Source organism: Armigeres subalbatus, chromosome 2, assembly GCF_024139115.2.
Source record: "Armigeres subalbatus isolate Guangzhou_Male chromosome 2, GZ_Asu_2, whole genome shotgun sequence".
Lineage (NCBI taxonomy): Eukaryota > Metazoa > Arthropoda > Insecta > Diptera > Culicidae > Armigeres > Armigeres subalbatus.
Genome location: NC_085140.1, coordinates 439,729,538 through 439,866,297, shown reverse-complemented (window position 1 = coordinate 439,866,297; position 136,760 = coordinate 439,729,538). Strand labels below are relative to the sequence as shown.

Below are 136,760 nucleotides of genomic sequence, written 5' to 3'. Positions count from 1 at the left end.
ATAGATTAACATGAAATACGATGATTGCATTATTCAGATTAAATCATGAAAAAAATGTTACTTAGGACCTTTTGAAAAGTTAAGCGAGATTTGCTTGGGGTTCTATAACGATGGCTTTCATTGGTTTAGTTTCAGATGAAAATACACTGAAAATAATTCCGACAAGAAAAAGTTTTTGTTAGAAAAACTTTTTTTCCTTAAGAGTGCCCAGCTTGCGATGTATGGACGTTTGGTAGGGAACATAATCACCTATCTTGAGACAAAATTTCATTTAAATAAAAAGCATTTTTCGCAAATCGACTTTAAAATTTTTAAACTGATTTTTTCAGTGTAGGGCTCAATTTGGATTGTTTCCGATATTTTCACTAGAAATTTTGACTGATTTTGCGATGGTCACCCATACAACACTTTTTGTGGGATGCGTCGTTTTTCTATTATATCCATTTGAAAATATTAGCAAAAAAATTTCAGCTCTTTTCAAAGGATAGTCTAGATTAAATTTGGAAAAACATTTTTGTTTTCATTTCGGATCATCTGGTGATTTTTCATTTCTCATTTCTTACTTCTTACTTTTCACTCCTCACTTCGCACTTCTCACGTCTCACTTTTCACTTCTCACTGCTCACATCGGCCCATAGGGGAAAGAAATGGCAGAAATGACGCTTAACTTTTAAAAAGAACATATGTCACCTTTTATTCATGAATTAATTTGTGTACTGCAATCAAAGGCTATCATATTAGTCTGTTGATCGCAATATTAAAATTCATTCATGAAAATATGTTTCTTAGGTCATTTTGAATCAGTGTATACATGAAATCTTAAAATAGGTACTTTTTAACTCATTAATGGGTTTCTATGTTTCTTTGTGAATTTTTTTCTTCCGTGTAAGCTGTGTATTTTATGCTGTCAGTGTGCCGGTTTCGAATAAATTGTGTCTTGGGAGAACATAACCTAGAAAATCGATAGCTTATTTGTTACGAAATAATGATGTCTCATAACTCTTTGAATATTTACTATTTTTTGAGAAGTGCCATCATTATGAAACTCAATAGTGAACAAGAAGAAAACATTCCCCATCGAATGCAACTTGTTATAGCAAAATCGATTCAGGTTTAGTACTAGAAAAATTGGCTAATGTTTCAATGTGCACACACATACGCACACACACACACACGGACACACACACGGACAGACAGACATTTGCTCATTTTGTCGAGCTGAATTGAATGGTATATAACACTATGGGTCTACAAGCGCTCTATAAAAAGTACGTTTTGGGAGTGAAATGAAAGCCTTTCAGGTACAACTTTGTTGTACGAGAAAGGCAAAAAACTTGATAGAAGTCCCGGAGACCCATAGTGTTGTATACCGATCGACTCAGCTCGACAAACTGAGGTGACGTCTGTTTTTTTGTGTATGTGTACAAATTTTGTAGGCACACTTTTTAGAACTTAGAATTATCCGATTTACTCGCAACAAGTTGCATTCGACGGGGAATTGTTTGCTATTGGAAATAGGCCCGATCGTTGCTTTTCGGAATTATTGAAAAATCATTGTTTTTCCCCAAAGGTCCCCCTTGAAAATTCAAAGAACAATTTTTTTTGAATGGTGGCAAGGCAAAAATATTAAAAATGATCGAAAAAATGTGATCTATTCCCCCAAAGAGCTTTTTTGACCTTTCTAATGTGATTTTTTCAATATATTTTATAATGCACGAGAAAGGCATCATCACTGCTAGGTGGATTAACCTGGGTTTTTTCATTTATATTTATGTGAATTGTTGGTTTCATTTTCACAAATGTACTTGTACAAAGGGATGCAAAATCAATGTATGACATACTAGTTTTATTGAACTTTAATATTGCATTGGTGAAAAAACACTACGTGGGAATCAGCCTTAAACAATTGTAGGCGCAGCAACGCGTCTGGAAAGTTAATCCATATGTACACACTTAAATTTTTTCACCGATCTCGGCTGTGCAATTCTCGGTTTAACCCTTTTGTTACCGACAGGGTACCCGGGTACCTTTTTCGTTTTCAAGTGAAATTTTTTTAGGGTTCTGAACATCGCAGGAAATTGAAACTCCGTGACATCTTCAAACTCGGCAAAATTAAGGTTTGGGTGGTACGAAAATGAAAATCCAGTAAGGGGGGGCTTGGGGAGGGGCTTCTGAATATTTTTACCCCGTAACGTACCGACAGGGTACCCGGGTACCCACGTTTTGGTATGACTATAACTTCGTCAGTTTTCAACCGATTTGGATGATTCCGTTTGCTATGGATTAAGAAATTCATCCTCTATCCGTTCCATGTAGGACCGATCCGGATTACCTGATTATCGGAGTTCCGGATTTGCTAGACCATGTCTCAAAAATGGAGAAGTTGATCTTATAGAATCCAAATGATGATTTCTTGTACCCTGAGCTACCAGTTTCGCAGAAAATTCGAGGATTATGACTTTCCAACGTATTAGGACCACGTGATCATATGGACTCGGAACGGACATCCCGGAATAGGTTCCCATGGGCCCTAAAGTGGCCGCAAATTCATTCCTGGCAATATGGGTATCAAAATTCTTGAAATTGTTTCGGGAACATGTTATTCATATAGTTGAAACCATAGGATGGATATGAACCGGAACGGTCATTCTGGAACAGGTTCCCGGAGGGCCCGTAGTGGCCAAAAACTCATTTTGAATAAACCCTAGCAATATGGGTATCAAAATTCTTGGAATTGTTCCGGAAACATGTTTTCCATGTAGTTGAAACCATAGGATGGATATGAACCGGAACGGTCATTCTGGAACAGGTTCCCGGAGGGTCCGTAGTGGCCAAAAACTCATTTTGAATAAACCCTAGCAATATGGGTATCAAAATTCTTGGAATTGTTCCAAAAACAAGTTTTCCATGTAGTTGAGACCATAGGATGGATATGAACCGGAGTGGTCATTCTGGAAAAGGTTCCCGGAGGGCCCGAAAGGCCCGTAGTGGCCAAAAACTCATTCAGAATAAACCCTAGCAATATGGGTTTCAAAATTCTTGGAATTGTTCCACAAACATAATTTCCATGTAGTTCAGACCATAGGATGGATATGAACCGGAACGGTCATTCTGGAACAGGTTCCCGGAGGGCCCGTAGTGGCCAAAAACTCATTTTGAATAAACCCTAGCAATATGGGTATCAAAATTCTTGGAATTGTTCCGGAAACATGTTTTCCATGTAGTTGAAACCATAGGATGGATATGAACCGGAACGGTCATTCTGGAACAGGTTCCCGGAGGGTCCGTAGTGGCCAAAAACTCATTTTGAATAAATCCTAGCAATATGGGTAACAAAATTCTTGGAATTGTTCCGCAAACATAATTTCCATGTAGTTGAGACCATAGGATGGATATGAACCGGAACGGTCATTCTGGAACAGGTTCCCGGAGGGCCCGTAGTGGCCAAAAACTCATTTTGAATAAACCCTGGCAATATGGGTATCAAAATTCTTGGAATTTTTCCGGAAACATAATTTCCATGTAGTTGAGACCATAGGATGGATATGAACCGGAACGGTCATTCTATAACAGGTTCCCGGAGGGCCCGTAGGCTTGAGCTTGATTGACTGCTAGTAGTTGCTACTCCATTATGACCAGATCAGCTGTTCTTGCACAGGGAACCAACAGATGTTTGCTTGGGACTAGCACACATCTTCAATGTACAAGTACTGGTGATCTCATTAGTTAGGTCATACTGGCGCCTGCCACGTCAGAATGCAAGTCAATGTAGGGAAGGGGAGGAAATGATGATGCAATCATTCGCCCACTGCAAGCCGAACATACTTTTGTACTTGCCACGAGTTCATGCGGAATTTGTTGCAATTTCTGGGTTAGGTTGGAGAGGCAGAGGTCCGTGTTGGTTAACGAGCTGCCAATGTGATAGATAGCAGAAGGTAACTGATGGAATTTCTAATTGGATGTAGGAAACGAGTTCTATAGTTCATTTCCAGCAGATTACTGTTAGAATACTCAAGTTAAAGGTATAGGAATAGTAATGGAAACGGTATGGAAGTCCATTTCCAGTTCTAGCGATTGCTAGAACATGAGAAATAAAGAGAAAGATACAAAGTAGGAGAATGGAACGGACCTGGGATTGAACCCACGACCTCCTGCGTATGAGGCAGAAGCAGTAGCCATATGACTACCAAGCCCGCTTAGGTTCCCGGAGGGCCCGTAGGGCCCGTAGGGGCCAAAAACTCATTTAGAATAAACCCTAACAATATGGGTATCAAAATTCTTGGAATTGTTCTGGAAATATATTTTACATTAAGACCATAGGATGGATATCAACCGGAACGGTCATTCTGGAATAGGTTCCCCGAGGGTCCACAGGGGCCAAACACTCATTTAGAATAAACCCTGGCAATAGGGGTATCAAAAATTTTGGAATTGTTCCGGAAACATGTTTTCCATGTACTTGAGACCATAGATTGGATATGACCCGGAACGGTCATTCTGGAACAGGTTCCCGGAGGGGATGGCCTAAAGTGATCATTAATTCATTTGGTAGAATCCCTGGCAATATGGGTATCAATATTCTTGGAATTGTTCCGGAAACACGTTTCCATGTAGTTTAGACCATAGGATGGATATCAACCGGAACGGTCATTCTGGAACAAGTTCCCGGAAGGCCAGCAGGGATCAAAAACTCATTTAGAATAAACCCTGGCAATATGGGTATCAAAATTCTTGGAATTTTTCCTGAAACATGTTATTCATAAAGGTGAAACCATAGGATGGATATCAACCAGAAAAGTCATGCTAGAACAAGTTCCCGAAAGGCCTTTAGTGGCCACAATCTCATTTAGAAGACACCCTGGCATCAAAGTTCTTGAAATATTTTCGGAAACATGTTTTTCCAAGAAGATGGGACTGATGTTGGGTCATCAGGCTGAATGGCTGTTAGGCCGAATGGCTATTGGGTCGAATGAGAAGTGAGGAGTGAATAGTGAGAAGTGAGCAGTGAGAAATTGAAAGTAAAAAGTGAAAAGTGAAATGAGATAAATGAGAAGAGAGAAGTGAAAAGTTACACAGTGTTGACCCGATTTTGTCACTCCCCGATTTTATCTACCTCCGACTTTATCACATTTTCGACCCTATTTCATCACGTTCCGCTTTTGTCACGTTTTTGACCCATTTTGCATCGATAAATTGTTTTGAAAATTTCAGTTGTTCTTTTTATTTTTGTAAAGTATTCAGCAAACACCAATGATACTTACAGCGTCTGTGGTTCATTATAAATCATTTCTGAGTTACTTTCAAGAATTTTTAAGTCTTTTTGACAAGAAATAACGGGAAAAGAAGAGAGCAAGTGTTTCTTCTAAATGGGGGTCCCCTCGGAAACCTGTGTGAGAATGACCGGTCCATTGTGAAACCATCTTATGGCCTAATAACCCAAAAGATCATGCTTCCGAGACAATTTCATGAATTTTGATACCCACATTGCCTGGGCTTCTTCAAAATGAGTTTGTGGCCACTTTAGGTCCCACGGGAACTTGTTCCAGGATGACCGGTCCGCTGTCAAACCATCCAATGGTTCAATTACTTATCAGATCATGCTTCCGAAACAATTTCATGAATTTTGATAACCATATTGCCAGGGTTTCTTCAAAATGAGTTTGTGGCCACTTTAGGCCCCACGGGAACCTGTTCCAGGATGACCGGTCCGTCGTCAAACCATCCTATGGTCCAATTACTTATCGGATCATGCTTCCGATACAATTTCATGAATTTTGATACCCATATTGCCAGGGTTTCTTCAGAATAAGTTTGTGGCCACTTTAGGCCCCACGGGAACCTGTTGCAGGATGACCGGTCCGTTGGCAAACCATCCAATGGTTCAATTACTTATCAGATCATGCTTCCGAAACAATTTCATGAATTTTGATAACCATATTGCCAGGGTTTCTTCAAAATGAGTTTGTGGCCACTTTAGGCCCCACGGGAACCTGTTCCAGGATGACCGGTCCGTCGTCAAACCATCCTATGGTCCAATTACTTATCGGATCATGCTTCCGATACAATTTCATGAATTTTGATACCCATATTGCCAGGGTTTCTTCAAAATGAATTTGTGGCCACTTTAGGCCCACGGGAACCTGTTCCAGGATGACCGGCCCGTTGTCGAACCATCCAATGGTTCAATTACTTATCAGATCATGCTTCCGAAACAATTTCATGAATTTTGATACCCATATTGCCAGGGTTTCTTCAAAATGAGTTTGTGGCCACTTTTGGCCCCACGGGAACCTGTTCCAGGATGACCGGTCCGTTGTCAAACCATCCAATGGTTCAATTACTTATCAGACCATGCTTCCGAAACAATTTCATGACTTTTGATACCCATATTGCCAGGGTTTCTTCAGAATGAGTTTGTGGCCACTTTAGGCCCCACGGGAACCTGTTCCAGGATGACCGGTCCGTTGTCAATCCATCCTATGGTCCAATTACTTATCGGATCATGCTTCCGATACAATTTCATGAATTTTGATACCCATATTGCCAGGGTTTCTTCAAAACGAGTTTGTGGCCACTTTAGGCCCCACGGGAACCTGCTCCAGGATGACCGGTCCGTTGTCAAACCATCCAATGGTCCAATTACTTATCAGATCATGCTTCCGAAACAATTTCATGAATTTTGATACCCATATTGCCAGGGTTTCTTCAAAATGAATTTGTGGCCACTTTAGGCCCACGGGAACCTGCTCCAGGATGACCGTTCCGTTGTCAAACCATCCAATGGTCCAATTACTTATCAGATCATGCTTCCGAAACAATTTCATGAATTTTGATACCCATATTGCCAGGGTTTCTTCAAAATGAGTTTGTGGCCACTTTAGGCCCGACGGGAACCTGTTTCCGGAATAACCGTTCCGGGATTTATTCATAAAAAGGTCCTGTAACGTAGTTAAGTTATATTCTTTAAATTTCCAACGAAGATTATTAGTCATCACGCAAGAAATCTTCATTTGGTTGAATATATATCTTCAATTCACACATACTTTGTGACTTGGCCCAGTTAATCCGGAATTCCGGTTACCAAATAATCCGAATCGGTTCTCTGTAACATATATCGAGTAGCGGGTAAGTTCCTGCATCCGTAGCAACCAAAATCGTCGAAATCGGTGAAAAACTGACTATGTTATGATCATTTTAAGTCCGTGGGTACCCGGGTACCCTGTCGGTAACGTAAGGGTGTTTTTTTTGTCGGTAACAAAAGGATTAAGTTCGTTTGCTGAAATATCAGATGAATGGACGTATGGTTACGGCGGCTTCTTCGAGTTCCGCAGTGAACAAATTACCTTTTCAGCTGATATATCAGCAAAAAGTCAGGAACCGAGCGGTCGGCTGTGCGGATCTCGGCAAAAGAATCAAAAAATGCCGAGCTGAACTGAGTGTGTATTTTTCAAAACGCGCCGTTGCGCTAATCATTGTATTTACTATCGCTAATCATTGTACTATCGCACGATCGCATATTTGTAACATATGCATTTTTTCCTTTCTCGTACAACAAAGTTGTACCGAAAGGCTATATGATTGCTAAAAAAAACTTGATAGAAGGCCCGGAGACCCATAGTGTTATATACCGATCGACTCAGCTCGACAAACTGAGGTGACGTCTGTTTTTTTGTGTATGTGTACAAATTTTGTAGGCACACTTTTTAGAACTTAAAATTATCCGATTTACTCGCAACAAGTTGCATTCGACGGGGAATTGTTTGCTATTGGAAATGGGCCCGATCATTGCTTTTCGGAATTATTGAAAAAACATTGTTTTCCCCCAAAGGTCCCCCTTGAAAATTCAAAGAACATTTTTTTTTTAATGGTGGCAAGGCAAAAATATTAAAAATGATCGAAAAAATGTGATCTATTCCCCCCAAAGAGCTTTTTTGACCTTTCTAATGTGATTTTTTCAATATATTTATAATGCACGAGAAAGGCATCATCACTGCTAGGTGGATTAATCTGAGTTTTTTTTTTAATTCAGAAAAGAATCTATCACTAAAAAATTGAAAAAAAAAAACACTTGCCACGGGCGCAATTGCGTCCACAAATAAACTAGTTGATAGATAAAGGACTTATAAATGTTACAAATCTTACATGATTTCGTGACGGTCCCCAATTTTGAAATTCTCATTTTACACCCTGTATCCGAGTCTTACCCTTAGACGTAGTTTACGTCAAAAATGTTGGGTAGTATAGCCTCAGCGAAAGTACAGTCAACTAATTGAAGAAAATTATTTTATCTCTTTTGTAGGTGTAGTGTCCTGGGTCCTCGACGTTATCCTGTCCGGTCCGCAGCTTTGCGTCCGCAATGAATCCGGACTAATGCACCTCATCTTCTCTCCTCCTATCCTGAGACGAGACCTGCAAAGTCGGCTTCTTTTTCCTTGTTTTGGCACTTGTTCTTCTTTTCATCACAGTTGATCATCGATTCTCAACTGTTTCCTTGAGTGTTTCACCTAAATCCCGGGTAGAATCTTCTTAGCACAATAAAAGTGTTTGTGATTTACGGATTTGTAAACTTATTTTTATAAAGATTTTCCTATCGGAAATAAAACACGTATTCATAACAGTTCAATATTAAGCTGTCCGGCTTTTCTAGAATACTTTTCAAAGTGAAAAAGTACTCGTAAAACAAAATCATTCGGAATACTTTTTGAGGGATATCAATACTTTTACACAAAACCCAGATTAATCCACCTAGCAGTGATGATGCCTTTCTCGTGCATTATAAAATATATTGAAAAAATCACATTAGAAAGGTCAAAAAAGCTCTTTGGGGGAATAGATCACATTTTTTCGATCATTTTTAATATTTTTGCCTTGCCACCATTCAAAAAAAATTGTTCTTTGAATTTTCAAGGGGGACCTTTGGGGAAAAACAATGTTTTTTCAATAATTCCGAAAAGCAATGATCGGGCCCATTTCCAATAGCAAACAATTCCCCGTCGAATGCAACTTGTTGCGAGTAAATCGGATAATTCTAAGTTCTAAAAAGTGTGCCTACAAGATTTGTACACATACACACACATATATACACAAAAAAAACAGACGTCACCTCAGTTTGTCGAGCTGAGTCGATCGGTATATAACACTATGGGTCTCCGGGCCTTCTATCAAGTTTTTTTTAGCAATCATATAGCCTTTCGGTACAACTTTGTTGTATACGAGAAAGGAAAAAATGCATATGTTACAAATATGCGATCGTGCGGTAGTACAATGATTAGCGATAGTAAATACAATGATTAGCGCAACGGCGCGTTTTGAAAAATACATATGGATTAAAATTCGATATGTTTCCAACTTTCCTGATTCCCACGTAGTGTTTTTTCACCAATGTTATATTAAAGTTCAATAATACTACATAGTTGTATGTCATACATTGATTTTGCATCCCTTTGTGTAATAACTGTACAAGTACATTTGTGAAAATGAAACCAACAATTCACATAAATATAAATGAAAAAAAAAGCCGCATAATATGGAAATAAGGAGGTGTATGAAAACGAACGTTATGTTCAAATCACCCATATGCCCAAACTACACCATCATTCCACCCAAACCAGCCAAACCACCCAAACTAAAAAGCAGTTAGCCTTAATGACACGCCTCTTCTTTCCTTCCAAAGCATGAAACAAAATGGCAGCAAACGTAACGAGCGCACGAGAAAGCATGTACGTAGGTATGCGATTTTTATTTCCAACGACGAAACTTTTACAGCTGTGTTGAGGCGAGCGGATGAAGTCATCGGCTTCGGGTCTCTAGCGCGTGTGTGTTCGTCCATTAGTTTTCGTGTTCCACATTTGAAGCTTTGGAAAACTTTGCTTGAGAGGTTAGCAGCATCAATAAAGCACGAAAGAAGCAACACAAACATTCATGCTGTCAGTTATATACACGGTGCGAAAGTTATTCACCGCATGCAGAAATGCTACACCCTTAATTTGTTTTACTCAATATTGTGCGGTTACTTGCTAAGTTTTTTTAAAACTTTATTAAAGTGTTATTTTAATCTCCAGATTATGTTCAACACCGTACTTGCTAAATGGACACGGTCGGTTAAAGTAGCTGTTCCTTAAATAGTTCGTTAAAGTAGTCGCTAGATTATTTGCTGTTGGTTTGAGCGAGACAGAGTATATGTCAAAAAAAAAATTAACCAGCAATCTGCGGTGTATTGTTCGAAATGAACGTTTATCAGCAATGGACTTTCTGCTGTACTATAGATCTCGCATAATTTATCAAAAGGACCTAAGTATCATTTTTTTCATGAATTAATTTGAGTACTGCGATCAACAGAACAACATGAAAGCTATTGCTATTCTTTTCTAAAATTAGCATACTGGCTCACCAGTTACGCGCCGGGTCCCATGCGCCGAGTTGTGTGCCATGCAAAAAGTAAATAAACCAATGTCAAATAGATGTGAGCTTTCGGTAAGCTTTCCACATTCGCTTGTAAGGTATGTAGCATATTGTCGTCCCTTTACGAAAAGATATTTTTAAGTGAAATTGTTCGAGGTTCAGTAGTTTTATGCTTTTCTTTCGCCTGTGTTGCGTTCGGGATATTGTTCAAGTGGATATTAGTAGTGCAATTATGTTTAATTTGTGATGTAATATTCTACACTTAAATTGAGTAAAGTACCATAATATGACACAATACCTTAGCGGCGCACAACTAAGCGAGGCAGAGGTGAATGAGCAAAATGCTATAATATCTCGAGAATCACAATATTGATTGCAGTATTCAAATTAATTCATGAAAAAAATGTTACTTACGTCCTTTTGAAAAGTTAAGCGAGAATTCATGAAAAAAATTTACTTAGGTCCTTTTGAAAAGTTATGCGGGAAATGTAATAAAATGCGTAAAGCCAAAATAGAACTTTTTGGGAACTTGCATAAGTGTTCTGATTGTTTAAGTTGACTTTTTGTAAATTTATTGGTCAATATTTAAGAAGTGCAGTTAAAAGAAAAGTGCATACTTAGTTTATTCAAATTTGATTCAGACTATCTTTTGAAAAGGGTCAAACTTGTTTTTACTGATTTTTTCAAATGGATATAATCGAAAAAACCCAGATTAATCCACCTAGCAGTGATGATGCCTTTCTCGTGCATTATAAAATATATTGAAAAAATCACATTAGAAAGGTCAAAAAAGCTCTTTGGGGGAATAGATCACATTTTTTCGATCATTTTTAATATTTTTGCCTTGCCTTGCCACCATTCAAAAAAAAATGTTCTTTGAATTTTCAAGGGGGACCTTTGGGGAAAAACAATGTTTTTTCAATAATTCCGAAAAGCAATGATCGGGCCCATTTCCAATAGCAAACAATTCCCCGTCGAATGCAACTTGTTGCGAGTAAATCGGATAATTCTAAGTTCTAAAAAGTGTGCCTACAAAATTTGTACACACACACACATACACAAAAAAACAGACGTCACCTCAGTTTGTCGAGCTGAGTCGATCGGTATATAACACTATGGGTCTCCGGGCCTTCTATCAATTTTTTTTTAGCAATCATATAGCCTTTCGGTACAACTTTGTTGTACGAGAAAGGAAAAATGCATATGTTACAAATATGCGATCGTGCGGTAGTACAATGATTAGCGATAGTAAATACAATGATTAGCGCAACGGCGCGTTTTGAAAAATACATATGGATTAAAATTCGATATGTTTCCAACTTTCCTGATTCCCACGTAGTGTTTTTTCACCAATGTAATATTAAAGTTCAATAATACTACATAGTTGTATGTCATACATTGATTTTGCATCCCTTTGTGTAATAATTGTACAAGTAAATACATTTGTGAAAATGAAACCAACAATTCACATAAATATAAATGAAAAAAAAGCCGCATAATATGGAAATAAGGAGGTGTATGAAAACGAACGTTAAGTTCAAATCACCCATATGCCCAAACTACACCATCATTCCACCCAAACCAACCAAACCACCCAAACCAAAAAGCAGTTAGCCTTAATGACACGCCTCTTCTTTCCTTCCAAAGCATGAAACAAAATGGCAGCAAACGTAACGAGCGCACGAGAAAGCATGTACGTAGGTATGCGATTTTTATTTCCAACGATGAAACTTTTACAGCTGTGTTGATGCGAGCGGATGAAGTCATCTGCTTCGGCTCTCTAGCGCGTGTGTGTTCGTCCATTAGTTTTCGTGTTCCACATTTGAAGCTTTGGAAAACTTTGCTTGAGAGGTTAGCATCATCAATAAAGCACGAAAGAAGCAACACAAACATTCATGCTGTCAGTTATATACACGGTGCGAAATTTATTCACCGCATGCAGAAATGCTACACCCTTAATTTGTTTTACTCAATATTGTGCGGTTACTTGCTAAGTTTTTTTTAAACTTTATTAAGTGTTATTTTAATCTCCAGATTATGTTCAACACCGCACTTGCTAAATGGACACGGTCGGTTAAAGTAGCTGTTCCTTAAATAGTTCGTTAAAGTAGTCGCTAGATTATTCGCTGTTGGTTTGAGCGAGACAGAGTATACACTGTGCCACCAAAGTACTCTTTAATGGGTAAAAAAATACCCACTATGAAGTTAAATAGTTCAACTCATTAAAAGAGTAAACAGCGTTTACTCATTAATGGGTAAAGGAACTGTACGTCAAATTCAAGAGTAATTTTTACTCATTATTCGAAATTAGAAATTTGCGAAAATGGGTGTTTTTCACTCTTGCTGGCAATTAAAAAAGCATTTATTATTTCAATTTAGTTGAAACAAGCAACGCGTTAATATGGGGTTTATGGAAACAATCTTTATTAATAATTCAAATATTAGCAGTGAAAATTGACACTCGATAAAGACTTGTTTTTTGGCCTGTTTAGCCTCGCTGGATCGCACATCATATTGCATTTGTTATATGAGAAACCTTTTTCCTGGTCCTATCGCCATCAGTCAAAGGACGTCCTTCCAATTCCTGGAATCGATGGCTATTTATAGCAGTGGCGGTCAGGGTACAGAAGTAACCAACCCGACGTTATTCGATTACTGCGGAAAAGAACCAGTTAGTTGAAAAAGGCATTTATCTGGAAGTATCAAAATTACCGTATAAAATTCCTCTCCGGATTGTATACTACTGGCAGCCTACTGAGCACCGTGCAGGATCTCCTGATTTGGCTCCAAATAGTGGAGATCAGCCCGGATGTATGCGAACAAAATATTGATTCGAGGATGGACCAGTTTACTGGCATTATGCTGCGCCAGTGGATGTTCCGAATACGTTGTCTGTGAATAGGCGTCTGCTTTCTCGTTTTCTAAATGGAATAGAAATATAGATTATTTGATTATTTCAAATATTAAAAGTAAAAAAAAAACTCTTACCATTCTGCCAACAGCTCCTCAAGTCGTTTGTTAGAAACTTAACTTATTTTTCACTCATTAATGGGTAAAAACAAGGAACGTGAAAGTGGGCACAATATACGCATTATTATGAAAAATAAATTACTCTTTATTTTGACAGCTCCATATATCGGTAAAAAATGTTCATTTTTTACTCTTTAATGAGTATTGCTGGGTTTACAGTGTATGTCAAAAAAAATTAACCAGCAATCTGCGGTGTATTGTTCGAAATGAACGTTTATCAGCAATGGACTTTCTGCTGTACTATAGATCTCGCATAATTTATCAAAAGGACCTAAGTAACATTTTTTTCATGAATTAATTTGAGTACTGCAATCAACAGAACAACATGAAAGCTATTGCGATTCTTTTCTAAAATTAGCATACTGGCTCACCAGTTACGCGCCGGGTCCCATGCGCCGAGTTGTGCGCCATGCAAAAAGTAAATAAACCAATGTCAAATAGATGTGAGCTTTCGGTAAGCTTTTCCACATTCGCTTGTAAGGTATGTAGCATATTGTCGTCCCTTTACGAAAAGATATTTTTAAGTGAAATTGTTCGAGGTTTAGTAGTTTTTTGCTTTTCTTTCGCCTGTGTTGCGTTCAGGATATTGTTTAAGTGGATATTAGTAGTGCAATTATGTTTAATTTGTGATGTAATATTCTACACTTAAATTGAGTAAAGTACCATAATATGACACAATACCTTAGCGGCGCACAACTAAGCGAGGCAGAGGTGAATGAGCAAAATGCTATAATATCTCGAGAATCACAATATTGATTGCAGTATTCAAATTAATTCATGAAAAAATGTTACTTACGTCCTTTTGAAAAGTTAAGCGAGAATTCATGAAAAAAATTACTTAGGTCCTTTTGAAAAGTTATGCGGGAAATGTAATAAAATGCGTAAAGCCAAAATAGAACTTTTGGGAACTTGCAAGTGTTCTGATTGTTTAAGTTGACTTTTGTAAATTTATTGGTTAATATTTAAGAAGTGCAGTTAAAAGAAAAGTGCATACTTAGTTTATTCAAATTTGATTCAGGCTATCTATTGAAAAGGGTCAAACTTGTTTTTACTGATTTTTCAAATGGATATAATCGAAAAACGACCCTTCCTACAAAAAGTGTTGTATGGGTGACTATCGCAAAATCAGTCAAACTTTCTAATAAAACTTTTGAAAAACTCAAAATTGAACCCTACACTAAAAAATCGATTTAAAAATTAAAGTCGATTTGCAAAAAAACGCCATTTTCGATTTGGACGAAATTTTGTCTCAAGATAGGTGATTATGTTCCCTACCAACCGTCCATACATCGCAAGCTGGGCACTTCGAAGGGAAAAAATTTCTAACAAAACTTTTTCTTGACGGAATTGATTTTTTCAGTGTCTTTAAATTGGATTTAACATATGTATACATAATATACTCATATTAAGTATTCCTGTACAGTCAGGCAGAGTACAATGTTTTGGTCGTAACTGGTCGCAACTAAAGAAGCTAATAATGGAATATAATATTTTTTTAAAGATATAAACCCCTTCTTAATATTACTCTTAATTTAAAAACAAACTATATTTAGTGACTAAATTAGACAATATATCATAAAAATAGATTTGCTTGGGGTTCTATAACGATGGCTTTCATTGGTTTAATTTCAGATGAAAATACACTGAAAATAATTCCGACAAGAAAAAGTTTTTGTTAGAAAACTTTTTTCCTTAAGAGTGCCCAGCTTGCGATGTATGGACGGTTGGTAGGGAACATAATCACCTATCTTGAGACAAAATTTCATTTAAATAAAAAGGGCGTTTTTCGCAAATCGACTTTCAAATTTTTAAACTGATTTTTTCAGTGTAGGGCTCAATTTGGATTGTTTCCGATATTTTCACTAGAAAGTTTGACTGATTTTGCGATGGTCACCCATACAACACTTTTTTGTGGGATGCGTCGTTTTTCTATTATATCCATTTGAAAATATTAGCAAAAAAATTTCAGCTCTTTTCAAAGGATAGTCTAGATTAAATTTGGAAAAACATTTTTGTTTTCATTTCGGATCATCTGGTGATTTTTCATTTCTTGCTTCTTACTTTTCACTCCTCACTTCGCACTTCTCACGTCTCACTTTTCACTTCTCACTGCTCACATCGGCCCATAGGGGAAAGAAATGGCAGAAATGACGCTTAACTTTTAAAAAGAACATATGTCACATTTTATTCATGAATTAATTTGTGTACTGCAATCAAAAGCTATCATATTGGTCTGTTGATCGCAATATTAAAATTCATTCATGAAAATATGTTTCTTAGGTCATTTTGAAAAAATAAACGAGAATTTTCAGTGTATACATGAAATCTTAAAATAACTCATTAATGGGTTTCTATGTTTCTTTGTGAAGTTTTTTCTTCCGTGTAAGCTGTGTATTCTATGCTGTCAGTGTGCCGGTTTCGAATAAATTGTGTCTTGGGAGAACATAACCTAGAAAATCGATAGCTTATTTGTTACGAAATAATGATGTCTCATAACTCTTTGAATATTTACTATTTTTTGAGAAGTGCCATCATTATGAAACTCAATAGTGAACAAGAAGAAAACATTCCCCATCGAATGCAACTTGTTGTAGCAAAATCGATTCAGGTTTAGTACTAGAAAAATTGGCTAATGTTTCAATGTGCACACACATACGCACACACACACACACGGACACACACACGGACAGACAGACATTTGCTCAGTTTGTCGAGCTGAATCGAATGGTATATAATACTATGGGTCTACAAGCGCTCTATAAAAAGTACGTTTTGGGAGTGAAATGAAAGCCTTTCTGGTACAACTTTGTTGTACGAGAAAGGCAAAACGACCCTTCCTACAAAAAAGTGTTGTATGGGTGACTATCGCAAAATCAGTCAAACTTTCTAATAAAACTTTTTGAAAAACTCAAAATTGAACCCTACACTAAAAAAAAATCGATTTAAAAAATTAAAAGTCGATTTGCAAAAAAACGCCCTTTTCGATTTGGACGAAATTTTGTCTCAAGATAGGTGATTATGTTCCCTACCAACCGTCCATACATCGCAAGCTGGGCACTTTGAAGGGAAAAAAAATTTCTAACAAAAACTTTTTCTTGACGGAATTGATTTTTTCAGTGTCTTTAACCTTCTGTCTGTGCTCAAAAAAACTTACGTTGTCTGTGCTCTGGGGTCAAATTGACCCCAAATTGAAATTGCTATAACTTTTTTAATGCTTGACCAATTTTGGATTTTTGGGGCTGCTTCGAAAGATAACACTAGTCAACAGTGTTTTACTCCCTTCAACCATTCTCAGTGTACTTGAAAGATTTTTCTTCGCTGGATTCAGTCATGTATTCAGATTTTTTGTAACACGTCCAGTTTTTGAGAAAAACGGGCTTAAATTCACAAAACTACGTATTCTGATGGGAATTTGGTTTCTCTGTTCTGTAAAGCTGGTTTTCGGTTTATAACTTTGAGAAAGAGGTTTGAATTATATAGAAGAAATTGTACAAGATCTATGTAAGTTGTTGAATCTTATTTGACACGTTCATTTGTTGTGAAAAACGGAATTTATTTCACAAAAGTACGTATTTTCAAAGAAATTTGGTTTCTCTCTTCTGCAAAACGGAATTTCGGCTCCTTACTTTTAGAATAAAGTTTGAATTTGGTGAAATGGGTCTTGTAGAATGCATGTGGGTTGTTGGATTTCATTTGGCACGTTCAATTGTTGTGAAAAACGGAATTAAATTCACATAAATACGTCTTTTCATAGAAATTGGGTTCTCTCCTCTGCAAAACTGAATTTCGGCTCCTCAATTTCAGAATAAAGCTTGAATTTTGTAGAATGGGCCTTGTAGAATGCATGTGGGTTGTTGGATTTCATTTGGCACGTTCATTTGTTGTGAAAAACGAAATTTCATTCACAAAAGTACGTATTTTCATAGAAATTTGGTATCTCTCCTCTGCAAAACGGAATTTCGGCTCCTCACTTTCAGAATAAAGCTTGAATTTTGTAGAATGGGCTTTGTAGAATACATGTGGGTTGTTGGATTTCATTTGGCACGTTCAATTATTGAGAAAAACGGAACTGAATTCACAAAAGTACGTCTTTTTATAGAAATTTGTTTTCTCTCCTCTACAAAGCTGAATTTCGGCTCCTCACTTTTAGAATAAAGTTTGAATTTTGTAGAATGGGCCTTGTAGAATGCATGTCGGTTGCTGAATTTCATTTGGCACGTACATTTGTTGTGAAAAACGGAACTGAATTCACAAAAGTACGTCTTTTCATAGAAATTTGTTTTCTCTCCTCTACAAAGCTGAATTTCGGCTCCTCACTTTTAGAATAAAGTTTGAATTTTGTAGAATGGGCCTTGTAGAATGCATGAGGGTGGGTTGTTGGATTTTATTTGGCACGTTCATTTGTTGTGAAAAACGGAATTTCATTCACAAAAGTACGTCTTTTCATAGAAATTTGGTATCTCTCCTCTGCAAAACGGAATTTCGGTTCCTCACTTTCAGAATAAAGTTTGAATTTTGTAGAATGGGCCTTGTAGAATGCATGTCGGTAGCTGAATTTCATTTGGCACGTACATTTCTTGTGAAAAACGGAATTTCATTCACAAAAGTACGTCTTTTCATAGGAATTTGGTTTCTCTCCTCTGCAAAACGGAATCTCGGCTCCTCACTTTCAGAATAAAGCTTGAATTTTGTAGAATGAGACTTGTTGAATACATGTGGGTTGTTGGATTTCATTTGGCACGTTCAATTATTGTGAAAAACGGAATTAAATTTACAAAAGTACGTCTTTTCATAGGAATTTGGTATCACTCCTATGCAAAGTTGAATTTCGGCTCCTCACTTTTAGAATAAAGTTTGAATTTTGTAGAATGGGCCTTGTAGAATGCATATGGGTTGTTGGATTTCATTTGGCACGTACATTTGTTGTGAAAAACGGGATTTCATTCACAAAAGTACGTCTTTTCATAAAAATTTGGTATCTCTCCTATGCAAAGTTGAATTTCGGCTCCTCACTTTTAGAATAAAGTTTGAATTTTGTAGAATGGGCCTTGTAGAATGCATATCGGTTGCTGAATTTCATTTGGCACGTACATTTGTTGTGAAAAACGGAATTTAATTAACAAAAGTACGTATTTTCATAGAAATTCGGCTTCTCAATGCGCCAAATGTCATCCAATCAACCATATGCATTCTGCAAGGCCTATTCTACAAAATTCAAACTTTATTCCCAAAGCGAGGAGCCGAAATTCAGCTTTGCAGAGCACAGAATCCAAATTTCATTGAAAATACGTATATTTGTGAATTAAATTCCGTTTTTCACAACAAATGTACGTCCCAAATAAAATCCAACAACTCACATGTATTCTACAAGGCCCATTCTACAAAATTCAAACTTTATTCTGAAAGTGAGGAGTCGAAATTCAGCTTTGCAGAGGAGAGAAACCAAATTTATATGAAAAGACGTACTTTTGTGAATGAAATTCCGTTTTTCACAACAAATGAACGTGCCAAATGCAAGCCAACAACCCACATACATTCTGCAAGGCACATTCTACAAAATTCAAACTTTGTTTTTAAAATGAGGAGCCGAAATTCAGTTTTTAAAGCACAGAAATCAAATTTCATTGGAAATACGTACTTTTGTGAATGAAATTCCGTTTTTAACAACAAATGTACGTGCCAAATGAAATCAAACAACCCACATGCAGTCTACAAAGCCCATTCTACAAAATTCAAACTTTGTTCTAAAAGTAAGGAGCCGAAATTCAGCTTTGCAGAGGAGAGGAAGCAAATTCCTTTGAAAAGACGTACTTTTGTGAATGAAATTCCGTTTTTCACAACAAATGTACGTGCCAAATGAAATCCAACAACCCACATACATTCTACAAGGCACATTCTACAAAATTCAAACTTTATTTTTGAAATGAGGAGCCGAAATTCAACTTTGTAAAGCACAGAATCCAAATTTCATTGAAAATACGTACTTTTGTGAATGAAATTCCGTTTTTCACAACAAATGTACGTGTCAAATAAAATCCAATAACCCACATGTATTCTACAAGGCCCATTCTACAAAATTCAAGCTTGATTCTGAAAGTGAGGAGCCGAAATTCAGCTTTGCAGAGGAGAGAAACCAAATTTCTATGAAAAGACGTACTTTTGTGAATGAATTTCCGTTTTTCACAAATGTGCTGCCAAATGAAATCCAACAACCCACATGCATTCTACAAGGCCCATTCTACAAAATTCAAACTTTATTCTAAAAGTGAGGAGCCGAAATTCAGCTTTGCAGAGGAGAGAAACCAAATTTCTATGAAAAGACGTACTTTTGTGAATGAATTTCCGTTTTTCACAACAAATGTACGTGCCAAATGAAATCCAACAACCCACATGTATTCTACAAGGCCTATTCTACAAAATTCAAGCTTTATTCTGAAAGTGAGGAGCCAAAATTCCGTTTTGCAGAGGAGAGGAAGCAAATTCCTTTGAAAATACGTACTTTTGTGAATGAAATTCCGTTTTTCACAACAAATGTGCTGCCAAATGAAATCCAACAACCCACATGCATTCTACAAGGCCCATTCTACAAAATTCAAACTTTATTCTAAAAGTGAGGAGCCGAAATTCAGCTTTGCAGAGGAGAGAAACCAAATTTCTATGAAAAGACGTACTTTTGTGAATGAAATTCCGTTTTTCACAACAAATGTGCGTACCAAATGAAATCCAACAACCCACATGCAGTCTACAAGGCCCATTCTACAAAATTCAAACTTCATTCTAAAAGTTAGGAGCCGAAATTCAGCTTTGCAGAGGAGAGAAACCAAATTTCTATGAAAAGACGCACTTTTGTGAATGAAAGTCCGTTTTTCACAACAAATGTACGTGCCAAATGAAATCCAACAACCCGCATGCATTCTACAAGGCCCATTCTACAAAATTCAAACTTTATTCTAAAAGTGAGGAGCCAAAATTCAGCTTTGCAGGGGAGAGAAACCAAATTTCTATGAAAATACGTACTTTCGTGAATTAAAATGCGTTTTTCTCAAAAACTGGACGTGTTACAGAAAATCTGAATACGTACCTGAATTCAGCGTAAAAAAATCTATTGAGTACATTAAAAATGGTTGAAGGGAGCGAAAAAAAGCTCAATTTTGTTGGATAGTGTAATTTAATCATCTTTCAGGTCGTTACAAAATATTAACTATTGGTGGGCGGGAACATCGCGGGGAGGGGTTTTAGTGAACAAGGGTATAAAACCAGTGATTTTTCATGATTATTTTACTTATATCCGAAAATCCTACCCATTTTGAACTGCACCTTTTTTAAAAAGGTTATGCAGGAAGGCATGTGCTCTGGCATGAGGCGTTGATAAGTTTAGAACTCGGCCGCCAGGTGGTGGTATATTTGAATTCATTATTTTGGACTACTTAAGATATTCCGATATATAGAATTCTCCTCAGTGTAAATATTCTTATCGCACAAATTCAAAAATTGGAAGACGTACTCATTATATTGAGCACCGCTTTGTAGTTCTAGACATCCTGAACAATGTTGCCGAATACAACTTGAGTGTAGGTATGAGGGATCTCAAGCTAAAGCAATATTTCATATATGCAAGAATATTGCAAGTCAGCTAGCGCCGCCTATTTGTAAATTTCCTAATTATTCATTTCGTCACATGACAGTCCATTCCCACCAGACGAACTTTATTAAAGACGTCATCTTTACAAATTTTCAAATTTGTGCGATAAGAATATTTACAATGAGGAAAATTCCATATATCGGAATTACTGGAGTAGTCTAAAGTAATGAAATCAAATATACCGCCACCTAGCGACCAAGCTCTAAACTAATCAATGCCTCATATCAAAGCACACGCCTTCCTGCATAACCTTTTTGAAAAGGTGCAGTTCAAAATGGGTAGGATTCACAGATATAACTAAAATAAGTATGAGAAATCACTATTTTTGTACCCTTTTTACGAAAACCCCTCCCCGCGATGTACCCGCCCACCTATAGTCAATCTTTGGTAACGACCTGAAAGATGATTGAATTATCTTTCGAAACAGCCTCAAAAATCCAAAATTGGCCAAGCATTAAAAAAGTTATAGCAATTTCAATTTGGGGTCAATTTGACCCCAGAGCACAGACAACGTAAGTTTTTTGAAAAAAGTACACTGTAGCGCATATTTTCAAGATTTTTGAAGTGAATTTGCACCTAGGAGACAGATCTCGGCGAGTTTTACCAAACTACCAAAAATTAGGAGAATCCGTTGAAAATTAAAAAAATGGCAGCCACTCAAAGTGGCCTGGGGTCATATTGACCCCAGAGCACAGACAAAAGGTTAAGGGGTGGATTTAACATATGTATGCATAATATACTCATATTAAGTATTCCTGTACAGTCAGGCAGAGTACAATGTTTTGGTCGTAACTGGTCGCAGCTAAAGAAGCTAATAATGGAATATAATATTTTTTTGAAGATATAAACCCCTTCTTAATATTACTCTTAATTTAAAAACAAACTATATTTAGTGACTAAATTAGGCAATGTATCATAAAAATAGATTTGCTTGGGGTTCTATAACGATGGCTTTCATTGGTTTAATTTCAGATGAAAATACACTGAAAATAATTCCGACAAGAAAAAGTTTTTGTTAGAAAAACTTTTTTTCCTTAAGAGTGCCCAGCTTGCGATGTATGGACGGTTGGTAGGGAACATAATCACCTATCTTGAGACAAAATTTCATTTAAATAAAAAAGGCGTTTTTCGCAAATCGACGTTAAAATTTTTAAACTGAATTTTTCAGTGTAGGGCTCAATTTGAATTGTTTCCGATATTTTCACTAGAAAGTTTGACTGATTTTGCGATGGTCACCCATACATTACTTTTTTGTGGGATGCGTCGTTTTTCTATTATATCCATTTGAAAATATTAGCAAAAAAATTTTAGCTCTTTTCAAAGGATAGTCTAGATTAAATTTGGAAAATCATTTTTGTTTTCATTTCGGATCATCTGGTGATTTTTCATTTCTCATTTTTCATTTTTTACTTCTTACTTTTCACTCCTCACTTCGCACTTTTCACTTCTTACTGCTCACATCGGCCCATAGGGGAAATAAATGGCAGAAATGACGCTTAACTTTTAAAAAGAACACATGAATTAATTTGTGTACTGCAATCAAAAGTTATCATATTGGTCTGTTGATCGCAATATTAAAATTCATTCATGAAAATTAGAAATACTAGAATAAGAGATCGGCGAAGACGCCATCTTGTTTCCAATCGAACCGTCAAAAGCGGTTCCAATTCGACTTGTTTACTTTTTGCTTCCATAAGAAGCAAGCAAAAAGTTCAAGTGCTGCCAGTATTATTTTGACGATTTCATGCATTTTCATACGTTGCCATTTCTACAGTTTTTCACTCCGCCGGTCTCTGGTTATAGGGTTGCTAATGAAAATATGTTTCTTAGGTCATTTTGAAAAAATAAACGAGAATTTTCAGTGTATACATGAAATCTTAAAATAGGTACTTTTTAACTCATTAATGGGTTTCTATGTTTCTTTGTGAAGTTTTTTCTTCCGTGTAAGCTGTGTATTCTATGCTGTCAGTGTGCCGGTTTCGAATAAATTGTGTCTTGGGAGAACATAACCTAGAAAATCGATAGCTTATTTGTTACGAAATAAGGATGTCTCATAACTCTTTGAATATTTACTATTTTTTGAGAAGTGCCATCATTATGAAACTCAATAGTGAACAAGAAGAAAACAGTCCCCATCGATTGCAACTTGTTGTAGCAAAATCGATTCAGGTTTAGTACTAGAAAAATTGGCTAATGTTTCAATGTGCACACACATACGCACACACACACACACGGACACACACACGGACAGACAGACATTTGCTCAGTTTGTCGAGCTGAATCGAATGGTATATAATACTATGGGTCTACAAGCGCTCTATAAAAAGTACGTTTTGGGAGTGAAATGAAAGCCTTTCTGGTACAACTTTGTTGTACGAGAAAGGCAAAAAGGTGCTGGTTGCATCTGACAATTCGTGACAGCGCTTGCTGGTTGCAGATGAAGTTACATTTTTTCCTCTTTGCAAGTCCCGTCCCAGCTCCTATCCATACGTCCGTCTATCAACTCCCTCCTCACAGGCCTCCTCCTTTCACTGTTCCCACACACTTAATTTTTTTTAACGGACTCGGTAAATGAATTACCGATTTCTCAACAGCTGAGCTCTCGGTAGTCAGCTCAGTAAAAGGTTGAACATTTTACCGAGCCCTCGGTTCTGCTTTTTCGTTGGCGAAATGTCAAATTTTACTGAGCTATTCTGTAACGATTACTGAGAACTCGGTAAAAAGTACAGGTGGATTTGTAAAAAGAATACGGATCACCGTAATAAAAATTACTGAAGAAAATGCAACTTCACAATCGAAACGAAAGTAATAAAAACAAAGTTGATTAATTTTTTGATAATAATCATTATTTTTAATTTATTTTAAGTTCAATGCTTTTAGTTCAAACAACACTTATAGCCCCTCTCGATTTGAAGACCAAACCCGATGGAAGATTCATGTGAATTAGCGGCACGGATACACAACGGCAATTTTCTGTAAAATTTGAATGATTTTACATTTAGCTGGCACGTTGGTTTGTTTCTACTTACCGGAACTTCTAATATTCCATTTGAACCTTGATGATCTTCACATGCTGTTGTTCTGTTTCATAATTTCGCTCTCATGGGGGATAGCTTACGTGTGTAACAAACCAAAATCCGGAAAATCGGAACAGCTCCATCCACTCCGCATGCATAATTCTCAGAGAAGATCATCAGGTTGTTCGGATCGTCCTCAAAAGTCTTCATTGTAAGTAATTTTTTCACTTTTAGTGGCGGTTTGCACTGCTAAATGTTGAAATTTCACTTGAACTATTTTTTTTTCAGACGCGAGGATTTTTGAATATGGCGCCACATCAAGCGTTGTGTAAGTATGTTTGCAACAGAGCTCGATGAAATTATTACCGAGAAACTCAGCAATAATATTTTTTTTGCTGAGCAATCGGTATTTTTGTTTTGAAAACTTCAACAGATGTTTGTTGAACTGGCTAGCTCGGTTATTGTTTTTACCGATATCCTGTAACCCGTTTCATATTGCTGAGGTATCGGTATACTTCATTACAAAAATCAGTAAACACTTCACAAATTACTGATTTCTCGGTTAACATTTCATTTTACCGGATGAAATCAGTAAAACTTATTACCGAGCCAAAGTTTTGGATTTAAGTGTGCATGTCTTCGTGCCCGTCATGCACTATGACGTCATAGCACAATAATAGAACCCTACAAAAGGCACGAAAAAGTTCATCACCTTGTCGTAGTCTCCGGCGGTTTTCGAACGAACTAAAGTGTTTCCCAATGAGTACACCCGGTTCTTTTTGTACACGGGTGGGTTTTAGTTGATTACGACCTTTAGCGTTGATGAAACTATGAGTTAACCCCATGAAAAAACTCACAAAAAATCAAAGAAAATTCAGGTGGTATTTAGAAAGCTGTGAAAAATCAGGTTACCCGGGAAATTAAAGAATACCAACCGTGTAAAAAAAATATTGGGTGTATAGATAGAAGGCGAGGAAGAAGACCAAATGCAACGGTATTAGTGGCTGAAAATGTAAATAGCAAATGGTGACGTACATATTTGCACGGCCTCTTATGGGAACTCGTTCGAGTGTAGTAGTGAAAGCTTTTTCGCCATACACGAATGGCACGTACACAACATATGGATTTCGATTTCCAACCCGAAAATGTCCTAGACCGGACCGGGAATCGAACCCAGCCACCCTCAGCATGGTCTTGCTTTGTAACCCCGCATCTTGCCGCACGGCTAAGAAGGGCCCCTTACTTCTATAGGTCTAACATTTTTTTAACAATTTATCCCCGAATAATGGTCTAGACCAAATTTGTGTGTGGATTACATATTAAGCGGAGGAGTTAACTTAAAACTAAACCACATTGGAATAATCAAAAATCCAGCGAATAAAAATGTTCATTTAAATTAAATAAATCACTGTTCATTAGTTTCCTATAGGACCGGTGCATTCCTGCTTCACTGGAATGTCAAGATAGTATTCCACGGCAATAATGTGTGACAAACGAAAGCGAAACCCAAAAGTGCTAACGAGTTGATCATGCTTTTAGATCCCGCACCTTTCTATTAAAATTGCTCACGAGGTTTTGAAGTCGCACTCTCAATCTGAAATAGATCTACCGAAACCATGTACGTATCCAAAAAGAAAATGAAACGCTTTATATCAAGATTGGAAATCGTTGCGTGCCGTCCGCCTAAACATCTACACAAGTTCCCGTTGGTCAGTTTTTCATATGCAAATGTCTAAAAACGCGGCCATTCACTAATAGTAATTCATTTACGCCAGCTAATGAGCATCATGCAACGGATGAGACCCGATTAAAAAAATCGACAATTGTCTGTAGCTCAAATATTGAACGGCACCCACATGACTTCCACTTGGATTCAAAACATTCCACTGACCCAATTACCTTCAGCTTCTACTGCCCAAATTACTCCCTGAGCCGTTGTTATTGCAAGTGTTCGAACATGCTCGGTAAACGGAGAAAACAAGACAAGATTAATCTCCCTACTGACGGTGATAGGTTTCCTGAAAATTGTTACACAACCGTACAAATTGAATATGAGTTTCATATATGTAATAGCCTTTCGGAATAACCAAAACTGAATGAAGGTAAACAACTGCGATGAATGAATCGAAGAGGAACTCATGCTCGCAAGTTGATGCTTTTTCACCTCTGCGAATCTACAGACAACCACAGACAAATAGATATGACACTCGGAAATGTTCTATCATACTCTGATTGCATGGCACGCGTATTGACTCGTTCGAGTTTTGTTTTGCTGACAAGTCAGAGTAAACATCATAGTTTCGAAGATTAATACGATTTTGATCGCACCGTAAGTTATGTCTGTTATGTGGATCAACACCTTGTGTTATGTAACAAAAAAAACTTTGATAGGAAGTATTACATGTTAGGGCAAACGTGAAAATGATGAATGATGTAAAGTTACTTGTCACACAGTTACTCAAGAAGCCAAACATGCAATACCATATCGGATACCCATCATTTTCCGGTTGTTTATTACCACCTGTAATAATGTTTTTGTTGATTAATCCATTATCGATGTTAACCTGTAGAAACAAATCGTTTGCAAACCTGTTCATTATTCAATTGTTGCTAACAATCCCAAAGCTCAGGGTCCAGAACAGTTTAGGAACTTGAGAGCTGAATGCGCATTCCTGTTCATATCTCATGTTGTGTAATGGAAAGTGTTTCACAAGTGTACTGTTAGCAAAAAACGTTCTCATTATCCCTCGTTTTGTTTTCGGCATTCGGTGTTTGTTCCTGTAAACTTTTAAGCAATGATGTAGCTAATTTTCTCGGTTTCATCTCTCTGTTTTGTTCTCTTCCTACTGTGTTAGATATCTGTCCGCCGAAGCTTAACATTGAAAGAGGCTGTGGGAGAATTTCAAACTGTCTTCATGGCTACACTCATTAGAAACAAAGCGAGTTGGCAAAAAAAGAAGCACAAAAAGACCGTAAGATTAATTTGAATGCTCCTCATTTCTTTGAGATTTTTGGCACACCACTTGACTGGGTTGCAGCCAACGGTCCCAACAACAGAACAACGTGTGAACGGAATGACTCTGAATTCAAGTGAAGAACGTGCGTAGCATGTTGCATCACCACAAAAAAAAGTTTCCTTCGATACGCGCAACTGCTAAAAGGACTACAAAACGAACAAAAAGCTGCATTATTTCGAAAAGCCAAGCAAAGCTTCATTTTGCTCCTTTTTGCGACGTCCAAAAACCAAAACGACCACCAAAAAGCTGTGCCGCCGTAACTGCGTACAACACAGCTACGCAACGATGCACTACTCCGCCCTTATCGCGACGTGTCGCAAACATTTGTCGAGCAGCGATAAAATGTCGCACTAAGTGACGCAACACGCGCGGCGACTTCAACGAGTCATCAAGCGATGAAACTTGCTCCGCTTTCTTCAATATACAAATTATGAAATTGAGAGACAGCCGTATTCCACTGGCAGGGGAAATTGTGCTGCTGAAGTTGTCAAACAATTTTCCACGCTGCAATAAAACGGATTCCGGTGATAATCAAATTAAGCAAAAAATTAAATTTGTGTTTTCTTGTGATAATTGATTCAAAATCAAAATGCACGGCTCTCTAATAAATTGATTACTTTATGCAATTCCAATCACAATAGTCATTGATTCAAATTTCATTCATTGCTTCATGGGCAGCTACTGAATAAACAACAAGCAGAATAAACCAAAATTGCAAACGATTTTGTCGAATTTGGCTGCTGCGAAAGATTACCCATTAGATTCAATCATCAACTACACTGTTCAGTATGAAGTCATATGTGAAGTAAGTACTTATTTCGCGCTTCGCGAGTACTGATATGATGGATCAATCTCACGGTGTTGTGCGTTGTACTGAGCAGATATGTACCACCATCACTCATTCCATTGAAGGAGGAAGTAGCGACAGCATCAACAACAATACCAACAAACGCAGAAAAGCAACAACCAAAGTGTATAATTTTTATTTTCCACGCTTCTTTCCGTATCGTAAGCTGATCGACGATGAAAAGCGCAATGGGTTCCGCAGGGATGATCGAGAATTAATAAATGAAAACACAATACCGCATTGAAATTTGTTAACCTAATCTTTTCAGTATAGGTAGAAATCTCTGGTGGAGTCAGGGAGCCTCTATTTTTTTAAGTGTTCCGCTTTTACGGATTAAAAATTAAAAAAAAAACATCATACAATAATGAGCTAAATCAACACATCATGAATCAAAATCCGTCCACTCTTGACGAATTTTGAATCAAATCTCGGGTACTTATTCGAAAGGACGTATGTGATTTTGTAAACAAAAATTCAAACGTCGATTTGAGCAATCTGATGGCACTCTCACGCAAACCAACACCAGCAACAGGTAACCGAAGGCTTCCCCTACCTGTCTGTAGCAGTACTGCTAGTTTTCGTGACTGTCATGTGAAAGCGAAAACAGTTGCATTTTCATTTTCAAGAGACCAAATGAAAATGTAGCCGTCTCCCGGTCACCTGTCACATTACAAGCAGTCATGATGGGAATGTGCTTTGTTTTGAAATCTAAATTTTTTAATAGTTTTAATAGATCTGTGCAAATGACGATGACTAATCGATACAATGATTGTATTGTTTTTGATTTGCGAGTTAGAAGTAACATTATTGAAGAAGAAACAGCTTGTTTATACTAGTTTGATGCGCTTTCATGAAATAAAAATCTGTGAAAATTTAGCAGAATTCCTTTCAATGTTTATGTTTTCTATGAAAGCGGGAGAGAATAAAGTGTAAATATCGCGTGACCTCTCTCAATGAAAATGAAAATCTCAGTACTGGTCTGTAGTGATGGTTTGCATGGGAGTGTTATCAGATTGGACAAATCGACGTTTGAACCTTTGTTTACAAAATCACATACGTCCTTTTGAATAAGTACCAGAGAAATGATCAAAGTTAGTATAGAGAACGGTCCAATATGCACCCCTTAAGGTTTTTCGATGTTTTCACCACTACATACAAAGATACCGACCCATTGCAACGTACAGATGCAAAATTTACAAACCAAGCTACACTGCTAAAAATAACTATAGTTATATAATAACTATATTATATTAGTTTTTTCTGTGTATATACAGTCACTCTCAAAATTGAGCGTACAGTATGGATTAGTTGACTACATTCGAAAATTTCAAAGGAAATTAAATGGTTAGCTCGGTTGTTTTTAATGCATTTCAATATTCATCCCTTCCTTCAATATATGCGTACATAAAATTGTTGAAATTTTTTCTCTAAAGTTCATTTATTTGAAAATAATCTCAAAATACGCCTATTAGATGTGACAAAATTGAGCGTACAGCGAATTTTTTTCTATAAAATTTCTTATTATAAACACGATTTCTGTATTTTAATATTGTTTTTTCATGATTATATTTATAATAATAAACATCCGCTACTTAAACATTCAATGTTTTGAAATTAAACCATGTTTTGGTCAAAATGGCGAACAAGTGAGAGGTAAGAACATTACTATTCAACAATTCAATGCCTTTGGGCAAAATAAATGCTTTAATTTGTATGTTTCACCGGCATCGTATCTTATATATGATAGATAAACGAAATCGAGCGAGACCTACGAGTAATTTGGGAAAACTCAGTAGGTAACTGATGAAAACAGATGTAAACATACAGAGAAAACGACAAATGTTAGGAATGGCATAATTCAAATCTAGTATGTCTTTAACTTAAATTTGTTTTAAAGCTCGATTATTGTCTCAGGTCTATCATTAAGAGTAATATTATTGAATCCAATCATTCACAGTCAAATTCTAAAAGTACAAGGTGCATGTTAAGGTACCGAACATAAAAACAGCTTTCCGTAGAGCACTTCTGATTGAATATTGAAAATATAGCTTAAAATCTTAATTTCATAATTAAATTTGGATTGAACTCCACGATCTGTTACCATTAGGGATACGATTGTATGATTTCCATGTGGCGAGTAAAAATAAACTTTTTTAAGAGTTCGGCAGCTTATTTAATGATATCTTGGTGAATTTAAATGATTCAACCAAATTTGTTCCTACGGTGACTGAGTCTTCAAATATAAAATGACATCTTATAATGTATCCGTGTGCTGCTCTTTTATTAATATTATTATTAATGAGTGTCCTGAGCTTATAAGCTACCTATACATCGACTTTTAAATAAAGTTATACTTAATTTGAAATATGCCGTTCCCAACATTTGTCGTTTCCTTTGTATGTTTACATCTGTTTTCATCATTTCGGCACCAACATTTCAAAAGGGCGAAACTGCTTTTGTAAACAAGAGCTTCTCACGTCTCTGGTAGGCTTATTTGTGCTCACCCACGTAATCCAGCACCATTAAATGAAAGAAGAGGATTTGATGCTTCCATCAATGGCATTGAAGTGTGTGTGTGGGCTCAAATTAACCCACCTGCGACGTGAGAAGCTTTTGTTTACAAAAGCAGTTACGCCCTTTTGAAATGTTGATGCCGATTTACCGACTGAATTTTCCCAAATTTATCGTATGTCTTGCTCGATTTCGATTATCTATCATATATAAGACACGATGCCGGTGAAATCCATATATTAAAGCATCTATTTTGCCCAGAAGCATTGAATTGTTAAATAGCATTGATTATACATCTTACTTGTTCGCCATTTTGATCAAAACATGGTTTAATTTCAAAAAATTGAATGTTTAAGTAGCGGATGTTTATTATTATAAATATAATCATGAAAAAACAATATTAAAATACATTAATCGTGTTTATAATAAGAAATTTTATAGAAAAACATTAGCTGTACGCTCAATTTTGTCACATCTAATAGGCGTATTTTGAAATTATTTTCAAATAAATGAACCTTAGAGAAAAAATTTCAACAATTTTATGTACGCATACATTGAAGGAAGGGATAAATATTGAAATGCATTAAAAACAACCGAGCCAACAATTAAATTTCCTTTGGAATTTTCGAATATATTCATCTAATCCATGGTGTACGCTCAATTTTGAGAGTGACTGTATAGTATATGTGTCGCGATTATACATTTTTGCAATAGCGCCACCCTAATATAATCGATATGGATCCAACATAAATCAAATTATTGCTTATTCGTGACCACACAGAAATTTTATTTTTATATATATTTTATAAGTGGTTTGCGAGAAGAATGGTTATGTGTGCGCTTATATACATCATAACTTCTTTATTTTTCCTTTTCGGGTGCTCCACTGCGACCAATTATTAGATCTATTGTAGCGTTACCCGTATCCTTAATGTTTAAGTGGATGCCGAATTACTCCAGTGGTATTGAGAAGCAATGCAGTATCGGTTTCGATACAGTTGTTGTTTTGTTTTCTCAAGACCACCATGACAAGGTTCCGCTATTTGAACCCTTCATAGAGAGCAATCCTATTGAAGGCGCGCCCCTTATCAATAGGAAATCAATCCTTTCTTCAGAAAACAGAACATTAATACTGTTTTTGGCCATGCATCAGAGCCCTAGCCACATCCTTGCCTTGCTTCTAGAATATCACCAATAAAACTCTTAAAACCCGGGATTTAGCGCTGTCTACAAGACCATTTCAAGCAAGAGAATTTGTTCAGTAATAAGAACTTCCGTGTGTTCCTCTCACTACCACTTTCACCAGTTCATGAAGAGTTAGTACGTATTTAAACCCCTAACTCGATTTTTCCAGCAGTCAGTTCAGCCTAGGACCGGGTACCGAGGTTTTTAACTAATTGCTTGAAAAGTTGTTTCCGCTGCATACAGTTTAGCCTCAACCAAGAGGAATTCGAGTCTTTCAACTGTCTGCAAGGTAACATTAATTATGTTTAGTTTTCGGGGACGGGGACTTTTTTTTTTAATCTTTCGTTTATTTGGAAGGCTCATTTGCCATGAAGCGTTACGGTGCCGAAATCAAGTTTAACAATACATTTCTTGATTCTTATACATAGTGTTAGTTTTGGGGAACCGAAAGACTCGCGGTTTAGTCGAGATTAGGGAGTACAATAATACAGTAGGAAAGGAAAGGATTTTAGGGTGCTTAAGGTCACTCCTGACGGAATCCAATTTTTAAAGTACTCGCGTTTTCAAGGACACACCATTCGATACGGAAGCAACGCACAACTGTCATTTCTATTTTTTCACGCATGCTGCGACGCAGCAAAGCTGAAAAATAAAAATAACAGTTGTTCGTTGCTTCCGTATCGAATGGTGTGCCCTTGAAAACGCGAGTACTTTGAAAATTGGATTCCGTCAGGAGTGACCTTAAGTAATTACGATGCTGATGTTCACAAAGTTGACATTCCTCGCATTTTTACATCTGTAACGGGACAAACAAACTTTTTTCGGGAGACAACGACGAGAGGAAGACATACGGAAGGGATTAACGACAGACATGGAAATGAACAACAAGAGGAAGACATTCGATATGGGGTACGACAGACAAGGGAATAGGCAGACAATGATTACAGTTTTACATCGGCAACTTCCAAAAATTGGTGGACCAGAGACATGTACTCGAGATCAAGGCCCGACAATACTTCCCTAATAGGCTTTGGTTGTTTTCCTCGAACCCGGAGATGTTCAGTTAGCGCAGATCTGGGGCCACGATGCTCCTCGCACGCCCACACGACATGATCGATGTCCTGATAATCCTCGCCGCAAACACAGAGATTTCCTTCCGAGAGCCCCACTCTGAAAAGATGTGCATTTAGAGTGTAGTGATTGGACATTAGACGACACATGGTTCGAATGAAGTCTCGTCCTATATTCAATTTTGTGAACCATGTACGCTTCGACACCTGCGGGCGAATTGAATCCAGCCATCTACCCAACTCCCCATTTGTCCATTTCTGTTGCCAGCTGTTCAAGGTTTTCTGACGAACTAATGTGAAAAATTCATCGAAGGTGATTTTCCGATCGTAAATATCACCTTCCATAGCGCCCACCTTAGCCAAAGAGTCCGCTTTCTCATTTCCCGGGATCGAGCATTGAGAAGGGACCCAAGCCATGATGATTGTGTAAGACCGTTGTGATAAGGCACTCAAAGCTTTCCGTATCCCATTCAGAAGATACGCTGAGTGTTTAACCGGTTTCATTGACCGAACAGCCTCCAAGAAACTTAGACTGTCGGTGAAAATGAAAAAGTGGTCAGGAGGTAGGGATGCGATTTGCTCGAGTGAATAGTGTATAGCTGCTAGCTCAGCAGTATACACGGAACAAGGCTCTTCGAGCTTAAAATAGGCGCTATAAAAAACGTTGAAAACACCGAAACCAGTGGAGTCATCCATTTTGACCCGTCTGTAAAAAAGCTTCTCACCTCACTGGCGTGCCCGTATTTGCTTGCAAATAATGGAGGTATGACCTCCGCACACAGAAAGTCTGGTATTCCATGAACCTCCTGCTTCATGGACAGATCAAAAGTAACAGAGGAACTGTAAGAGTCTAAGAAGTTAGCACGATTGGTGTCAACCAAAGATGGGCTTACCTCCAGCGTTATGTACCAGTGGTAAATACTCATGAATCGAGATTGCGGGTTTTGTTCGAGCAGCTTCTCGAAATTGTCAATGACCAATGGATTGAGAACCTCACAGCGGATGAGGAACCGGAGCGATAATTCCGCGAAACGATTTGTCAGAGGCAGTACTCCCGCAAGTACTTCCAAGCTCATCGTATGTGTCGAATTCATACATCCTAACGCGATACGGAGACAGCGGTACTGAATCCGTTGAAGCTTCAGCATGTGTGCTTTAGCCGCGGACTGGAAGCAGAAACTACCGTATTCGAGAACCGACAAAATGGTTGTTCTATACAACGTCATAAGATCTTCGGGATGCGCTCCCCACCATGTTCCAGTTATTGATCGCATGAAAATGATCCGTTTCTGGCATTTTTGTGTCAGATACACAATGTGCTTCCCGAAGGTACATTTCGAGTCGAACCAGACCCCGAGGTATTTAGAAGACATGCTATGAGTGATTGTCTTATCCATCAGTTGGAGCGGGAACTTTGCCGGCTTATGTTTTTTGAAAAGACAACCATCTCAGTTTTCTCCGGAGAGAATTCGATACCCAGCTTAGTAGCCCAAGCAGACAAATTGTCTAGAGTATCTTGCAACGGTCCTTGCAGATTAACTGCGGTTGGCCCCGAAACGGATACAACACAATCATCTGCAAGCTGCCTTAACGAGCAATTTGGCATGAGACATTCATCAATGTCTCTGACGTAAAAATTGTAAAGAAGGGGGCTTAAACATGAGCCCTGGGGGAGACCCATGTAGCTAATTCGTGATGTTGCCGAGTCACCATAAGAAAAACTCATACGCTTCTCTGACAACAAATTGTACAAATAATTGTTTAAAATTGGAGAAAGTCCACGCTTGTCGGATAAGACATCAACGCAAACTGAATCAAAAGCCCCCTTAATGTCCAAAAAAACTGGGCCCATTTGCTCGTTTTTAGCGAAAGTAAGCTGAATTTCTGAAGAAAGCAACGTAAGACAGTCGTTCGTTCCTTTGCCCCTGCGGAAACCAAATTGTGTATCTGACAAAAAACTATTCGATTCAACCCATTTGTCTAGCCGGAAGAGAATCATCTTCTCCAACAACTTCCGAAGACATGACAGCATCGCGATGGGGCGATACGAGTTATAATCCGACGCGGGTTTTCCGGGCTTCTGGATGGCTATCACCCTCACTTCTCTCCAATCATCCGGAACAATGTTGCACTCCAGAAACTGGTTGAACAGGCTCAATAAGCGCCTCTTGGCGACGTCTGGGAGGTTTTTAAGCAAATTGAACCTGATTTTATCCATCCCTGGAGCGGAATTGTTACATGAAAGGAGAGCAAGCGAGAATTCAATCATCGAAAAGAGGCGATCCATGTCATCCGAGACAGCAAAAGCATCACGTAGCTCTTGTTTCACCGGCACCGAATCCGGACAAACTTTCTTTGCGAAGTCAAGTATCCACCGCGACGAGCTTTCACGATCTTTATTTACGGACGACGCGTTGCGCATTCTTCTCCCGACGGTCCACAGAGTTTTCATTGAGGTCTCGAGCGATAAACCTTAAACATAAGTGCGCCAATATCCGCGTTTCTTCAATTTGACCAGTTTCTTGAACTGGATCTCGAGCGCGATGTACCGTTTGTGAAGAACGATCGAACCGTGTTTCCGAAATTCTTTGAACGCGGCGGATTTCTTGCGATAAAGTTGTGTACACTCGACACCCCACCACGGACTGGGTGGTTTCCTACGAACCGAAGCTCCTGGCACTGGCCGGCTGTCAGAGCACTGTCAAGGATCAACTGGGATAGAAACTCGTACTCTTCTCGCGGTGGAAGTGCTTCTATCGACATTACGCCATCAATGATGGCCTCCGCATATATGCCCCAATCGATGTGCTTCGTGAGGTCATATGAGAGGTCGATAGAAACAGATTGATTACGTCCATTGGAAATCGAGACTTCGATCGACAAATGATCACTACCATGGGGATCTTGGACCACCTTCCAAGTACAGTCCAACGATAATGAGCTCGAACAAATGGAAAGATCTAGACGGCTATCTCTTGCTGGAGGAGCCACTCGTGTAACTTCTCCTGTATTCAAAATTGACATATTGAAGTCGTCGCAGAGGTCGTATATCATTGATGAACGGTTGTCGTCGTACAGTTCCCCCCAGCCTGTTCCGTGGGAGTTAAAATCTCCCAAGAGCAACCGTGGCTCGGGCATAACCGAGCAGATGTGCGAGAGATCTGTACGAGATATCGCGGTGTTTGGAGGAAGATATATCGAGGCGATACTGAGGTCTTTTCCTCGAATAGTCACCTGACATGCGACAGCTTCGGTGCCAGACATCGGCGCAAGATCGACTCTATAGAAGGAGTGCTGTTTTTTGATCCCTAAAAGCACCCCTCCATATCAATTTGCCCGATCGCGGCGGATTATGTTTAAATCAGGAAATTGAAGGTTCACATCTGGTGTTAGCCATGTTTCACATAAAGCAAAAGCATCGCATTGTAATTTGTTAATTAAAAATTTAAAAATATCTAATTTTGGAAGAATACTTCGACAGTTCCACTGTAGAATCGAAATCGTGTTACCCTTATTGACTAAGTTAGCCACCGAAGGATACAAATGACTCGAGGAGGGGCATTTTTGAAGCCAGCTGCTTCAGGAGAGGAGTCAGAATAGGTCGGAAGCATCAAAGAAGTTGAGGATGAGCCCCACGATGCCAGAAAGAGTGAACATTGGAGCGCTCGGGGACTCTTCTGCTCGCTCTCTATGCTCTCTTTCTGGCTGAGAAATCGCAAAAATTGGGGCATCTGGGATTTTAGATGTTCCCGGAAGCGGTGGAAACTCTCGATCATCCGGATGTGAAACCACAAAAGTTGAACGTTTTTGAGTATTTCCACCCGCTTTGAATTTGACCATGTTGGATTGGGGCTCACTTTGAGGCTGTTTTCTAGGCTTTTTGGAGGGTCGCTGGCTCTGTTTTATTCTCTTCCTCGTTGGGCCATTGAAAACAAAGGGAACCCCATTTCCAACCTCGGAGTCGGAGCTACCTTGATCGTCCAAAGGAAGAGACGAGTAGATGGTGTCAGAAACGACTGGAGAAGCGGCGTTCCTCAACATTTCGGCGTAACTTCGCCGAGAACGCTGCTGAAGAGACCGCTTCTGGTGGATTCGCTGCTGTATGTACGTCGGGCTAGCTTCAAGAGCATGTGGAGGGCTTTCGTTACAATAGACACATTTCGGTGCCGTCTTGCACGCCCCGTTTTGCTTCTCTCCGCATGATGCACAGCGAGGTTTATTGCAGCAGTACTGAGCGGTGTGGCCCAGCTGCTTTTAATTAACACAGTTCATCACCTTCGGTACATACAGTTGAAGAGGTAGACGAAGTTTGCCAATCACTACGTAGTCAGGCAGTGCGGACCCGGAAAAGGTGACGCAGAAAGAGTCGGACGGGGAATAAATCCGCTTCTCTCCCTCCTGCGACACCGAATACATTTGTTTGCAATCCAGTATCGCAACAGGAGGCAAAGAAACGTTCGAAGCATCAATGAAACCCCTCTTTTTCCCCTTCCAATGTATGACACAAAACAAACGCAAACACCACCATGGGCACGAGCGTACGAACCAGCAGTTAATCGTGTCTGTTGCCAACGATGAAACTTACAATTGTGTTGGTGCGAATGCTCCAATAAAGTATAATGGCAATTGATGAATTTACGCAGGAATGACAACGAGATGGCGTTACTAGTTTGAACGATGATGTTTTGTTTTTATTCTGTCAGTGAACAAGTTTTTCAAGAAGAAAATTTTTAAAAGTGTTTTTCTAGTAAAAATGTAGCTGCTAGTGACTAAGTCGCTATTTTAAATGGTTAGACTTTTAAATTCATGTTAGAAAAATGTGCAATCAATTTTCAACAAGGTTTTTAAAAAAGCAGATTTTGTAATATTGTGAAACGTATCGATGGCGAACAGCAAAAAGTGTATAGTACCGGATTGTGAAAACTTGACAGGCGGATCAGTAAGATTCTTTGGAGTCCCACCGGCTGGAAGCAAGTTTTTTGGAAAATGGCAGCAATTCATGAAGCTATCGGGGAGCGGTGCAGAGATGATTTGCGAGGTACATTTTGGCAGCAGTAATTATATCAAAAGTAAGAAAAGGTAACCTTGAAAATTGGAGTAACTAAACTAAATTGTCTTTTTGCTTTTTTTTTTCAGGGATGCGCAGAATACTGAAAAAAACCGCCGTTCCACAATCTGGTTCGCTGAAGGTGTTATTAAAAGTAAACAGCTGTTGTGTTGTGGGTTGTCGCACACGCTCAAAGAAAACCCTTGTCCCGTTTCCTTCTGTAGCGAGAAAGAGGCAACTAAAGTTGTGGAAAGCATCGTTAAACATGGCTCCCCACGATTCCATTGCTGGGTTGAGGATCTGCTACCGACACTTCGAGGAAAGAGATTTTGAAACAGGTAAGTACTTATTTTGTTCAAAGCAATATTCATGACTGACTTGAAAATTAATTACTCTTTCAGTGGTGTCAGTTTACCTCAAGCCAAATGCGATTCCATGTTGCAAAGTGAAAAGATTGGTGAAATATCCTCGGCGTTTGATTCCTAGCACTGCTCCAATACCGTCGGCTCTACATGACCATACATACTATTACCGTCGCTTCCAACCAAGGAGCAACAGGATGTGTTCGGTATACGGATGCAATGCACGAGCTGGAAATGGTGTCACCCTGCATAACTTCCTGCCAAAAAACGATAAACGGTATGCGGTATGGACATCAGCGTTGAAATTCGGAAAAAATCCTGCAAAAAACGCCACGGTGTGTAGCTTGCATTTCACGGAATCAAACTACTATGCAGGTGATTATTTTTTAACAATAATTTAAGTTTGGTTATACAATTCGTTGAACTGATTACCATTGAAGCATTAGTTGAATTCATTATACGTAATAGAATTAATTATACAAATTTGATGTTTAAGACTGATTTGACCAAAATGAATGATTTTAAGAATGTGCCCTAAATTGGCCCTAAAGATAACTAAACAAATTTGTCTAACAATACTTTTCAAATATTGTAGATCCAGTTGAAAACCGAACTGAGCTCTCGCGACAATCGCATTTTCTCCCATTTCTGAATGTCGCAACTGCATCGCGAGTGGTGCGCATGATGGCGCACGGCTATGGCATAGATGCGCACTACTCGCGATGCAGTTGCGACATCCCGAAATGGGGGAAAATGCGATTGTCGCGAGAGCTCAGTTCGGTTTTCAACTGGATCCACAATAAATAAAATTAATGTGATATTGAATTCACACCAAATTGAACCAATTGACCATTGAATAAAACTGGTTAAATGTAAGCAATTTTGTCATCCTTAATATACTTATCATAGTAAGTTCTGATTTTCAAGTTTTGTTTCAATGAATCATGGGTACGTGGAGCTGTGTTTCGGTGTTTATATAATGTTTGTATTTACATTCAAATCGTTTTGGATTGAGGCGGTTGAACATTGAACATTGTTGAACGCACGTGAATTTCTTATGGCAGTTCAACAATAGGCGACAAAATTAGCCGTTCAACATTTGACGGTTTCCCTTATTATTTATGGGCTGATAAATCTCAGTATCGTAACGTTACATGTCACGTTTACAATATCATTCTGTATGGGTTATTAAATAATTTTAGTCAATGCTCCGTAATAACAGTGAAAATTCATAGACACACTCAATTGTTGTTCTAGGTATAATTGTCCCATATTGCTTTTGGGGGCCCTCCTTAGCCGTGCGGTAAGACGCGCGGCTACAAAGCAAGACCATGCTGAGGGTGGCTGGGTTCGATTCCCGGTGCCGGTTTAGACCATTTTCGGATTGGAAATTGTCTCGACTTCCCTGGGTATAAAAGTATCATCGTGTTAGCCTCATGATATACGAATGCAAAAATTGTAACTTGGCTTAGAAACCTCGCAGTTAATAACTGTGGAAGTGCTTAATGAACACTAAGCTGCGAGGCGGCTCTGTCCCAGTGTGGGGATGTAATGCCAATAAGAAGAAGAAGATTACTTTTGATCAAAATAATTTGTCCCACTTATTTTAGAATCGAAGGGATCTGAAAAAAAAATAAGCGTAGGCTACATTTTCTTATAATAGCCAAGTAACCAATAAGCACTACAATTCGCTAAATCAGCCACATAGTGCTACTTTAATGCTTATAAGTTTTGAATAGTGGTATATTGGCCCCATATTGATTTGGTGAATTGTAGGGCTTATTGGTAGAGTGCTTATGAGTAGATATGGGCTCTCCTAATGCTAACGTTTTCCAGTCTTCGTTGTCTTTTAACCCTTGTTATAAATTTAACTACACGGTGGAAAGAAGCACATGTGAATTCACTTAAGTGGAATGATTATTATTTATTTACTCACATTAAGGCAGGTCTGACCTGTGCAGTACATAACAGTATTCTCCATTCACCTCAGTTCATGGCTCCACATCGTCAACCACGCAGTCTGCAAATTGTCTACCACTTGATCAATCCACCTTGCTTACTGTGCACCCCGCTTTCTTCATTTCATTTTCATTCATTTAGCCTCCATCTAACAGCTAACACTGAATCAATAATTTAACGCCACAATACACACCTCGCTCGTTGCACTGCACGCCTTCTTGTACCTGCCGGATCGGAAGCAAACGCAATCTTTGTAGGATTGATGTCCGGCATTCTTGCAACATGCCCTGCCCATCGTACCCTTCCGAATTTAGCTACCTTCTGGATGCTGGGTTCGCCGTAGAGTCCGTGGTTCATCCTTCGCCGCCTCACACCGTTTTCTTGCACACCACCAAAGATGGTCCTAAGCACCCGTCTCTCGAATACTCCGAGTGCTTGCAAGTCTTCCTCGAGCATTGTCCATGTTTCATGTTCGTAGAGGACTACCGGTCATATGAGCGTTTTGTACATGGCACATTTGGTGCGGTGTTGAATCTTTTTGAGCACAGTTTCTTCTGGAGTCCGTATTAGGCCCGACGTCTTCGCATTTCACGACTAACTTCGCATTTCACGACCACCTCGAACGTATCCCAGTCTATCGTAACACTGCTTTCCAGTCGGGCCCACTCAATGTAAATTCTGTAACCGTGTGGCCGAATTCTGTGGCCGATTTCAATCCAATTTGGAACACAACATCTTTATATTAAGGAGATGACGATAGCGGGGTGAGTTGATCTTTGGAAAATGGGGGAGAGGTATTGTTTGGAAATTCATTAATTTGTTTGCTTCTGGACGGTGACTGAAATTTCTTCTACAAAGGTAGACATAAGGCGAACATGGATGTGACTTCTTTAAAAGTAGGCGTAGGCCCGGAATAAGGCTTCGGTGGATGTGATTCGTTCTCTAAAAGTAACCGTTCGCCCGGGATAAGGCAATTATGTATATGATTCGTGCTTTAAAAGTAGGCAACAATGCGTTCGATTTCTTCTTTAGAAATAGGCCTTTGCCTGGAATAATGCTACGGTAGATGTGATTCCTTATTTAAAGGTAGACGTTTGCTTGGAATAAGACAATGGTACATTTGACTCCTTCTTTAAAAATAGGCGTTTGCCTATACAAGTTAATCATGGATGTGGTCGGAAATAGTTCTGCCGTTTGGTTTTTTTTCGGTTTCAAATTTTGCCAAATGATTTTATGCCAAATGACTCAGACCACTCCCCCCCCTTGGAGAATAAAACTTTTTTTTAAGTACGATTTCTTTCGCATTTTTTCTTCCTTCTTTAATATATAACTTAAATTCCTGGAGCAACTTCCGGAAGAATTCCTGGAGGAATTATTGGAGGTACTTCCGGAGGAATTCCTGGAAGAAGATCCGGAGGAATTCGTGGAGGAACTTCAGAAGAAATTCTTGAAGAAACATACTGAGTAACTTGGATCGAATTTGTTAGGAATTCCGGGAAGAATTCTCGGAGAAACTTTCCGAAGAATTCCTGGAAAAGCTTCCCGAGTAATTCCTGGACAAGCTTCCCAAGGAATTCCTGGACAATCTTCCCAAAAAAATCCTGGAGGAAATTTCGGAGGAATTCCTGGAAGAAGTTTCGGAGGAATTCCAAGAAGAAATTTCGGAGGAGTTCCTGGATGAATCGGAGGAATTCCTGGAGGAACCTCCGGAGGAATTCCTGGAGGAACTTCCTGGGGAATTCCTGGAGGAACTTATCCGGAGGAATTCCTGGAGGAACTTCAGAAAAAAATCTTGAGAATCTTCCTGAGCAATTTGGATGGAATTTTTTAGGAATTCCGGAGAAACTTGGAGAAACTTTCCGAGGATTTCCTGAACAAGCTTTCCAAGGAATTCCTAGACAAGCTTTCCGAAGAATTCCTGGAGAATTTTGGAGGAATTCCTGGAAGAAAAATTCCGAGGGATTCCTGGAGGAACTTCTGTAGGAATTCCGGAAGAAACTTCCGGAGGAATTCCTGGAGTAACTTCCGGAGAAGTTCCTGTAAGAGCTTCCAGTGAAATTCCTGGAGGAATTGTTGGAGGATCTTCCGGAGGAATTCCTGGAGAAACTTCCGGATGAATTCCTAGAGAAATTTCCGGATGAATTCCTCGAAGAACTTCCGGAGGTATTCCTGGAGGAACTTCCGGAGAAATACCTGGAGGAACTTCCGGAGAAATTCCTGGAGGAACTTCCGGAAGAATTCCTGGAAGAGCTTTCGGAGGAATTCCTGGAGGAACTTCAGAAAAAAATCTTCAGAAACTTCCTGAGCAATTTGGATGGTATTTTTTAGGAATTCCGGAGAAACTTGAAGAAACTTTCCGAGGATTTCCTGAACAAGCTTACCAAGGAATTCCTGGACAAGCTTCCCGGAGAATTTTGGAGAAATTTCTGGAAGAAAAATTCCGAGGGATTCCTGGAGGAACTTGTGTAGGAATTCTGGGAGAAACTTCCGGGGGAATTCCTGGAGTAACTTACGGAGAAGTTGCTGTAAGAGCTTCCAGTGAAATTCCTGGAGGAATTGTTGGAGGATTTTCCGGAGGAATTCCTGGAGAAACTTCTGGATGAATTCCTGGAGAAACTTCCGGATGAATTCCTCGAGGAACTTCCGAAGGTATTCCTGGAGGAACTTCCGGGGGAATTCCTGGAGTAACTTTTCCGGAGGAATTCCTGGAGGAACTTCAGAAAAAATTCTTGAGAAACTTCCTGAGCAATTTGGATGGAATTTTTTAGGAATTCCGGGGAAACTTAGAGAAACTTTCCGAGGATTTCCTGAACAAGCTTCCTACACTGACAAAAATCCAATCATATCCATTATGCGTGGCACACATAAATTTTGACTATAGCATTTCCCACATAACGGCTATGTGAATTCGCATAGCATATATGTGGAAACACACATAACCGTTATTAACTAATAACCTTTATGTGAATTCTCCTATAGCGGGTGGTTATTAACGCCCACATAAAATTTATTTGGAAATTTCTTTAGATTTTTGCCAATAAAAATGTGTGGATTTTTATTAGTGTAAGGAATTCCTAAACAAGCTTCCCGAAGAATTCCTGGAGAATTTTGGAGGAATTCCTGGAAGAAAAAATCCGAGGGATTCCTGGAGGAACTTCTGTAGGAATTCCTGGAGAAACTTCCGGAGGAGTGCCTGGAGTAACTTCCGGAGAAGTTCCTGTAAGAGCTTCCAGTGAAATTCCTGGAGGAATTGTTGGAAGATCTTCCGGAGGAATTCCTGGAGAAACTTCCGGATGAATTCCTGGAGAAACTTCCGGATGAATTCCTCGAGAAACTTCCGAAAGTATTCCTGGAGGAACTTCCGAAGGAATTCCTGGAGGAACTTCCGGAAGAATTCCTGGAGGAGCTTTCGGAGGAATTCCTGGAGGAACTTCAGAAAAAAATCTTGAGGAATTTTTTAGGAATTCCGGGGAAACTTGGAGAAACTTTCCGAGGATTTCCTGAACAAGCTTCCCATGGAATTCCTGGACAAGCTTCCCGAAGAATTCCTGGAGAATTTTGGAGGAATTCCTGAAAGAAAAATTCCGAGGGATTCCTGAAGACTTCTGTAGGAATTCCTTAAGTAACTTCCGGAGAAGTTCTTGTAAGAGCTTCCAGTGAAATTCCTGGAGGAATTGTTGGAGAATCTTCCGGAGGAAGATCTGGAGAAACTTCCGGATGAATTCCTCGAGGAACTTCCGGAGGTATTCCTGGAGGAACTTCCGGAGATATTCCTAGAGGAACTTCCGGAAGAATTCCTGGAGAAGCTTTCGGAGGAATTCCTGGAGGAACTTCCGTAGGAGTTGCTGGAGGGGAATCCGAAGAAATTTCTTGATAAACTTGATGAACCCAACGAACTTTGGAGTAACTTACTGAGGAATTCGTTGAGGATCCTCTGAAGAAATTCCTGAGAAAAATTGGCGCTTGAAACTAGTTCACCATCGGCGTGACGCCGCCGCTGGCCGAAAATAATCTATCACGCCGCCGCCGGTAAAATTTCAATCGGCGTACAGGTCTAAAATAAAGCATCAGTAATGTATCGCTGCATTAGTAATGCTGATTTAGAGTATCGTTGTCTGACAGTTGATAAATAAATGCAACTTCACATCGTAAAAAGGGATATCGGGGGAAAGACGGCTTTGGCAGGTTTTGTTCTATTATTGTCAGGGGGGTTTTTGTCGACCAAATTTTATGAAATTTGACCACAATATACAAAACCTGCCAAAGCCGTCATTCCCTCTAATGCAATTAGCATTTAGCTTGCCGATTTGTGACTGATGTGTGTGCAATAATGTAACGCATATGTATATGGTGCTACTTGGGCACTTCTCTCTCTTTAATCAATAAAGCCCCTACTCTCTATAATCGTCTCCTTAGAATAGAGAACATGTATGCTAAATTTGGTTGAGATCGGTTAAGAGGTTCCAAATTCATGAACTTCCCAACACACCTACCTTTTTTTTAACCCTCTATAATCGTCTACTCAGGATAGAGAATGTGTGACCAAATTTGTTTGCAATTGGTCCAGTTAGCGAACATACATACATGTATATTATAGATATGATGATTTGTTTTTTCGTGTTTACATTGTATTACAATGGTCGTTTATTACAGGTGCCAAACATCTTAGGGCAGATGCGATACCGACAAAGAATCTACCAAAAATTCAACGGTTGAAGAGTGAGCCTACATATGTAAAAAAGCGAACTTCTTTTCGAATGCGTGAGGAGGAGAACACCAATCGCACAGGTAGTGATTTTGAAATCAGCTTCAGCGACACTATGTCTAGCGATGACATTGGCGTAACACCTAGCTGTTCTTCAGTAAAGCCAACCGTATGCAATACAACTGTTAATCCTGACTCTTCTGATCAGCCAAACGGAACTGCGGTTAATATCGCACAACTACCAAGATCTAGTGCCGAAGAGACAGCTTATCATACGCCTGAACAATCAGCCATCACAGAGCTATTACCGTGTTCGAGTAAGGAAGCCAATCCCGGTAATGAACTTGAAGAAGCGTGGTACCCATTGGAAAGTATTGCAAATGATCAGATCGAGATCACAAGTATTTCGAAAAACCTGAAAACACGTGATACGATATTATCTGATTTGCTCATCACCGATCAAGACATTAACACATGGACTGGGATTCCAACACTTGCAGTATTGCAAGAGATTTGCTATTCAGTGCAAAAACTTGAGACAGTGTACCCGCGGAAATGGTCAATGCACTCTTCTGATCGTGTTATTTTAACAATGGCCAAGATAAAGCAAAACTTGTCTTTTGCTGCCTTAAGTACACTCTTTCGTATTCATTCTGCTACAGCATCTCAATATTTCAGTCATACCGTTCGTATATTGGCCGAGCTCCTCTCATCATTTGTACACATGCCAGAGAAAGAAGAAATTAAACGGAACATACCGCTATGCTTCCGAGAAAATTTCTCGAACGTTACAATTATCCTTGACTGCACTGAAGTACCGATAGCAACTTTAAAATGCCTGAACTGTCGAATTTCTACTTATTCACAGTACAAATCAACACGAACGGCTAAGTTTTTAGTAGGAGTTACACCCGCAGGATTGATTTCGTATTGCAGTAACGCCTATTCAGGAAAAGCGTCTGATAAATATATCTTCAACCATGGAAAATTGATTGATCAGCTTAAGCCGCATATTGATGAAGTAATGACTGACAAGGGCTTTACAATAGATACTGAATTATCAGCCAGAGGGATCAAATTGCATATTCCGCCATTCTTGAGAAGCAATCGGCTGTCCCCTAATGAGGCACATCTGAATGAGGCCATTGCAAAGGCCCGGATTCACGTAGAACGAACGATCCAACGAATTAAAATATTCAATATTTTACATGATACAATAGATGCAAATATGTTGAGCTATATTGACGAAATAATGTCCATAATTTGTGGTATAGTTAATTTGAGCAACCCTATTCTTCGAGATGATAAGTTTTAAAATGTTTAGTTTTAAAATGTTAAGTTTGGAAATGTTTAGTTGTTTATGGTATAATTATTGTTAAGTTTTACTCTGTTCCCTTTCCCACAGAATAATAAAACAATTATTTTCATTGCAAATGAAACGATCGTTTGATATTCTATTGATTATAAGAATAAGTAACAGTATGCTTGTCGTTAGATGATAAGATAAATTCCATTTTCAGTGTTTTTAATTTTGGTTTGCTTTTATTGTGAATTTATTTTAATTTGGTTTGATTTTATTGTAAATTAAAGTAGGATTTAAATATAGCTTTTTTATCATTTGACATGTTATTCAAATATCGATAGGGTAAGTGTACCGGTTTTGGCAACTTTAGTGCCTGATTTGTCAAACCCTGAAAAATGCATATTCTTCCAAAAACTATCAATCATTTTCAAAAGAAAAGAAACATAACGGATATAATTAATTGCATATTATTCGGCAACTCGGCCGTACGAAAACCATTTTTTTGTTAAATATCTTGGCTGTGCATATGCACAGCATATGTTTCGAAATGGACAAATTGATATGAAATTTGCGAAAAAGAATCCACGTGTCTTGGAGGGACTCGAACCCTCAACCTCCTACTCTCTAGATAGGCGTGATAACCCCTACACAACAAGACCACTTAGAGGTCACGTTTGCGGAAAAGCCATCAGAATCCGAGTACCAACCTCCACCGCGGTTAGCTCTCTTTTTTGCAAATTGAATATCTTTCGGATGCTTGATTTGCCCATTCTCCACATTTGCTTTAACGGATATATCTTGTATTAGAGTTAATAAGCCCTTGAACATTGCTCTTTTTTAGAGTTTGTGAGAAACTAGCCAAATCAGGAGCATGGCCAAAACTGGTACAGTAACCCTATTAGGATTGTCATCAAGATGTCCCAACAATGTGTTTTAAGCCCTTTTAAAATTAAACACAAGATAAACGATTAAACATTTATTGCTAAACAGCTTTTTACGATACAGAAGGTAACAATTTAGCCAACATTTTGGAGAAATACAAGTTTTTCAGCTTATTGATAACGTTTTGTACAAATAGCTTATTGAACGGCACCTCTACAACAATGAAATCGTTATCTTTTTTTGAATAAATCACAAAATCACAAATGTTACATTCAAAAACCCACATGTTCATTTGAACTTGACAATAATATGCATGTCGCGGGTTCAAAAGGAATTGCCCAGCTTCGGTACGCAACAAGTACTTCCGAACTGCTGTGTTGCTCTCCAAATCCAATAGTCCTCCTTTTTCTCCGGCAAGAGGGCATTTTATTTCAACAATCAGTCGGCTTAGTGGATCTACTCCATCCGGCGAAGCCGCAAACCAACAATCACCAGGTTTCATGACTAATCCACATTTTCTTACTAAAGGATTTCTTTTGCTCCTATAGCAATCTAACGCTAGTTTTTCGGTTTCTACACCATATTTTACCGCCTGGACTTTCAGGGTAGCCGTGCTCCAGTATTGAGAAATCTTTCTATCCCAATTTGGATTCTGATTGAAGGTATATGTGAAAAGCTTATAGCATGAGCTGGCAGTAATTCTGAGAGATCGCTGAATTTTCCAATAATTCGAGGATTGCCCTCGTGTTTCATCCGCTATTCGTAAAATGTTAGAGAAATCTTTATCTACAACCTCGTTGTAGAACGACTCCTGTTCACTACTTTCAAAGTGAATAGTTGGTGAAACAATCACTCCTGTTTCATATGAAGAAAGCATATAATTGAGCTCACTCGAATCGCAATAAAGATCAGATACGTTGGCAACTTGCAAAGCTCGGCTGGGCTGTGGTTGTGGAACATTCAAATGTCTTCCGTTCAGATGTTTTTGAAAGGCAGATCCCTCAGCAGCTGCAATTAAAAAAAATGTGTAAATCCAAATTGCATAGTCAATGGAATGGTGAAGTTTTACCTCTCAAGATTCTGCTGAAACACTCCGCCAGAATGTTTAGTTTCAGAGATTCATCAGAAGGTTGGAGTTTCTGCGGACATTTTATGCAGCACAATTTGGATATTGGTTTCGCACCCCAAGCAACATTTTTTTCTGCTTTTGTTGTACCCCATACTTGAACCGCACTTGTGCACGACATATATTCTGCTTTGCCAGATCTATTGAACAAAAAAAAAACATTGTATAAATACGAAAGTGTCATTGTACTGAAAAAGCCTTCCTTGGAAGTGTAAGAAGGGTTCGTTTTACTGTAGGTGGGTTGAATAGTTTTTTTAAATACTTACCTATTCAATTCCAAAAGACAAGCAACAATGTGTTTGCATCGATTTGTCCCTGCTTTACAGGAGCATTTCATTATCCAGCTTTCGATGGCGGCTGATATTTTCAGCTCTACTTTATGCGGAATATGATTGGGGTGCGATGACTGACGAACAAAACCAGTAATTTCAATTACATCTGCTTGGTTACTGGTATAGCCAATGCAAACAATATGCTTTGCCTCATGAACTGCTGATCCCTCGCGTATTGGTCGCACGGAATCCCCAACGTAATCTAGTATATCTACCAGGGTAACGTTCACCTCGACGTCATCCCTTGCATCCACGGAACTGGGAGTCGAACAGCCATCTGCAAGTTATCACAAACATCTTTTACTAAGAACTGTTTATAACCTTCAGTGTAATATATATTTTCGAAGAATTTCAATAATTAATACTTTTCTGAAAGTTCAAAAGTTCATGATTTATCATAAAAAATAAAATCTTACCATTGTTGGGATTCATTATCAAACAATTTTACTGTTTTTCCACGAAAAAACGAATTTTCACCAACTTCTCTATTATTTAGAACCAAAGAAAAACATAAACATCATCGTTTTCTGTTGCAATATATCACAACCAGGTGTCGCAGGTACTGTCAAAAGTTTTGCGGCAAATCACCAATAAACATCACCGAATCGGCTCTAAACTTAAAAGCGCGTACGTTGTTCGTCGATTAGTTTTCGCGTACAACACGTTCCACATTGCGAACGCTCCACCACGGACCAGGTGTTTGCCATTCGCCAAGTACTGCAGAAATGCCGCGAATACAACGTGCCCACACATCATCTATGGGAAGATCCATAAAGTACGTCACGCAAAAATTGGCGATTTTCAACCCCCCCTCCCCCCTTCGTCACACTTTTTGTATTGAAACTCTAAAATTTTTGTATGAGTCGTCACGCTGCTCGGAACCCCCCCTCCCCCCTAGGAGCGTGACGTACTTTGTGGATGATCCCTATTCATCGACTTCAAATCCGCATATGATACAATCGATCGGGACCAGCTATGGCAGCTAATGCACGAACACGGTTTTCCGGATAAACTGACACGGTTGATCAAAGCGACGATGGATCGGGTGATATGCGTAGTTCGAGTTTCAGGGGCATTCTCGAGTCCCTTCGAAACCCGCAGAGGGTTACGGCAAGGTGATGGTCTTTCGTGTTTGCTATTCAACATCGCTTTGGAAGGTGTAAATACGAAGAGCAGGGATTAACACGAGTGGTACAATTTTCAATAAGTCCGTCCAGCTATTTGGTTTCGCCGACGACATAGATATTATGGCACGTAACTTTGAGAAGATGGAGGAAGCCTACATCAGACTGAAGAGGGAAGCTAAGCGGATCGGACTAGTCATCAACACGTCGAAGACGAAGTACATGATAGGAAGAGGTTCAAGAGAAGACAATGTGAGCCACCCACCGCGAGTTTGCATCGGTGGTGACGAAATCGAGGTGGTAGAAGAATTTGGGTACTTGGGCTCACTGGTGACTGCCGAAAATGACACCAGCAGAGAAATTCGGAGACGCATAGTGGCTGGAAATCGTACGTACTTTGGACTCCGCAAGACGCTCCGATCGAATAGAGTTCGCCGCCGTACCAAACTGACAATCTACAAAACGCTAATTAGACCGGTAGTCCTCTACGGACACGAGACCTGGACGATGCTCGTGGAGGACCAACGCGCACTTGGAGTTTTCGAAAGGAAAGTGCTGCGTACCATCTATGGTGGGGTGCAGATGGCGGACGGTACGTGGAGGAGGCGAATGAACCACGAATTGCATCAGCTGTTGGGAGAACCATCCATCGTTCACATCGCGAAAATCGGACGACTGCGATGGGCCGGGCACGTAGCCAGAATGTCGGACAGTAACCCGGTGAAAATGGTTCTCGACAACGATCCGACGGGCACAAGAAGGCGAGGTGCGCAGCGGGCAAGGTGGATCGATCAGGTGGAAGATGACTTGCGGACCCTCCGTAGACTGCGTGGTTGGCGACGTGTAGCCATGGACCGAGCCGAATGGAGAAGACTCTTATATACCGCACAGGCCACTTCGGCCTTAGTCTGAATAAATAATAAATAATACGTTCCACATTGCAAGCTTTGAAAAGCTTCGCTCGTTGCGTTAGCGTTATCGATATTGCCGTAGCGAGGTTTCTAAACCATCGAGCAAACGTAATTTAAATTATAGCATGGTAGCTGCTCAATGCTCGTGGTCCCGATTATATGGGAAAAAATGGAAAACAGCCTAAACCATTTTCCTTGTCAGCTGCGAACGCATTAATCAATCTTGATGAAATTAAATAGCATGTAATAAGAAGAGTGGCTCTGCGGAATGCAACTTGTTGCGATAAAATCAGTTAAGTCTATGAACATGAAAATCGTGTGAGTTTTTGAGATTGAAAAAGTGACCATACAGACACACAAACATACACACACACATACATACACACACACAGACATCACCTCGATTCATCAAACTGAGTCGAATGGTATAAGAAACTTTACTATCAGATGTTCCTGTAAAAAGTTCGTTTTCAGAGTGAAATGATAGCCTTTCGGTACAACTTTGTTGTACGAGAAAGGCAAAAACCAAAAGAGAAGCAGACCGTACGCGGACTTACAACCGTCTCGCTCGGATGCTCGACGTGGAATGCTAGCGGGGACTAAATACGATGAATCCTTAATTCCGTAATTACCAAAACTTATTGCCCTAGCTAGAAAAATGGATGAAGCTAGGGCTCTGTTTGGTAGATCTTACACCGCAACACACTACGTCAAAGTGATCTACCGTGTTACATCATAACTTAAATCTATGCAAGGATGTTAACGATCATTCAGTAATTTGCGTTCGATCATTTAGTAGTTTGTCAATAACACATTCCAGAAGCTGAATTTCAAAATATGTTGTATGGTGGACTTCTAGTGCGAAGGTTTTTCTACAACTCTGCCTAATGGTTCGTTGTTTGAATTCCACTAGTAACGGAGTTATAGCTTTAGTTTCAGTAACTTAGACTAAATGATAACAAAATTCCAATCATTTAGTTTGAGTTAATGCAACTAGCGCTCTAACTCCGTTATTAGTTGAATTCTAATAACAAACCATTAGGCAAAGTTGTAGAAAAACCTTCGCACTAGAAGTCCATCATACAACATATTTTGAAATTCAGCTTCTGGAATGTGTTATTGACAAACTACTAAATGATCGAACGCAAATTACTGAGTGATCATTAACATCCTTGAATCTATGGATTTTTGCCAATAAAAATGTGTGGATTTTTGGTAGTGTACATCTCACAATTATCTCCAATTGAATACAACGAAGTTTTCATAACTTTCTAGCGTATTTAAACTATGTTTCAAAGATGGGCCTGGGGCAAAACGCCCGGATGGCATTACAAAAAGACTCAATTGCATTAGAGATGGGCGCTCCGCTCAGAAGCTGTTCCAAAGATTCGCTTCCTTACATTGGGCTGATGAGCCATGGATCTTTTTTAAAGAAGCCCAGCTCAGCAGCTCACTTTAAATTGATGAAATCATTGTCAAACACGCGCCTAGAGAAACTCCCTCGAGCGTACGCACTCAGTACGCGCGCTGTTGTATTTTGTACAGCACAAACGAAAATACCACGCTCGCGGTACACAACACAAGCGAGCTTGTATGAGCATTCCAGTCCAGTACCGCACACGTGCTGATCGTTTATTATTTGCACCTCAAGCACCATCAAGCCAAGCGACAGAAATCATTTCTGCTGCAGAGAGGAATACTAGAGATGTCGCAAATTAATCGATTACTTCGATTAATCGATTCATCGTTGTGATAATCGATTAATTTTGAATCGATTATTACCCAACGATTAATCGATTCAATAATCGAGAGGAATCGTGAGTAATCGATTAGTTACTAATCGATTAATCAGAATTTTACGACATCATAAGGATGTCGAAAATTAATTGATTATTTCGATTAATCGATTCATCGTTGTGATAATCGATTAATTTTGAATCGATTACTATACAATGATTAATCGATTCAATAATCGACAAGAATCAAGAGTAATCGATTAGTAACTAATCGATTAATCGGGATTTTACGACATCTCTAAGGAATACGAAACACACAAGCAAAAATAATCTAGCTTGCCGCCTATTTCTTAACCCATACCCACATACTCGGCGCTACGAACGGACACACAAAAGATACCTAGTAGTGCGGTAGCGAACGAACCGTACTAAGCAAAAGATCCGAAGATCCGAACAACTCTCAGTTCCGCTCATGTCGTCGTCCAGCTCGAAATTGCTACACGCTTAAAGTAAATTACACATCGCATGAATAATTTTCACACATGACGACGATGACACGGGAGAATAGCAATCTGTGTGAAAATTATGTGTAAGACATGCACAGTCGCTGTGTAATGTCCTTTATTATTTTAATATGTGTAAGAAACTTTGCTTCGAACTGTCAAGTCCATTTTGACTGCCATGATGGCGGTTGCGTCCGGCATGCACCGCAACGAAAATGACTTTTTCTGTGGATTTTCGTTATGTTTCGATACGATACAACTAAAATGTGCGACTATAAACATCGCACTTTAGTTTGGTCATATCGAAACAAATGGGGACTCCTCTGAAATAGTATAAAAAAGTTGCGATAATTTTCAATTTACATGAAAAAATATGTGGCGCAGCTCTCGCTTCCATGTCATACACGCTTAAAGTCATTCACACAATTTTGTGTTTCGTTCACACAAAACGGGCCTAACCTGGAACAACACATATTATGAGTAACTGCCATGTTACTCATTTTAGTGTAATTGACGGTGAACGATTTCCGATGAGTTCATTTCACACAGTGAGTGAGCGGTCGGAAAACGGACCTAACCTCAATTATATTTTTTCATGTAAATTGAAAATTATCGCAACATTTTTATACTATTTCAGAGGAGTCCCCATTTGTTTCGATATGACCAAACTAAAGTGCGATGTTTATAGTCGCACATTTTAGTTGTGACGTATCGAAACATAACGAAAATCCACAGAAAAAGTCATTTTCGTTGCGGTGCATGCCGGACGCAACCGCCATCATGGCAGTCAAAATGGACTTGACAGTTCGAAGCAAAGTTTCTTACACATATTAAAATAATAAAAGACATTACACAGCGACTGTGCATGTCTTACACATAATTTTCACACAGATTGCTATTCTCCCGTGTCATCGTCGTCATGTGTGAAAATTATTCATGCGATGTGTAATTTACTTTAAGCGTGCAATATAGATAAATGGGATCGCTTGTATGAAAATGTCAACTACGCATGGTTAGAAGGGTTAGAAGCGCGCGCAAACAAGGCATTGATTTACTGCACCCAGTATGAAGAGAAAACTTATGACACGTGATATGGTTCATATACATATCAGAGACTAGGGACTGAATTATTTAAATTAACGATTTGAGAAACGTTATCAACAAAATGTAACTTAGAATTATGAATAGAAAATAATGTTGAGTTAGTTTTTGTATATAAATAAATGTGATGGTTCTAAATGAACTCCTAGACTTCAAAACTAGACGGTCAGAAAAAGCGTAATAAATGTTATTAGTTTAAAATTGTCGGTTTTTCAATAGAAATTATTACCTCACTGTAGCTAAACATTTTAAAAATTTCAAAGAAAGGTAAATAGATGAATGAATGAATAAATTAATGAATGACATAAATTTTTCAAATTTTTGAACAATAATTAAAATAATAATATTAACAATTATGTTTTATTATATGTAGCATTAAAGAACTGAAGAGCTGATCCAAGGAGCTGACTCTTTTCAATGAGCTGAACGGATCAGATCCGCTCACTGCAATGAGCTGTTTTGCCCATCTCTAGTTCGAAATGCTCGAACCAGCGTTTCAGCTGGTCAGTTGGGTCGGTCAGTAACTGATCATTCGCGTATTTCACAGGCATCGTTGCATTCATCTTCGCCCCGCTTAAGCGTAGAGGAGGCGAATGTCCCCGGTTGCTGCGGCTCTCTCTCCATCGTCGGCCAGAGAATCTGCCCACGCTCGCTTGTCCCGTCGACATGAGCGTTTTACTTCCTCCTCAAGAGCCGAGTTGCGTTGACGGGCTAAGACTTTGGCTCCTCTGGTTTTTGATCGCTCTATCGCGGCTTTGGCTTCTCTTCGCTCCTCTATCTTCCTCCAGGTCTCATCGGTGATCCATTGTTTTCTCTGGGTGCGTACTTCGCCCAGATTGTTCTCGCTGGTGGCGATGAAGGCATTCTTGATGGCGGTCCATCGGTCTTCCACGCTGCCACCTTCCGGAATATCTGCAGAACATCTTCCAGTCACGGTGTGTTGAACCGTCGTCCAACTCTCTCCTCCTGCCGACGATTCCGCGCAATGCGCAGGCGTATTTCGATGAGGAGGTGATGATCAGACGCAATATCGGCACTACGTTTATTCCGTACTTCAAGAAGGCTCCGTTTCCATTTTCGGCTGATGCAGATGTGGTCGATTTGATTTTCCGTAAAGCCGTCACGGGAGACCCACGTGACGTTGCGAACCGGTCGATGAGGAAAGAGCGATCCCTCGATCACCATGTCGTTATGACCACAAAATTCTGCAAACAGCTCTCCGTTTTCGCTCATTTCTCCGAGACCATGGCGTCCCATAATGCGCTCATGGTTCGAGTTGTCGGATCCGATCTTCGCATTGAAGTCGCCCAAACAGATCTTGATATCACCCTTCGGAATTCTATCTACGACGGCATTAAGTTGGCTGTAGAAGTTCTCTTTGTCTTGCAGATCGGCAGCATAGGTTGGCGCATAACATTGGATTATAGTAAGGTTTCGGACCCGTGTTCTAAATCTGGCAACGATTATCCTTTCACTTATAGATTCCCACTTCATAAGCGCAGAGTGTGCCTGAGCGCTTAGTAGGAAGCCAACTCCGCGATGCCGGGGAGCGTGTTCTCCTCGTAAACCAGAGTATAGCAGAACTTGTCTCGACGGCGTTCTGTGTTCTCCAAAGTTTGGCCAACGGGGCTCACTCAGTCCCAGGATCTCAAGATTCATGTGGCGTGCCTCATTGGCAAGTTGTGCCAATTTACCCTGCTGGGCTAGGGTTAAAACGTTCCATGTTCCTATTCGTGTCCATTGTTTCGCACTAAAAGTCGTCGCCGTAAAATCAATCCGTATCGGATTCTCGAACAAATTGATGTTTTTTCGAACAGTAGGTTGTTGGCCCAAGGTTCCCTATCCACCGGGATGGGGCTGCCATCTTAGGTATAGCTTCCGGGGATAGCATTTCATACTCAGCCGCTGGATACCAGAACAGACGCTGTTGGAGCCGCACCTCCTTGGTGAACAGACGCTCGATCGGTCAGGTCAAATTTGTTTAAAGTGCCACACAACACCAGGACTAGGCTAGTGCGCTTTGAGCGGCACACGGTCGCTTTGATAGGGCCTGCTTGGGACACATGCAGCTTTTTATAGAAGTTCAACAGAGCCCACTGTTGAACCCCACCACATCCTAGGCAGACCCCACAGGACGCACCCTCTCACTCTAGCTGATGTCAGAAGGACAACAGTGCCCAGGCTACACTACCAGCTAAGTACGCAACCCTTAGCTGGCGGTCAATTGTCATCGGAAGACCCGTGGAAGCGTGAGTATTGGAACTTGGGAGGACCAGAGCTATGTTAGGCGCTCCTTCCCGGATGTCAACTCACCAATTCGTAGCCCAATTTTACATGCCATAGATCTTAAAAATCTGAACTTTGATGACAGATGAAAAATACGTTAAATTAAACGTAAGTTTGTGTCTCTTTTATGATTAAGTATGGGAACGTCCACAAATTACGTAACGCTTAGAGGGGGGAGGGGGGGTTGAGTGAAGTGTGACGATCCATACAAAATTTTCAGATGCTTCATACAAAAAGTGTGACATAGGGGGGAGGGGGGGTTGAAAAAGTCCATTTTTTGCGTTACGTAATTAATGGATCTTCCCTATCGAAATATTAAGATGCATCAAAAATTCATAATTTTTAAGAGTGTTGATAAAGGTACAATATATGTAACCGAAACTTCGGATAAAAACGTAAAACCCAATTTTGAGCATAAGAAGACTGAAAGCCATAACCTCAAATATCACCATCATAGTCGATCTCTCGTAGAAAGGAATTGAAATCTTTCTCATTTCATATTGAACACCCGTTGCCGTTACACAGGTAGAGTGATCTGAACTGACCGCTGGTGGCAAAACTCCAACGAGGTCTGGATGTCCTGTCCTGACAGACTACCGCTCCCACTGGAAGATCCGTACCAACGCGGCCGAGAATGAATTATCGGCTTTGAGCGTGGTTACAGTGTTATACTAGGAGCACCTAGGAGTTAACTTTTTTAAATCAGTATGGCGAAAGGTATCTAAGGTTCAATTTCTCGAAATTAAACATTTCAATGGAAAAAGTGTTTGGTAGGCGCGGTAGCGGACACCTCCCTGCAGAACTGGTACCAAATATTTTTTCGTGAAATGTTCATACTTCTGAGAAAACTCACGTTAGATGTCTTTCGCCGTACAAAATTCTGGCGGTTAACTCATGCTGGCTATTTGCGTATATACGATAGCGCCTGGATGTTGGCAGCGGCGTGTAGGAAACCAGCCACTGCTAATACTTTATTGGAAAATTACTCCCAATGGTACAACAGTTGGAATGGGCCAATGTTGACAGGTTGCCCCTGATAAATAAGCTTGCTGTCTACAAGTAAACTTATCGTTTATATTTCGGCGAGTAAAGACAAAACATTAATTTGTGGGGGGAAATGCTTATCTAACCTTCCGGTCAATGTCATCATATAGTGCATATACTCCTGTATATATACGATTGTGATGCATCACCAGTGCTACGATGTGCACGTATTACCTGGCAATCTAACTGCATTGATTGTCTGCCTTTTCAGAATTCCCAATAAAATTCCGTTGAAATATCACAAATGATGGTAATTGTTTGTGGAAAGGGAAAGAAAAGTGCAGTGGGTACTGGCCAAGTTCCCCCTGGCGGTGCTAAAATGATAAGCGGGAACAATGCCTAATTTCATTTAAATCTTTTAGTACCATTAGTGATTAGCACACGTTATTATTTTATGTGGGGGGCAAGCATGGAACATATTTTTCAACGCGGGTGTCAGGCGGCTGACCCATGCTCGACCAAAATAGTAAAATTTAGCCAGAATATTTTAATTTTGTTTGATTGTTTGCTATTGAATTTTATATCAGAAATCGCAAAAATACTTGAAATAAAACTTTGTAAAATGTTTAGTATAATTATTTTTAAAAGGCATGGTTTGATTTTTGTATTCGATGAACCTAGAAGAATCGTTTTGTTCATTGAGCAGAAAGTACAAATTTGGTAAATTTAGATTTGTTCAACGGATATTTGTTGATAGATTGAGGTTAAGAAATCGTCTGTAAATTATTTAAAGAATAAGCTGTAAATAAAATTGATATTAGCATACTCTTTCGACAGCCGGCTGGCAAGAGTTTAAATAAAAACAGGTAAACAACATAGTCTGTGGGTCGAATTGCCAGCTTGAGGCAAACCTCCATGACCTACCTTACCCTACCAAACCACCAACTCCGTAGAACTTATGAGGGCGTCGCCAAGTCGGGGGCCTCTCGTTAAGTAAGTTCTACATCAACATTTCCTTTCCTATCTCTAGTTACGGTAAAGATGGGCGTGGCCGGGAGTAGTAATCCTCATGCTTATGCCATTTTTATCTTAGATTGGAATCAAGGGTAACTCCCCACCTTGATTTCCGATAGCAATCTGGATAAGGATTCCATAAGAAACATGAGTATCACTAGTGTCCAATCTACGAAGTATACCGTAACAACGCTAACGCTAACGCTAACGTAAAGACAAAACATTAATTTGCCAGTGTGTCCGAATATTTCGGTCGATTTGCTGATGTTCAACTTCTTTAATTGGATATAACAAGAGACGAGTAAAAAATTCTATCAATTAATCGATATACACCAAGGACTCATCTGATTGCAGCTTCCATAGCTCTGTCCAATTCATGTGCAACCCTATACCTCTTCCAACATTACGATAATCCATCGATCGTCAATAAACTTCCATCGGACACGATCTACAATCGATCAGAGCACTCCACAGAGGTCGTGGGCTTCTGTATAATCGCCTTTGCCTGAAGCTAAAAGGAAAAGCAAATAAGATAATTTCTTTCGCCACAATTCGTGCACCTCCCAGTGGCGCTTCTGATTCGCTTTACCGCCGTCGACCTGACGCCCGGCAACGGCACGGCGTGGAAGCTGGGTGAAGCCGTTTTTCGGAATGTTCAGCTTATTTCCATTTCAAACTCGGCGCGCAGCAGTTCAAAATATAGCTCGACTCCGTCGCCGTCGCCTCACTCAGCGGTTAATTCGGATCATTGCGGCGTAGCGTGTGAGTGGCGGCCAGCAGCGCGTGCGGCGGATCACCTTGCGGAGATTTTCGGTAACGGATTATTGCTTGGTGAAGATAACGCATTTAGCGCTTCTTTCTTCCGGTTTGCGGCAGTGCGTGAATCGACGAAACGAAAGCCACACACAATATTGGCACAACGTGACTGGTTGATTTGTCGTGTTCTGATTCCCGTCGAAATGGGACCATCATGAAGCAAAGTGCACGTTTTGGGTGGAAAGTGAAGCATCTGGCAAGCAAACGCTAGGTTCGAAAGTAGCAGTGCTAATTGGTGCAGGAAGAAAGCGAAATCTAGAACAAATAAGTCAGAATCAGTTGAAAGGGGGAGAACAAGTTGCAGAGACTTGAAGGATGCTGAAGATGCAGATGTTGGAGCTGTTGCTGATTTGCTGCTTGTCGGCAATGTCGGTTCTCGGCGAACCGTGTCCGGACCAAACTCGCCCGCATGCCTCGCGCTGTGATCAGTACTTCCGTTGCGTGCTGCTGCCATCGAAGACGCACGTCTGGGTGCCGACGCAGTGCAAGAAAGGCCTAATCTATGAACCACAGCTTAAGACCTGTGTTTTGCCGGGTGAGTTGAGCTCTGGAGCTGTGGTGTCTGTTTACTGACCTGGTTTACTGGCTTCCTGCTTAAGTGTTTTTCCTTTCCTGATCATTAACTTTAACTATTAGATTTCGCATTTCAAGGTTGTAAAAAAGTAGCGCCCTCGCGGTGTACTACACTGAAACCCACCTTTGTAGTTATGAATATAGAGAAATTTTTGTTTGCATTTGGGAGTGGTTACCAGAAACATATTTAATATAGAAGCATTATGGTGTGAATGGATGGAGTAGTTTAAAATACAGATCGTTTCAATTCCCAAATTAATGAATACTGTCATACCACAACACTAATTTCCTCAATACTAAATGTAAATAGATACTTCAGAAATTATTTAATATCCGTACAGTTTCTTGAAGTAATAATTTTTAACTTTTTGAAACTTAGTCTCAGATTTTTTGTTCAAGCACTAACAACAGCTAACAACATCTGTTGATTTTAGTTGATTGGGCAAACCACGAACCAGATGGCGGTAGTGTGCAAACGTCAAACTCGAGCAAATCCGATGCGTTGGCCACGATTGGCCAACTAATGATTATTTGAATTGACCAGTAAATCAGTGAACGATGGAAATTTGTCGAGTGTTATGTCTGTTTGTCTGTTTTTATACTATTGGGTGTCCCAGAAAGGATAAGCACGATTTTGATGCGCTCCTACATATTGTTCTCAGATGAAGTTCAAATAACAGGTTATTACTGTGCATCATTGTTTACATTATCAGACCGCATCGTGCTTTCGTGCTGTGCAGTTCTCTTTGTGGAAGGAAGTTTGTTATACTACCCGAAGCTATTTTAATTTCAACAGTGCTTCTCAGCGCTATTTGTACCCACTGATCCCGTTACGATCTTTACAAGCACCCGTGCCTTCGTTTTACGTTGGACCCGTTTGCGGAAGTAAAATTCCGACAAGCGGTGGTAATCCTGCAGGGACACTGTTCTGGAAAAAAAAAACTCTTAGAAGGTCACGTTTCCACGCTCAGCAATGAGCATTAATAAAAAACAAAAGGAAGGGGGAGTCTCTGAATTCTCCTCTTCCTTCATAGAAACAAGGTTTCAAGACCGTCCTGCCCAAGCGCGGAAAAAATAGAAGGAAGCTGGAGACTTCAGATATTCCTTCTAACTCTAACGGTGACATAATTTCTTCTCCTATCGAACTGACCAATCAGTTCGATTTGATTAATGACGAATTTGAGAAAATCGAATTTACCTCTAGCCCAGGTGATTCGATTCATGCGAAAAAGCAAAGGATTCCGCCAATTGTGGTATCTGCTGCCGAGTTTTCTGGCTTTCGGAATGAAATCTTGAGTAACCTTCAGGGGATCAAGGTTTCATTTCAGATTGCTAGGAAGGGTGACTGTCGCGTTTTGCCGGGATCCTTTGACGATCGCAAACGTCTTCGTCAGTATTTAACTGAGAAGCGCATTAAATTCTTCACATACGACGACAAAACTGAGCTGTTGTTCAAAGTCGTTTTGAAAGGTCTCCCCAGTGACGACAAATCACTGGATGAGATTAAAAATGAAATATCTGAATTACTTGGATTTTCACCAGTCCAAGTAATTAAGATGAAAAAAAATCTCGCTCTGGTACTTCCCAGAAGGGTATTTCTCAAGAATTTTATTTAGTTCACTTTAACAAAAATGAACTAAATAATATGAAAAGTTTGGAAAAGGCCTGTATTATGTCCCATGTCCGTGTTACATGGGAACATTTCCGCAGGCCTGGGGGAAATTTCCAAAACCCCACCCAGTGCCGTAAGTGCCAAAAGTGGGGTCATGGAACCAAACATTGTCACATGGATGCTAAATGCATGATTTGTGGTGGAACCTCTCACGCCAAGGACGCATGTCCTGTGAGAGAAGATTCCAATAAATTTAAATGTGCAAATTGTGGGGGCAATCATAAATCCAATTTCTGGGAATGCCCTTCACGCAAAAAAGTTTTGAATTCTCGTGCAAAATTGATGACGGGAAATTCCAATCGGATACCAGATTCGACGGGTAGAAATTTTTCAAACGCTCAAATTTCGAAACCAGTTACCGGTCGAGCAATTCATACCCACCACAATTCACAAACAAATTTTGCCGCTCGTCAGCGGATAGCAAGCACTTCAGTAAATTCCAATTTTTCCAATGTACCTACGTATGCAAACATCGCTGCTGGTAGACAAAATTTCTCTTCTCAAAATGAGGTTTAAACCCATGTCCCAACGGAAAAGAACGGTCATGTCAATTCAGGTAGCATGTCTGCTTCCGATTTTGATTTTTTAACTGAACAATTGCATGACATGATTGATGCAATGTTCAAAGCAAATACCATTCCTGAAGCTGTTCAGGTTGGTATAAAGTACACACAAAAAATTGTTATTGGACTCCGTTTTAATGGATCCAAATAATTGTGTGAAAGTTTTAAATTGGAATGCCCGCTCTCTAAAGGGTAAGGAAGATGAATTATTCAACTTCCTTTCAGTTCATAATGTGCATATTGCCATTATAACTGAAACGCATTTAAAACCAGGACTCTCCATTAAAAGAGATCCAAACTATTTTATCTACAGAAATGATCGTCTTGACAGCGCCTGTGGTGGGGTCGCCATCGTCATTAATAGACGTATCAAACATAAATTATTGTCTTCGTTCGAAACCAAAGTTTTTGAAACCTTGGGAGTTTCTGTTGAAACAAATTTTGGACAATTTTCCTTCATTGCAGCCTACTTGCCTATTCAATGCAATGGGTAGCAAAAGAATTTGTTGAAATCTGATCTTCAAATTCTGACTCGCAACAAATCAAAATTCTTCGTAATTGGTGACTTCAATGCCAAACACCGTTCTTGGAATAATGCTCAAAGCAATTCCAACGGCAAAATTTTATTTGAAGATTGTTCTGCGGGATATTATACTATTCAATATCCCAATGGCCCTACTTGTTTTTCTTCCAGTCGAAATCCTTCTACAATTGATTTAGTTTTTTTTTTTTTTGTTAAATATCTTAGCTGTGCATATGCACAGCATATGTTTCGAAATGGACAAATTGATATGAAATTTGCGAAAAAGAATCCACGTGTCTTGGAGGGACTCGAACCCTCAACCTCCTACTCTCTAGATAGGCGTGATAACCCCTACACAACAAGACCACTTAAAGGTCACGTTTTGCGGAAAAGCCATCAGAATCCGAGTACCAACCTCCACCGCGGTTAGCTCTCTTTTTTGCAAATTGAATATCTTTCGGATGCTTGATTTGCCCAATCTCCACATTTGCTTTACTGTTGTATATCCACAGCCAAGCGAGTGCACATTGTTTATTAAACGAGAGGATCGCACTCCATGCCCCCCAGCAACGGACTGGGCGGGACGGTATAGAATGCGAATTCAATCGCACTCTGCTGTGCCAAAGGCTTGCTTGGCTAAAGCATTTGATGAGTTTGATTGCCTTTACGTAAACGGTCGCGTGTACTCAGACGACTAATGACGGTGAAAGACCGACACTTGATTACAATTAATTGCATATTATTCGGCAACTCGGCCGTACGAAAACCATTTTTTTGTTAAATATCTTAGCTGTGCATATGCACAGCATATGTTTCGAAATGGACAAATTGATATGAAATTTGCGAAAAAGAATCCACGTGTCTTGGAGGGACTCGAACCCTCAACCTCCTACTCTCTAGATAGGCGTGATAACCCCTACACAACAAGACCACTTAAAGGTCACGTTTTGCGAAAAGCCATCAGAATCCGAGTACCAACCTCCACCGCGGTTAGCTCTCTTTTTTGCAAATTGAATATCTTTCGGATGCTTGATTTGCCCAATCTCCACATTTGCTTTACTGTTGTATATCCACAGCCAAGCGAGTGCACATTGTTTATTAAACGAGAGGATCGCACTCCATGCCCCCCAGCAACGGACTGGGCGGGACGGTATAGAATGCGAATTCAATCGCACTCTGCTGTGCCAAAGGCTTGCTTGGCTAAAGCATTTGATGAGTTTGATTGCCTTTACGTAAACGGTCGCGTGTACTCAGACGACTAATGACGGTGAAAGACCGACACTTGATTACAATTAATTGCATATTATTCGGCAACTCGGCCGTACGAAAACCATTTTTTTGTTAAATATCTTAGCTGTGCATATGCACAGCATATGTTTCGAAATGGACAAATTGATATGAAATTTGCGAAAAAGAATCCACGTGTCTTGGAGGGACACGAACCCTCAACCTCCTACTCTCTAGATAGGCGTGATAACCCCTACACAACAAGACCACTTAAAGGTCACGTTTTGCGGAAAAGCCATCAGAATGGAGGTTGGTACTCGGATTCTGATGGCTTTTCCGCAAAACGTGACCTTTAGCCTTTGGCACAGCAGAGTGCGATTGAATTCGCATTCTATACCGTCCCGCCCAGTCCGTTGCTGGGGGGCATGGAGTGCGATCCTCTCGTTTAATAAACAATGTGCACTCGCTTGGCTGTGGATATACAACAGTAAAGCAAATGTGGAGATTGGGCAAATCAAGCATCCGAAAGATATTCAATTTGCAAAAAAAGAGAGCTAACCGCGGTGGAGGTTGGTACTCGGATTCTGATGGCTTTTCCGCAAAACGTGACCTTTAAGTGGTCTTGTTGTGTAGGGGTTATCACGCCTATCTAGAGAGTAGGAGGTTGAGGGTTCGAGTCCCTCCAAGACACGTGGATTCTTTTTCGCAAATTTCATATCAATTTGTCCATTTCGAAACATATGCTGTGCATATGCACAGCTAAGATATTTAACAAAAAAATGGTTTTCGTACGGCCGAGTTGCCGAATAATATGCAATTAATTGTAATTGATTTAGTTTTAACGGATTCAAGTCAGCTGTGTGGCCAATTGGTAACTCATGCTGACTTTGGCTCTGATCACCTTCCTGTGACATTTGAAATCTCACAAGAAGCTATTTATAATCCAATCAGCTCTACTTTTAATTATCATAGAGCTGATTGGGATTTATATAAAACATATATCGATAGGAATTTTGATGTTAATATTCCTTTGGATACCAAAAGTGATATTGACAATGCGCTTGTATCTTTGACAAATTTAATTGTCGAAGCCAGAGGCATTGCAATTCCTAAATGTGAAATTAAATTCAACTCCATTATTATTGACGACGATCTTCAGCTACTGATCCGTCTTAAAAATGTGAAGCGAAGGCAATATCAAAGAACTCGCGATCCCGCGTTGAAAGTTATTTGGCGAGATTTGCAAAATGAAATTAAAAAACGTTTCGCTATTCTGAGAAATATCAATTTTGAGAATAATGTCTCGAAGTTGGATCCCAGTTCGAAACCTTTTTGGAAATTCACGAAAATTCTTAAAACTCATAGGTGCAGCCCAATCGGGTTGTACGCAAAGGTGACGTAGGACTACGTAGCTATTCGAAATTGATGGTATTTGCCATAATAATTTGTGTCGTTTTATTATCATTGAGCAAACTGCTCGGAGGCCAACTGAATCAAGAAGTCGAATAGTTGTTTACAGTTGGATGGACTTTGATTCTCTAACCGTGGAATTAACAAGACTCATCGGCCGCTGAAGCCACTCGACTGGCTTTCAGTCGGGGACATCACAATCCTTACTTTGCCACAATCCTTACTTTCACGCCACTTCTGATTCTGCTTTTTTTTTACTTCGGCCATTTTTGAGGATGGTGTCCTTCAAAAAGGTTTTTATACAAAAGAAGGTTGATTCGACAATCCGATATGAACTTTCTTCAAAGTGCAAAACTCAATCGTAACTAGCAAATTTGATAGCGCGGCGGAGGGAGATGATGTAATTAATTTGAACGGATGGAATCATTAACAGCAACCACGCTAAACCAGATGCCGCCGAAACAATCCATTTTAGCAATTAACTCTTTCTTTCCATAAAATGCTGATCCTGAGAAGAACCAATTTTTTTCCCTATGCGTCTTACCAATAACTAACGCTTGGCAGCACCTTGCGTTGAAATTGTCCGACCGCCACTTGATGATTTTTCGCTAATAATAATAATAATAATTTACGTATTGTTGCAAGGAATAACAACAGAAATTTGACTCAAGTTTCTTCATATTACAAAACATTATCTTTTGGCATCTGCCTGTCCGAGCGACGTTCACCGATGGGTGGTTGCAGTAGATAGTTTCCACTGAGGTGGCGGCTTCATTGATTTTATACAAAAGAAGGTTGATCCGACTATCCAAAATAAACTTTCTTCAAAGTGCAAAACTCAATCGTAAATAGCGAATTTGATAGCACCACAATTTGTAATAAATTTTCAGCATCGGCACTGGCGGTGCGGGATCGCCACAGTGCTATTTTTATGGTCAATCCTTTCTTCTTATGAAATGCTGGTTCGTTGAGGTTGAATGCAGCAACACATCGAGCACCACCACCAATGCGATGGATTTCCTTTGAAAATGTTATAAGCGCCTCCGTGATGCTGTGTCCGCTCCGCTGCGATCGCTTTGATGCCTCTGCTCTGCGTGAAACCTTGTTCAAACTGAGGATTAGATCCAAACCCGCAAGCGATTGATTTTTGATGTCTGTGCTAGTGGTCCATGTACGTGATTGGTTGGTTGACCTGTTTCTAAACTGTGTATCAATTATCGATAATAAATAGTTAAAAACCAGTATTTTCAAATAAATACAAAGAAGCGTTGACTCATCCTTGATCGAATGGTCCAAAAAATTGAAAATCCATCGAGAAACGGATTAGATATTAAAGTTTAAAGTCTATCATATTTTCGTGACGGTCCCCGATTTTCGCAATCGTAAAGTGTACCCCAATATAGAAAACACAGACGTAGTCCTACGTCAAAAAACCTCCAAAGCTAATTCCAGCGCTTAAAGAGGGAGAAAAAAAATTTCCAAATGGCGAAAAGGCTCAAAAACTTGCTCAGCAGTTCGAGAGTGCCCATAATTTTAGTCTAGGTCTCACTTGTCCAATTGAGGATCAGGTTACACGGAGCTTCGAAGACATTCTCAACCAAGATAATGTTTTTGACCCTTCGTTGGGAACTAATTTGGATGATCTAATAATAGATCTAGTAATAGATCTCACTATTACTAGAAAATTAAAAAATATGAAAGCCCCGGGTGATGATGGTATTTTCTACATACTTATCAAGAAACTTCCTGAGAGCTCTTTATCCTTTTTGGTTAATTTATTTAACAAATGTTTTCAATTGGCATACTTTCCAGATAAATGGAAAAACGCCGTGGGCATTCAACCACTCATCAGTTATTAAGCGTTACGAACTTAATTCGGCTCAACAAATCTGAAGGATATTCGACTGGAGTTGCTCTTCTTGATATAGAGAAAGCATTTGACAGTGTTTGGTATGAAGGTTTGATTGTAAAATTTATGAACTTTAATTTTCCTCTGTACATTATTAAGCTGATCCAAAATTATTTATCAGATCGCTCACTGCAGGTAAACTATCAGAATTCTAAATCTGATAGATTACCTGTAAGAGCTGGTGTTCCCCAAGGCAGCATACTGGGGCCCATATTGTATAACATTTTTACTTCTGACTTACCTGATTTACCACCAGGGTGTCAAAAATCTTTGTTTGCAGATGACACGGGCCTTTCAGCCAAAGGGCGAAGCTTTCGTGTCATTTGTAGTAGATTGCAAAAAAGGTTGGATATTTTCTCCACTTACTTGCGAAAATGGAAAATTTCCCCGAATGCTTCCAAAACTCAGCTTATAATTTTCCCACATAAGCCGAGAGCTTCTTATTTGAAATTTTCTAGCAGACATATTGTCACTATGAATGGGGTTCCAATTAATTGGTCTAGCAAAGCCAAATACTTAGGACTTCTGCTGGACCAAAAACTAACTTTTAAAAATCACATTGAAGGCCTTCAAGCCAAATGTAACAAATATAATATGGAAATGCTAATATCATCTTCCAAACTTGGACGTACATGTTCATGATAGAATTAGAGGCGGAAGTATAGAATTGATAGTTCCGTTAGGATACGGCAGGCATGAAGAATGTTTTTTATAGAAGTCGATTTGAAAGCGAACGGAGGGCAATATTTGTGATGGCACATATCACATGGCTCCCGTATGAAGGGGGAGGGAAGAATATCAGTGTGGAAGCTGATATATCTCCCCTGGCAAAAGGAAGGTGGTGTGACTTGCTCATATGCCATCGCGTGCGGAAGGATTTTCTATCGACTGTCTCGACTTCTAGTACTGTCTCCAAATTTCTAATATGACATCAGCATTTAGTCGAATAGGATTTTTATTGCACAGTTCTGTTTTCTCATTGCGTCCGTCTCGTCGCAACCAACTGGGCTGCCTCGGAGAGAACAAAGCCTGCCGACATTCTTCATGCCTGCCGTATCCTAATGGAACGTACACACGGTCAAGCAGTTTGACCAACATTGACTCCACCTCTCGTTTATTCAAACATCCCTCAAGTTTTACCAACAGCGACACGAACAATCAATTTATTCGACCAACAATATCACACACGAACGACCGAAGCACTAACTCGAGCACCAACCATCAAAAAATATATGGGGGTTTGTTCAACTTCACTACAAATGCTCAAACATGTTCGACGGACTTCGACTCCACCCCCGACAACTCAAACCAAAATCAAACCGTTTTAATTTTTTCCAACCGAGCCGCCAAATGGTTGTTCGAACAACTTCACACACGTTCAAACAAAGCAGCAACCGAAGCGTTTTCTTGGGGGCGGAGTCAATGTTCGTCAAACTGCTTGACCGTGTGTACGTTGCATAACGGAACTATCAATTCTATACTTTCGCCTCTGATTCTACCATGAACATGTACGTCCAAGTTTGGAAGATGATATTAGCATTTCCATATCATTGTAAATCGTTTAACTTCACGTAGAAGTAACACACACGAAATCATTAATTTAGTGTAACAAATATATTAAGTGTCTATATCCACTTATAAACAGAAAATCAAAACTTTGTCTTAAGAACAAACTTTTGATTTACAAACAAATTTTTAGACCAGCCATGTTGTATGCTGTGCCAATATGGACTAGTTGCTGCAATACCAGAAAGAAGGAACTTCAGAGGATTCAAAATAAAATTTTTTCTCCGTGGTATAGTACCAATGAACTTCATAGAATTTCTAATATTGAGACATTGCAACAAATGTCCAAAAAAATAATTTCCAATTTTAGGCGAAAATCGTTGCAATTTTCTATTGCAACGATTAGCTCCTTGTACCCTTAGTATAAATTAGGTTAAGTTTAGTTTAAGTAGAAAACATTGTAATTCCTACATGGTTCAATTCAACCAGAGGAAATATCCTAATTGCCAGAGGCAATTGAAATGTATTAATAATAACTAAAAACGTAACATAGCTAATAAGGATGATGGTGTTAAGAAAACACAGAACACCTAGTCTAAGAGATGAATGCATGTATTAGATAATTAGCAAATAAAATTAGTAAAAAAAAAAAATTGCTTACATTATAATTTCTCGCTCTGTGATTCGCAAGTGCCATTTGGTCAAGTTTTTAAGGAAATCCGAAGCTTTTTCCTTGAAAAGCGCAAACAGATCTTGCACGAATGGTGCACAATTCCCAACAGTCATTGAGTAAAATGGCGAAAATAGCATTGGAGCAGTTTGCAATGCCATTCGGAAGTATGGTGAGAAGTTTTCATTTTGGAACATGAAAAACCCTGATCGGAAGTTGGTCCCTATAAGACATATACTCGATAGGAAAATCGTTCAACCTTTTCTCGTAAAAATGGTTCATCTGCTCAAGACTTAGAAAAATCTGGGAACATCTGGGAACATTAAAGCTACGGTCCGATACGGTCCGAACTGTACGGTCTGTACATTTTTTCCCTTTCTACTTGAGCATTCATGGCGCCGATGACTATGTTGACGTTTCACAGTGGGCATCCATCATATGTCTGCTCCAACTATGCATACAACTTCTCGTGATCGGCCTTTTATCCTCAGATTGCACATCCTTGTGCTAATTGGCTGGCACCCAATGACGCGTTGGCGCATTTTTCCTAGCACTATGTAGCCGGTTCGCAGCTCCGTTGGTGGTGTCATACTATCGGGAAAGACGGCTTTGACAGGTTTTGTTCTATTATTGGCAGGGGGGTTTTTGTCGACCAAATTTTATGAAATTTGGCCACAATATTCTTTGATATGCAAAGAATGTTTAGGCCAAATTTGAGCCTAGTCAGTCATAAAAAACCCCTGCCAATAATAGAACAAAACCTGCCAAAGCCGTCATTCCCCCTATTTCTATTCATAAATTTATTATAGTGGAAATAAAATGGAAGAACTGTAAAGCCTTATTGCTGTGTACAACATGTTTCACGACATTTTAATAGCGAATCTTCACACGATTTGAAATAAACTTTGACTATAATTCAATGGCGATGTAATCTTTCATATACAGTTGTGCTTATTCTGCGTCTCTAATGGCTCGAGAACTGTCGATATCGACAGAATAAGCACAAGTTTCGGCTTTTAAAAGAGAAAATGTCGAAATTACTCTGTGCTATCCTCAGGAATCTTGAACTTAGTCTATTCGAAAAGCGTATGCGTCGTTCGTTAGAAAATATAACAGTTGATTATTATGCCTTAGATCGACTTCTACTAACCATCATTGCCTCCATATAATTGTAAAGCGCTCAATTAAAATTAGGTAAGGAGGCGGCTGGGGGATGGGATGCCAGTTAGGAAGAGTATTCACCATCCTCACATACATTTATGGAGACTCTAGAGGGAATTCTAGACTCTTAGTTCATGAATGAATGCTTTCAAAATGCCACCCAAGCAGTAGCTTAGTTCTAACAACGCTACAACCCAGTCGTTCAAGCTTAATTTTCGACTAGTCGGTTGGAAATGTATCTTTTGTTTTATGATTCAACCTCAAAACTTTACAACATAATCTACAACATGTCTCACTTCACTACCCAACCTGTAAGTTCGTTTCGCTTTGACACACCATCACCTTCTGGATGCTTGATCGGAGCCGGTGTCGGTCGGTGACTGTTGTAAGTGAAACCGAATCTACATTGCGGCATAATTGTTTTCACACTTTTTATGCAACAATAGTGGCATAGAGCATAAGAAAAGCGACACGCAGGCCGTGTTCATTGGAAAAAAACGGTGAGGTGAAAAGTGGATCAAAACGTAATACAGAGGTCGATTTAAATGGCTGGAGAAAAAAAAACATCAATTTGATAACAAGCGTAGCGTAGTGATGGGTGGTGAGCTGGGTAGATTGAATCGAAGCCATGAGTACATTTTACGTGTAACGTGGATCCATTCAGCCTCATAATGGAGTAAGTGTGTTGTTTTGCTATTTGAATCCATACACGAAAAGGCGCTGTTTTTGAATAGCACCACTTGAATTGTTGATTGCATCCGTTCGTGAGTAGAAGACTAATGATAAAGATTCGGAACTACAAAGCTGTGGAAATGGTTTTAAAATGAGATAATAAGCATGTAAATTGAATGCAGACTGCGGTTGCTTCTACGAGGTAGCACTAGAGAAATTTGAATTCTCGAAACTTAATTTAAAAGTTGATGTGCGATTCGAAACTCGAGAAATTGAATGACGTTAAGAAAATTATTTTGAGCTTTTTAGTGGAATGTCTTCACTTGTCATAAGACTAGTTCGTACCAGAGTGTATCTAATTAAGAGTGGCGACATGTGCCGCATTTGACAGGTCTCGTGCTCGTTTGGAACGCGATTTTGTATGGAAATGACAGATGAATTTTATTCCAATTCTGACAGTGTCGCCACTGTGACGGGCTCAACGGACCCGTCACAGGAATTCCTGGTGCAAGAACTACTTATTTCTCCGAGTGAGGAGACGTTTTTCGCAGAGGCACGTCGGCGTTTTATGTTTCCTCGAAACTACTTGTTTCTCTGGTAAGGGAGAGACTTTTTCGAACCAAGGAACCAAGTTGTGACGACCTCGCTGGACTGTCACGATTTTCTGGGTGCAGGAGCTACTTCTTTCTCCGGTGAGGGAGATGTCTTTCGCAAATGCACACCCTGAGGTTTCTTTTCCAAGGAACTACTTGTTACTCTTATACAGAGAAACTTGTTTCGTTCCAAGGAACCAAACCAAAAAGAGTTGAAGTTTCGGATTCTAATGAAAGAATCGGGAGTAAAACATCGAACTTAACTTTATTTGATACATTCAGAGGGGTATGAATCTTACTGAATGATACGTTTGCGATTTACAATTTTTGAAATATTCGAGTTACATCTTTGCTCTCTTTCGGGGTTTCGTTATTAAATTACAAATATATTTCTATTTCATCATTACTACTATTTCTTAATTTGTGGTGATCTTTTCACTTTGCGCTTAATGCCTTTCTTGAATGTGTGGTGATCTACCACTATACAATAGTATTGAACTTACATACTAACGCCCATCCAGATCTGGTAAATATCCTTGATGGATTCTATTTCGCTTGTTCTTACAGCCAGATCGGGAAGGGCTCACAATTTAGGGCGCGGCTTATCTTCTATTATTGCATAACATTTGCTAATATTTGGAATCATAACATTTGTATCGCTCCTGCTGAAGCACTGTATCCTGGCAGGACGAAAGAGAAAGGAAAAGTGATTATTGCCACATGCGCTTACCCGTGGGCGTGTTTATCTTCTAATCTGTGTGTGATATCCGTTTCTAGCTATCCTTATGTAAATTAGTTATGCTTTTTCTGCTCTACTTATCACTAGTGACTACTACTACTACTACTACGAGTTAGTGCTTACTACTACTACTACTACTACTACTACTACTACTACTACTACTACATAATACCTATGTCGTCGGCGAATTCAAATACCTGGACGGACTTATTGAAAATTGTACCACTCGTGTTAATCCCTGCTCTTCGTATTACCCCTTCCCCTTAAATCGAGTTTTGTCTGTTCCGCGCCTGTTTATATCGTGCCTCGTTCGCCCTCGTGCGGTGTTGCAGCAATCTCGCCCATGCTGCATTTTTCTCTTCTACTATCTGCTTACATTCGCCGTCATACCAATCGTTTCTCTGATCCAGGGGCACCGTGCCAAGTGCAGCGGTTGCGGTGCTACCAATGGCGGATCGAATATCTCTCCAGCCATCTTCAAGAGACGCTGCGTCTAGCTGCTCTGCCGTTGGGAGTGCCACTTCCAGCTGCTGCACGTATTCTTGGGCTAGTCTACCGTCTTGTAGTCGCCCAATGTTAAGCCGCAGCATCCGACTTCGACACGTGTTGTACTCCGTCGAGAGTTTTGAGCGCAGGCATACTGCAACGAGGTAGTGGTCGGATTCAATATTCACACTGCGGTAAGTGCGGGCGTTCGTGATGTCGGAGAAGAATTTACCGTCGATTAGAACGTGGTCGATTTAGTTTTCCGTTTCTTGGTTAGGTGATCTCCATGTGGCCTTGTGGATATTTTTGCGGGGAAAGAAGGTGCTTCGGACTACCATTCCATGGTAACCATGTTAATTATTTTACTGGTATCTAATCTAATCTAATCTCATACTTGCGCAGCCAATACTTGAAAGCATCCTGGAAAATAACGGTTTTTTAAATTCCGTCATTTTTCTTTTCATACGGCCAGGCCAACTACGCAGTATGTACCGCAGAGATGATTTCTAGATACTGAACGACTTTAGTATTTGTAAAACCTTAAAGTCGATCCATACCATGAAATCGAGGGGAAAGGAAGAAAGCGTGGTCCTCCCGTACCAAACGCTTGCTGTTAGTATACATAGTAATGAAATATAATATAAATAAATTTTTCGTTGGGAGCGAAGCTTTTTAAAAGTTATGAAATGCTCCATTCGGCAAATGATGGTTGATGTCGTGTTCAGAATAACTACGATCACTATAAATTAGAAAAGAAGGATATCATCATTAGTAGACGGTAACGTAAGCTTCTTTCCTCGGTGACAGATGTGATGACAATTCTGAAAATAAAAGAAGTACTAGCACAACATTAGAAGATTGGTCACTTTTATTATACTCATGTTATTTTTGAAATGCTTTTCCAGACTGCTATCAGAAATCAAGGAAGGTTTAATCCTTGATTCCAATCAAAGAAAAACATTACAGGGATATGAGTATTACTATTTGCGGTCGGGAAGCATCTAGGAAATTGGAAGGAAGGATTAGTGTAGTATTTACTTAATGACTTATCGACAATTTCATAAGCACTACAGAATTGGAAATTGGGGAAGGTTTTCGTTGGGTCAGGATTTGCCTGTAGCTGGCAATGTGACAGTGGTAGATCTTACCCCGTAACACACCACGTAAAGGTGTCTACCCAGCATTACGGGTCCATGTTAGATATTTTACTGGTATTTAATAAAACTAATCAAAGTTTTAGTATGTTCCATTACACTTTGTTCAAGCTATTGAGATAAGGCTTTCATCAAATTTAAATTACGCTTGTGCTTGAATGATAAAATTGAAGGAAGTAAATAAATTTATTTAAACTTTTAAGCCAGAAAAGAATTATAACAGATCAATTAGTTGCATGTAGTTCAATAATATGCGAAACGCATTAATATACAAATAAATAAACAAACGCCTTAATATATGCAATATAGGGATCAAGTGTGACCAAACCGTGGGGGATCAATTGTGTCCATGTTGAGTATTTATCTTGATTTATTTCTCCATTCAATGTGAAATGAACATTAGTCAATTTAATGAGCTTATTCAATTATGCAATAATAAAACTACGTACATAAAAAAATAACACGTTCTGGTTGGATATATCAAGCTCTATCTGGTAAAAGGGCGAATGTCGCAAGAGAGGATTCTCTTCGTCGACTTCCCCTCTTTCAAATAAAAGTGACAATCAGAGGATTTCATTGCGATTTATCACCTCAGGATGCAAGTTTTCATTGTTTTCTTTCGTTCTGAGGGGAGAAACCGTAAAGAAATCATCTGCTTGTCACTTTAATTTAAAAGAGGGGAAGTTGCGAAGAGAATTCTCTCTTGCGACATTCGCCCTTATTCCAGATAGAGCTTGATATTCAAAGTTATTAAACTTTTAACCTTTGTAGAAAAAAAATAATTGAGAACGCTAAAATAATAAATTCTTTCTAAAACCCATATTCATGAAGGAACTGTTAGACAAGGCGGACAGATATGCAGCTGAATCGCGTAACAACACGGAAAAACTACCGGAATTTTCAAAGATCTTTCGCGGGAGGAATTGACACGAACGTGTCCGTACACAAAAAAAACGTATCCTTACACACCAAATCCTTAAAAAGTTTTTCAGCAACCTTCTTTACTGGAAAAAATCAGAAATTATGAAGTGTACTGAAAATCAGCATATTTTACTGATCGATCAGCTTTTTCTATTGACCGACTCTTAACTGTCAAACTTCAGAAAAAAGTAGCCATTTTTAGCAGGGATGCCAGACATACAGACATGGCTGTATTTATACAGACATTTGGTCTTGCATACAGACATCATACAGACTTTTGATTGAAGTTACAGGCTTTTACAGACATTCAGTTTTTAAAAACTTAGGGCTGCCAATCAGAATCCTGTTGGCCTATCCAATTAAACCATTTTGTCTTTTCAAACAAAATCGTTATGAGGTTTTCGTACGGAATTCTATAAGGATTCCAACTGGCATCATTTTGGAATTCCGAGCAGAGCCATTCAGGATTCTAAACCGGATTACTTTTGGGTTCCAAACAGAATCCTTTTAGAATTGCAAACGGAAAGAATTCTTGATTCTTTCGGAAACCTAAAAAGAGTCCATTCAGAAGTCAAAAATTGATCCATTTTGAAGCCTAAAATTCCCGTTTGAAAGCCATAAGCCCATAAGGGTGCCCAAAAGATATCCGTCTGAATTATGGGAACGTCCGAACATAATCCTTTTGGATTTACTAACGGGATCTCTTCGAGTTCCAAAAGGGTTCACTCTGGGCTTTCCAAAGAAATCCTTTTGGACTTCCAAACGGAATTCTGGACAAAATCGTTCTAGAATTCCGATCGGAATCTTTTGGTTATCCGAACGGAATCTTTTTGGACTTTCGTAAGAACTACTTATGGACTTTCGATTTGAGAATTCTGGGCTTCTGAACGGAATCTTTGCCTGATTCTGGACAAGAGGTTCCTTTTAGAATACTTATGGGATTTCCTACCGAAGCTCTAAAAGGATTTTTGTTTAGGAAGCGCAAAAGGAAACGATTAGAAAACTCAGAGGAGTTCCTTTTGAAAGTCAAAAAGAGCTCTGTTAAGAAAACCAAAAAAATCTCGGTTCGTACCAAAACAAGGCCTTTATCTTGGTTTCTAAACGCAATTAGGGATTCTGGAAGGAACTCTATAAACACAATTATATTGGGCTTCCAAAACAGAATTCATTTGGAACCTTGTTGGACTTCTGAACGAAATTATCAAACGGATTCCTTTTAGACTTTTGAAAAAAAAAGGAAAGGAAGATGGGAAAGCCATCTGGGCTTCTGAATGGATTATTTTTCTGTTTCTACACAAGAGATATTCTTTTGGGATTCCGAAGCCTAAAAAGACTTCGTTTGGAAGCCAACAGGATTTTGATCAAAAGGGCAAAAAGAGTTCCATTCGGAAGCCCAAAAAAGTGCGAAAGACCAAAGGTTCTTCGTTTATAAACCCAAAAGATGTCTGTTCCGTTCGTTGGTCTTCCAAACGGATTTATTTTTTCTGTGCCTCTCCTCTTTTGGACTTCCTAACGGATTTTCAGTTAGAAAATTGCGTTAATATTATCAATTTATTCTAATGTAACAACATACAGTGGAATATCTTCACTCATCATAAAACGAGATAGTATTATTCCATTTAATTCCACCAAATTGATTGACTTTACAATAACTTCCAAAATGCGTATTTCGGCCTCAACCTTACTTGTCTTCAGTATCTCGTACTTGATTTGACTAACACTAATGACACACTGGTGGTATAAGTACCATGGTACAAGAATCTTGAAATGTGCACCGTACCGATTATTGTCTTTATCAAAGATAGTCTTGGAATAATTTTCTTGTCCTCTTGTATCATGGGGACCATCCAGAAACCACGTGGTCATATTTTCGAAGATCCCCTCCCCCCATGTGGTTTATCGTGGTTATTTGGCAAACCTCCCCCCCTATGACCAAGTGTTTTTTTTTCAAGTACAAAAATTTAAGAACAACTTATGTAACTAAACCATATGGTTAATCAGATCAATTTTGAAGATGGACAATTTCAATTGATTCAAAATTAAACTAAACTCAGCATTAAAATTATAAATTTTCATGAAGTCGAAAATTTTGATTATGTTATCATGTTGTAATGTGTATCAGGTATTAGGATATCTAGAACTCGCACACCTTCAATGCATCAGGAGGATACAAAAAAATGTGGACTCGCGAATATCTTATAAAAATTTCGAGAAAAATTTATAATGGTTTAGAAATTTTCCAAAATATCCCTATATTTTTAATTTTTTTAAATTGTTTTATTAGTGTTTTTTTAAATAACTATAAAGTTCATCAATGAATATCCCTATAGATTCCTTAGAGTATTTGGGACCTTCCATAGCTCTGGAGCTACTGGAAATTCTTAAGATATTAACCTCAGCGAAGCATCTGAACTGAACTCCTACAACGAAAAGTTTATCAGAGAATCACAAAGTTAATATATAATCTTAGAGATGCAAATAAAACCTCCTACTGTTGTTTCTTTTGAGTAGCATTCCTGTAGAAATTTCAGTATTGTTTTCAGAATCATCAATATTAGAAATAAATAATTATATTGTTTTTTTAATTGTTTATTGCTAATATTAATTTATTCATGAAGATTTTGTATGTTTTCGGTGGACGTTTTGGTTGGTTTATGGAAAATTCTTGTTTCATAATTGTATTTTTGCACTAAATTGATTTCGTGTATTTACGTGAGTTAACGATTTACAATGATGATATCACACGACCTTCCTTCTGCCCCTTAATACGGGAGCTTGGCAGAAGGAAGGTCGTGCGATATATGCCATCACAAATATTGCCTCCGCTCGCTTTCAAATCGACTTCTATAAAACATTCTTCATGCCTGCCGTATCCTAACGGAACTATCAATTTATACTTTCGCCTCTAATGCTATCATGAACATGTACGTCCAAGTTTGGAAGATGATATTTATTAGCATTTCCATATCATTGTAAATCGTTTAACTTCACGTAGAAGTAACACACACGAAATCATTAATTTAGTGTACTACCCTCGGTGGGGGCATCCATCAATTCAGCTGTTATTGGTCGACGGTACAGCAGCAGTGCCTTTCTCTGCTTTGTTCTTTGTTCCGAGGCAGCCAAGTTGGTTGCGACGAGACGGACGCAATGAGAAAACAGAACTGTGCAATAAAAATCCTATTCGACTAAATGCTGATGTCATATTAGAAATTTGGAGACAGTACTCGTCGATAGCAAATCCTTCCGCACGCGATGGCATATGAGCAAGTCAAACCACCTTCCTTTTGCCAGTGGAGATATATCAGCTTCCACACTGATATTCTTCCCTCCCCCTTCATACGGGAGCTTGGCAGAAGGAAGGTCGTGCGATATGTGCCATCACAAATATTTTGCCCTCCGCTCGCTTTCAAATCGACTTCTATAAAAACATTCTTCATGCCTGCCGTATCCTAACGGAACTATCAATTCTATACTTTCGCCTCTAATGCTATCATGAACATGTACGTCCAAGTTTGGAAGATGATATTAGCATTTCCATATCATTGCAATTTTTGCTTTTAAAAATGCTAATTTATTTTTGTTGTGTGTATTATTGTTCTTTATTGACAATTTCCTATTTTATTATGGAAAATTTATATTTTTTTCTCTACTAAACAGATTTTCAATCCAGAACTGGCTCATCTCTCAAAATTTCTATTTCTTTATTGAAATTTTATTTTGATGTCGACTCGTGGAAGCCAATGATGCCATATTAAAAATATTTTCTCTGTCACTCTGATGGTACTTTTTTTTCCAAGGAACTTCTATGCCGCATCTCGAATATGCTTCAGTCAATGGTCCTTTCATGAGCGACTCATAGAGGAATGGATGTATTATAGACCAATTATTATTTTGGAGTTCGGATCATTCGATTTATCCAATTAACCAACTTATGAATGATGTATGATATAATATCCCAGTAGGTTCATTGGGTTAATATGACTTCAATTATTATTTATACAAGCTACTACAGACTTTTTAGGTTATACAAAACGTCCTGGAAGTCGTAATGTTTGAACTACTCAAGTCCGTGAACCCAGTGCTTCTAAGGCCCTACAAAACAGTTTGCGAACAAACCTCATAGTCATTGTGCAACTTGCTGTTGACTCAAGATAATTTTGGGTACCTTGTCTCTTGGATCTCATGTTAATGGAAATTAGGATCATATGCTTATTTCATCGGATTGGGTATATACCGATGATGAGAACATTGCAAATGTCTTGATTGATCTGGTAGATTCGTGGGCTGAACTTGATTGCATTTTGAAGTACCTTGAGCATCTCGTATTCCTGAATATTAATCACTGGCTTAACGTTCAGGATGACCCATCTTATCTGACCACCCATCTGTTTAGAATGATTCAAACATTTAAACTTTATTTAGACGCTCTTAGAATCGAAATCTTCCCAAGGTTTCGGATATCTGAGTTTTCATGGTCAGTCAAATTTGAGCTCCCATATTTTTTCTGTAAAGCGAATATCTAGATAAACAATTTTACTGAACAAAATAGTGGCCTAGCTCTCTTTTGTGAAAAAACGCTGGGCATCGTTCCTGAAAGGGTTGAGATTTGTTTTGGAATTCAATTTCAATCGTTATTATAACACTATTTTTTAACCTAGATTGTTTTAGGAATTGGAGAGTTTTTTTCTGGAACACTGCCACTTTTTTCATATCGCAGGAATCTCCTTAGTTCTAAAACCCTTTTATGAATTTAAAAAGCATTTTATTTAGAATTTCATGTTGACTTTTTAAATGCAAGCTTCTCTATGTCATAACCTTTTTCATGCGCACTATTAGAATTTTGTGCAATCAGAACATTTAGGTGCATTATTAATTTTTTCGATCAATTCTAGAGTGCTTTGAAAATAGGTCGTATGTGCAAAAGAGAGTCTCTCTTTGGATCTATTCTCTTTCGATTATTACGAAACTATACAAAAGTTTACTTCGAATTTCTTGGCCGATATCCAAAGACAATAGCTTTGTCTATCTTGCTGAAGTGGAAATGTAGCAAAACATGCAAAACTATATTAGCGAAAGAGGGCGTGATCAAAGAGAATTTCTCGTTTGCACATACGACCTATTTTCAAAGCAATCTAGAATTATGATAATTATTCAATATCATAAAAACTAGGCTTCTTAAGCCTAAATTATTGCCTACAATTATTGCTTGGATTAATTTTAAATTCCAAGATATTCTTAATTTTCAAGAATAATTATTCTGCATTTGCAAGGGAAACCCTTCGAATATTGATAAGAAATTCTTCGAAACTTCCCGAAAAATCTTTAGAATTTCAACGACATTTTTTCCGAAATTCTGTGGAAGAGTTCCGAAAAATGTTCGGTAGAAATTTTGAAGAACTAGAAGAATCCGTAGAAGGATCCGAAATGCATATTTACGATGAAAATTCCAATAAACATCATATTCCGAAGAATTTCCAGTATAAAATAGAAAAAAAATCCAGCTTACATTTTTACAGAATCTCTAAAGATTTTTTTAAAATCCTGGGCAACTTTAATGAATCTTCAAAGGAAATTTCCAATGGATTTTTTTTCGTTGTCCAAAAGAAATTCTTAGAAATTTTCAGCAGTTTTTTTTTTTAATTTCCAAAAGAAATTATTCGGAATATGCCAAAATGTTTCCGATGGAAATTCCTAAGATTTTCCAGTAGAAAATCGAAAAAAGTTCATCTGAATCACCAATAATGAATTTCCCGAGGAAATTCCGATGTTTTTACAAGTGGAAATAACGAAAAAAATCTACTTTTGTAGTACTAGTAAAGGTTATACTTTTGAAGGAATTCCTTAAAAAATTAAATCAAAATTTTAAAGTTTTTCTGATGTGAAAATTTTTAAACCTTCTAAATCATTTCCTGTGTATCTTTGCATGGTAAAGATTTAAAGCAATGTTTAGCTGAACCTACAAAGAAATCAAAATGACATCCCGAAGAAGAATGAATTCCCGATGAAATTTTGAAATGATTGCTGGTTCAAATTCAAAAAACAGGAACCTTGAGAATTCTAAAGATTTATTTTTTGAAAATCGAATGAAGACTCTTCCGTGGAAATTCTAAATAATGCCTCGAATAAAAAAATACTTGGAAAATTTAAAAAAATGTGATAGAACTCACAAAGAGCGTAAAAAAGTATTCCGAAAATTTTTCATTTCAAAATCCCAAAATTGAAAAAAAAAATCAACGGAAATATCAAAGTGTTTCATGTGGCATTGACTTCATATTCCAACTGGAAGTTGGTCTGCTTTCCAACTTAGTATATTCTATTAGCATTTCCTCAGTTATAAATTGAAAGCTTTTATATGCCAGCCATTGCACGATTATTTATCTTGTGTAGCAAGTATGATGGATACACTATACCTAGGATGTCGAGAATGTTTCCCACCCGAAAACATCCTAGGCAGGAACGAGAATCGAGCTCGTCATCTCCGGATTGGCAATCCTACGCCTTTGCTCGCAAGACTAACTGGAGACTGAACATTTTGAAGTGCACTCCTTAAAATGTTCGAAAAACTTCTTATGTAAATGAAGGAGAATTTCTGGTGAAGATTCGGAAGAACTTGTCGAAGAAATTCATTAGAATGTTTTCCACCGAAAATTATATGTATTTCCCACGGGACTGTTTTTAATTTTCAGACAGAATTCACATGGAATTTTTTCGGAGTTTCGGAGTCGGAATTGACACTGGAGTTCTTTTGTTTTTTTTTTTCATTATCAATTTGTAGCAAAATTTCCAAGCAAAATTTCTCAGAGAGAATTGTTCAAAAAATATTCTGAATGCCAGCATTTTATCAGGATTGTATGAAGTAATGTCAAAGTTTTTACAGGAAATATCTTTACTTGATTTTTCCTGAATATCCGCAAGAAATTCTTCTGAATTTTTCTTCTTAAGATTTTTCTTGGATTATTGTAAAAACATGAACATTTTTCAAAATTGTAGCTGCAGTCCACTGATGAAAAAGTGTCGGCGGCGTGATGCCAAAACCATCTGCAGCGGATTTTTTAAAAAATATTTTTCCATTTTTCCTATCCAATTTTTTTTTTTTTTTTTTTTTTTTTTTTTTTTTTTTAACTAATTTTATTTGCTAATTTTCTAATACATGCATTCATCTCTTAGACTAGGTGTTCCGTGTTTTCTTAACACTATCATCCTTATTTGCTATGTTACGCTTTTAGTTATTATTAATACATTTCAATTGCCTCTGGCAGTTAGAATTTTTTCCTCTGGTTGAATTGAACCATGTAGGAATTACAATGTTTTCAACTTAAACTAAACTTAACCTATTTTATACTAAGGGTACAAGGAGTTAATCGTTGCAATAGAAGATTGCAACGATTTTTGTCTAAAATTGAAATTATTTTGTTGGACATTTGTTGCAATGTCTCAATATGAGAAATTCTATGAAGATCCTTGGTACTATACCACGGAGGCAACTTCAGAATCATTTTCAAAATTTTATTTTGAATCCTCTGGAGTGCCTTCTTTCTGGTATTGCAGCAACTAGCCCATATTGGCACAGCATACAACATGGCAGGTCTAAAAATTTGTTTGTAAATCAAAAGTTTGTTCTTAAGACAAAGTTTTGATTTTCTGTTTATAAGTGGATATAGGCACTTAACATATTTGTTACATTTGGCTTGAAGGCCTTCAATGTGATTTTTAAAAGTTAATTTTTGATCTAGCAGAAGTCCTAAATATTTAGCTTCGCTAGACCAATTAATTGGAACCCCATTCATAGTGACAATATGTCTGCTAGAAGGTTTCAAATAAGAAGCTCTCGGCTTATGTGGGAAAATTATAAGCTGAGTTTTGGAAGCATTCGGGGAAATTTTCCATTTTTGCAAGTAAGTGGAGAAAATATCCAAACTTTTTTGCAATCTACTACAAATGACACGAAGGCTTCGCCCTTTGGCTGAAAGGCCCGTGTCATCTGCAAACAAAGATTTTTGACACCCTGGGGGTAAATCAGGTAAGTCAGAAGTAAAAATGTTATACAATATGGGCCCCAGTATGCTGCCTTGGGGGACACCAGCCCTTACAGGTAATCTATCAGATTTAGAATTCTGATAGTTTACCTGCAGTGAGCGATCTGATAAATAATTTTGGATCAGTCTAATGATGTACAGAGGAAAATTAAAATTCATCAATTTTACAATCAAACCTTCATGCCAAACACTGTCAAATGCTTTCTCTATATCAAGAAGAGCAACTCCAGTCGAATATCCTTCAGATTTGTTGAGCCGAATTAAGTTCGTAACTCTTAATAACTGATGAGTGGTTGAATGCCCATGGCGAAACCAAATTGCTCATCAGCAAAATTGAATTGTCGTTAATATGAACCATCATTCTATTTAAAATAATCTTTTCAAACAGTTTGCTTATTGAAGAAAACAAACTGATTTGGCGATAACTAGAAGCCTCAGCTGGATTTTTGTCCGGCTTCAAAATTGAACAACTTTGGCGTTTTTCCATTTATCTGGAAAGTATGCCAATTGAAAACATTTGTTAAATAAATTAACCAAAAGGATAAAGAGCTCTCAGGAAGTTTTTTGATAAGTATGTAGAAAATACCATCATCACCCGGGGCTTTCATATTTTTAAATTTTCTAGTAATAGATCTCACTTCATCCAAATTGGTTCCCAACGAAGGGTCAAAAACATTCTCTTGATTGAGAATGTCTTCGAAGCTCCGTGTAACCTGATCCTCAATTGGACTAGTGAGACCTAGACTAAAATTATGGGCACTCTCGAACTGCTGAGCAAGTTTTTGAGCCTTTTCGCCATTTGTTAATAAAATTTTATTTCCCTCTTTAAGCGCTGGAATTGGCTTTTGAGGTTTTTTAAGAACTTCGTTAATTTCCAAAAGGGTTTCGAACTGGGATCCAACTTCGAGACATTATTCTCAAAGTTGGTATTTCTCAGAATAGCGAAACGTTTTTTAATTTCATTTTGCAAATCTCGCCAAATAACTTTCAACGCGGGATCGCGAGTTCTTTGGTATTGCCTTCTTCTCACATTTTTAAGACGGATCAGTAGCTGAAGATCGTCGTCAATAATAATGGAGTTGAATTTAATTTCACATTTCGGAATTGCAATGCCTCTGGCTTCGACAATTAAATTTGTCAAAGATACGAGAGCATTATCAATATCACTTTTGGTATCGAGAGGAATATCAACATCAAAATTCCTATCGATATACGTTTTGAGATAAATCCCAATAAGCCCTATGATAATTGAAAGTAGAGCTGATTGGATTATAAATGGCTTCTTGTGAGATTTCAAATGTCACAGGAAGGTGATCAGAGTCAAAGTCAGCATGAGTTACCAATTGGCCACACAGCTGACTTGAATCCGTTAAAACTAAATCAATTGTAGAAGGATTTCGACTGGAAGAAAACAAGTTGGTCCATTGGGATATTGAATAGTATAATATCCCGCAGAACAATCTTCAAATAAAATTTTACCATTGGAATTGCTTTGAGCATTATTCCATGAACGGTGTTTGGCATTGAAGTCACCAATTACGAAGAATTTTGATTTGTTGCGAGTCAGAATTTGAAGATCAGCTTTCAACAAATTCTTTTGCTGCCCATTGCATTGAAAAGGCAAGTAGGCTGCAATGAAGGAAAATTGTCCAAAATTTGTTTCAACAGAAACTCCCAAGGTTTCAAAAACTTTGGTTTCAAACGAAGAAAATAATTTATGTTTGATACGTCTATTAATGACGATGGCGACCCCACCACAGGCGCTGTCAAGACGATCATTTCTGTAGATAAAATAGTTTGGATCTCTTTTAATGGAGAGTCCTGGTTTTAAATACGTTTCAGTTATAATGGCAATATGCACATTATGAACTGTTAGGAAGTTGAATAATTCATCTTCCTTACCCTTTAGAGAGCGGGCATTCCAATTTAGAACTTTCACACAATTATTTGGATCCATTGAAACGGAGTCCGATAACAATTTTTTGTGTGTACTTTATACCAACCTGAACAGCTTCAGGAATGGTATTTGCTTTGAACATTGCATCAATCATGTGATGCAATTGTTCAGTTAAAAAATCAAAATCGGAAGCAGTCATGCTACCTGAATCGGCAACATGACCATTATTTTCCGTTGGGACATGGGTATAAACCTCATTTTGAGAAGAGAAATTTTGTCTACCAGCAGCGATGTTTGCATACGTAGGTACATTGGAAAAATTGGAATTTACTGAAGTGCTTGCTACCCGTTGACGAGCGGCAAAATTTGTTTGTGAATTGTGGTGGGTATGAATTGCTCGACCGGTAACCGGTTTCGAAATTTGAGCGTTTGAAAATTTCTACCCGTCGAATCTGGGATCCGATTGGAATTTCCTGTCATCAATTTTGCACGGAATTCAAAACTTTTTGCGTGAAGGGCATTCCCAGAAATTGGATTTATGATTGCCCCCACAGTTTGCGCACTTAAATTTATGGGAATCTTCTCTCACAGGACATGCGTCCTTGGCGTGAGAGGTTCCACCACAAATCATGCATTTAGCATCCATGTGACAATGTTTGGTTCCATGACCCCACTTTGGCACTTACGGCACTGGGTAGCGTTTTGAAAGTTTCCCAGGCCTGCGGAAATGTTCCCATGTAACACGGACATGAGACATAATACAGGCCTTTTCCAAACTTTTCATATTATTTAGTTCACTTTTGTTAAAATGAACTAAATAAAATTCTTGAGAAATGCCCTCTGGGAAGTACCAGAGTGGGATTTCTTTTTCATCTTAATTTCTTGGACTGGTGAAAATCCAAGTAATAGAGAAATTTCAATTTTAATCTCATCCACTGATTTGTCATCACTGGGGAGACCTTTCAAGACGACTTTGAACAATCGCTCAGTTTTGTCGTCGTATGTGAAGAATTTATGGCGCTTCTCAGTTAAATAGTGAAGAAGACGTTTGCGATCGTCAAAGCGATCCCGGCAAAACGCGGCAGTCACCCTTCCTAGCAATCTGAAATGAAACCTTGATCCCCTGAAGGTTACTCAAAATCTCATTCCGAAGCCAGAAAACTCGGCAACAGATACCACAATTGGCGGAATCCTTTGCTTTTCGCATGAATCGAATCACCTGGGCTAGAGGTAGATTCGATTTGCTCAATTTCATCATTAATCAAATCGAACTGATTGCTCAGTTCGATTGGAGAAGAATTATTTCGATATTAGAGTTAGAAGGAATATCTGAATTCTCCAGCTTCCTTCTATTTTTTCCGCGCTTGGGCAGGACGGTCTTGAAACCTTGTTTCTTTTGAAGGAAGTGGAGAATTCAGAGACTCCCCTTCCTCTTGTTTTTGTTAATACTCATTGCTGAGCGTGGAGACGTGACCTTCTAAGAGGTTTTTTCCCAGAACGGTGTCCCTGCAGGATTACCACCGCTTGTCGGAATTTTACTTCCGCAAACGGGTCCAACGTAAAACGAAGGCACGGGTCCTTGCAAAGATCGTATCGGGATCAGTGGGTACAAATAGCGCTAAGAAGCACCGTTGAAATTAAAATAGCTTCGGGTAGTATTAAAAACTTCCTTCCGCAAAGAGAGAAAGAACCGCACAGCACGAAAGCACGATGCGGTCTGAATTTTTTTTTTTTTTTTTTTTTTGTGGAAATTGAGACTGAATCGCAACCTGTTTTTTCGTTCATTTATGTATGGATATATGATCTTAGGCTAAGATGGTCAAATAATGCAGATATGCATCAGCGTTGCGACCGACGCTGCGTTATCGATTTTTCTCGATGCACACCTACGTCTTTTTAACGCTGAGTTGAAAAGACGCTACGTGGGCAGCGGCCCTTAGATGCGCTTTGCGTTTAATGATTTAATCAATAAATTTTAATGATTTGTATTTTTTACACCGCTATTGTTATTCACCAAAAGTTTTTCGTGTAAAAAAAACCACGTGGTTCGAGAGCAACACCCCCCCCTACCCCCATGTGACTTATCGTGGTCATTTTCCAAACCCCCACCCTCCCCCCCATATATGACCACGTGGTTTCTGGACGGCCCCTTATGAACCAGCATGAACTTTGGATGAACCAGGTCCATAATAAACATATATGTTTATCTAATGCAGGTGGGTGGCACGACGCCATGTTTTTGCAGCCAACATCTCAGTGTAAAATCATGATTGTAAGTGTTTTGTTTACAAACATAACATTTGATTCTCATTGGGATACAGAACTGTCAGTGGGATACGGTCGCGCAATGTTGGCTGCAAAACAAACCTATTGTGTGAGATAGGGATGCCACCGGGCTGATCTAATGTTTACCTTACGATTTTCATTAAGCTACCTTATGAAATTTCATAAGTTGGATTAATGAAATTCTTACGATTTCAATATATATTTTATCCATCATTTATCTCAGCGAAAATAAAATAAAGTTGCTTTAGTGAATAAAAAGTAACAGTACTTTCTTTATTTTATCATCATTATTATTTTGAATCCTGCAATAAGAAACTTCGTTTTGAAATTAACATTGGTGCTTATAATTATGATTGAACTGTTGCGCTCATCGCATAAAGACTGCGGGTGTTAATGCTTAATGACGACAACTTCATCAATAAGCTTATCAACGACGTTCCGACAGCCGTATATTTATTTGCAGAAAGAAAAGAAATTGGTGAAAACACATTCATGTCCAAGGATGAAGGAAAGGAAGGATGAAGGAAACTACTTACTTGAGATGCGACAAATATTTGGTGTTCGATGATTATTGTCAGAAAGATTCTTTAATTGTTTCTTCGTTTCTTCGACGTATGAACATATACTTTCTTATCTGGTGGTATATGTGTTCTTACTACCACTACGCCAAGACTAATCAATCGTATCGCCAAACTTCATCCGCATTTGCGCTTCGAAACGGTCAGTAATTGGTCGAGCCGATAGTATTGATTCCAATCTCCAGAAGCTAATCATTCGAAACATCTCGCATGCATTGGAGACGTTTGCTGCTGGCCTTCTTGATCGTCATGTGGGCCTGCAGACAGTTTGCTCCAAGGTTCGCTCCTACCATAGCCGAAAAGGGCCACCTTTTGAGTAGTGGACTCTTTAATCTGGTTTTGTATGGCACTCAAAAAGTCCGTTTAATCGGTACCGATATCACAGTCCACATAACTTCATCACAGCAGATAGTTTCAACGTTAAGCGTGCACCTGCAATAAGATCATTAAAGTCTATTAATTCTCGGGCAAATATCATAAATTTCGGTCGACAAAACCCCCCTGCCAATAATAGAACAAAACCTGCCAAAGCAGTCTGTTCCCCTATGTGATTTTGTAAACAATGATTTTAACATCGATTTGTCCAATCTGATATCACTCACACGGAAACCATCACCACAGACAGGTAGATGGAGGCTTCGGCTAACTGTTGGTAGTGTTGACTTGGGTGGGAGTGCCATCAATAAACAAATCGACGTCCTTTTGAATAAGAATGAAAAATTTGTTATGAACTTTGTTATGAACTTACCTCACAGTAACGTTGAAAAACGTTAATGCCACTTCCTGATAACCATACAAATCATAAGAGATTTATTTACACACTCGGCTAAAATAGACTCTACGATGCCACCGATGGTCCTGTAGGAAATACAGATTTGGCTAGTGTGGGGAATAAAGTGAGTCGGAAAAAAGCATTTGTATTTTTGGTTACATTGGATTTACGATAAAAATAATGAAATAAGCAAAACTATTTTAAAATGACAATAATAAAAAAAATGATAACGTATTTGAAATTCAATCGTCGTAGGCATTTGAAATGCCAGCATACTAAGAAGCTAATGAAAAGACATTTGAAATTCAATCTCAGTAGGCTGACAGGGAATTCTATATTGTTCGAATGAAAATAAACGATGGTCATTCAGTGTTCATTTCTTGGAGCGTAAGCACGCTTTCCAATTTTAGGAGTTGAAGACAAATTTTCCGCTGATTGAAGAGCGAGGATTTGTAAGGTTACGACCAAGATGAATACACCACTAGGTGTTCCAATCTGCCAAATTCACGATTCAACCATCTTGGATTTTAGTATGGGAGAGCCAGCCGGTTTGTTTATGTTTTGCACCGAAAATGAACTTTTCACCCCCGCCTTCTTCTCGCCCATTAATTGGGCAGATTGCAACACCTAGCTGTGTATTCATCTTGGTTACGACAGCTAGCTACGAATGAATCTTTCAATTGATTGATCCAGCCATCTTGCGATATATATTTTGGAAGGCAAAATGCTTGTATGATACTAAGTCTTTCTCTATTTTTGGATTAATATCTGGAATAAGTGAGAAAGTGTACATTAACTCAAATTTAATAATAAGGAATTCTAAAGCAAACTCACCTTGTTCCAAACTGATCACCGTGACAATGAACATGCTTCTGCTATCCGTCTCTGAAACTCCAGCAGGAGAACAAGCATACCACACTTGGTGCAGCCATGGACCAAGAATTCTTGCATCAAACTTCTCATCTTTTGAGGACTCACAGTTCAGGAGGAGGAGTATAAAGTACGTTGATGTGAGTGGACTAACTTGATGTAAAGTGATTTCCTGCAGCAAGGGGGCAGGAAGCATCAATATAGCAGCTTCCTTTCTGTGGTCTCTAAACTACACTCGTTGGACCTGCTGAAAAAACCGAAAAAATGTTATTGATAAGTCTATTGTTTTTTTTTTAATACGCATCCGCGGATGCACAGCACAGGGATTTGAATATCGGAGATCAACATTCTCCCAATTCTCTCAACATTTCTGGTTCAACTTCTTACCTGTATCTGATAACGGAAGGTTGTCCAAAACCGTGGCACTGCATAATTTATTTGCAATTTTGCCAAATATGGTTGACTGGGATGCAAAGAACGAAAACACTGAGGTGAAAATTTTCCTGTGGATGAACACATGAAATGACATATTGTTTCATAAGTTTACCTTATGATTTTTATTCATAATCATTTTGCATGGGATTCATAAGGCAAATGTATGCAATTAATACTAACGATTATGAATTTCATAGTAGCCTTATGGAACGATTATAAAATGAATTTTTAGTGTTTCATAAGGCATAACTTATGAGTTTCCATATTTTATTTACGGCAGTGTGCAAAATGATTGAAAAATGTGATAATAAATCGTAAAGAAGACCTTTTTGACGTAAACTACGTCTAAGGGGAAGACTCTGATACAGGGTGCAAAATGAAAATTTCAAAATTCTGGACCGTCACGAAATCATGTAAGATTTGTAACATTAATAGGTCCTTTATCTTTCAATGGATTTTAAAGATTTATATATCAATCGATTCGCAAACTCTCCACCAATTTGCTAGTACTATTGAAACCTTTGAGTGTTATCGCTAAACTATTGAACATTTCATGCATCATGCATTCCCTATGCAGAGCTTCCAATCCTTAGTAATTGCCTACTTTTAGGGTATTATTAATTGTTGAACTGGGAAGTATGAATGTGGTGGCCCAGCTGCTGGACACTCGGGTCCCTACTCCCTCACAGAGTGGGAGATACTGCTTAAGCTGGGTAGTAGTGTCGATGGGATAGTTCCTTCTCTTCTATATATAGCGGAATAGTTGATTCAGTGTACTATATTTAGTTTTACGTAGTTTACGTCGAGCTGTCGTGTCCTGTATACAACCCCAAATTTTTTTTTACCTTTCTAATGTTATTTTTTCAATATATTTTATAATGCACGAGAAAGGCATCATCACTGCTAGGTGGATTATTCTGGGTTTATTAGCTTAGAATGGAATAAAGTCTCTGTTTAATTTCTTATACACAGGATTCTGTTTTTACACGATTTTTTTCGCTCGTATTTTTGATTGTGTGACTTAAATTGATCACCAAAATCTTCGCAATATGTTTCAAAAAATCCTGAATAAATCAAAGAAAATTCACATGATAACTAATGTGGTGGAAATTTGAGAAAATGTAAATCGTGTAGAAAGAGAATCCAGTGGATTTTCCTCACAATCCATACGTTTTAATTTCGGAAGTCATGCACTGTAAAGCGTATCACTAAATGAAAACAGTGCCCACTTCCGAAGTTTAGCGTACGGATTGTGAGAAAAATCCAACTTCGCTAATCGCTCATTTCGGTTTTCTACTTAATTTGATAATAGCAATCTAAATATTAATTTCAAAAGAAACATCATCTTTGTCCAATTTACACATTACACCCAATATTTTTTTTACACGGTTGGTATTCTTTAATTTCCCGGTTAACCTGATTTTTCACAGCTTTAAATATCACCTAAATTTTCTTTAATTTTTTGTGAATTTTTTCATGGGGCTAACTGATAGTTTCATCAACGCTGAAGGTCGTAATCAACAAAAACCCACCCGTGTAAAAAAAGAATCGGGTGTATACTGTATTCACGCTAAGGGCATTTCAATTACATAATTTTGCGTAAGTAATTATAAATCTAAATAGCCTCTAAAATCTCAACTAATGTAAAAGTTTGAGTTGCAACAAATTATCAACTAATTAGTAGAGACAGTTCTTCCATATTTTACTTTGTTGAAGGTTCCAGCTTTAATTGGTATTAACCTATTTTCATGCTTCACTAACATTTTAGTAAGTAACTTGCCCTTACTTCCCAAACAAAACTTTCATACCAGATCTCATTACGAGCGGCTCCCAAACGCTCTTTCTTTTCTCTTCTCCACGTGCCATTTCAGGTGATAATTGGGAGTGCGATCTGTCGGCTGAGGATGGTGACGAGAGCGGTGAGAACGTATATGGGATCAATAATTTGCCGGCGGCCATCTATACAGGGCCAACGCGTAGACCGATCACCAAAACAACACCGCTTGTCTCGGCAGATAGGGAGGTTGTTGCTCTGGATAATGGGTATGGTGTTGGCGTTTCAGGAGGCGGGATCACGACTGAACAGGATTTTGCAACCGAATCGGAAACGGATACACCTGGTGGATTGCAAGTGCCAAATCTGCCATCGATCAATGGAGATAATGAAGGTTATTATATTATATTGGATGGCGATGGAAACAATCGAACGACTTACTACCATACGCCGCCTCCCAATGGCGACGAAGACACACTAGAGCTCAGCGGAGATGGTCCGATTGACGAAACTGCCCCCGCTGTCGCAGGGATTTATAGCGGGAATAGAATAAAGGACCATTCCACAAAACCACAGAAGAACTCAAGACCATCGAACAATGATTTGAGCTTGTTCCTTGCGGATTATACCTTACAGACGAACAGTGAAGCTCCTTTGAATAGTAACACGAAGCTTCCACTACCACCGGATGGCAAAATTCCTCCCGAACATCTATCTACAATTCTAGATCAGCAGAAAAAACTAAATAAATATGCGTCACAAGTTAAACGAAAGGGAGATCCTTCTGGAGGAGCGGGCAATAAATCACCTATCTCGCATCGACCGGTTTATATAAGGCGCCCAGAAGGGTCAGTCCTGTTCAATGTACCACAGCGAATTCCAGAAAAGTCCAACTCTAAGCCTCCATTAATGTCTGAAGACGTTATTCGGAGTATAATTGAAATCTCTCAGCAGATGATGACCCAACAGAAACCTTCCAAAGAGGAGATGTATGTGAAGCCTATATTTATTCCAATTTCAGTGACTTCGCCGAACCAAGATTTCACAAGAGTCCCAGAAAACCCGAACAAAGTTGTGTACCACCAGCTGTTTCCATCGCTTTCCAATCATAGTTCTCAGCTCAGTCCCAAACCAATCGGCATAACTATAACAAACCCTTACACTTTAGGTCAAGCGACGATTTACGACAACTTGCGTGAACAGATAATGAACGATTCGATGTACAGCAACTATAAAACGGCTTTTGTAGACGTTTACGGTAATCATTTCCCACTACAATCACCGATTCCGAACGCTCCTATATATTCCTACCCGCAACAACAACAACCATCACCACCTCCGTCACCGCCGCAAATGGCCTACCCAGTGTACAATCCTCCACAATATCAGTACCAGAATCCATACCTGAATCCTTATTACGAACAATCACAAGCGTTAAATCGCCTAAGAAACACCCTCGAAAACGAGTTACAGTCCAACGAAAACGTCCTTTCAGAAGAAGTAGATGACGCGTCACCTGAAGTTCAAGAACTGGACGAACCCGAAGCCGTCAACCTAAATTTGTCTAATGAACAAGAAGACGAAGAGACTTCTGATCTAACCGGAACCAAAAAGCTAATCGCTGTCGGTGGATCTATCATGAACTACAAAGATTACAAGGATAGTATTCTACCGCTGCTGAATGTCGACCCAACAGAAGTTCGTATTTCAGTGTTAACGTGCACTCTCGGGTCACGGCAACCAAACAAGACCGACTGCACTAAGTATTACGTTTGCAATCCACAAAATGGAGCGTTCCAATCGTTTACTTGCCCCTCGTTCACCGCCTTCAACGCTGACACTCGCCTGTGTGATTCGGATACCTACAGGTCTTGTCAAAACAACCAGCAAGCTACCACAACTCAACTACCCACCACCATATCCCGTGTAGCTCCGACTACGCTCAATTCCAAGATCTCTTCGGAAACCAATCAGCTAAAGCAAGATCTGTTAACCGCCCATAAGTACCTCGATATGATCAAGAAGCAAGCCTATCAAATCCTTAGCCGAACTAAAGTTACCACCGAAAAACCCACAGAAGAGTATCCGGAAGACGACGGCATGATCCGTATTATTCCGCCGACCATGTCCACCGGAGTTCTTCCATCGATCACCGCTCCAACGTTCATTTCGACCACCATGAAGCGGTTGAGAGCGAAACCGAAACGAAAGCATACCAAAAAGCGAACGTCCGTCAAGTCCGGTTTGCACAAATCGGCTTTCACCAAGACGTCGCACAAATCAGCGGTTACCGAGAGAGTGGCGACGACCACCACCGCGAAACCGCCGCCGCCCAAAGCACCCAAATGTAAACAGAACGGCAAAATGGCCGACCCGGCAGTGAAGCACAACTACTACGTGTGCTATAAGGCCACGCCAAGGAAGTTCATCAAAACGCGAATGGCGTGCCCAAGTAATCTGGTATATTGCGAGGCCACGCAGTTGTGCACGTTCGATAAGAAGTGCAAATAGTCGGGAGACCCCTCCATGAGTTGGGGATGTAACATAGGATTTCTTAGATTGAATGTATTTATTGTTTTGCGAGTATTTATTAAATGAAATGAATGTGCGAATAAAGACCGTTAGTAGATTGAGAGGCGATATTTGACGTGAGCTATCCGAAAGATGTTGAATTTTCAGCGATGATTTACGAACAAATTAAAGTTACATTTCAAAAAGATCAGTTACGGCGCCAGCCACGTCCTTACAACTAGTTCAAAAAAGGATGGAATGCTAGCAGATAATCTTCATTAGGTCACAGGAAGGAAAACAAGGTAAGGGTCTGTTCACAAATTACGCAACGCTTTTGGGGGGAGGGGGAGGTCCAACTTGCGTTATATTTTGTTATATTAAAAGGGGGGAGGGGGTGGGTACTAGCAAATGTTACTCATAACGCGAATAAAAGTTTATCTTAGAAGGTTCGTTTAATCACTAATTGAAGTAATTGCTAATTTGTCTTAATCACGACTATGAATACGTACCAACCTTTCCTCTTAACTACCATACTACGCATAATTATCCCATGCTAGTCTTTGTAGTTTTTTACATTTCATCAGTGCAGGCTATTTTGATGTTTTTTTGGGAATCCTAAAATACAGCAAGTTTTGTTCAATAATTGTTGCCAAATTTCGAGGCATTTTCATTCTAAGCAATTTTGCATCTTAGCTCAACCACATAAACCAGGCCTGCCCAAACTTTTCAAGCCACGGGCCAATTTTCAAATTGACCACTTGCTGGCGGGCCAGGAAATATTCGGAACATATTTTTGAAACATTTTCAAAATAACCAATGTAAAATACATTTTTTTCAGAATGGGATTTAGTTTTACAGAATGGCTAATTTTTTAAAGGAAAAAATAAACACTGTATAATTGCGTTTAAGCAATCTTTTTTGTATGTGCTAATTTTCCTTTTCTTTTTAAGTAACAGGGCATGGAATTGTTGACTTCTTTCTAATACTCGACGCATATTGATTTCACAATCGGTGATCGAATTTCGCAAGCAGATAATGAAGATCAGCAATTACTTTTTACTGCTTTCATTCTTGATAAGAGCTGTTCACACATATATGCACTTCTGTAGAGAGAAAATACAAGAGAACTGTCTTTATGAAATTTAGATTTGAGCTCGCTGTTGAATTCCATTTGAAACATTCCATGTGCATTTGCATCAGTAAATGGTGTTGAGGAACAGTGTTCTCAAAAATTAGCGAAGAGGCTTGAAAAGTACTGTCGAAAGGCTTCGAGTTTACCAGCATATTCAACAGATTTTCAGGAACTGTTATCCACCGGATTAGGGTAGATTAGTATTAGTTTTCGACAATCAATTGTGCCAAATTGTTTCAATAGTATGCATGTTGGATAATAAAAGTTCAACGTTTTGATCCCTGACTTGCAGTTTAATGTTCAAGTCATTGAGATATTTAGTGACATGTACTATAAAGACTAAGCCACTCACCCATTCAGGATCTTGCAGTTTGGGCACTCACAGCTAGAAATATTATGTAAATTTACGTTTATTTTAATGCACATAATTGGAGCATGAAAATTAACGCAAAAATAAATGAACGCGCTGTAATTTTAAATCTATATAAACTTAAAATTACACGAAGGTGTAAAAATAAATCAGATTTGATTGGAATTTAAATAATTTTAAATTTAAATTTACTCGACGATTGTAATTACATCAAAACTAGTTTATTTTTACATGAGATACTATTTTACATGTCGTTTAATTTTCATCATTTTTTGTGTGTTGGTTTTGCGTCTTGTAAAAATAACGTGATTTTCTTCGCTCTTAAGCAAGGTATCATGGTTTAGCCAACGAACTAACACAACAAACCTCCGTATTCCGCTTCCATTTCAGTCCACATAATTCTGAATGTGTGTTCTTTCCTGTCATTGCCGGAGCTCCATCAGTTGTTAGGCCTTAAGTTTTCAAAGATGAGTTCAAGCTCCATCAAACAGGTCTTAACAGCTTTCCTGACTGGGGTTTAATCACCGTGGAATTTGTTATTTGTTTTTTTTGGTAACAATATTTCAATTTAATTTCTTTTCTTCGTTCATATCACATCTGTCATTGTCTTCTCTATTCCGCCAATAGACCGTTGTAGGTTGTATCAAATATACCACACTCCCGCTGTAGGTTGACCGTATGCGCCTCGCCTTGTTTATTATTTATACGGTCAACCTACAGCGGGAGTGTGGTATATTTGATACAACCTACAACGGTCTATTGGCGGAATTGAGAAGAGTACCTGAGAGGAGAGAATGGACGAATGACTGAGAGTGAGAAAAATTACGTAATCGATGGGTTGTGATTTGGGTGGTAGAGATTAGCGAGAAAGGAAAGAAAGAAAAATAGTTATGTTTGTCTGACTGAACAGCTAGGAGGTTGCCAGCTAGTAGTAAGTGTATTTTGTGTGAATTATTGTTTGATTGTGAAAATTGTAATAAATGTGATTTTAGGCGTCTGATGATGGCTGAAGCGTAGTAAGCCGAAACGCGTAACGCTAAATTTGCTGTTTTGATTTAATTGTCACCGAAAAAAGCCAATTAAAACAACAAAAAACTTAACAGCTTTCCCCAGGTCGATACCGGTAGCCGTTTCCTTCATTGGGATCAAGACTGCTAATTCCTCTGTGATATGGAGATGATCATAAATTCCCCTTATGAAGACAGCTATATGTACCTTGTTTTTTACATTAAGTATTTTCATCGATTGTGAGCAGGTAGAATCAGAAGCAGGGACTTTTTCACGTAACGCAGTTTTCAAATCTTCTGTGAGAACTCTAACTTCATCGTGCTTTACGACAAACTAATGCTACTGAAGCCGACAGCCAATATGGATTCCCTAACAAGCTCTCCGTCCTGGAAAGGTTTCATCCGTAATGCCAAAATTCAGTAATAACTTACAGTATTTATTAATAAATAATGAGAAGGACCTTCTCATGCCAGATATAAAAGCTTTCGGGCCGGTTATGAAGTATTTTTTCTCAACCGCCGCGGGCCACAAAAAATGGAGCCACGGGCCGCATCCGGCCCGCGGGCCGTACGTTGGGCAGCCCTGACATAAACAATCGCATTTAAAAATGATTTGTCTATCGTTATCGTTTTATACTAAAGACACACTGGTGGTACAAGTACCACGGTTATATACCCTAGTACATATTGTACCATGGTTTTCCACGTTGTACCAGCATGGTACAAGATGGCACACTAGTGGTACAACTTGTACCATGGTACGAATACCACCAGTGTGTCATTAGTATTAGTCATTACCGGAATCAAGCACATAGCGGGACCGTTATGCGTAAAAGAACAGAGCGAATATCGTATTGCTCGACAGAACAGTCCCGCTGAACTAAATTTTGAATGGTCATGGTCGCAATTCTATTTAAGTTTTTACTAGCTGCATTCTTGATATCCTTGGTTTTAATCATGTGCCGTTTCTATTCTAACAGTTTTCAATAAATACCAAAACCCACATGCTTCAGAGAAAAAAAATGGATTTAAAATTTTCTCAGTTACGCGTTATATGGGGAGGGAGGGGGTGCGGAAAATGTTACTTTTTGTTACGAGGGGGAGGGAGGGGGTCAAAAACTCGGATCTTTGCGTTACGTAATTTGTGAACAGACCCTAATGGGTATGTATTTCACGATGAGAATTCACACTAATGTGATACACGACCGTCATAGAATTTTATGTATAAAGTCACATTAATAAAATGAAGAATTCATAAAACGAAAAATTCGATTTGTTAAGAAAATTATTTTGAGCTTTTTAGTAGAATGGCTTCACTTGTCATAAGATGAGTTTGTACCATTTCATTTTGATCCACCACTTGATTGTACCTTGACACTGTACTTGTACTTGTACTGTACGACTAAGACGACTAGTATGACTAGTCGAGTCAAGAACGAGACACTGACGACGACCTTACTATTGAGGTCAAAATACGTATCTGTCAAGGTACAATCAAGTGGTGGAATTAAATTGGATGGTACAAAATCGTTAGGTTATTCATAACTAGCAGACCCGACGAACTTCGTTCGTCGGGGTACATATGAGCTAGTTCTAGCGGACAATGCACTATCCGATAATACTAGCACGAAATTAGCATAATGTAAACGCTTATTAGCGAGGACAATTTCTGTTTACATGATGCTAATTTCGCGATAGTATTGTAGGCGTAGCACCAACTTAGAATTCGGAAGTCGGGACTTCCGAACCGAACTTTCTTCCTAAGTTTTATCTGTCAAACTAGTTGATGCGTTGTTTAGCGCATTTTTAGGCGAATCCAGCGCACTACTTCCGAAGTTGGGAAAGTTGCCTGTATCTGGAGAAAAATCCAACTTCGGTATGAAAAGCGGTATAAATTTGTTCCGGATAGACAATATTGTCGGATAGTGCATTGTTTGCTAGAACTAGCGAATATATAAACGGGCCATTAAGGTAGCCTTACACCTCGGGAATATGGTCAGCGGATTTTTCCCCATGCATTTTTGCATATGCCATGTTTTCGAGATTCGGGCACGGAAAATCAAAATCCCGGCCCCACACGGAGATTTGTGAATACACATTTTATGTGTTGAAATCACCCACCTTCCGAAGCGATATGAAGCTGTCAAAAGGGGGATTTGAAAAACTGCTGAATGGGTGGAAAATACCCACCTTTAGACAGCTCTGTGTTGTGCGAAGCATGGGTGTTTTCCACTCGTTTATGGTTGAAAAAATACTTGGCAGTTTTTTTGAAAACAATTTGTGTCGTTTGAGTTCAGAAGTCAATAATAAGGGCTATTTGTTGAAAAAAAAAAGTATTTATCAAGTGTTTATTTTTACCCCAATGTTATCCTTGATCTACTGCTTTTGTCAAGTTTGAAGGTAAGTGTTTTTGATTCTACCAGTTGTTACCAAATATCCCTGACTTCAAAGCTTGCTTCAAAGGCATTAATTTTGTGTTTCCCATATAGATTATCACCGTCCCGAAATTGTTTTATCCAATGATGGCTGGACTTGAGGAAATGAGAATATCCATCCAGAAAGACTTGAGAAGCAATTTTAGTTAAGAAGAAATCAAATAGCTAGTTTGAAGTTATAATAATGCTGTCCAATGAGCAGCTCGAAGTAGCTCGAAGTTGTTCCCGTCCTGCTCGTTCTTTTTTGTCAACAAATGGGCAAGATAGGGATGGGAAGAACTTCGAGCTACTTCGAGCTGCTCATTGGACAGCACTAATATGTATATTTTATTATGGAGAGCAATAAATAAATTACGTGTTGTGTTATATAATTTAAATATTTTGTTTCAATATTAGTTTATTACCAAATCCTCTGAACCGCTAAATTATTTAGCCTAATGGGTATTTTTCACCCATCTGGATAAATTTTGTTTTGGAGAAAGTGGGTGAAAAGTAAACATCACTTTTGACGTACAAGCCTCGTGCCCACAAATGGGTAAAGGCACTTTACCCATCTTATGGGTTAGTCCATTTATTTCCAAGATGGGTGAAAAAACACCCACTTTTGGGTTTTCCCATTTCTCCGTGCATTTAAAATGCACGGGGACCAAAATCCGGCGGAAAATTTTCCCGAGGTGTAAGGTAGCCTTTACTGTGATGGTCCCTTTCAACAGCTTTTCTAGATACGAGACGAAGGATTATATAATCGATTGAAGATGGCGCACAGTGGGACCAATTCCAAAAAAGACGATCATAAATGTCATAAGTGAATAAAATGGTCTAGCAGGCCACATATTGTGATTTTTCATTGAATATATGGTCGGCATCAACGACCCGTAAGATAAAGTACAACTATCGGAGCGAGAGGTGGGGCACCAGTCGTCGCAAGCACGCTATAGCTCTCTAAGACAACGTGCTTGCACCAAGTGGTGCCCCATCAAATATAAATGGCTGACGCCGCCAATATAGAGTTCTCTTTCTATGAGCATTTCCACAGGTATTTATTTACCGATTTCAGCCGCCTCACCGCAGTGCTAAGAAAAAATCATTTTATTGTTAGAAATTGTAAACATATGGAACAGGTTTTGTTTCGACCTTAACCGAAGTAAAGCTGTAGAGGCGCAAGTTGTTACTTGATATTACGATTCATGTGAAAAACTCATGATATTTTACAGAGTAAGTTTGGAAAATTAGAAGTTAGAAATAAAATAAAATCCTCTCCCAAAATTATCCATTGCGACTAGACACACTGAATATAATCTACACGCTTGTTCAATGTTCTTTGTAGATGTAGATGTAGATCTAACGTGTTATAATACCCGCCATTTTCATCGATGATCCACGTCGATTTCAATATTCCTTCTCATGTGTATCTAACGTGTGTTATTATTTTTCATTTTCACTTGCAATCCACGTTAAACTCATCATAAATTTAATTGAATCGGCACCACTTGCCGATCCTATTCAATATATTATGCATCTCGAGATAAATTAGAATACTGCGGTTTCCTGCTGGTTGCTTCTCATGTAATCGCAACGGTCACTAAACACAACAGAGTCAATGAAAATCTCACCCACCGTATGCACTTGCCATGATAAACACTCTCCATGTACTCAGTGACTCCGGTTGCCTCTCACTAATACAATCTAACGCTGCTGTCATTTCGCGAAAAGCACGTGGTTTTGTTTTGAGCGGGAAAATTCTGCCTATCTTTTTGCACGGCGGCTATCTTGACGTTTACCTTCGCAGTCGAGCCTGCGAGTGTAAGACCGCCGCAGCATTCTAGAAAAAGATAAGCGCGACAATGACGTATTTTGAACATCGTTTCCTATTGGTTTAGTATATTGAACCCTTTTGTGAAGTAGAAAAAGAAAAAACCTTGATGTGATGTCACTGCATCAGACTAAGTTTCAGAATTGACCGGACAGGAGCGTCGACGCAAATTATTTTACTAGAAAGGTAAGTTTAATGTCAGATTTTTTCCTGCATTCTTATGGATTATGTTCGATTTTGTAGGTACTAAGTACACCTAACACAAGTGATTGCAGCCATTGGGATATACCAGAACGGTCCCGAGGAGAATGTCATGCTTCCTGAAAAAGATTCTGTGCAGGTTTTGCTGTTTCTGCCTCAATGCACAATAATTACTTTTGCATACATTTTAACAGTTTTTCGGTGGGAAAACTGACTCAACGTAGGCAAACGTAGGTATGTCTATTGTGCGGGACTCTTAAGGTATCCGTCAGATTCATGCAAAAATAAATAAATAAATAAATAAAGGTAACTAGCTAATTCTAAAATGTGTATTATTTGTATTCGTATTGCTCACATATTGCTTACATTTAGGAGCTAATAAAAAACGAGCACCCTTCCAGACGTTTCCTACAAAAAGAATTCATAAAGATTTAACGTGTTTTTCATTTCTATTCTTTATGTTCTACAAATGCATCGAACGTTTAGTTTTTTGACATTTGACACTGGAATCACACGTTAATGTGAGTTACGGCGTCGTCCAAAATGGCAGGCACAATGGCCGTGCTATCCCTCACCTCGCGTTTTTGCTCGCACAAATGTGAATATTTAGGCGGTTAGCACATCTGTAAACCATTTTTTCGTGTGTGCTGCAAGTGAGCAAAGGTGAAAAACTACTTTCCGCTTTTGCCTGTCGTTTACTTTTCGAGTTATGTGCCCTTTAAAGCGCTATGTCGATTTTTAATTGGACTCCAACGCGATTCACCTTAATGTCCCATGAACTATTGTAGGGTGCTGTCAATACGATACGCCGCGCGGCTGTTGTAATGTTTCCAAAAGCGCATTTGCACAAGATTCCACGCGGCGTTCCACATTCGAAAGGAACAACCGCACCCTAGGAAACGCCGCAATGTTATCTCTCCATAAGAATCGAGTATACGGGCAGCAAAAAACGCGGTGCGTCGTTTCCTTTGGGGAGCGCCGCGTGTACTTTTGGACAAATGCGTTAATACAACTAGTGAAAATTCACGTGTGGAACCAGTAGTATGGGCGTGTATAATGTTTTCAGTGCATAACATGACTTGATAGTTTATCCTACTTTCATTGCCAATATTTTCAAATTCTCACAGCGCAGGAGGGAACCGAAGCGACAATCTTTATCTAGTAACTAAAATATCTTTTGTTTGCATGCAAATTTACAAAAACAAAGACCGATCGTCGCCGACCGATCAAAGCCGTCCACTCAAAAATTCGATCAGCTGTTCGAATTTGTCTCATAAAATGGCCTCACACCTCGGGAATTTGGTCCGCGGATTTTTTCCCCATGCATTTTCACATATGCGATGTTTTCGAGATTTGGGCACGGAAAATCAAAATCCCGGCCCCTTTTAAAATGCACGGGGACCAAAATCCGGCGGAAAATTTCCCTGAGGTGTACACGGAAGAAAAAAAGTACCCAAAATTGAGTACTTTTAAACTTACTTTTGAGTTATTTTTTCTCTTCGCTTTCATTCACTCTTTCTTTTGTTGTCAAAAACAAAAGAGCCAAACAATCCAACGACGCCAGTTCAATACGGGAATTTAAACTTAAATTTGGGTCAATAAATTTTCCGTTGGGTACTTTTTTAACATGGGAGTAAAGGCAAACTACTTCGACCCTACTTACTCAATTTTGGCTTCCTGTACGGATGTTCGAGGTTGGGTGAATTAAACTCACTATTGGGTAGTTTATTTCTTCCGTGTAAAGTAGCCTCACACCTCGGGAATTTGGTTCGCGGAATTTTTCCCCATGCATTTTTACATATGCGATGTTTTCGGGATTTGGGCACGGAAAATCAAAATCCCGGCCCCATTTAAAATGCACGGGGACCAAAATCCGGCGGAAGATTTTCCCGAGGTGTAAGGTAGCCTTAAGGTAGCCTTTAAATATTTGTTATCTGTAATAATATTCATGTCAATACTGAACGGATGCTGAACGGATCGAACACCCACTTCAGCGAAGGTACGGCAGCGCTTTCTGCACCCCGTTTACTTGATTCTTATGGATGAATAGCATTGCGGTGTATCGTTTGGCGCGGCCGTACTTTTCGACAGTGATTCGCCGCGATTTTTTGGGAAAATCATAGATCGCACTTTGAGCAGTGATGTCAAATGTTTTGGATTATTTATTATTATTTTCAAGTTCATCTAAATGTATGAAACTTGAAGAAAAATTGTGTGTTGAACCACTATTGCAATCATCCTAATATGTTTCCGCAGAGTTTAAATTATAACTGACTCGAAAGTAGCGGAAAGATTATCTTTTACTACAAATCATTATTATTTTACTAGAGTCTGATCAAACTAAATATTCTGGCAACCGTGCTGAGCCCACGTGTTCATTCGAAAACATAAACAACTTTCGTTGGCGCCAGCCCGATTCACCCGATTCATCAGCCCGCCAACCGGGAGAATAAAGGATTTTGACATCTCGCACTTATGGTTATGTCGCACTTCTAAAGTGCGGAGTCCAACGAGGTGGGAAGTGCGCAATACCTATTTGGGAACATTACAACAGTCGCGCAGTTTATCACATCCAGAGAATCTGACAATATTCACAGGCTGTTGAGCGACAAAGCGCAAGCGCAGCACTCCCGTACATTGTGTATCGTCCAATAATTTACTCGCTATTTGACTGTTACGAATGGGAGTGCATACGTCACTTTTCTGTATGACGTACCATGCGTTTGTTTACAAACAAATTTCGATCAATTTAAGGCCAGTGGCACGGAACACTCCAACATTATTGTAAACGCAACCAAAGTTCAAATAATACCTGCATTGTTTGAGTTAGTTATCGCGCTTAATTAATAGATAGAAATGAGTGACCAACCAGAGTTAAACTTGGCAGAGTTGGTCGAAAACAAGCAAAATAAAACTAATGTTAAATGTACGCACTGTGACTCAATCATGCTGAAACCAGGCTGTGCTGATTACGTGGAACAAGAGGCAAGTACAGTAGTTCACGGAGTAACAACTGAAGAGAAAAGAAAGTGTGTAGACTGTTATCAATGATGATTGAATTAACTCGTTAATCATTAGTGATGTCCAATGAGCAGCTCGAAGTAACTCGAAGTTGTTCCTGCTCGTTCTTTTTTGTTATCAAATGGGCATGAGCAGGACAGGGAGAAAATTCGAGCTACTTCGAGCTCTCATTGGACAGCACTATTGATTCACATTACAATCATATAAACTTGTACACAAAACTTTTAATCCACTCTAGTTTGCACACAAAACTGTTTTAAGCTACTTGAGTGAAATCAGTAGTGATTCAGTTTCATTCTGAACAAGCAGACCCGACGAACTTCGTTTTGCCTAAAATTGATTTATTCTCTGATTGATCCTCGAGTTAAGCAGAAATTTCTGTTTCATTTGTATAGGAACCTCCCTTTCTAAAGATGGGAGGGGTCTCGAACCATCTTAACCCGTTTCGGTCTGACCTAGAAATCAAAATTGAAATAACCCGTGTAGGCTCATTTTTGGTCCGATTGCCATGAAATTTTCAGGGAAGAAGCGTCATCATGTCTATTTTTTGGTACATGACTTGATTTGACCATGGTGCCAACCCGGCCGGATTTATTAAGGGGGGGTCCTGGGTCAGATGCAGTCAAAAACGGGTCATTTTTTTAAAACCATTGATAAATGAACGAAAGTGACCAGAATGCTGATGCAAACGTGGTCAATCATCATTTACCAGCATCAGAAGTTAGTTCTGATACATTTGAATCACCAGGACATGGTTCCGGATGTTCCGGGAACCTGGTTCCCTGGGGTATCCCTGGGGTGGTGGACACTTTTCAAGTGGACACAACCCAGTCTTGCGACATATCAAACTTCATGGTTTTGGAAGAGAATCCTAATAGATGAGTTTTTGGGAGGTTTTGGACACATTGGCCACATCCGGAAGTGTTCCCGGGAGCCTGGTTCCCTCAAGAAAGTGGACAAATTTCGATTAGCACCGAAACCCATCTTGCGACATATCAAACTCCATGATTTTGGAAGACAAGTTCAATAGATGAGTTTTTGCGAGATTTTGGACACATTGGCCACGTTCGGAAGTGTTCCCGGGAACCTGGTTCCCTCAGAGAAGCGGACAAATTTCGATAAGCACCGAAACCCATCTTGCGACACATCATACTCCATGATTTTGAAATACAAGCTCAATAGATGAGTTTTTGAGAGGTTTTGGACACATTGGCCACATTCGGAAGTGTTCCCGGAAACCTGGTTCCCTCAAGAAAGTGGACAAATTTCGATTAGCACCGAAACCCATCTTGAGACATATCAAACTCCATGATTTTGGAAGACAAGTTCAATAGATGAGTTTTTGAGAGGTTTTGGACACATTGGCCACATTCGGAAGTGTTCCCGGGAACCTGGTTCCCTCAGGAAAGTGGACAAATTTCGATAAGCACCGAAACCCATCTTGCGACACATCATACTCCATGATTTTGAAATACAAGCTCAATAGATGAGTTTTTGAGAGGTTTTGGACACATTGGCCACGTTCGGAAGTGTTCCCAGGAGCCTGGATCCCTCAGGGAAGCGGACAAATTTCGATAAGCACAGAAACCCATCTTGCGACACATCAAACGCCATGGTTTAGAAAGACAAGCTCAATTAATGGGTTTTTAAGAGGTTTTGGACACATTGGCCACGTCCGGAAGTGTTCCCGGGAACCTGGTTCCCTCAGAGAAGCTAACAAATTTCGATTAGCACCGTAAACCATCTTGCGACACACGAAACTCCATGATTTTTAAAAACAACCTCAATAGAAGGATTTTTGAGAGATTTTGGACACATTGGCCACATCCGCAAGTGTTTCCGGGAATCTGGTTCCCTCAAGGAAGTGGACAAATTTCGATTAGCACCGAAACCCATCTTGCGACACACGAAACTCCATGATTTTGAAAGACAAGCTATCCTATAGGCGGGATATTATAAACATGGATATTGCACACAAAATTGGATGTTGTAGGGTAAAGTGCCCAATAGTGGACCCCCAACCAATAGTGGACCCTTCAGCCATTTTTGCATTATTACAGCACAATGTAAACACTTTGCTATGAAATTCCATAAGGAGAACCTACCTTACAGTTCTATGATTTGATTACATGCATTGTAAATGCTGTGGAAAGTAAAATTAGATGACTTTTTTTAAATTCTTTAAAAAATAAACACGAGAGTGTCCATTATAGGAATATTTTGGGGGGTCCATAATAGGGAAGAAGAACGTCCCGAAACGAAACATGAAAATCAAATGAAGTGTCGACTATAGGGAACCAATTTTCTATTATGGACCCCCAGGGGGTCTACTATAGGGCGAATTCAGTCAGACTTCAAAATGTTAATTTCAATGAATCATTTAACTATTACGAACAGAACTGAGTGAAAACTAAGGCTTGTACGCGACAAAATCTGGACACCTTTAAACACGTATAACTTTTGAAATAGAACATCAACGAGTGAAATATTTCGTAGATTGATGATTGTATGTGTGTACTTTCTGAAAATATATTTCTTATAAGTGTTACAAGTTCGTAGTGAATAATGGCGACGAAGAAATTGTAGGTTCGGAAAGAATTGTGTGCAGTCGCCATTAAAATTCGGGTCTCTCGATCCAGAAACTGACTAAAAACATTTTGTTTTCATGTGAACACTGCTCAAAGCGGTTCAAAATATGTCGATGCTTGTTTGACAATATCTAAAACATCAGAGAGTGGATCAAAAACGGATTTTATGAGCCACCAGAAGGATACGAGCTCGAAACAGATTCTACTGAGGATGTCAAATCATTCGGCACGTATTATTTCTTAGAAAATTCAAATGTCACCAAGTTTCGTGCATACATCGAAGCATCGATAAGGAATGAAGCCATTTGAAGTGAAAAACGTACCGAAATAAACCAACAGCAGTTTATTTTTATTCTTAAAGTTATGTGTCCAGATTTTGTCGCGAACAAGCCTTATTTTCAGCAGATTTATATTTTAAAACCATGGAAATCCGGAATGCTCCAATCAGTTTATCCTTAGAGCATCATTATCGGTCGCGAGCATTTTAATCACCCGCGCAGCGCTTTCATTTTAGTTTCGTCACTCGTTTCCGTATCGGTCACTATTTTCGGTTCTCAATTTGGTTGCTGTATTCCGTACCGGTGACGTTTGACAGTTGACAGTTCATCAAATAGCAGTGCTCTTATCGCGCTACCAAATTTTGTTACCTGTCAGTCGCGCTATTGTTATAGCAGCGCGTTTAATAGCGACCGGTAAAGTGTCAAGTAATGATACTGCGCTGCCAAACGGCTTAAACTCACCACCGGTAATCTTGCTCTTAGGGAAAAAGTGCGTTAAACCGACACCTTAAGCTATTTTACGGGTTTTCAATCTATGACATGATTGTTCAGTCTGGAAATTTTATCCTTTCAAGACAAAATTTTCAAAACGACTTATCTGCTTTTGTAAACAAAGAATCAAACGACGATTTGACGAATCTGATAGCTCTTCCACGCAAACCAACACCATCAACAGGTAGCGGAAACCTTCTCCTTCCGATTGGTGGTGTTGGTTTGCGTGGGAGAGCTATCAGATTCGTCAAATCGTCGACTTCGACTTAATGTGGACTGCGATTTGTTCCAGTTTAACCGAGTTAGCTAACGATACACATTCACTTTCCAGTGAATTTCTGACTGCGACCAAAACGCCACCACCTCGTGAATGATGACTGGTTAAATCGTTGCGATCACAACGGAAAAATGTGTAATCGGAAGAAATTTCGCTACTTTTGATATCTGCTCGTAGCCACGTTTCCGTGAAAACGAGCACGTCATAGTCACAGCTGGATAACGCCAAACGAAGCTGACTAATTTTTGTGCGCAACCCTCTCACGTTCTGGTAGTAAACAGATATCATGTGGTTTGAGGAATGCCGAGCGCTGGTAGGCGTAACTGGCAGAGGCGGTGAATCGTGGTTTGGTGGCCTGCTGGCTGAGACGATATACGGAGCGGCCTGAAGTTCACCAATCACACTGCGGCTGGAACCATGTGATATGTCAGGCAGTGAGCCGATCCTACTAGGAGTGTACTTGCCTGAAGATGGTTGCCGGTAGACTGGAATGGCTCGACTGTAATGAGCGGATAAGGGTCTTCCTCACGGGCAGCGGCAAGTGTGCGGGGCTTGATCAATCCTCCGAACTAGTTTGCATTAACGAGCCTGGAAAAACAAAGAGACGCAATACTCCTACCTTTAACAACCTTGTGCTCGATTGGAACAACTGATTTGACAGCAAATGCGCTGTTCCAATTTTGACACTTCGTCTCTTTGTTATGAGTGCAGCCTCTTTAGTTTGCATGATGTCATCACCAAGCGTCAAGGTTGCTGGAACATGGTACAAAGTGAGATTCGTCGTAATCCGCCATCTATAAACACTGTTTCAGGAATAAGAATTTGATCAGCAGTAGAAACTTTCTATTTACGGTATCATTTGAAATCAATTTTTGACGGCTGTTTTCTTTTTTCAGGCCGTCCTCTGTCATGGCACTGATTGGCTACGGCGTCGATACTATTATTTATTTATTTAAACCAAGGCCGGAGTAGCTTGTGCAGTAAATGAAAGTCGTCTCCATTCAACTCGGTCCATGGCTGCACGTCGCCTGCCACGCAGTCTGCGGAGGGTCCGTAAATCGTCCTCCACCTGATCGATCCACCTTTCGCCTTCTTGTGCCCGGCGGATTGTTGTCGGGAGCCATTTTCACCAGGCTATTGTCCGACATTCTGGCTACGTGCCCGGCCCACCGCAGTCTTCCGATTTTCGCGGTGTGTACGATGGACGGTTCTCCCAATAGCTGTTGCAACTCGTGGTTCATTCGCCTCCTCCATGTACCATCTTACATCTGCACCCCGCCATAGATAGTACGCAACACTTTCCTCTCGAATACTCTAAGTAGACGTGTGCGCCGCCGCGCCACGCCGCCGCCACCGGTGGTTTTACTCGCGCCGCCGCCGCCGACGATTTTGGGTCGACGCGCCGCCGATCATAATTTTGCCACGCCGATGACTATCGCAATACAAAAAAATCAATTAACTTAAGTCGAGTCGAGTCAAGCACGAGACACTGAAAACGGCCTAATACTTGATGTCGAAATACGTATCTGTGAAGAAATACAGCGTGGTGGAGTTAATTGGAATAGTACTAAACTAGTCTTATGGCAGTTCATAAATGTTGTTAAGTTGGATCTCGTCGAAATTCAATTTCAAATCTTCTTCTTCTTCTTCTTATTGGCATTACGTCCCCACACTGGGACAGAGCCGCCTCGCAGCTTAGTGTTCATTAAGCACTTCCACAGTTATTAACTGCGAGGTTTCTAAGCCAGGTTACCATTTTTGCATTCGTATATCATGAGGCTAACACGATGATACTTTTATGCCCAGGGAAGTCGAGACAATTTCCAATCCGAAAATTGCCTAGACCGACACCGGGAATCGAACCCAGCCACCCTCAGCATGGTCTTGCTTTGTAGCCGCGCGTCTTACCACACGGCTAAGGAGGGCCCCATAATTTCAAATCTACCTCAAGCGATGGTGTCTCTAAGTCGGTGAAGTGACATACATTGTCTTGGTTAATTAATAGGTTGGTTGATTAGTTTGAGAGTTGATTAGTTTATCTAGTATACTAATACATAAATTGTTAAACTGATTTTTGGAATGCGTTAAGCCAAGGCTTCATTCAGTCGGGTACCTAAACTTGTAGGTTTGTTGTGGTCAAGCTTTTGTGGGGCCTGGATACATGACCAAAGCGTCCCCATTCTTAAAGGATCTGGCATTGTACAGGAAAATCATTGCAGTTTAGAAATTTCAAGTTAAGTTGCACATTAGTTATTTTGACAATATTTATTTTTTATTTTGTTTTATAGTTTTTTTTTATAGTTTTCTTTGTTTTTGAATTTGTGCTATTAAGACAGTTGGCTTATAAGGCAAACTGATTTAGCAAACTAATTAAATCCCAACTGTGAATGCTTTACCGATTATTTTGTTCCGACTCCCGAGTAGGTAATTTATATTTTGAAATCAATTTCTAAATATAATTGACAAAACCACTTGCTAACCATCAGCAAATCAAATATTGCTGAGCAAATATTACGAGCATCAGTTAAAAACGCTGCTTATTTTCTTATTCACAGCCATTATAACCCAGAACTGGGGCCTGTCGCCTCGCTGCATAGTATTTAGTCAAATTATTTAGTTCAAACGTCAGGTATTTTCAAACATTACGAAAATTTAATTTTTATTTCTTGAAATTATTTGATACTGTATTGTAAAAGCCTTTTTGTAAAATTCCTGGAATTTCTGAGAATATTCGAAGAAGTATCGTTTAAACATTAATTTATGAATTCGTTCGAAAAATACTCCAGAAATTAGTTCGGAAATATACCAAAAAATGTATTTAATAATTCCTCCAGATATTCCTCCGAAAAGTTTATTTTAAGAAACCTTAGAAGATTATTTTAGGGATTCTTCCTAAAATATGTTTGAATATTGCTTTGGATATTCCTTACAAAATTTCTCCGAAAATTCCTTAAGAATTTTCATTATGGATTTCTTCAGAAAATTCTTTACGATTTTTTTTTCGGAAATAGCTTAAGGAATGCTTGAATTTACCTAAGGAATTTCTTCAGAACTTCTTCCAGCAAGTCCTTTAAAACATTCTCCGGGAATTAATCCGGAAGTGCAGGAATTTCTTCGAAAATGCCTTTATCTTCCCGAAAGTCTTTTAGTGTTTGTGTTCTATTTTTGGATTTTTTTTTCGAAAATTCTATAAGTAACTACATCGCAAACAACTTCATCTTCTTATATATAAAAATGAAATGGTCTGTGTTCGTATCCGCATAACTCGAAAACGGCTGGATGGATTTTCTTCATTCCTTCAGCAAATATATTCGTATTCGTTTCCGACAAGTTTATATGATATTTCATTACTCGAAAATCTCGAGTAGGGTTGAGTAAATCATGAAAAACTAAAATTAAGAATCGTATGGAAACTTCGCATAGGCAATTCATAACCCGCATTTTCGCCTACTATGCAAAAAAAATCTGGAGAAATCTCCGAGGTTTTTCGAATAATCTTTTGAAGAAGTCCCTGGAGGAATATCCGAAGAAATTCCGGGCGGTATTTTCTTGATTATTTAAGAAATAAAATTCTAGAGGATTTTCCAAATAAATTTTTGGAGGCGTTATTTGAGAAAGTTGTGTTGGGTTAACGCAGGAATTTCCAAATAAATTTTTGAAGGCATTCCAAAAGAGAACCTGAATGGATTTTCGAAAATAATTCCTAAAAGAACTTTTGAGTTTTTGAAGGTAAAATACTTCCATGAAGTATTTTTGAAGGTTTTTATGATGGAATTTTCGAAGGAATTCTCAAAGGGAATCACGAAGAAATTCCTAATAGAGTTTCAGAGAAAATGCCAACTGGTATTGCTGATGCAGAGGTTCCCAAACTGTGGGTCGCGACCCCCAGGGGGGTCGTGGGCTGTTCAGTGGTGGGTCGCGAAAGACAAATCTTAATTCATAATTTTGTTACTATTTTGTCCCACAAATCTATTCCATATTTTGAATTAGGATCTAACTAATGATTGGATGATTAAAGAACAACAAACCTGACGAGGTCAACGGCCTTTTTTTGTTATACGATATTTGGGCAAGTAGAAAGAAGTCTTATACAATCCAAATGTAAGCCCCGAACCCAATCCAAAACCAATCCTAATCCAATTCGAATCCGATCTAAATCAAATCCAAATCTATTTAAAATCCAATCCAAATCTAATTCAAATCCAATCCTCATCAAATCGAAATCCAATTCAAATTCAATCTGAATAAATTTCAAATCCAATCCAAATCCAATCCAAATTCAATTCAAATTCTATCCAAATCCAATCCAAAAAATTGGCGGATTTTTGACAAATACAATGATGGGATATAAAGCAATTTATTATAATTTGTCCAATTTAACGCGAACTCATTTTTATCCAATTTCACAAAATTAATGGATTTGGTACCTGGTGCTGGTGGGTCGCAAGCAATATGGGATTCTGCTAGGTGGGTCGCATATCCAAAAGTTTGGGAACCTCTGTGCTGATGTAATTCCTTAGTTTCGTAAAGAATTCCTTTGGAATTCTTCCCAGTAATTTATTCGCAATTTCCTCCATAGATTGCTTTGAAGATTCGTCCAGGATTCCTCAGGTAATTGCCGCAAAAAGTTCTACAAAAACTTCTCCTGAAAAGAATTCCAGAAAGGATATTCCTTAAAATTTACCTCAGGAACTCAGGAACGTCAGAATTTGCTTCACATATTCCTTTGTTTAAAAGAATCTTAGGAAATTCGTTAAGTTTCGTTTTTTTGGAAATTCCTTTGAAAATTTCGTAGAAAATTGCTTTAGGAATTGCTTCATAAAATCCTTTAGGAATTCTTTCGTGATTCCCTTAGAAATTCCCTAAGAAAATTTCGACAGAAAATATTTTAGAATTTCTCTAAAAATTCCTTCAGAATTTCATTCACAGATTCCATCGGAAATATGTTTAGTCTTTGAAAGTTTGCTTTGGAATTTCTTCGGAAATTAATACGGAGGATTATTTTAAGAATTCCTTCGGATTTTTTTTAGGAAAAAAACGGATAAAAATTCCCCTAGGGGTTTCTTAGCAAGTTTTTTGACAACTTATCCTCAAATTCCCATAGGGATTCTTTCAGAGCTACACTAGCCGTTCGATAACTGCAACATGTTTACGTTGCAGTTATCGAATGCCGTTCGATAACTGCAATGCATTCTAGACGTCAAACGGTTGTCAGTCGACGTCAGATGCAACAAAAGTGCATCGAATTGTGCAGTGCAGTGCAGCTGTCATCGACTTTGACACCGTTTTGAAGTTTAGCGGTCCGATAACTGCAAAACTGTTGCAACTATCGAATTGCAGTTAAAAAGCATTGCAGTTAAATGACTTGCAGTTATCGAACGTCTACTGTACATTAAACAATTCCTTGGGAATTTCTACGGGTAATTCTTTGAAAATTCTTTGGTAACTTTAGGAAGTAGTTCTTGGACAATTTCCTCAAGGTTTCTTTCTAAAATATCGTAACGCTAAATTTGGTTATTTTCGACCCCCATCCTCCCCCTCGTAACACTTTTTGTATGGAAGGTTTATTTTTTTGTATGGACCGTAACGCTCGGCTTCACCCCCTCCCTCCCTATTCAAAGTTACGTAATTTGTGAAAGGCCCCCGATAATTCCGTCACTACATTCTCCATTTCTTTTGATTTTTTCGGGAATCTCTTCAGAAATTAATTTAAAGGAATTTCTTCGGAAATTGCTTTTGGTAACCATTAAAAAATTCTTCTAGGAATTTCCTAGAACATTTTATCGAAATTTACTGATTTTTCTGCGGGAATTCCTTCAGTTCCCTAATGTGAACTATTTTGAAGTCGGTGCTACCGGGCAAAATTATATAATACCTATACTGCCGCTAACCGCAAGTCGAGCACATCTGTATATGGGCCTCCATATACAGATGTGCTCGACTTGCGGTTAGCGGCAGTATAAGTGTCTACGTGCCCAAACCTTTGTTCCTTATGACGAATAAACGAGTCTACATTTAGCAAGCAAACAAGCCAGTTTGGTTTTGTATTTCTTCGGTATGATTTGTGGGAAGTCAGTCGTGGGATCAATAGTGAACTTGAACAAGTTCGGACGAAATATTTTACATTAACTTTTTTCGAAAAATTCTTCAGAAATTTTGTCAAAAATGTCTTTATAAACTCTTTTCGCTATTCCCTCGGAGAGTCCTTTCTGAACCTTTCTTCGGAAATTGTTTAAGGAATTCTTTCGGAAACTATTTCATTCCTGAATAAATTTCCGAATTAATCCTGGAAGAATATTTTATGGTTTTACCTGTGGTTTTACTAAAGGAATTTCCCAACGAGAACCTTAATGGTTTTTGAAAAAATGCCAATATGAGTTTCCGCAGAATTTCGTATAAGGTTTTACCAAGGAATTTCTAATGAAACTTAGAAAAAAATCGTAGTTTCCGCCGGAAATGCCTTCAAGAACTCCACCAAGAACTTTTTTGGCATATTTTACCAACTTTTGAGGAAAATATTGAATTTGTTATGTTGAGTTATGTTGATCATCTATTGAGATTTGTACATACCCCTTAGCCGTGTGGTAAGACGCGCGGCTACAAAAGCAAGACCATGCTGAGGGTGGCTGGGTTTGATCTCCGTTGCCGGTCTAGGCAATTTTCGGATTGGAAATTGTCTCGACTTCCCAGGGCATAAAAGTATCATCGTGTTAGCCTCATGATATACGAATGCAAAAATGGTAACCTGGCTTAGAAACCTCGCAGTTAATAACTGTGGAAGTGCTTAATGAACACTAAGCTGCGAGGCGGCTCTGTCCCAGTGTGTGTGGGGATGTAATGCCAATAAGAAGAAGAAGAAGAACATACAAGAACGCGATGTGGGGAGTAAAATGTCCATTGTGGTTGTCATTAGTGGATTCCATCGTCAATGTCCTTCCAGGATCTAAGGGTCACAGCAGGTGAACGACGTAGCACTGCAAATTTCTAAATATACTAGATATGCAGACCATGATATCAAATCATGCCCAATTGTATATGTAACTCACAGTATAATAGTTAGTTTTTTTTTCTGAAATTTAGGTATATTGAGAAGTAAATCGACTGAAGTTTACCAAAATCCTGAATTGGAAAAACTTTTGGAAAAAATATTAACAAATTAGTCCTATGACACCGAAGTCTAATTCTTAATACTGCTCAAGGGTTACGAAAAGTGAAGCAGGATTCGTTGTTAAATTTTGATTAATTAAAATCAGAGAATAATAAAATAGTTTTAATTTAAATAACATTTTGAGATCAGGTACTTATTAGTGTCGCTGGTGTTTTACTATGGAATGTGCTGTTTGATGATCGACAAAAATAGAATATTACAATTTTATTCCTCGATTCCTATACGGGCGATTCGTACCGTGCGAATCAAAAACGTGTGAATTCAAAAATCCGCGTTAAAATTGATTTTTTTTTGGCAATTGATTTTTTCATACACGCCGGTTCATGCCGCCGCCGCCGCCGCCGTCGCCGCCGCCGCCGATAAAAGCCAACGGCGCGCCGCCGTGACGCCGCCGCCGCCGGGGCAAAAGTGACCACTACGCCGCCGCCGCCGATTATATGACCGGCGCACAGGTCTAACTCCAAGTGCGCGTTGGTCCTCCATGAGCATTGTCCAGGTCTCGTGTCCGGTCTTATGAGCGTTTTGTAGATAGTCAGTTTGGTCCGGCGGCGAACTCTATTCGATCGGGACGTTTTGCAGAGTCCAAAGTACGTACGTACCTTTATTTCGTCATCACCGATACAAACTCGTGTTTGACAACAGTGCTGTCCAATGAGCAGCTCGAAGTTATTACCATTCTCCTCATGCCCATTTGTTGACAAAAAAGAACGAGCAGGACAGGAACAATTTCAAGCTGCTTCGAGCTGCTCATTGGACAGCACTAATAATCATGTTGCGAGCGTGCATATCCATACGACAGCAGCTTTCGTTGAGCCTGTTATTCCAGCAACGAGGGCTTTGCATCAACCCGTGAAGTAATTTTCTGAGCCTGCACACGAAGTTTGACGCTGCTCTCACGCCATCTGGAACACCCAGATAAACTGTTTTTTTGTTTCAAGATCATCACCGTACAAAACATCTGGTGCTAACATAAATAACCAATGATTCCTTTCCCTTTCAGTTCGACCTACCGGAACCGCACCAGAAGAAACGGCAGCCGGTAAATTCCGGACCGGCAGAGTTTGCCTGCGAGAAGCTGAAACACTTCTGGGTCGTTAGCGACATGTTCACCTTCGAGAACATCGGTTTCTCGCACACGGTTGACCAAACGAAGTATCTGATATGTGCCGATTGCGAAATTGGACCCGTAGGCTACCATGACCTCCAGACAAAACAATGCTACGTGGCACTGCAGAGAGTGAAGCACACGACGGCTTGAACCGGACACACTCCAGGGACCAACACCAAGAATGAAGGAATTTCTTTTCCGTTCCAGACACACTTTAAAGGCGCGGCATGACTTGTGATCATTTAATCTTTAAGATCATCTTAAAATTATGTACTCTTATCGAAAATTATAACAATGAACTATTTTCTGAAAATATTTGTTAAGGACTAAAATCTTTTAATGGAAAATTACAATTTTCCCAGGAACCGAAATTCTAGAGTAATTATATTTGTTGATACGCATAGTAAGAATATCAATCTGTTTTCAAGGGGACTAGGTTCAAAGCTTGGCGAAAGTCGTATTTTGCTGCTCCTGCAGCATCGAGTGAAATAGTGATTCCTCGTTGAGGGCAAGTTCTCTGGGCGTCCCCTGTTCGGCGATTTCACCATCTTTCATCACAATAATTCTATCAGTATTTTGCAGTCCATTCAGTCGGTGAGCAATTAGAATAACAGTTCTGCCACGGAAGGCATTTTTCAGGACAAGTTGAATCGCTGATTCCGCTTCGTAGTCGAGGTTGGCGGTTCCCTCGTCGATTAGGACTATTTTAGACTTTTTAAGCAGCGCTCTTGTGAGACACAGCAGCTGTTTTTGTCCGGCTGACAAATTGGACCCACTAGGGTCCAGCTTAGCGCTCAGACCCCCAAGCGATTGAACGAGTGGACTCGCTAAGCAACAAGTTATCGCTTCCCAAATCTCCGAGTCCAGATGCAGCCCTCGCGGATCGAGATTTTCCCTAATGCTTCCATTAAATAAGAAAGGATCCTGTGAAACGACGGCCACCCGACTTCGCAACACATCCAGAGGAAGCGTTGCCACGTTTACGCAATCGACTATGATGTGCCCCTTTTCAAGAGGCGCTACTCTCATTATGGAAGCTAAAACAGAACTCTTACCTGCACCGGTTCTTCCAACTATTCCGATCCTCTCGCAAGAAGTTATGTGCATCGAAACACCCCTCAGTGCCGACGGCAGATGCTCTCGATACTTAAGATGAACGTTGTCGAAGATCACTACCCCTTGATAGGGCCATCCAAACGGTGGATCAGCCGATCCATCGCTGTTGACTTCCTCGTCCAACCCACAATATTGATTCACCCTTTCTACAGCGACAAATTCTTGCTCAGTCTCCGAAACTGCATTCAGCAACCCAGACAATAGGCCGGTGATCGACAAGGCATACGAAATCGTTAGTCCAACCATCTCCGGCGAGGTAAGATGCGCCGAAGTGATGGCAGCCAACAGCCCAGCTCCTCCCACCAAAAACGCTCCCAATAGTTGCAGTCTCAGTCCGAGCCACTGTTGAGCAGCGGATGCCGACAACTGAGCCTTAACGCTCTCTCCGAGTTTGAACAAGAAATTCTTCCTGAAACGAGCCTCGCCGCGCATCGCTCGGATCGTGGCCATCCCCTGCAGTGTCTCCGTGAAGTGCGCATATAGCGGCGAAAGTGCGTTGCTCGACAGTCGCTTGATGTCCCGTGATGCAAATCGGTATTGGTTCTGCAGCGATAGATAGATTGGGCACAGGGGGATTATTAGCAGTCCCAGCCATGGCATGGCGTACAGACTGATGGCGAGCGCACCTATCAGTCCGAAGAACTGTGCCAGCAGGATGTTCAGGATGAACGGAAGTGTGTCATCGATGGTGTAGACGTCCGATGAGAACCGATTCAGGATGCGACCCAGTGGGGCGACGTCGAAAAATTGGAATTTTGTCTGTTGGTGAAATGAAAAAAAAAACACAATGAAATAATCTTAGAACTAGAAATATGAGTTTAAGAATTTATTAATTGCTTTGTTTCTAACTATTTGACCCTTATTTACTCAAGCAAAAGTAGGGAATGTATAGATTTCTATTGGTGATAGTATTTATAAGATTGAAAATGCGATTAATTTGACTTTCAGACCTGGGTAAAATGTGTTATTAGCTTATTCGTTTGTATGCAGACCCGTTCCATACATCTGGAATTAGTTTCTGATCAGACGACCGATGCGTTTCTTGCGGCTCTGAGACGCTTTACAAGTTGACGTGGATTATCGAAAACGATGCATTCCGACAACGCAACCAACTTCATTGGTGCTAAGTCTGAGTTGCATGAATTGTGGCAGTTATTTCAAAACCAGAGTGCAACCGAAGAATAGCAAAGAAATGGCAGCTCTGCCACCATCCCATACAATTGTCAAGCGACGAGCCTGGTAGCGCTCCCTAATGGAACATACACACGGTCAAGCAGTTTGACCAACATTGACTCCACCTCTCGTTTATTCAAACATCCATCATGTTTTACCAACAGCAGCACGAAAAATCAATTAATTCGACCAACAATATCACACACGAACGACCGAAGCACCAACTTGAGCACCAACCATCAAAAATATATGGGGGTTTGTGCAACTTCACCTACAAATGCTCAAACATGTTCGGCAAACCTTGACTCCACCCCGACAACTCAAACCAAAATCAAACCGTTTTAATTTTTTCCAACTGAGCCGCCAACTGTCAAATGGTTGTTCGAACAACTTCACACACGATCAAACAAAGCAGCAACCGAAGCGTTTTCTTGGGGGCGGAGTCAATGTTCGTCAAACTGCTTGACTGGTGTGTACGTTGCATAACGCATCAAAGTGAAAGCTCACTTTAAATGTGATGATAAACTGTCAATTCGTAGATATGTGTTTGTTTGTCTCCGTCAAGTAGTTTTGTTTTTCTACAGATGTTTTCTTCCTTAGCCGCTGGATACTAAAATTATCACTATTTCTGCATCTGGTAATATCATTTTAAATCTAACACCATGAGATGCGATAATAAACCACCTGTTTTTTACTTTTCAGACGACGAATGAAACACTTAGTTTCGTGCTCTTTAGTGGTGGTAAAAATGGTGAACAAAAGGTAATTAGAGGCCCATCAGCTATCATAATTAGCGGAAAAAACATTTCTTCCGACTTCTATTGGTCTCCTGCTGACGTTTCAAGGAACCTTCCGTAATTTCTGAGCCTACTAGAGAACCACAAGTGCAGAAATGAAGCTGGCGATCATGAACTGGAACCGGATCAAACAAAATAAGTGCGACTTGGAACGGATTGAACCGGCGATAGCAAATGCCACGTTTTAACCCTAGCCCAGCAGAGTAAATTGGCACAACTTGCCAATGAGGCACGCCGCATGAAGCTTGAGATCCTGGGACTGAGTGAAGTCCGTTGGCCAAACTTTGGAGAACACAGAACGCCGTCGGGACAAGTTCTGCTATACTCTGGTTTACGAGGTGAACACGCTTCCTGGCATCGCGGAGTTGGATTCCTACTAAGCGCTCAGGCACACTCTGCGCTAATGAAGTGGGAACCTATAAGTGAAAGGATAATCGTTGCCAGATTTAGAACACGGGTCCGAAACCTTACTATAATCCAATGTTATGCGCCAACCGATGCTGCCGATCTGCAAGATAAAGAGATCCGACAACTCGAACCATGAGCGCATTATGGGACGCCATGGTCTCGGAGAAATGAGCGAAAACGGAGAGCTGTTCGCAGAATTTTGTGGTAATAACGACATGGTGATCGGGGGATCGCTCTTCCCTCATCGACCGATTCACAAGGTCACGTGGGTCTCCCGTGACGGCTTTGAAGAAAATCAAATCGACCACATTTGCATCAGCCGAAAATGGAAACGGAGCCTTCTTGATGTACGGAATAAACGTAGTGCCGATATCGCGTCTGATCATCACCTCCTCATCGGCGAAATACGCCTGCGCATTGCGCGGATTCGTCGGCAGGAGGAAAGAGTTGGACGACGATTCAACACACGCCGACTGGAAGATACCACGGTGAAACGGTCCTTCGTTGAAAAACTGGAGACGCGTGCTGCAGATATTCCGGAAGGTGGCAGCGTGGAAGACCAATGGACCGCCATCAAGAATGCCTTCATCGACACCAGCGAGAACAATCTGGGCGAACTACGCACCCAGAGAAAACAATGGATCACCGATGAGACCTGGAGGAAGATAGAGGAGCGAAAAGAAGCCAAAGCCGCGATAGAGCGATCGAAAACCAGAGGAGCCAAAGTCTTAGCCCGTCAACGATACGCGGCTCTTGAGAAGGAAGTAAAACGCTCATGTCGACGGGACAAGCAAGCGTGGGCAGACTCTCTGGCCGACGAAGGAGAGAGAGCCGCCGCCACCGGGGACATTCGCCTCCTCTACGATATCTCACGACGCTTAAGCGGGGCGAAGATGAATGCAACGATGCCTGTGAAAGACGCGAATGATCAGTTATTGACCGACCCAACTGACCAGCTGAAACGCTGGTTTGAGCACTTCGAACAACTTTTTCAAGTGCCAGCCAGGCCATCACCACCTCGGCATGATCTGCCTAGGATCCGACGTATAACACGCGTCAATACCGAAGCTCCATCACTGCTACAGATTACAACAGCCATCCAAAACATGAAATTGAATAAAGCCCCAGGGGTCGATCGCATATCAGCCGAGATGCTCAAAGCTGACCCCATGACATCCGCTCAACTACTGCATCATTTATTTCGTAATATCTAGGACACCGCAACTTTCCCGGTCGACTGGATGCAAGGTATCTTAGTGAAGGTACCCAAAAAGGGTGACCTGACTGTATGCGATAACTGGCGAGGTATTATGTTGCTGTCTACCGTTCTCCTAGCCCGGATTCAGGAGAAGATCGATGCGACTCTTCGGCGGCAGCAGGCCGCATTCCGTGCCGGAAGATCCTGTGTGGACCATATTGTCACGCTCCTCATCATTCTGGAGCAGGTCAACGAATTCCAAGAGTCCCGTTACTTGGTATTCATTGACTACGAAAAAGCTTTCGACCGTCTCAATCACGAGAATATGTGGGGCGCCCTGAGACGCAAGGGGGTTCCTGAGAAAATCATCGGCCTCATCGAAGCACAGTACGAGGCCTTTTCGTGTAGAGTGCTGCACAATGGGGTCCTGTCTGACCCTATCCGGGTCGTAGCTGGTGTGAGGCAAGGATGCATTCTATCACCGTTACTGTTCCTCATCGTAATCGATGAGATTCTGGTAGATGCGATTGACCGTGAACCAAACCGCGGGCTGTTATGGCAGCCTATAACCATGGAGCACCTAAACGACTTCGAATTGGCTGATGACGTTGCACTCCTCGCGCAACGGCGCTCTGATATGCAGAGTAAGCTCAACGACCTTGCCGAGCGCTCCTCCTCGGCAGGCTTAGTCATCAACGTCAACAAAACCAAATCGTTGGATGTAAACACGGTGACTCCTTCCAGTTTCACAGTAGCCGGGCAACCAGTGGAGAATGTTGAAAGCTTCCAATATCTTGGTAGCCAAATGGCGTCAGACGGCGGTACCAAGATCGACATAGGCGCACGGATCAAGAAAGCAAGGGCTGCCTTTGCGAGTTTAAGAAATATCTGGAAAAACAGGCAGATAAGTGAACGCACCAAAACACGAATTTTCAACTCTAACGTGAAATCTGTGCTGTTATATGCTAGCGAAACATGGTGTGTATCAGTGGAGAACACTCAACGGCTGCAGGTGTTCATTAACAGATGCCTGCGGTATATAATTCGGGCCTGGTGGCCTCACAACCGGATCTCAAACAACGAGCTCCATCGTCGTTGTCACCAGAGGCCGATAGCAACAGAAATTCGGGACCGGAAGTGGGGCTGGGTCGGCCACACTCTACGTAGGGGCGGAAACGAAATCTGTAAGCAAGCATTAGACTGGAACCCAGCGGGACATCGCAGCAGAGGCAGACCCAGAGGCTCATGGCGGCGAAGCCTCAATAAAGAAATAAAAGAAGTCGACCGAAATCTAACCTGGCAACAGGTTAAAGCGATAGCCGGGCATCGCTCAGGATGGAGATCTTTCAAGTCGGCCCTTTGCACCACCGGAGGTGTACAGGATCCATAAGTAAGTAAGTAAGTAAGTGCCTAAAAAGTGAGTGAGAATTTTTCTTATAAAAAAATATATTTTGGCCATAATTCCGAAGCCCATAGTCCGATTGAGACAATTTTCAATACGAAACAATGGGACAAGATTCCGCGTCGAATGCAACTTGTTGCGAGCAAATCGGTTAAGGATAAGTGCCTGAAAAATGAATGAGAATTTTGTACGTGTTTCTTATGTAAAAAATGAATTTTGGCCATAACTTCGAAACCCATAGTCCGATTCGGCCAATTTTCAATACGAAACAATTGGACAAGATTCTACGTCGAATGAATCTTGTTGCGAGTAAATCAGCGAAGAGTAAGTGCCTACAAAGTGAGTGAAGAATTTTTCTTATACAAAAAAAAATTCTGGCCGTAATTCCGAAGCCCATAGTACGATTAGGCCAATTTTTGATAGAAAACAATGGGACAAGATTCCTCGTCGAATGCAACTTGTTGCGAGTAAATCGGTCAAGGATAAGTGCCTGAAAAATTAGTGATATTATTTTGCGCACACACATACACACACAAGCAGACACAGACATCACCTCAATGCGTCGAGCTGAGTCGATCGGTATATGTATAACACTATGAGTCTGACTCCTATAAAAAGTTCGTTTTTGGAGCGAACATATAGCCTTTACGTATACTTTGTATACGAGAAAGGCAAAACGGGTGCAAAAATATGAAAACTTTTGAATCTCTACAAACAACTATTAAAAGACTTGAGGTGCTTGGTAATAGAACGCCGCGATTAGGACAAATATAAAACGGAGTATTTTATTCTCTAATCTGAACGTGTTGACAATGCGATACAAACTGAACGTAGCTCGGAAGCGGGTCGTGTGTCGATGCAGGGCAGTGTAGCCAGTTTTGCTGCGCACCGCAGTACTCCCCCTTCCTAGAAAATCACTGAATCCTGAATCGAACATGGTGGCCACTCTTGGTTATACGGTCGGGTGATGGATCAGGATCTTTGGCGAAGTAGGCTGGTTTTAGTCTGTCAATTGACACGGTTACCTCTTTGTTTTTAATTTTTGTATTTTGTTTTTAACCTTTTGCTGGTCCTTGTGAGAACTTCGTATGGTCCTGTAAACGGTGGTTCTAAAGCGGCTCGAACTTTGTCGGTTCTTAAGAACACGTGCGTACAAGTTCCTAGGTCTTTCGGAACGAATACATGTCGTTTTGTATCGTTATTGGATGCAGGACGAGGCACCACTGAATTCATTTTCTCTCGTAGATTTGTGACGAAGGATTCCGTCGAGCCGCGAAGAGGTTGTTTCTCTCTAGGTATGCGAATGGTCGTGCCGTACAGCATGTCTGACGCTGATGTTTCTCCACGAATTGCCGTTCGTAAACCGAGCAGAACTAACGGCAACGCATCAATCCAACTTGATTTATACGTTTTGAGTGGTCTATGCCAGCACTCGATCATTCCATTTGCCTGTGGATGGTAGGGTGTAGTATGAATCCGTTCTAAGCCTAACAGTACTGCAAGTTCCTTCATCAGCTGCGACTCAAATTGACGACCTTGATCCGATGTTAGCTTTGACGGAGTTCCAAATCGAGCGATCCACACTTCGACGAAAGTTTTGGCAACAGTTTCCGCAGTCATGTCCGGGATAGCCACTGCCTCAGGCCATCTGCTGAACCGATCAATCATAGTCAAAATATACCGCCTTCCATTGGATATCGGCAAGGGACCGACAATGTCGATGTGAACGTGCTCGAATCGTTCGTCCGGAACATCTATCTGGTTAGAAGGCGACTTGGTATATCGGGATACTTTGTTTTTCTGACACTCTTGACAAGCTCGGGTCCAATTTGAAACGTCCTTTTTGACTCCAGGCCAAACGTAGTGCTGCAAAATCTGTGCTTGTGTGGCTTTTACTCCTGAGTCTGGTCGAATATGATTTTTTGGTAGAAACGAGGAACACAAATTCGCACTTTATCGCCTTGTTGTTGACAAAGTAGCTTAACACCGAGCTGAGCGAATTTCAGAGTTTTTACATCGGGATTGGCCTTGTGCCAATTTTGCAGTTGTTCGTCGCATTCCTGTTTCCTGGCGAAATCGTTTTGGTTAATCGTCGATGGCAACCAAATAGCCTCTACTCGTGAAAGCACGTCCGCTGGGATATTGTCCACACCGGCGATGTGAACGAGATCTGTTGTATACTCGCTTATGAAACTCAACATTCGCTGCTGTCGTGGTGTTGGTTTGTTCGCATCCTGCTTGAATGCAAATGTGAGTGGTTTGTGATCGGTAAATATCACCGGATTACAGCCTTCGATCACGTCCTTGAAATGTTTGACGCCAAGATACACAGCAAGTAGCTCTCTATCGTAAGTAGAGTAACGTCGTTCGCGGTCGTTGAACTTCACGGAAAAATATCCCAATGGCTTCCATGCACCTCTGGATCGCTGCTGCAACACGGCTCCGGCAGCCAAATCGGACGCGTCGACCATCAGGGACAATTGGGCTTCTGAATCGTAGTAATCCAGTTCTGTAGCTTCTACTAAACACCTCTTGCACTTTTGGAAGGCTGCTTCAGCTTCAGCTGTCCACACGATTGGTGTGTTATCGTTCTTCCTGTTTGAGGGTATCAGTTTGCGCAATGGAATTTCGGCCTCAGCAGCGTGTGGGAGAAAGCGGCGATAGTAATTGACTAGGGCAAGGAAACGTCTCAGTTTCTGTACCGTGTCTGGTTTCGGGAAATTTGCGACTGCTTGCACCTTCTCCGGAATCGGTTTACAACCACCGGTAGTTATCAATTGTCCCACGAACCGTACTTCCTGTTTTCCCAGCTGGCACTTGTCGGCGTTGATTTGAAGTCCGTTTGCTCTCAACCTCTCGAAAACCATGCGTAGGTGAACTTTATGCTCCTCCTCGGATGACGAAGCGATGAGCAAGTCGTCTAGATAACCGACGACGAATGGCATGTCAAAGAATATGTTATTGATAAATCTTTGAAATGTCTGGCCAGAATTTTTTAAACCTGGCGGCATCACGAGAAACTCGTACAAACCGAGTGGCGTGATTATTGCAGTCTTCTCGATATCTGCCTCATGCATGGGGATTTGATAGTAGGCCCGTTCTAAATCTATTACAGAAAAGACAGTCTTACCTTGCATTGTTTGACAAATGTCGTAAATGTGCGGCAAGGGATACCGATCCGCGACGGTAGAATCGTTGAGCCGTTTGTAATCACCTACGAGCCTGAATTTGACATCACCGTTCTGCAGTGTTTTTGTAGCTAGGTGCACCGGGCTTGAATACGGGCTTTTCGAGGATCGGATGTATCCAAGCTCTAGAAACAGCTTCAATTCCTTCCGAAGTGCTTCGAGTTTGTGTGGTGGAAGTCTGCGGAATTTAGAATGGCACGGAGGCCCATCGACCTTGATAGTGTGCTTTACGCCATGCTTTACTTCCTGTCGTGGAAAACGTGGTCTAGTTACATCCGAGAATTCGCTCAGCAGGCCACCGTAATCACTGTTGCGAGAATATGTTTTTAAACCGAATAATCCTTCTGCGACCACGCTGATATGGCCATGTGCTTTGATATTGATCATTTTATCGATCAAGCACTTTCCTTGCAAATAAACCAGCAAACCGCGACGTTTCAGGAGATCTACACCCAGGATCGGGAAAGTCACATCCGCTATTATGAAGCGCCACGGAAAACATCTGCGTAGACCGAAAGTTGGTTTGTATATCTCGGTGCCGTAGGTAGCAATTCGGGAGCCGTTGGCGGCATATAGGTTCATTCCTGGGGTCGGCCTTGACTTATTGCTTGGAGCACACGGCAGTACTGAAAGGTCAGCACCGGTATCGACGAGAAATTTATAGTTGGTTACTGGGTCCTGGATGATAAGACGGGATTGTTGAAACTTACTGCCTTCGCCCGTCGTCGAATGCAGCTGCTCTAGTTTTTTGGCTTAAATTGGCAGGGTGATCGGCAGCTTCTTGCGTTGGCGCCAAATTTTCTGTGGTAGAAACAATACGGATGATTTCCTCGTGAGCCACTTCGGGTACCACCAAGAAATCTGCTGAAACTCCTGCTGCGGGGTCTGCCGCGCTCTTGACGAAAAGCAGCAATTTCGTCGGAAAGAACAGAAATTTGTTTGCGTAGTTCCTCGAATCCGGTGTCCTTGTTGTCCTCGCACGTCGTTCCAGCGGAGGATATTGATCGCGTTTTGGTGATGTCCGCAAGTTTATCCGCTTGTTCAGCTAGCTGCGCCAATTGGAGAGTGGCTTCCGAGACCTTTAGAACCGCTTGTGTCGTTTCAGGGAGCTGCTGCATTCACAACGACTTGATGATTTTCTCGTCGGTGATGACATCCCTGGCGAGATCCCTCATTTCGCGTAGTAGTTGCGAAGGTTTGCGATCGCCAAGTTCGCACCCACGTAGTAGCTGCTGCATACGATTCTGCTCGCTGGTGCTGTACTCGCTGATAATTCTGTCCTTTAACGCTGAGTACTTTCCATTCGCCGGGGGATCTCGGATGATGGCCGAGCAGCATGCCAATATCTCCGAATCGATGGCAGCGAGGGCGTGGAAATAGCGGGTGTCCTCGCGAGTTACTTGATTCAGCGTGAATTGCGCCTCTAGCTGAGCAAACCAAAGAGTTGGGTACCGCCGGCAGCCCAAGTAACACAGTTTGTTGAATGATAGTAAAAAAATCATCTTTCAAACATATAAGTTGTTTATGGTTTGGTATATAAACTTGTTTCATTACCTTCACACGACCGAAACAGCGCAAATATTATTGAAATTTTCAACATCTTTCAGTTGCACGAAAGAAATCGTAATACATTCACAAAACTAAAGTTAAGTTGGAAGTGAGTATTCCATAACATTCTCTCAACATGATATGATATGTCAAATTGAAAAAAGTTGTTGACAAATGTTTCATACCAAAATAATATTTACAAGATTGGATGAAAAAAGCATGCATAAATTTAGCTATGAATTCCATTTTAATAAAATATAATACACATAGGTACATAGCATTTAAAATTCGTGACGATGCTTCATATGTCACTCACGATTCATCGTGGAACTTTTGATTTTACTTCTCCTAAATTCATGCGCCATTAATTGGAGAAAAATACGCACTATATCAAAAACGTTAAATTTAGAAATTCATCTTTAAACACATGCTCAAATCTGCAGAACAGCAATATGGCGAGTTCTCGATAGACGATAGAATCGATGGAAAATATCCATTGCTTAGATCTGAAGAGATGTTGAAATAATATTCAAAACACCGATTTCAGCTGAGACCGCATCATAACTATACATCTTCGAACTAAACAAATGTCAAAAAATAAACATGGTAATTGTAAGTTCGTGAAATCATCCTGACGACATGTTTTATGTCTTGAGAGTGTAAAATAAAACATCTTGAAAACCAAAACAAATGTCAAAAATTGACATGTTATCAGTAGGGATCCTATATTAAGAGATGTGCGAATACTTCTCCAGACGATTTAGCAACGCTGTAACTTTCGTAAACAAACGCTGCCAGCACTTGCCGTGGCGCAAAATGTTGGAGCTCGAACATGACTCTGCATATAATGGCATTTTCAGATTTCTTTATCTAACGTCCTACAGTGCATTATCACTAAAATAAAAGTGCAATGCAAATGAACAAAATTAATGCATAAACTAGACTACTTCATGTTGCCAATGTGAAACAAATTGTTTATTCGACAAACCTTTCCGTAAAATCTTTTTCACTACAATCGCAATACCTTTCAATCCACAACAATAATAATGTTCATTTGGCTCAGATGCTGACAGCTCTCAATGCTCGATTGGCTCAAGATGGCCGCTTTCGCATATCTCTGAATGTAGGATCCCTAGTTATCAGCAAGTCGTGAGAATGTTATACAAAACATCTTCTATGATCAAAAAGCAGTATGTTCAACAAAAACCTTTTCACAACTTACATCGAACATGTTATGTTTTGTATTTCATCTCTCTAACCGTCATTCAACAAGTATCTTAAATCTCCACAAAAAAAGATGTTTTCGGTGTTACTTGGGAGCGTTGTTGACATCGGTACCGCTGTTCAGGACGGGCGGGTTGTTTGCAGCGGCTGCTCGGGCTACTCGCAGCTGATCCTATAGATGATCGATTTCGTCTTTCAAACGTTGTTCGTCCGCCATCTTGTTTTGGGTGCTGCTGGTGGGCCCCTTGGCGAAATTCCAACGTGTAGGCAGCTACAATGGCGGTTCTTTTTGTACGTTCCTATATTTGAGCCTGCGAACGTCGGGGTCACCAATGAGGTGCTTGGTAATAGAACGCCGCGATTAGGACAAATATAAAACGGAGTTAATCTGAACGTGTTGACAATGCGATACAAACTGAGCGTAGCTCGGAAGCGGGTCGTGTGTCGATGCTGCAGGGCAGTGTAGCCAGTTTTGCTGCGCACCGCAGACTCGTGGTCTTGGTGTTAGCCGTCTAGGTGTATTCGCATGCCATGAACTTGTTGGTATTCAAAGAATAATCTCCGCTGGTCTACTAGGTGTATTAACCCTTTATAAGTCAGACGAATCTAAACAATAAATTAACAAAAACAACAACAGGACACAATGTTGACATGGTATTAAACTCAAATGTATGTTTGTTATACATTAAACAGTTCAGAAACATTGAAAAATTGGTGGCAATATAGTTGCCACTGCCCGGCAAGCGGGAAAACAGGCAACAACAAAAATATAAAAAGATTTTTAAAAATTTGGTTTTACTTAGAACCAGTCAAAATAAGGTACGTAAGACTTTTTGGTGAAGAGTCCTAGTCAGAAAACGCAATATAAGTCAAAAAATTTTTTTTCGCTTTTTTTCTCCCAAGGGGGGATTTGGGGAAAAAACACAATTTCGTCAAAAATCCAAAAACCAAATATACAGAAAGGCAAAGCTTTTTTCACGCTAATCACGTAATAATCCATCACAGGAAATTCAAAATAATTGATACCAACGGGAAAAAATATATCTTTGTCGTTTTTTAACGAATTATAACTGAAAATCCTTCTTCCACTCGAAACATACGATCTGTTCGTAAAAAAACTGTTCTCAAATTGACATTTCAATTTTTTTATGGCTCAAATTCATCTGGGGTGTTACTAGGAAGCGAATAAAGCCACTACATGGGCAATAATAAGCAGAGCTCTTGTTAATAAATAGAAAAAAATATAATTTGTTGGTGGCAATATAGTTGCCACTGCCTTATAAAGGGTTAAGTAATATACAATCAGTTGTCTACTGCTCAACGTTGCGATGTATGCGATGGTTAAATCATTAAAAAATTATCATATTTTAGTTTTTCTTGCTAAAATTCTGTACAATGCTAAAAATGCTAACATATTGATATATCAAACATTTGTGTACCATTATTCAGATAGGTTAAAGCTTGTTCAATAGAATTTGAAGAATAGATAGTGATATGAAGAATAGATAATTACTTACATAAACCACACTGTCCAGCAGTTTGTCGTGGATGGATTTAGCCGCTTTAATTCCCGCGTACGCAAACAAAAACGCCCGAACCAGTGTAATAAGAGAATTTCCAATCGCCAGTCCACTGTAGATTCCCAAGTAATACATCGTAAGCGTTTTGTTGTCCCCTTGCTGTGCTTCGTGCTGCAATCCCTCTGCCAAGTGAGAACCATGATCCACACCTCGAATCCAAGAGGATACAAAATCCAACGCCATACTCCACACACTTTGAATGGTTCCCAAACTCCAAAACTCCACCGTCGAGTTGCTAGTGCCATTGTTCGGTTGGAAGGGTTCCGGCGTGGAGGCTCCTACCCAATAGGCCAGCCATGCATCGGACAAATTCCGCGAAACTTGCATCAACAGCACTGAAACGATGACCCAAAAGCCAAGCGACCGACCCGTCGCTCGCCAATACGATCCCAAAACATTCCGATCCAAATGGCCAAACTCTCTGCTTTCCTCGGCCATTACGCTATCCACGCTGCGGCTGTCATCATCCTTGACCCGCATATTATTCGGTTCGTATTCCGAGATCACTACCGGTGACAAATCATCAGCTTCATCCTCAAAGTCACTCATCATCGAACCGGTAGCAGTGATGTCACTCTGACTCACCACTCCGCCTTCCACGTGAAGAATCTGATTAGCTCGGGTCATTACTACCGGATGCTGGCTTACGACAATTCGGGTTTTATCTTTCAGCAGCCCGAAGATGCAATGCCGCACAATGTGCGACGCCACGTGGGCATCCAGCGCTGACAGGATATCGTCCAACAAGTAAATTTCTTTGTTCTGATAGATGGCACGAGCGAGTGCGATTCGAGCCCTCTGACCTCCGGACAACGTTCTGCCTTGTTCACCCACACCAGTACTATCGCCTTTCAGAAGGTTCAGATCATAGCTTAGGGCACAAGCATGGATAACCGCCTTGTACCGTGCATCATCATACATTTCTCCCCAAAGGATGTTCTCCCGGATCGTGCCCCGCTGGAGCCATGGAGTTTGGGCTACGTAACCGAATCCTTCGTCTATGTTCGAAATAGCCACAACACCCTGAGTGCATTTGAAATTGGCCAAAATTACCTCCAATAAAGAGGTCTTTCCACCTCCGACGGGGCCCTCCAGGCATACGAGCTCACCCTGGCGGATTTGCAAGCTCAAGTTGAGAAACCGAAAGTCGACGATATCCTCCTGTACTAAGTCCAGTTCTTTCCGACTACGTTGTACTTCAAACTCGAAGTGGCCGTCCTTGATTGCAATCACGACGGATCGCTGCGAGTTTCCGGAGAAGGCGGTTTCCGTCTGGTGTAGTGGTTTGTAATACTCGGCCAGGTTGATGTTGGGGAGCTGAAATTGTGGAAGAACATTGAAACCTAACCGACTTAATATTTGATGCACAAAAAGAATACTCACATCGATTAGCTCTTGAACTCTCTTCAGTGATACCCACGCCTCAGTGAGCCCATTTAACACCCATGGAAACGCATTCAACGGTCCGATCAGCATGTTTAACAGCGCCACGCTTGTGTAGGTGGTAGCCGCCGTCAAAGTGCTCCCCATAAGAACTGACGTTCCAAAAGTCAGCAGACACATCAACACTGGGGTCGTGGCCCAGAAGTAGACACACAACGCGTCCAGATACTTCCTTCGGGATAGGTAACCGACCTCTTCGCGACGAATGTTTTCGATCTTGCTGATGAACACATCTTCCCAGGCGTTCAGTTTGATGTGCTTAGCACCGGAGATGGTTTCCGTTGTGATGGCAATGCGACCGTCTTTTGCCGTCATCAAACCTTGGGAAAGCTGACCGATTTTCATCGCTATTTGACGGTTAATAGGAATTAGAATGATGGCGAAGGTGACCCCAGCAAGGAAGGCCAGACCAAGTTGCGTGTAGAGCAGATACAAAGTGGTGAACAGTTGGAACGGAATGCTCCAGAATGAGTGGAAACTGATGCAGGAGCTCACAATACGATCTGTGTCCGTTGACATGAGATTCAGTATTTCGGGACGGGCATTTTGTAGACCTTTGGCTACGAGTGATTTCCGGTAGATGGCTGTGACCAGACTCATGCGCATTTTGGTGCTTACCAATGTCATTCGCCAATTGAAATGAACACCAGCAAAGCAACTAATTAATGTCGTTAGTAGGAGCCCAATGGCATAATAGTAAGGACGAAAGTCCATGGCATTGCAGTTATCACAATCACTATTGGGGATGGTTCCATTCACATTAAAATTTTCGCTACGAAGAAGGCCTCCAAGCAAAATAGGTCCGGCAAATCCGGAGAGATCAGCAACCAACCTGAGAATTCCAATCAAATAAAATTCCCAACCAAAGCTACGGTGTAGTGCTTTAAATAATGATCCTACAGCATTCAGGTGTTTCTGCAATTTTTCCACCACTATGTTCATATTCAAGCATTCCGGCAAATCAAACAGATCGTCATTCTTCCTCAGCTTCCCCGCTACTCCTTTTGTAATCAGTGGTCGCACCCAGTAAAACACCATCTTCGATAGGAAATTTGCATCGTCTTGAATCGGGCCCAAAGGCGATTCATCGACGTCTTCTAGAAACCTGGTGTAAGTGTTCGACAAAAGAGCCTGCCGTTCCTGGTCGGCCGTTCTCTGGACTCTTATGTAATGGGAATTCCCCGGGGCAATCAACGTCGATCCATAGCTTAAGAATATCATCATATCTGCCGCGTACCACAACCAATAATCTGAATTAATGTTCGTATGGACCCAGATCCCGGTTAATGCCAGCAGTGACATCCACAGCACAATAATTGCCAACGGTCCTCGATGGCTTAACGATCCACGCTTAATTAAGCTTATCAGGAACCCAATATGAACCGTCCAGGCCACGAACTGTACACACGATAGAAGTACATCGATCGGATAGATTCGGTCATGTACACGCAACAAATAGAAAATCTTTAACACTGGAACAAGGCCCAGTCCAAGTGAGGCCACAATACGCAGCCGAATTGAACGCAACTGCACCCCATTGCGGAATACCAACCGGAAATGAGATCCGTAATAATACGAGGACAGAACGGCGAACAGCACTAGGATTGGAAGCTGCAGACATATTTCCTGGAAGCATGGAGCTAAATCGTTATAATCCTTCACCCAGGGACGCAATCCGGACGGGCACACGTCCGTCCACGAAAATTCCCACGACATTACTGAAATCGAAACCGATATCTAGAAATCATACAATGAAAGACACTATTCACTTACTTTAGTTTCAAGCAGACGCGCAACCGGTATTCAAAATAATCTCTTCGAACTTTGTTGATTCATGTTTTATCACTGTTTAGTCACGTCGCGAAATCGCTTATCAGTTTCCTGGGGATTTCACTCAGCACTTCTCTGCGAGTGGATACACAAAATCAATTAGGTACCGTTAGCCGGTAACAGCGGCGTTTAACTATACATACCAAATTGTCTATAATGTACTTCCAAGTTACTTATTTCTTGGTAAAAACGGAATGCTGAGCCACCTACGCAAACAAATTTGTTTTTTCTGCTATTGATGACGAAATTCAAGAAACATCACGCAAAATAAAAACAAACTAACCAAAACGTCAACGACATTTCAGCAGGACGTATTCGTGATAACTATACATATTTATAAATAATGGGACATATCCGCCTCTTCGTTTTTTAAATAAACAGATGGCCCCTGAGTTTATTGCAAGGTTTAATGTGGTTGAATGTTGTGCGTTTGCTTTGTTTTGGGCATAGTATTTACAGACTAAACCAATAAGCTGTTACCAAAAAAATACGTCACTTTGAAAACAAAATGCTAAATAAATTCGTAAACATCAGCGGCTTCAGCTTTCTCGCAACCGCTTTTCGGAAAGTTTACTGTGAGAACTGTCAAAATGATTGCCGGACGAGGGGTGATGAATCAATTCACGATGAACTTTTCAAAGGAAGGAAAATTTCCTCATTTAATAATTCTCGCTTAACTTTTCAAAAGGTCCTAAGTAACATTTTTTTCATGAATTAATTTGAATAGCGCAATCAACAGACCAATATGAAAGCTTTTAATTGCACTACTCAAATTAATTCATGAAAAAAATGTTACTTAGGTCCTTTTGAAAAGTTAAGCGAGAATTAATCATACAAAAAATAAATCTCGGGTACTTACTCAAAAGGACGTATGTGATTTTGTTAACAAAGATCAGACGTCGAATTGTTCAATCTCATTGCCCTCCCACGCAAACCATCACCACAGATAGGTACACTGAACCAATACCTCCTCCTTATATCGACTTATGCCTTGTTCAGATTACAGCTGAATAACATGTTATTCGAAGGTGTTACTTCTGAATAACAAAACCGTTCGCACTAGCATTTTAGGTAATACTATTTGACAGCTGACAGCATGTGTCAAGCGCCAAATTTTTTCGAGCAGTTTGTTGTTTGTTTACAAATATGCAGCGAGATTCTTCAAATTAGAATTCAATTATTATTAAACAATTAATCTGTTTGCGATTAAAGAACTGTTCCGCGGTAATGAGATTTATTAATTTGCTATTTTCTTCGTAATTGCAAGAAGCGGACCAAACTCCGAAGGCGTGAGTTCAGTATGGGATGAAACTGATAGTGATTAGTGTGCGCTAAAAAGCCAGTAGTATTTGTGTGCTTCGTTTAAATTTTATTTTGCTCATTTTTCCTTCGGAAATCGGCTAGGAACTTTGGTTACAAGTAGGTAATTTCATAAGCTTGTTAACTGATGTTGCTTTCTATATAAAATAGTGTGTATTGTTTGTCTTAGGTTTCGTCACCGGTGAACGGAATGTGAAGTCGAGGATTCCATAAATATTACACAGGCAGAAAGCATCAATGGAGCCTGGAAGGTCAAGATGGATCAGAAATAATACAATGTTTAGCAGCTGCAAGACGAGCCAACGTGAATTCAAGTTAAACAAAATTGTATCGCCAAAACAGTGTGACAATGGAATTAATGGAACAACTTCAGCGTGAGAAAACAGGATTCCTGGAACCCGAACTAACTCGAGAACTACGGTGGAAATTCCAAAAATATTCAGTGCTATCGTTTGGAGCGACCGACGGCTTTTTACTGGGGTAAGTCCGAAACAGTTTATTATGCAACATATTTTTGAAATTTTCGAAATAATGTTACTGACGATAATAATTTTATGTATTTAGATGCGTCTAGTCCTTGGACCCAATGGGAAGTGTCATCAGTGTTGGTTGTCCTCCCCTATTTGGTTGTATCGTTGATCGGATTATTCTGCACCTATTTTGTAGATCCAGTTTTGCTCAAAAGGTCACCAATCGGAAAACCACAAGTTGCGGGTAGTGATAGTATTATAATTGGTTTTAAGAGTAAGAAACCCTCCGTCGTTTCACCCACAAGAGGATGTACGAAGTAACTTCCAATTTTTATATTAAAATAACAATTAAACAACGCAGGATGATATCGCACGTAATCATCATCAGAGGAGATGGTATTAGTTGCCAAAATCTCGCGTAACATTTGAAAAGGGCCTACAGCCAAAACGTAAACATTGAGAAAATACTGTTAAAAAAAAGCATCACAATTTCTATTCCTATTTTCCAGGTTTATGATATTTTAAGCAGCAAAAACTCCTAAAAGCACATAATCAGCACTATCTATCCATCCATAATCTTAATTGCATCGAAAACATGCAGAAATGTGTCGAAATCGTTAATATAAAAGTTTAAGTCTATTTTAATTTTTTTCTAAGGGATAGGCCTTCTTGATAAGTCATTCTGCATTTGCTTGTCATTCATAGACCCTTTGTTTATGGCATTTTTCGAAAGTAAACACGGGATAAGGCTTTTCGGGAGGGGAAATTTTCTCTCTCCGAGGTCGGGCCGATGACGGTTCGGAAAAAAATCTCGTTATAGGCCCGAAGTTGGAGAAAACTTATCCCAGACAGAAAAAAAAACGAGTGGATTGGTCGTTTTTAGGGTGGACCTACAGATATTTTGAAAATAACACGTTGTGGGCCCAATTAAAAATTAGTTTTTTGTAAGTAATTTAATTGAAGATGCGGAACATTTTTATACTATTAGTAGCTATTAGAGGATGCTATCGAAGGGTGTTAAAATTGAATTTGTTTACTTTTCATTGTAGGCCCTAATCAATTGTTAAGCGAGAAATCAGCTAAAACCATTCATCACATTCCATTTATATCTCAACTTAGGTGAACGAGGCCAGGCACGGAACTACGTTGTTGTGTTTCGCTAGGAATGGATCGTGGAGTACTACTAACTAAAATATATACTAGAGTAAAATTATTCAAACGAAATAAAGATATTCAAACGCATTCACTTCTTCTTCTTCTTTTTCTTCTTCTACGGGTCTACATTCCAAGTGGAACCTGGCGCGTTTTTCAACTCAGTATCCTTCACCATTTTCTCAGTTAAAATTTGAAAGCTTTTCTATGCCCGCCATTGCATAAGTGTATGTCCTGTTTGGCAAGTACAATGGATACATTATGCCCAAGCAATCGAGATTGTTTTCCACTCGAAAACATACTAGACTTAACCGAAAATCAAACTTGTTAACTCTGGATTCGCAGTCCTACGCATTCAGTTGAAGGCAGATAGCTTAAGGGCTGAATATATTCAAGTCAATATGAATTAGACGGTTCAAATAAAATGTAAGGAATCCTAAAAATCTATTCTTGTTTTTATTAACTATGGATTCAATTCACTTTTAATCTAGCTTTATTTTTTATGAATTTTAAAATTATTTATGAAAGTTTCCCAAGTAATACCGAATTTAAAAATTGATGTATAACGTGTTTGAAGTAAGTTTTGAAAAGGTTTCTGTTAAACATACAGCTTATTGATTGATAGAAGATGTTTTGTATTACATTCTCACGACTTTCTGATAACATGTAATTTTTTGATATTTGTTTGGTTTTTCAAAATATTTTGTTTTACACTCTCTAGACATAAAACATGCCACCAGGATGATTTCTCGAACTTACAATTAACATGTTCATTTTTTGATATTTGTTTTAGTTAGAAGATATGTCGTTATGATCCACATGTATGTGTATTTTAATTTATTTTATCAAAATGGAATTCTAAAAAATGTTTGCATGTATTTTTTTCATCCAATCCTGTAAATATTTTTATTTGAAATGAGACATTTGTCAACAGCTTTTGTTGTATTAAATTTACAGATCATATTATGTTGAGCGAATGAACATTTAATATTTAATATTGAATATTTAGTATTTAAAATTTAATATTTAATATTTATGTAGTATTTAATATTTAATTTTCAATGTTTTATTTTAAATATTTAATATTTAATATTAATTATTAAACATTTAATATTAATTACATGTTTAATATTAATAATTTAACATTCAATATTAATTACACATTTGAA

General features: G+C 39.6%; 5 protein-coding genes, 2 long non-coding RNA genes and 1 pseudogene across 11 annotated transcripts; 4 read left to right on the top strand and 4 right to left on the bottom strand.

Annotated features, from left to right (window-relative positions):
• Positions 1 to 37,388: 37,388 nt before the first annotated feature.
• Positions 37,389 to 46,108, top strand: LOC134210393 (uncharacterized). The gene is made up of 5 exons (XM_062686443.1): positions 37,389 to 37,509; positions 37,577 to 37,789; positions 37,857 to 38,105; positions 38,169 to 38,504; positions 44,742 to 46,108. Exons 2-5 carry the CDS (start codon positions 37,603 to 37,605, stop codon positions 46,106 to 46,108), a joined length of 2,139 nt encoding a protein of 712 aa, XP_062542427.1. The 5' UTR covers positions 37,389 to 37,509; positions 37,577 to 37,602.
• Positions 46,109 to 47,077: 969 nt separating this feature from the next.
• On the bottom strand, positions 47,078 to 48,890 carry LOC134218083 (uncharacterized). The gene is made up of 4 exons (XM_062696950.1): positions 48,853 to 48,890; positions 48,371 to 48,713; positions 48,048 to 48,244; positions 47,078 to 47,986 (listed from the first exon to the last, which is right to left on the bottom strand). Exons 1-4 carry the CDS (start codon positions 48,866 to 48,868, stop codon positions 47,091 to 47,093), a joined length of 1,452 nt encoding a protein of 483 aa, XP_062552934.1. The 5' UTR covers positions 48,869 to 48,890; the 3' UTR covers positions 47,078 to 47,090.
• A 9,883-nt stretch (positions 48,891 to 58,773) lies between these two features.
• On the top strand, positions 58,774 to 93,974 carry LOC134213651 (uncharacterized). Of its 2 annotated transcripts, XM_062692903.1 has the most exons (3): positions 58,774 to 59,446; positions 91,439 to 91,735; positions 92,510 to 93,974. In XM_062692903.1, the coding sequence occupies exons 1-3, from the start codon at positions 59,227 to 59,229 to the stop codon at positions 93,850 to 93,852; spliced, it is 1,860 nt and encodes a 619-aa protein (XP_062548887.1). In that variant the 5' UTR covers positions 58,774 to 59,226; the 3' UTR covers positions 93,853 to 93,974. The 2 variants fall into 2 exon arrangements, with proteins under 2 accessions (XP_062548887.1, XP_062548886.1); XM_062692902.1 differs by having other exon boundaries at positions 91,439 to 93,974.
• Positions 88,919 to 89,766, bottom strand: LOC134213653 (uncharacterized). Its single transcript, XR_009979502.1, has 3 exons — positions 89,520 to 89,766; positions 89,097 to 89,379; positions 88,919 to 89,030 (listed from the first exon to the last, which is right to left on the bottom strand). It is a non-coding gene; the product is annotated as an uncharacterized LOC134213653 (long non-coding RNA).
• A 9,563-nt stretch (positions 93,975 to 103,537) lies between the features above and the next one.
• On the top strand, positions 103,538 to 116,057 carry LOC134213650 (guanine nucleotide exchange factor MSS4 homolog). The gene is made up of 2 exons (XM_062692901.1): positions 103,538 to 103,795; positions 115,635 to 116,057. Exons 1-2 carry the CDS (start codon positions 103,667 to 103,669, stop codon positions 115,890 to 115,892), a joined length of 387 nt encoding a protein of 128 aa, XP_062548885.1. The 5' UTR covers positions 103,538 to 103,666; the 3' UTR covers positions 115,893 to 116,057.
• On the bottom strand, positions 115,971 to 133,037 carry LOC134213648 (ATP-binding cassette sub-family C member 10). Its single transcript, XM_062692900.1, has 5 exons — positions 132,793 to 133,037; positions 132,593 to 132,724; positions 130,760 to 132,537; positions 129,314 to 130,693; positions 115,971 to 117,617 (listed from the first exon to the last, which is right to left on the bottom strand). The coding sequence occupies exons 3-5, from the start codon at positions 132,533 to 132,535 to the stop codon at positions 116,181 to 116,183; spliced, it is 4,593 nt and encodes a 1,530-aa protein (XP_062548884.1). The 5' UTR covers positions 132,536 to 132,537; positions 132,593 to 132,724; positions 132,793 to 133,037; the 3' UTR covers positions 115,971 to 116,180.
• LOC134213649 (uncharacterized) lies at positions 125,550 to 128,013 on the bottom strand (annotated as a pseudogene).
• Positions 133,038 to 133,637: 600 nt separating the features above from the next.
• LOC134218082 (uncharacterized) lies at positions 133,638 to 136,558 on the top strand. 4 transcript variants are annotated; one of them, XR_009981245.1, is made up of 4 exons: positions 133,638 to 134,068; positions 134,139 to 134,449; positions 134,534 to 134,749; positions 135,559 to 136,558. It is a non-coding gene; the product is annotated as an uncharacterized LOC134218082 (long non-coding RNA). The 4 variants fall into 4 exon arrangements; XR_009981242.1 differs by lacking the exon at positions 135,559 to 136,558 and having other exon boundaries at positions 134,534 to 135,522; XR_009981243.1 differs by lacking the exon at positions 135,559 to 136,558 and having other exon boundaries at positions 134,120 to 134,449; positions 134,534 to 135,522.
• Positions 136,559 to 136,760: the final 202 nt, after the last annotated feature.

Coding starts and splice junctions, on each gene's coding strand:
- LOC134210393 (XM_062686443.1), top strand. CDS start 37,603: ATGGCGAACAGCAAAAAGTGTATAGTACCGGATTGTGAAAACTTGACA. Junction 37,790..37,856: donor CAGCAGTAATTATATCAAAA/GTAAGAAAAGGT, acceptor TTTTTTTTTCAG/GGATGCGCAGAATACTGAAA. Junction 38,106..38,168: donor GGAAAGAGATTTTGAAACAG/GTAAGTACTTAT, acceptor TTACTCTTTCAG/TGGTGTCAGTTTACCTCAAG.
- LOC134218083 (XM_062696950.1), bottom strand. Junction 48,245..48,370: donor TGTCTTTTGGAATTGAATAG/GTAAGTATTTAA, acceptor TTTGTTCAATAG/ATCTGGCAAAGCAGAATATA. Junction 47,987..48,047: donor TTTCAGCAGAATCTTGAGAG/GTAAAACTTCAC, acceptor TTTTAATTGCAG/CTGCTGAGGGATCTGCCTTT.
- LOC134213651 (XM_062692902.1), top strand. CDS start 59,227: ATGCTGAAGATGCAGATGTTGGAGCTGTTGCTGATTTGCTGCTTGTCG. Junction 59,447..91,438: donor TAAGACCTGTGTTTTGCCGG/GTGAGTTGAGCT, acceptor GTGCCATTTCAG/GTGATAATTGGGAGTGCGAT.
- LOC134213650 (XM_062692901.1), top strand. CDS start 103,667: ATGAGTGACCAACCAGAGTTAAACTTGGCAGAGTTGGTCGAAAACAAG. Junction 103,796..115,634: donor CTGATTACGTGGAACAAGAG/GCAAGTACAGTA, acceptor TTTCCCTTTCAG/TTCGACCTACCGGAACCGCA.
- LOC134213648 (XM_062692900.1), bottom strand. CDS start 132,535: ATGTCGTGGGAATTTTCGTGGACGGACGTGTGCCCGTCCGGATTGCGT. Junction 130,694..130,759: donor GAGTTCAAGAGCTAATCGAT/GTGAGTATTCTT, acceptor CCACAATTTCAG/CTCCCCAACATCAACCTGGC. Junction 117,618..129,313: donor TGCTGGACAGTGTGGTTTAT/GTAAGTAATTAT, acceptor TTTCACCAACAG/ACAAAATTCCAATTTTTCGA.